The sequence below is a fragment of the Primulina eburnea genome, unplaced genomic scaffold (assembly GCF_022965805.1).
Source record: "Primulina eburnea isolate SZY01 unplaced genomic scaffold, ASM2296580v1 ctg739_ERROPOS11973397, whole genome shotgun sequence".
In the NCBI taxonomy this organism is placed as follows: Eukaryota; Viridiplantae; Streptophyta; class Magnoliopsida; order Lamiales; family Gesneriaceae; genus Primulina; species Primulina eburnea.
In genome coordinates this window covers 265,140-389,932 of record NW_027331510.1, presented here as the reverse complement: position 1 = coordinate 389,932, position 124,793 = coordinate 265,140, and the positions used below count along the sequence as shown (strand labels likewise).

At 40.2% G+C, this 124,793-nt stretch overlaps 1 long non-coding RNA gene and 1 pseudogene across 1 annotated transcript; one reads left to right on the top strand and one right to left on the bottom strand.

The window, feature by feature from the left end:
- The first annotated feature begins 29,548 nt into the window (after window positions 1–29,548).
- LOC140821688 (uncharacterized) lies at window positions 29,549–30,108 on the top strand. Its single transcript, XR_012115820.1, has 3 exons — window positions 29,549–29,641; window positions 29,741–29,863; window positions 29,984–30,108. It is a non-coding gene; the product is annotated as an uncharacterized lncRNA (long non-coding RNA).
- A 412-nt stretch (window positions 30,109–30,520) lies between these two features.
- Window positions 30,521–117,652, bottom strand: LOC140822031 (E3 ubiquitin-protein ligase RGLG1-like; annotated as a pseudogene).
- Window positions 117,653–124,793: the final 7,141 nt, after the last annotated feature.

The following is a 124,793-nucleotide window of genomic DNA, read 5'->3' as shown; positions in this document are numbered from 1 at the left end:
ATTCTTTTACTTGTAATCCACCAACTCCTGGCGGCTTCTCGTAACTGGTTAGGCACTATTTTAACTTTCTGCTCATCAGTACAATCAATTAAATCGAACAGTATTTCTATGTCATCAAACAAGTTCTCACAATCTTTAGACGTTTCGATACCACTCAGAATCGGCGGCTGAAATAACTGAAACTCTTTCCACTTTATTTCCATCTGAGTTTCTGATATATCTATCTGATCAGACGAAGTACTACCCTTTTCTGAAATTCTTCTAGGAGGAATATCTGATAATCACAGATGTTAGTAGTAACAGGAGACAAATCCGTCTCAATCCCAATCCTGATCAGCTTACCTCTGATCAAGAATTGGTTCTGATCCAGTTTCAAATAATACGTATTAAATAATACATATTACCAAATCAACTCAGATATTCAGGTAACATGTAGCTTAATATACAGTAAAAACATACTGAAATCTTAGCATATACAATGTAATTTCAACATTATATTCAATCATATGCCATATTAATCCAGGTAGTAAAATATAATATCATGCTAGCATACACAATGTAATTCCACATTAAAATCAATCACATGCTAGCAATCAGACGCAGGTAAGAAAACTCAATCTACCCCGCTCACTCTCCTCTATCTCAGTGCTAAGGAACCTACAGTTCAAGGACCTACAGCTCTGATACCACCTGTTGTGGGGACTCGGACGCTAATCATGTTCTAAATCATAAGGACGCTAATCATGTTCTAAATCATAATTATGACTAATTAATCAATTAGTATAAACAGGGTCTAAATTATTTTTTTTTAAATGCAAAGCGGAAACGTAATGTAATTTACTTCAAATTACATATTAAACATAAATATACAATCCTGTGTTATCTAAAAGAATTCAACTAGGTTCAACTACATATCAGTGTTGAATCCTAAGTTGCTTTGAAGCCCGGATCTCCACGCTATCTAGTCCAGCCTCATTCTCTTCTTGACCCTTATCCTGCCCCACCTGTTGTCATGCACACATACAAACAAGACAACAGCCGGATAACTCCGGTGAGATATAAATATCCCAATATAAATCATGTATACATTCAATCATATAACAATATAAAAGCATATAACAGAAAATCATATCTTATATCAAAATCATGACATGAATCAATAACAAGAATAATTCATATTCTAAACATGTGTCCTAATCCGGAACATAAATCGACATGTACCATATTCAGGAACTTAATCCACATCAATTAATATAAATCAATATAATTGTCAATCAGACTCTTAATTCTACTTTTTAGACTAGACTCAATCCTAGTCTAGGGATCCCGGTTTCCAAATGTGGTGTTCCTATATCGAATTCCGTAATAGAAGGAACTCTGATCCTATTACTCGATATAACCAAATATGGTGTTCCTATATCGAATTCCGTAATAGAAGAAATTCCAATTCTATTTACTCGATATAACCAACATCCGGTGTCCTGACCTAACCGTCATGGACTGTAGCTCTATCGCTAATATCCTATCTTGAGACATCGTGCAATGTGCCCGTGGCGATCCCGTCACTATCAGGCACTTCCGTCCCAAGATTATGACACTATCTTGTGACATCGTGCAATGTGCTCGTGGCGATCCCACCACTGTCAGGCACTTCTGTCACAAGATTACTCGTCTAATACCTGCTATCTATCCATCAAGAAAACAAGCATATCAATTCATTCATTGCAAATATCTATGCAATAAAATAAAGTATGTGATTTAGGGAAACTCGAGTCAAACCTCACTCGAGTTGTGCAATCCCAACTCAACATTAATTTATACCTTTATCTTCTCGCTCAGAAGAAGAAGTCCCGACTCTATCTCGGTCCATTCCCAATCTAGTAATAACAATATCGAACAGATATAATATCAATATACAACTCAATTCAATACCTGTTCTGATCAATATTCAAATCGAACACATAATCTGATCAATGTCAATTGAGATACAATCCAATTCATATCGACGATATCACGATATGATCGAAATTACTACTGAATCCGATCAATATCAATTAACTGATGTTTCGACGGTATAACAATACAGTTTCGATAACCCCGTCAATCCAAACATCACAGATATAATACCAGAACTCGTAATCAGTATCAATACCAGTCATAATCTCAATAACAATACCTATCTGATATGAATTCTCAGTCAGATCGATTCCAAAAATCATAACAATTCCATAATCAGTCTGTTTCTCAATCTGACTTTGATTCTATGATGTCTAACATGACAAGAACATCATATATGGATACTATTCAATTCTGACAATAGTCTAATTTCAAAACATGTCAAAACGTAGCAAAACTTACTTCCAATTGTAGCTATCGTTGTTAGGAACACGGAGCTGTACTCGGATTCAAAATCAGACGAGCGGATTGAAGTAAAAAGGCATAAGGATTTTCTAAGCTTCCTCGGCCCTTTCCTCTCGTTTAGGAGAGAATTTGCTTGTATATACGTATATATATATATATACATAGATACATTGCATGCAAGGCAAGTGGCGTATTTTCGTGATGCATGCCTCGCGCATATGCGCCCATAATGCCGCACATATGCGCCAAAGGTTCGGCCTTCCAATTCTCCACTCGCGCATATGCGCGACTCTACCCCGCGCATATGCGCCACACTTTCTGTCCATCTCGCGCAGGTGCGCGGCTTACGTCGCGCAGGTGCGCGTAATGCTCTGTTCCGTCTCCTTGGCTACTGGAGTGCTCGCGCATGTGCGCGCAGATGCGCGACATTCTCTGTCCAACTCGCGCCTATGCGCCATTCACGTCGCGCATGTGCGCGTAATGCACACCCTCACACATCTGTTTCGCATCTTTTCTCGTCCTTTCCCGGTCCGATCCCGTCCGTCTATAATTACCTTGATTAAACAAAAAATCATTCCAGATAAATCTCAGATTACGGTAATTACACTCAATTCATTTCAGATTACGGTAATTAAATTCTTGGGCCTTACAACACACCTGCACCGTTAATAGCAAATACATATACATATCACACAACAGTGAAAAATACCATACTCAAAAAAATACCTTTCATGAACTTTAAAACATAAACATAAACGTGTCGTGTAAAATCATGACGTGTCAAAACAGCTCATCGTTAATCATCATTCATCATTCATCGTTTATCATTTATCGTTCATCGTTCATCATTCATCGTTCATCATTCATGTGGGGACCCGGACGCTAATCAAGTTCTTAATCATCATTGGGACTAATTAATCAACTAGTAAAACAGGGTCTAAATTTTTTTTTTTTAAATTGCGGAACGTAGTGAAATAAAACATATATACATCTCCGTATATAAAATACAAATCCTATATTACAAAACATTTATTCAAAACTAGAGTTTAACATCTAATATCAAGTGTTTCAACCCTATCTCAGATCAAAGTCCGAAGTCTCCACTCTAACTCGATCTCTCCTCATCTCCTCGACCCTGATCTTGTCCCACCTGTTGTCATGCACACATACAAACAAGCCAACAGCCGGATAACCCGGTGAGAATAACTCCCAGTATAAATCAATGAAACATGCAATCATATAACAAGTATAAAGAATGTAATCAGGTAACAATCATATGTACAACTCTGAAACATAATCAATAGCATACACTCAACAATACTCGTAGCTACATAATTCAGACTAGACTCAATCCTAGTCTAGGGATCCCGATTCCAGAAGTTGGCATGCTTATATCGACTAGCAGTAATAGAAAAGACTCCAGTTCTATCCACGCCGATATGGTATCGATTAACAGCAATAGAAAAGACTCCAGTTCTATTCACATCGATACAGTATCGATTACCAGTAATAGAGGAAGCTATTATTCTATCCACATCAATATAGTACCGATTAACAGTAATAGAAAAAGCCACCATCCTATCCACATCGATAGCCAAACATCCAGTGACAATCCTTGGCACATCCGCCAATACACATCTTATGACATCGTGCAATGTGCCCGTGGTGATCCCACCACTAACGGCACTTCTGTCATAATATTACTTTCTAATACCTGTACTCTATAACTCAAGAAACAAGTATATCATCAATCAATGCAAATATCAATGCAATAAAGTAAAGTATGTGATTTAGGGAAACTAGAGTCCAAACCGACTCAAGTTGATCTCCCAATACCACATTGACTTATACCTTTGTCTTCATGATCTGACGAAGACGAAGACTCCGTTCCATGTCTGTCCATGTCAATCTGAATCACCATATCGAATAGACTGTGTCAATCTATAGCTCAATTCAAAGCATGTTCTGATTAAGATCGAGTCAAAACACAATCCAATTCCTATGGACAATATCACGATATAATCACAATCAATACTGAGTCTGATCAATATCAATTCACTGATGTTTCGACGGTATAATAATACAATCTCCGTAACCCCGTCAATCCCAACATCACAGATATAATACAGAGACTCCTAATCAATATCGATACCAATTCTATATCAATTCTGTACAATCCCGAAATCCCGGCAATACAATCGCAGTACAAACAAGTCAACAATTCATCTGATCCCAATCTGACTAATATCAATATATCCAGTGATATAGTATAAATCAGATATTAATTCCAATATCACAAAATCAATAATACCATGATTCTGATATCAATTCAGTATATTTCAATCGAATAAACTCTGAAAATTCAGAACAATTCTATACACAGTCCGTTCCTCAATCTGACTTCAGATATACGATGTCTATTATGTCAAGAACATCATATCTAATTCCTATTCAATTTAGACAATATCATAAATTCAAAACATGTCTAAACTGTAGCAAAACTTACGTCCAGTTGTAGCCTACGTCGCTAGGAACACGATACTGTGCTCAGATTTAGAATCAGACGGACGGAATTTCCTACAACCTCAATTTCACCCGAAGCTTCCCTCGGTTTCCTTCTTCCAATTCTGAACCAACGTTTATATGTAAATATATATATATACATCGCACCTCACAAGACAAGTGGCAAGCTTATATTCTGCATGACTGGCGCATATGCGCGCACCATTCCGCGCATATGCGCCGAGAGCCTTATTCGCACCCTCGACCGCTCGCGCATATGCGCGAACACAAGTCGTGCATATGCGCGAGACCTACTGGAGTACTCGCGCATATGCGCGCACTACCTCGCGCATATGCGCGAGACTTACAGTCTCGGCATTCATGCTACTGGACAGGCCGCGCATGTGCGCGCCTACCCGCCGCGCATGTGCGCGGAAGCTTCTGTCCTATGCGCGCATGTGCGCTCCATTCCATCGCGCATGTGCGCCTAACTCATTTCTTTGCACACACAATCTACACCTTTCTCATGTGTTTTGGTCCGATCCGTTCCGTCTATATTTACCGTAATTAATTAATAAATCATTTCCAGATTAATTCCAAATTACGGTAATCATACCCAAATCATTTCAGATTATGGTAATTAAATTCTTGGGCCTTACATTTCTCCCCCTCTTAGATCTGAGTTCGTCCTCGAACTCTCGTTAAATCAATTCAGTTCTATCAGGAAAAATGTATAGCAGAGTTTAACATCCAAACTCATTTCATTAACATCATTCTGAGGTATCTTTCTTTCCCGGATCTTGACTCCAAACGGAAAACACTCATTTAAGAAGTATAATGTCATAATACTATTTGAAATGATTCGTGACAGAATCAATCATACAACATTGGTTATACAGCATCCGTATATACCAATTAACAGCTCTATAACAAGTTAGTATCATCGTAGTCCTCACTGTACAATACTTCCACTAAAGCTAGTTCGATACTCATCTAGTAGCTATTATTGTACAATAATTCACCAGTGACAATGAATCATATCACCTAGTGCTATAATTCAGCACTACATTTCCTGGATATCCTCCAGTATTTAGATAGTTCGCTCCGACTATCTTTCAATCTATTATTCATAGATGAAAATCATGCTATACATTCTGCCAAAAGTACAAAATCAGGCGAAAATCCCCATCCTCTGGTCATGTCTGTCCCTCTTCCTGTATAACATTACACAATAGATTCGAATAATCTGTCACTCGTAATCACATCACAGAATAATCTAGAGAAGATTTTCAATAGTATCACCACACAAGTTATAGAAATGTACTCCCATTTCTATTCAAGAATCGACAATTAAGATAATTAATCTTCTGGTCTCTATCTTTCTGTCTTCCACTGTTGGATATTCAGACATTTCAGTACATATCCTGCCACAACTGATCGCACTGGTTTATATCAAAACTGTACTTTCAAATTCCATCCTTTTCTGTTACCGAAAAGAATACTGAATCGATCACTATACACTTCTGATCCTGTCTGTCATCCAGATTCGGAATAGTCGGCACAAACAAAAGATATATATATAACAGTAATACCTACCTGAAATTCTGATCGACGCTCAGATTCGGCTACACTGTATATAATCACCAGAATATATCATAATCTGTATTAAATAAGGATTCAGAATAACAGTAATATCGGCTCAGATGTAGATATAAATCAATTTCTGATAATGATGACTAACTGATCACGTCTTCAAGTCGTTTAGATCAACTGTTATATTTTCTTCGAATGTAATATCCCCCAACAATATAATCTGTCTCAAATACTGTTTCAGAACAATAACCATTCTTAAGAAATTGCAAAACAATAATCGGATATAATAATCTGCCAACCTCCAGCAAATACAAATATCTGATATCGATGTTGTTTCCAGTCAGTAAACACTGCCCCAACTGTCTTCATATCCGAACAACTCTGTATACAAAAATCTGAATTCCCAGAATATTTAATACCAGATATTCGATTCAATCTCTCATATGCCACGAGAATATCAAAATATCATAGATAACCGGCATCAAATCATCAGACTAACTCTGAACATAAAATTTATCAACTCATAACAGAATTGAAATAGGTCATAGAGAAATACATAATCTGATATAACTCTAACTTCCAAGCTATAAATCCTCAAAGTGATATCTCAATTCTTTCACTTCAATCAGTATCATTCTTTTCAAAATTCTAAGATAATACCAACACCTGGTATAGAATCAAGGCTGTAATCAATCTCCCGGATACAAAGCAAATCTAACCTCTGCATCTGAACGATTATAGAAAATCTCCTGCTACTAACAAATCAGCTCTTGATGTGCTCCATTTCAGTAATCAACTGAATACCTAAGGAATTACTCCACTCCTTTCAGTAATCATCGAATCATACCTAATACGGATATCAAGGAATTCAAAATCGAGAATCCTTACCGTATATCATTCATCCCTTGGCCATTTCAGGTCCTAATCTTACCATCTCCTGGCAAGAATCTATCATTGCTCTGTACTTTTTCGATATATCAGTATCTATCATGCAATCATCATCAGACAATACAAGTACGATCTAGTTTAAGTCAATCTCATTCTCAACTTACTGCAGTATACAATATATCACTGATGTCAAATTCTTTCCCCCAAAAAGGTACGGAATCAGTACCACAGTAAATACAGACTCAACAGGTACAACGTATATCAATGCAATTCAGTCAAAGATAATCATAAATAATGCATTAGTATATATCAATACATATGCGATCTAATCATAAAAGATCAGTACCTGTCACTGTATCATCCAGTAAATCCTGGGTCTGTTTCTCGATCACCACCCCCAGATGATCCTGCTCCCTGAAATCTTCGGGAACTTTTCTGTGGGCAAACTCTAGCAAAGTGTCCCTGCTGTTTACAGAAATTGCATCTACCAGTCACTCCCTGGCATTTCTCTACGGGATGTCTCCCTCCGCAAATCCTGCAATAAACTCCAGTATAATTCGGACTAGAGCCACTGGAGCTAGATGAGCCGCTCAGTCCACTTCCTACTTTCTTAAAATGTTTCTTTCGAGCTTTCAACGGTTCCTTCTTTCCACCACTGCTGCTGCCAATCTCGATTCTGGAAGGCAGGTGTTGTGGTACTGATGTTGGAATAACATCTGAAGCTTCCTTTTGTCTTATCAAGACAGTTTCTGCTCTCCTAGCTCGATTCAGAGTATCAGTAAAGTTGCTTGGTCGTTTCACATTCACCAATGCGCGTATCTCCGGATTCAATCCCTGAATAAACTGCGCAGAGATAGCTGTATCGTTTCTAGCCACTTGAGGTGCAAAACGGAGTAGGGTGAAGAACTGGGCTAAATACTCATCAATCTTCCACTGGCCCTGTCTCATATTCGTGAACTCTGCACTTCTATCCTCTCTATATGATAAAGGTACAAACCGTTGATAAAATTCAACTTTGAAAAGTTTCCACGTAATTGTGAAACCACGCTGTACTATGGCTTCCCGGTTTACCAGCCACCAACTCCTAGCGACTTCCCTTAGTTGAATCCCAACCAGTTTAATTCTGCACTCATCTGTGAATCCCAGAAATTCGAATAGCATTTCAATCTCCTCCAGCCAAGTCTCACAATCAGCTGGCTCCTCAATACCCCTCAGAATCGGCGGTTGAAACGACTGAAACCTTATCATCTGTGCTTCCATCAGAGTTTCAGACACATCCATCTGATCATACGATGTACTACCCCTTTCTGAAATCCTTCTAGGAGGAATATCTGATAATCACAGACGTTAGTAATAACGGGAGACAAATCCGTCTCAATCCCAATCCCGATCAGCTTACCTCTGATCAAGAATTGGTTCTGATCCAGTTTCAAATAATACATATTACCAAATCAACTCCGATATTCAGGTAACATGTAGCTTTCAAGCAGTAACAACATACTGAAATCTTGACATAAACAATGTAATTTCAACATTATATGCATTTCTATGCCATATGCCATATAAATCCAGGCAGTAAAACATAATATCATGCTAGCATACACAATGTAATTTCACATTAAAATCAATCACCTGCTAGCAATCAGACGCAGGTAAGAAAACTCAATCTACCCCGCTCACTCTCCTCTATCCCAGTGCTAAAGGAACCTACAATTCAAGGACCTACAGCTCTGATACCACCTGTTGTGGGGACCCGGACGCTAATCAAGTTCTTAATCATCATTGGGACTAATTAATCAACTAGTAAAACAGGGTCTAAATTTTTTTTTTTTAAATTGCGGAACGTAGTGAAATAAAACATATATACATCTCCGTATATAAAATACAAATCCTATATTACAAAACATTTATTCAAAACTAGAGTTTAACATCTAATATCAAGTGTTTCAACCCTATCTCAGATCAAAGTCCGAAGTCTCCACTCTAACTCGATCTCTCCTCATCTCCTCGACCCTGATCTTGTCCCACCTGTTGTCATGCACACATACAAACAAACCAACAGCCGGATAACCCGGTGAGAATAACTCCCAGTATAAATCAATGAAACATGCAATCATATAACAAGTATAAAGAATGTAATCAGGTAACAATCATATGTACAACTCTGAAACATAATCAATAGCATACACTCAACAATACTCGTAGCTACATAATTCAGACTAGACTCAATCCTAGTCTAGGGATCCCGATTCCAGAAGTTGGCATGCTTATATCGACTAGCAGTAATAGAAAAGACTCCAGTTCTATCCACGCCGATATGGTATCGATTAACAGCAATAGAAAAGACTCCAGTTCTATTCACATCGATACAGTATCGATTACCAGTAATAGAGGAAGCTATTATTCTATCCACATCAATATAGTACCGATTAACAGTAATAGAAAAAGCCACCATCCTATCCACATCGATAGCCAAACATCCAGTGACAATCCTTGGCACATCCGCCAATACACATCTTATGACATCGTGCAATGTGCCCGTGGTGATCCCACCACTAACGGCACTTCTGTCATAAGATTACTTTCTAATACCTGTACTCTATAACTCAAGAAACAAGTATATCATCAATCAATGCAAATATCAATGCAATAAAGTAAAGTATGTGATTTAGGGAAACTAGAGTCCAAACCGACTCAAGTTGATCTCCCAATACCACATTGACTTATACCTTTGTCTTCATGATCTGACGAAGACGAAGACTCCGTTCCATGTCTGTCCATGTCAATCTGAATCACCATATCGAATAGACTGTGTCAATCTATAGCTCAATTCAAAGCATGTTCTGATTAAGATCGAGTCAAAACACAATCCAATTCCTATGGACAATATCACGATATAATCACAATCAATACTGAGTCTGATCAATATCAATTCACTGATGTTTCGACGGTATAATAATACAATCTCCGTAACCCCGTCAATCCCAACATCACAGATATAATACAGAGACTCCTAATCAATATCGATACCAATTCTATATCAATTCTGTACAATCCCGAAATCCCGGCAATACAATCGCAGTACAAACAAGTCAACAATTCATCTGATCCCAATCTGACTAATATCAATATATCCAGTGATATAGTATAAATCAGATATTAATTCCAATATCACAAAATCAATAATACCATGATTCTGATATCAATTCAGTATATTTCAATCGAATAAACTCTGAAAATTCAGAACAATTCTATACACAGTCCGTTCCTCAATCTGACTTCAGATATACGATGTCTATTATGTCAAGAACATCATATCTAATTCCTATTCAATTTAGACAATATCATAAATTCAAAACATGTCTAAACGTAGCAAAACTTACGTCCAGTTGTAGCCTACGTCGCTAGGAACACGATACTGTGCTCAGATTTAGAATCAGACGGACGAAATTTCCTACAACCTCAATTTCACCCGAAGCTTCCCTCGGTTTCCTTCTTCCAATTCTGAACCAACGTTTATATGTAAATATATATATATACATCGCACCTCACAAGACAAGTGGCAAGCTTATATTCTGCATGACTGGCGCATATGCGCGCACCATTCCGCGCATATGCGCCGAGAGCCTTATTCGCACCCTCGACCGCTCGCGCATATGCGCGAACACAAGTCGCGCATATGCGCGAGACCTACTGGAGTACTCGCGCATATGCGCGCACTACCTCGCGCATATGCGCGAGACTTACAGTCTCGGCATTCATGCTACTGGACAGGCCGCGCATGTGCGCGCCTACCCGCCGCGCATGTGCGCGGAAGCTTCTGTCCTATGCGCGCATGTGCGCTCCATTCCATCGCGCATGTGCGCCTAACTCATTTCTTTGCACACACAATCTACACCTTTCTCATGTGTTTTGGTCCGATCCGTTCCGTCTATATTTACCGTAATTAATTAATAAATCATTTCCAGATTAATTCCAAATTACGGTAATCATACCCAAATCATTTCAGATTATGGTAATTAAATTCTTGGGCCTTACAATTCATCATTTATCATTCATCATTTCCTTAGGTGAATTTCGTTCATTAGAAGTAACTATCGTACATCATTTACGATGGATCTATCATACATAGAACCGCGGTATCCGGCGGCAGTCGGACATCAGTGACAGGATCACCAATCCACTGTGCCTAGGCCTCATCATCAGCATTTATATATACGTCTTAAACATTTACATAAAATTCGATAGCCACAACTAATTCCCATAATTCAAAATATTACCATTTTCATCACTTAAAAAAATCATTAATAAATGCAATTTTTCTTAAATTCAAGCATGCGACGTATATCTTCATAAATTCTTAAAATCGTGATCGTGACGCATAAACATCTAAAATATCATAAATTTGTGCTCAGGGCGCTGTGAGGACCAAAATCTCACCTCGGGTGCAAAAGGACTATTTTTCCTATAGAAACCCAAAAATTACCGTTTTCTCTAGACGTAAAATCTACGTTTTTGATATTTTCTTAATTCTATTGACTCTAACATGTCTCAAATAAGTATTTAAACCTACAAAAATTTTCCCATATTTTTATTTGGCTTAAATCGATGATATTTAAATTAATCCTTAAATATAACATAATAATGCGCTTTAATCCCCAATTAAATCAAAAATTAACATAAAATTCCCAAATTAAAAACTTAGACTTCTAATAATTATTTGAGCTTAAATATAATTTTCCATAATTTTATTAAGCCTAAATCTAGGCGTTTCAATTAATCCTTCAATTAACGTTTCGTGCGGCGATTAAATCCCGAATAATTTCAAAACTCATTTTTTTTAATACAAGGCTTACCAAACTTTTTAAATATCCCAAAACATATTTAAAAGCATCTTAGACGTAAACTCGAACTCATTTCATAACTTAACCGAATTGTTTTAAAATTTGGACAGGTGTCCCGGTTTTAACCCGAATCGACTCGAAACTTAAATGAAATTTTTCCCATCTTGTTACCACACCTAATAAACATCTAAAAAGTCCTAAAACCTCAAAACCAGACCTTTCAACACTCTAATAATAGTCCAGCAAGCTGCTGGAATTTCCAGCATGTGCTAACCCAAAAGCTTTAGTCACCATCTTTCCTTAGTTCGACTCTCATGCTTAAACCGACTCGAACCGGACCCGAACCAGGACATAGACCCAACCCTTAGACATAACTTAAGACCATGATACACTCCTTTCAAACTCAGAACTAATGCCTGAGCCCCAAAGCAAGCAAGAGCCATGACTAGCCTAACTTGTCCCCCATTGGTGCAGCTGGTAGCTTCCTGGTCCAGCCACCTTCCCTAGCCAACCCAGCCCGGAACCTACACCACCAGGCCCTCCATAGGACCCTAAGGAAGGACCCAAGACACTGCCCCATGCGCTGTCCCCGTCCAGAAACCGCCCCAAACCCCACAGCCATGACTTGCTCTACGTGAACCCAAATTGAATAGCCGCAGCTTTCTTTGTTCAGCCTCTTGGATGCCGCTCCAGGCCATGAACCACCATAAAGAGACTCATCCTAGGACCCCTAGACACGCACCAGACCATAGCCAGCAGCCCTAGACTTGCCTTTGACTGACACCAGAAACCGAAGCACCTACAGCCATTACATGAATACAAATCTGCGCAGCTGCACTTCTTCTCGTTCCAGCATACTTCCTGGCCAACAAGACCCTTAACCACTATAACTATACCCATCCTAGGACCCTTAGAGACTGCTTAAACCATGGCTAAGAGCCCTGGACCATCCATACGCTGAACAACAAGATCCAACACCTACATCTCCTACACAAACCTTGCCACAAACGTCGACCTACAACCATAACTCCGATCTTTAACCCCCTAGGCTCGATCCGTTCATGATACCAGCAAGGTGTCCCCCTTTATTTAAGTCCTATCAGTCCTCTAACACCGAAAACCAGCAGCCCCTTGCAACTTACCGAAAAGAAACGTGAGTGGTGATCACAAGATGCAAGAATAAACAAGAAAACCAAAAATATTTGATACACTAAGTTGGATCAAAATTTTAATTGTAAGAACACAATCATCAGCATGTATATGACGTAAATGATGCAGAAATAAGGGTACGGGGCGTGCCTTGGCGATAAAAATGCGAGACGATGGAAGAACGAGTGTTGGGGAAGCGACGGGTGAAATTTCCTTGCAAGAAAGGGATATGGCCGAAGTCTTCTAGCTGTGGGAGGTGATGAAAAAGAGAGGACATTCTGAAATAAAGGGGTGTCGGTAGGTTGAATGAGTTTTTATGGTTGTAGTGTAGCCAATAATGCCATATTTAAAAGGCTAATAGTTAAGATAATAAACATTATTTATAAATTAAAAAGTTTAAAAGAATTTTGAACTCAATAAGTTTAAAAATAGGTTCATTAAATACAAACATATTCTCGAAAAATATTTCGTGTTGGAAAGATCTTGGAAATATTAGTCGAACCCTTAAAAAGTCCTCCGATTTGATAAAATTCGCGTACCGTTAAAAATAAAAATCATGCGGGTAAAAATACCCAATAAATTCTAATTCATGAAAAATATCTTTAAAACATCTTATATTAATTAATAAAAATTAATCGTGTAATAAAAATAATTTTCTTGAAAATCTCCCACTCTCCGCTCCTCGTTCGTGCGCGAAATTAAACTTAAAAATCATAGTGCATGAACTTTTAAAATTTGATGAATTAAATCCTATCATGCTATAATAATGCATAAAATACATAAAAATAATTAAACACAATTTAATAAAATAAAAATATATTTTATGCTTTAAAAGAATTTAATAAAATACCAAAGAATTTAATAATTTGCATGTATGTGGTTCACGTGGACTTTCTGATTTTCGGGACGTTACAATCTCCCCCCCTTAAATTGAATTTCGTCCCCGAAATTCGTTTATCCTCGATAAACAAAAAATTTAGACTTAGTTATAGTATCCCAATGGTCCATGCTTCCGCGGCGCTACTCTGACAAAATAATAAATCTTATGATGTCCTTATGTCTCCTCGATCCTAATTAAATTGCCTACTATGATCCCTGATTGCGAATAACAAATTAAAACGACTTAGGGTGATTTAGTTCTTTCTACTATGGCCTCAAACTTCAACTTTTCTCAAACTTTCCAATATTAGAAATGACAGTTCGAATTTTATTGTGTCTTACTTTTCTTATATTGTACCCAGAATATTCGTTGAACTATTATATTAGCATTTATGCAGTTCAACTTGAGAAACTTAAGCACCAAAAATTACTGATTGACTTCTATTCTCGATAATACACTTAAAAGTTAAATCTTATCTCAACCCCATAATAATATTAGCCTAAGATCCTTGAATCAAATATTTATCTTACGGCACCAAACTTTAGTAACTTAACTAATTACAAGTACATCCCCAATATAAAATTGTTGCAAATCTTAATTCTCGAGTAACGTTAATCCATAACACCCAAAATATACAATATAATTGTAATAGCCGAGCCCGGTGTACGGTACGGTTTAAGCTTTATTGTGTTATTTGGGTTTATGATTAGATGTTTATAGTTGTGTTTTGGGCTATAGTATTATTGGTTATTATTTATTTGAGGTGTTAGTTGGTGTTGATTGTTCGTTTCAGCGTTTCGGATCGATTTTAGTTGTTTTGTTACTGTTCATTGCCGTGAGTAGAGTGCACCCGCGCTCTTAGATGAGTGCCCCCGCGGTGTACTATTCATCATTTTGCATTTGGAAGGCCGTGGCATGACCGCACCCGCGGCAGTGCAAGGACCGCACCCGCGGTAAATGTAGCACCGCACCCGCGGTGATGGTGCATGGATTTATTTTGGAATGCCGTGAGCATGGCGCACCCGCGGTGCTTGTGTGACCGCACCCGCGGTGTAAGTATGGGCGAGATTTTAAGTGACTTTTTGGGAGTTGTTGGCCATACCTTACCTTATCTTCTTCCCTCATTTCCGATTTTCTCTCTTTTGGCAAGGGTTTTCTCCATTTTCTTTAGCTTCCTACCTTTGATTCTTGGAGTTATTTGGATTTCCGACTTGAGATCATCGTTCTCCGTGGTATAAGGAAGCTTAGGTAAGTTTTTGGTGCGATTCTAATGAGGTTTCGAGTTAAGGGTTATTTTGGATTTGATGTTTTGTTGGTTCTATGGATTATTTAGCATGGATTCTTGGATTTAGTCTTGATGTTGGTGTTATTTATGGATTATTGTTGTAGGTGGTGTACCAAGAGCTAAGTTTGAGGTGTTCTATTGGTTGTAAGTGGAATTTCATCCCTTTGCTCACATGATTGATATATGTATTTTGTTTTAAAGGTTTCAAAGTGATATTCCCTTCAATTGATCCATTGTTATGTATTGATTCCATTGATTATCTATTGGAGGCTTTTATGTCTCACTATTGTTAAAAGGGAATACAAGAGATATTATGAGATTGCGAAACGACGGCTTTAAATGTTATTCAGAGTTCAAATGTTTTTATTGGATTGATTAATCATAGTCAGAGCATTGCATGCAATTAGATGATCATCGACCATAGGCTTTTATCCCTCAGAGTTATTGGTTTATATCGATAGGGGTATTGGCAACCATAGACAGAGATACTATTGATATCAATCCAACCAGAGAAAAGAGAAATACCATCTTATTGCTATGATATTGCTATGCTATTGCTACGTATTCATGTTTCAGAGTTGATGGTATTTATGATTTCAAAGTCATGTTTTTCAGAGTATACTATGTATCATTGCTATGTAAGAGTTCCACTTGCTGAGATTCATTCTCATTTCAGTTTATTCATGTGATGCAGATAAGAGTGACGGACCGGGGCGTTGACTGTGGATGGGAGTCATATGCATACGAAGATTGGAAGGATGATTATTTTGTACCATTTTGTAACATGATCACACTAATGATATTTTGTATTTTGTTATGTCATTGGAATGATCATGTTGTTATTTTGTAAACATTTTATGAAATGTATTTTGAAACTCCTTCCATTTGAAAGAAAATTTTAAATTCCGCTGTATTTTAATTGTAACGGGTCAGGGTGTCACATTTAGTGGTATCAGAGCACCGGTTCTTCGGACCAATGCATATGACTTCGTCTACTTTCAACTGTCCGGGTATGTTTTCTTGCATCTATCTATTGTTATTTATTGATTGGTGTCTTGTGAGCAATTGTAGAGTATGCCTCCTAAGCGTAAGGCGGCAGAGGGTGAGGATAGTTCTTCCTCGAGAGTTGTCGACGAGTTCGGCAAGTTGCTTAAGGAGCAGGCCAAGGTGCATAGCGATCAGATTCAGCAGTTGCTCCGATTGCAAGGAGCAGGTCAGGGTCGAGGCCAAGTGAGAGGTCAGGTTGCTCAGGCTGTTGGCACTGATGCCGTCTTTTCTGCTTTCAAGAGAATGGATCCACCGGAATTCGCAGGCAGTTCTGATCCGTTAGTTGCTGTTGAGTGGGTCAAGGCTTTAGAAGCGATCTTCGATCATCTGCAGTACGAGGACAAAGACAGGATCAGTTGTGCTGTTTTCATGTTGGTCAAAGCCGCCCGCATTTGGTGGAATGCGACGAAGGTCAGTGTTACTGTTGCGACACTGAAGTGGTCAGAGTTTACAGACTTGTTCTATGACCAGTATTTCCCCGACGCCCTTCGAGCGAGGAAAGTTACAGAGTTCTTGGAGCTTCGACAGGGAGGCATGGATGTTGGTGAGTACATTCTGAAGTTCGAGGAGGGTTGCTTGTTTGCTCCGTATGTTGCTTCGAATGACAAAGATAAAGGCGCTCATTTCATTCGAGGCCTTAGAGCTGAGATTCGTCGTGATATCAACATGTCCAAGGCCGTTACTTTCAAAGAGATTGTGTCCAAAGCTTTGATGGCCGAGCAGGACGAGAAGGACATTGCCAGGGAGAGGCAAGAGAGACACCAGGCCATTGCTCAGAGAGGCCAGGGTTCGAATCAGAGGGGCAGAGATCGTTTCAAGGGTAAAGGCAAGATGGAGTTCAGTCCTAGACCTCCGCCAGTTCCAGTTGCTCCAGTTGATCCTGATAAGCCACAATGTCCTAAGTGTGGCAAGCATCACCGTGGAGAGTGCAGATATGGCACTCATACTTGCTACCGTTGTGGCGCGGCAGGCCACGTTGCCAGGAATTGCCCGAGGGGAGATAGCCAAGGGAAGGTGCAGGGTCGTATCTTTGCGATGACGAAGGAAGGTATTAATCGTGACTCTTCATTGATCCTTAGTACTATTTTGATTTCAGGCAGAGTAGCTACTACTTTGATTGATACTGGTGCTACTCATTCTTTTATGTCTGATTTGTTTTTGAGATCGTTGGGTATAGTTCCTTCTGTTCTTCCCCTTCAGCTTAGTGTTATTTTGCCTTCGGGGGACGTGTTGTGCCCGACATCGATTGTCTTTGCGTGCCCTGTTCGTATTGAGGAGCGAGTCGTTTTCGCTGATTTGATTGTTATCCCTATGGTTGCTTTCGATGTTATTCTTGGCATGGATTGGCTTTCGACTTACCGTGCAGTTATCGATTGTGTTGCTAAGAAGGTGACTTTTGCAGATGATGGCCAGGGAGGAGCGCTCGCCAGTGCAGGTACTTCGCTGGTCCTTCCTTTTATTTCTTGTCTTGAGGCTGAGAAATTGTTGTGTAGAGGTTGCGTTGGGTTTCTTGCTTCTATTGTGGATGTTGATAGATTGATTAAGTTGAATGTAGATGATTTTGATGTGGTGAGGGAGTTTGCTGATGTGTTTGAGGATGATGTTCCGGGTTTGCCGCCGGATAGGGATGTTGAGTTTGTGATTGATCTAGCTCCTGGTACGGTTCCTATCTCTAAGGCTCCGTACCGGATGGCTCCTACCGAGATGAAAGAGTTGAAGGCGCAGTTGCAGGATCTTCTAGATAAGGGCTTTATTCGTCCGAGTTCTTCGCCTTGGGGAGCTCCGGTTCTGTTTGTCAAGAAGAAGGATGGTTCTTTGCGTCTGTGTATCGACTACAGGGAGCTTAACAAAGTGACTGTCAAGAACAAGTATCCGTTGCCTCGGATAGATGATTTGTTTGATCAGCTCCATGGTGCCACTGTGTTCTCGAAGATTGATCTTCGGTCTGGCTACTATCAGTTGAAGGTTAGGGAGTCTGATATTCCTAAGACAGCTTTCCGGACCAGGTACGGTCACTATGAGTTTCTTGTCATGTCTTTTGGTTTGACCAATGCCCCTTCAGTCTTCATGGATCTGATGAACCGTGTGTTCAAGCCCTATCTGGATAGCTTTGTCATTGTTTTCATCGACGATATCTTGATCTATTCCAAGACCAGAGAGCTTCATGCCGAGCATCTCAGAGTTGTTCTTCAGTTGTTGCGAGAGAAGAGGCTTTTTGCCAAGCTGAAGAAGTGTGAGTTTTGGCTAGATCAGATTTCTTTTCTAGGTCATGTGGTTTCGAGAGATGGCATTGCTGTTGATCCGTTGAAGATAGAGGCGATTCAGAGTTGGCCTATTCCTACCACTGTTTCAGAGGTTCGCAGTTTCCTTGGTTTGGCGGGTTACTATCGTCGTTTCATTTCAGGTTTCTCCAAGATTGCCCTGCCATTGTCCAATCTGACGAGGAAGACTGTGAAGTTCGAGTGGTCTATTGATTGCCAGAGTGCATTCCAGGAGTTGAAGGACAGATTGACGACAGCTCCTGTTCTTTCTTTGCCCAGTGGTTCTGAGGATTTCGTTGTCTATACCGATGCGTCGAAGAGAGGCCTTGGTGCAGTGCTGATGCAGCGAGGTAAGGTCATTGCCTATGCTTCTCGCCAGTTGAAGGATTACGAGAAGAATTATCCGACGCATGATTTAGAGTTGGCAGCTGTGGTTTTCGCCCTGAAGATTTGGAGACACTACTTGTATGGCGAAAAGTGTGAGATTTTCACAGACCACAAGAGTTTGAAGTATCTGTTCTCGCAGAAAGAGCTCAACATGAGGCAGAGGAGATGGTTAGAGCTGGTCAAGGATTATGATGTGACTATCAGCTATCACCCAGGGAAGGCGAATGTTGTGGCTGATGCTTTGAGCCGCAAGTCGAGTGCTTCTTTGAGTTCTTTGATTCAGAGGCCATTGCTGATGGATTTGCAGAGAGAGGAGATTGATCTGGTGATTCCAGGGACCATTGCTCGTTTGTCAGCGTTGGTTATTCGATCTACATTGACGGACAGGATCCGTAGAGAGCAATCGACTGATGTGCAGTTGCTAGAGTTGAGAGCTAGAGCCGAGGCTAGAGGGAATTCAGAGTTTGGCTCGAATGGTGATGGATTGGTGACTTTCAGAGGCCGTATTTGTGTTCCTTCTGGCGACGATATTCGTAGAGATGTCTTGACAGAGGCTCATACCGCACCTTATTCGATTCATCCAGGTAGCACGAAGATGTATCAGGATCTTCGTCGACTCTACTGGTGGCCAGGTATGAAGAGGGATATTGCTTTGTTCATTTCTCAGTGCCTTACTTGTCAGCAGGTTAAGATTGAGCATCAGAGACCTGCTGGGACATTGCTATCTCTGCCGATTCCTCAGTGGAAGTGGGAGCATATCACTATGGATTTCGTGACTGGTTTACCCAGGACGCAGAAGGGTTTCAATTCCATTTGGGTCATAGTTGATAGATTGACCAAGTCAGCGCACTTTCTCCCAGTCAAGACGACGTATTCGATGTCTCAGTATGCCGAGGACTACATTGCAGAGATTGTTAGACTTCATGGTGTGCCCGTGTCGATCGTGTCTGATCGTGACCCTAGATTTACCTCCGAGTTTTGGAAGAGTCTTCACAGAGCTATGGGTTCTCGATTAGCTTTCAGTACAGCTTATCATCCTCAGAGCGACGGTCAGTCAGAGAGAGTCATTCAGATTCTGGAGGATATGCTCAGAGCTTGTACTATTGACTATTCTGGTAGTTGGGATTCTAAGTTGCCACTTGTGGAGTTCACGTACAACAATAGCTACCAGGCGTCGATTGGCATGGCACCGTATGAGGCACTTTATGGCAGGAAGTGCAGATCTCCTTTGTTTTGGGACGAGGTTGGAGAGAGGAAGATGTTGGGTCCCGAGTTGGTCCAGCAGACAGCCGATGTTGTTGCAGTTATCCGTGAGCGGATGAGGACTGCTCAGTCCAGGCAGAAGAGCTATGCAGATGTTCGTCGCAGACCTTTGCAGTTCGATGTTGGCGACCATGTATTTCTGAAGATAGCACCTCTCAAGGGTGTGATGCGATTTGGCAAGAAGGGCAAGTTGAGTCCTAGATTCATTGGTCCATTCGAGATATTGGACAGAGTTGGTGACCGAGCCTACAGATTAGCCCTACCGCCCAATCTTGACAGAGTCCATAATGTGTTTCACGTATCGATGCTCAGGAAGTATATTGCAGATCCTTCCCATGTTCTTCGCCACGAGCCATTGGACTTGACGCCGAGTCTGACTTACCATGAGATTCCGATTCAGATTCTGGATCGCACAGTTAGAGTTTTGAGGAACAAAGAGATCGGCATCGTCAAAGTTCTTTGGAGGAACCATTTGATCGAGGAGGCTACGTGGGAACCAGAGATTGAGATGAGAGAGAGGTATCCTGAGTTGTTCGTGCAGTGACGTCAATTTCGAGGACGAAATTTCTCTAAGGAGGGGAGATTGTAATAGCCGAGCCCGGTGTACGGTACGGTTTAAGCTTTATTGTGTTATTTGGGTTTATGATTAGATGTTTATAGTTGTGTTTTGGGCTATAGTATTATTGGTTATTATTTATTTGAGGTGTTAGTTGGTGTTGATTGTTCGTTTCAGCGTTTCGGATCGATTTTAGTTGTTTTGTTACTGTTCATTGCCGTGAGTAGAGTGCACCCGCGCTCTTAGATGAGTGCCCCCGCGGTGTACTATTCATCATTTTGCATTTGGAAGGCCGTGGCATGACCGCACCCGCGGCAGTGAAAGGACCGCACCCGCGGTAAATGTAGCACCGCACCCGCGGTGATGGTGCATGGATTTATTTTGGAATGCCGTGAGCATGGCGCACCCGCGGTGCTTGTGTGACCGCACCCGCGGTGTAAGTATGGGCGAGATTTTAAGTGACTTTTTGGGAGTTGTTGGCCATACCTTACCTTATCTTCTTCCCTCATTTCCGATTTTCTCTCTTTTGGCAAGGGTTTTCTCCATTTTCTTTAGCTTCCTACCTTTGATTCTTGGAGTTATTTGGATTTCCGACTTGAGATCATCGTTCTCCGTGGTATAAGGAAGCTTAGGTAAGTTTTTGGTGCGATTCTAATGAGGTTTCGAGTTAAGGGTTATTTTGGATTTGATGTTTTGTTGGTTCTATGGATTATTTAGCATGGATTCTTGGATTTAGTCTTGATGTTGGTGTTATTTATGGATTATTGTTGTAGGTGGTGTACCAAGAGCTAAGTTTGAGGTGTTCTATTGGTTGTAAGTGGAATTTCATCCCTTTGCTCACATGATTGATATATGTATTTTGTTTTAAAGGTTTCAAAGTGATATTCCCTTCAATTGATCCATTGTTATGTATTGATTCCATTGATTATCTATTGGAGGCTTTTATGTCTCACTATTGTTAAAAGGGAATACAAGAGATATTATGAGATTGCGAAACGACGGCTTTAAATGTTATTCAGAGTTCAAATGTTTTTATTGGATTGATTAATCATAGTCAGAGCATTGCATGCAATTAGATGATCATCGACCATAGGCTTTTATCCCTCAGAGTTATCGGTTTATATCGATAGGGGTATTGGCAACCATAGACAGAGATACTATTGATATCAATCCAACCAGAGAATAGAGAAATACCATCTTATTGCTATGATATTGCTATGCTATTGCTACGTATTCATGTTTCAGAGTTGATGGTATTTATGATTTCAAAGTCATGTTTTTCAGAGTATACTATGTATCATTGCTATGTAAGAGTTCCACTTGCTGAGATTCATTCTCATTTCAGTTTATTCATGTGATGCAGATAAGAGTGACGGACCGGGGCGTTGACTGTGGATGGGAGTCATATGCATACGAAGATTGGAAGGATGATTATTTTGTACCATTTTGTAACATGATCACACTAATGATATTTTGTATTTTGTTATGTCATTGGAATGATCATGTTGTTATTTTGTAAACATTTTATGAAATGTATTTTGAAACTCCTTCCATTTGAAAGAAAATTTTAAATTCCGCTGTATTTTAATTGTAACGGGTCAGGGTGTCACAATAATCTTCTACCTAAATAATAAAATCATCAAGCACCAATTACATATTTAAACTATTATCTTCCCAATTGCAATCAATTTGAGGTCTAAAACCTTGGATTTTTCTCATTTAAACGAATATCGCTTTCTTACGTATCCTTAATACTTAATTAATTCTAGCATATAAAACTTAATAAATTATCTCATGGTAGCCTTAGACTATCTCTAATAAATCAACTTTGCTTATAAGCCATAGAGTTCTAGAATTCTCACACCCAGATTTTAAATTTTTTACTCGATAAAAATCTTAATATTCGTTCATTGACAACCTATGTTGAATACAACTAATTCCTTTAGTTTTTATTTCACCCCAATTTTTTTTTCGTACAAACACTTAATTTATAAACTTAAAATTTAAGCTTACGCAACCCAAATAATATTAGATAACATAATTCCAACGCACATATTAATTTATTCTCAAGTTTCTTAATAACTTTAAAAAAATTTCCTCAAGACAAGGTGTCTACCTCAATTCTTACATATGTCTATCAAGTAACCTAACCATCAATCATACCCAAATTTCTAGAAAAATTTAACCCCAACAAATATATAATTTTAACTCTTAAGATCACGATTAAAACTTATCGTACATCAAACTTAATTTCCCAAAATTTTGTTAACTCAATGTCTACTCTTATAACTTAACTAACTGATCATTCTATCTTAAATTGTCGTCACTTTAAATTCTTAATTCGCCACAACATTATTTTACTAACGCTTAAATTTTCATGCCCAAGATTGATTCGTCCTAAAATGTCTTTGATTAACATTTCTTATAAATTATAACCCAGATATTACAAGGTTCTAAGTATCCTTTCGAATCTAAATCGTCGAAAATTCATATCATTTAAACAATTCAATCTTCACTTACTTCTAATATGGTCCCCAAATTTCTTAAAAATTTCAAATTTAACTCTTACTTTCCTCGAATATTATCCGATTTTTTTCTTAATTTCTAAAATTCCACCATTACCCATAAACTCTTGGCATCCTTAATTTCATTTTATAGGTTTCTCGTAACACGAAATTCAAATATTTAAAGGTTATTAAATCCAAAATCAATTCTCATAACCTCAAATAATTACTGATTTAACCCAAGTGTTCCTCCGTTCGAATTTAATCCTCAAAAATTACAAATTTGCAATTTGGCCCTTAAAGTTCTCGAAATTTACATTTTTGCCTTACAATTCTTCGAAATTTGCATTCTTGGTCCCCATAAATTTTTCGGTTTGGCCACATTAATCCTTAAAATTCTCGAAACACGAAATTTAATCCTAAAAATTCGGTAAGTACGAAAATAGTCCCTTAGAATTTTATTTTATTTATTTATTTATTTATTTATTTTTGCACTTAGGTCCTCAATTATTGGTTATTACAATTAGGTCCTTAAAATTCTCAATCCATTTAATTCAATCCTTAAGTCCCATTAGGTAGAGCATGCATCCTAAATAAATTCTACGTTTTTATACTTCCAAATATCGTCGTAGTGTTCGAATCATTAATCCTTACATGCAATCCTCAAAAATTAATTCAACAACAACCACGAACTATCAATAATTTCTTAGAAATTCTACAAGTCCCAAAAGCATTTATAATTTTCAAGATTAACTTATGACCCACAAGTAGAACATCAGTACTTACTAACCAAAAATTAATATAGTCAAATTATTTCCAACTTTTCCTAATGCCCAATAACAAAATTCTTATTCATGTCCAATTCCACCACAAAACCATCATACATGAAAATCATATAATTTCTCATTTCATGTCGTAACATGCATAAAAATTTTAAAGCATCTAATCCCTAAACATAAAGACAGATAAACATGTACTGTAAATCACTGTAAAACGTACATCATGTAAACATGCAGGTGATAGCAGTAAATTATTTAAAACATTTAATACATAAAAGCTTACAGACTTGAGGCTTGATTACTGAGCGGAAGAAGCTGGCGGTGGCACAACCCTATACAGGACCCTTGCTCTGATACCAACTGTAACGTCTACTCGTTTTAAAAATGCGGAAATAATTTTTTTTTTTTAAATCAAACTCATCCATAGTTATACGAAAACATGAACAAATAAAAAATCTTAAAATCATCAACGTATGAAAATATTCATCTGCTCTCAATCTCATAAATCGTAATGCGGAAAACATGTCCTCGGGTCGTGTCACCGCACCAGGTCTGCCTACTCAGAGTTCGGCACCTCTAGTCTCCTCATCATTAAGTTCACCTGCATCACACACGCCTAGTGAGTCTAAAGACTCAACACACCTGCACCGTTAATAGCAAATACATATACATAGCACACAACAGTGAAAAATACCATACTCAAAATACCTTTCATGAACTTTAAAACATAAACATAAACGTGTCGTGTAAAATCATGACGTGCCAAAACAGCTCATCGTTAATCATCATTCATCATTCATCGTTTATCATTTATCGTTCATCGTTCATCATTCATCATTTATCATTCATCATTTGTTTAGGTCAATTCCGTTCATTAGAAGTGACTATCGTATATCATTTACGATGGATCCATCATACATAGAACCGCGGTACCCGGCGGCGGTCGGACATCAGTGACAGGATCACCCATCCACTGTGCCTAGGCCTCATCATCAGCATTTACATATACGTCTTAAACATTTACATATACTTCGATAGCCACAACTATTTCCCATCATTCAAAACATTACCATTTTCATCACTTACAAAAATCATTAATAAATGCAATTTTTCTTAAATTCAAGCATGCGACGTATATCTTCATAAATTCTTAAAATCGTGATCGTGACGCATAAACATCTAAAATATCATAAATTTGTGCTCAGGGCGCTGTGAGGACCAAAATCTCACCTCGGGTGCAAAAGGACTATTTTTCCTATAGAAACCCAAAAATTACCGTTTTCTCTAGACGTAAAATTCCACGTTTTTGATATTTTCTTAATTCTATTGACTCTAACATGTCTCAAATAAGTATTTAAACCTACAAGAATTTTTCCATATTTTTATTTGGCTTAAATCGATGATATTTAATTTAATCCTTAAATATAACATAATAATGCGCTTTAATCCCCAATTAAATCAAAAATTAACATAAAATTCCCAAAGTAAAACTTAGACTTCTAATAATTATTTGAGCTTAAATATAATTTTTCATAATTTTATTAAGCCTAAATCTAGGCGTTTCAATTAATCCTTGAATTAACGTTTCGTGCAGCGATTAAATCCTGAATAATTTCAAAACTCATTTTTTTTAATACGAGGCTTACCAAACTCCTTAAAATATCCCAAAACATATTTAAAAGCATCCTAGACGTAAACTCGATCTCATTTCATAACTTAACCGAATTGTTTTAAAACTTGGAAAGGTGTCCCGGTTTTAACCCGAATCGACTCGAAACTTAACCGAATTTTTCCCATCTTGTTACCACACCTAATAAACATCTAAAATGTCCTAAAACCTCAAAACCAGACCTTTCAACACTATAATAATAGTCCAGCAAGCTGCTGGAATTTCCAGCATGTGCTAACCCAAAAGCTTTAGTCACCATCTTTCCTTAGTTCGACTCTCATGCTTAAACCGACTCGAACCGGACCCGAACCAGGACCTATACCCAACCCTTAGACATAACTTAAGACCATGATACACCCCTTTCAAACTCAGAACTAATGCCTGAGCCCCAAAGCAAGCAAGAGCCGTGACTAGCCTAACTTGTCCCCCATTGGTGCAGCTGGTAGCTTCCTGGTCCAGCCACCTTCCCTAGCCAACCCAGCCTGGAACCAACACCACCAGGCCCTCCCTAGGACCCTAAGGAAGGACCCAAGACACTGCTCCATGCCCTGGCCCCGTCCAGCAACCGCCCCAAACCCCACAGCCATGACTTGCTCTACGTGAACCCAAATTGAATAGCCGCAGCTTTCTTTGTTCAGCCTCTTGGCTGCCGCTCCAGGCCATGAACCACCATAAAGAGACTCATCCTAGGACCCTTAGACACGCACCAGACCATATCCAGCAGCCATCGACTTGACTTTGACTGACACCAGAAACCAAAGCACCTACAGCCATTACATGAATACAAATCTGCGCAGCTGCACTTCTTCTCGTTCCAGCATACTTCCTGGCCAACAAGACCCTTAACCACTATAACTATACTCATCCTAGGACCCTTAGAGACTGCCTAAACCATGGCTAAGAGCCCTGGACCAGTCATACGCTGAACAACAAGATCCAACACCTACAGCTCCTACACGAACCTTGCCACAAACGTCGACCTACAACCATAACTCCGATATTTAACCCCCTAGGCTCGATCCGTTCATGATACCAGCAAGGTGTCCCCCTTTATTTAAGTCCTATCAGTCCTCTAACACCGAAAATCAGCAGCCCCTTGCAACTTACCAAAAAGAAACGTGAGTGGTGATCACAAGATGCAAGAATAAACAAGAAAACCAAAAATATTTGATGCACTAAGTTGGATCGAAATTTTAATTGTAAGAACACAATCATCAGCGTGTATATGACGTAAATGATGCAGAAATAAGGGTACGGGGCGTGCCTTGGCGATATAAATGCGAGACGATGGAAGAACGAGTGTTGGGGAAGCGACGGGTGAAATTTCCTTGCAAGAAAGGGATATGGCCGAAGTCTTCTAGCTGTGGGAGGTGATGAAAAAGAGAGGACATTCTGAAATGAAGGGGTGACGGTAGGTTGAATGAGTTTTTATGGTTGTAGTATAGCCAATAATGCCATATTTAAATGGCTAATAGTCGAGATAATAAACATTATTTATAAATTAAAAAGTTTAAAAAAAATTTGAACTCAATAAGTTTAAAAATAGGTTCATTAAATCCAAACATATTCTCGAAAAATATTTCGTGTTGGAAAGATTTTGAAAATATTAGTCGAACCCTTAAAAAGTCCCCCGATTTGATAAAATTCGCGTACCGTTAAAAATAAAAATCATGCGGGTAAAAATACCCAATAAATTCTAATTCATGAAAAATATCTTTAAAACATCTTATATTAATTAATAAAAATTAATCGTGTAATAAAAATAATTTTCTTGAAAATCTCCCACTCTCTGCTCCTCGTTCGTGCGCGAAATTAAACTTAAAAATCATAGTGCATGAACTTTTAAAATTTGATGAATTAAATCCTATCATACTATAATAATGCATAAAATACATAAAAATAATTAAACACAATTTAATAAAATAAAAATATATTTTATGCATTAAAAGAATTTAATAAAATACCAAAAAAGTTAATAATTTGCATGCATGTAGTTCACGTGGACTTTTCGATTTTCGGGACGTTACATAACAGCATTGCGATTTTTCCACCTTCTATGGTTTACTGATATCAGTCCCTAAGTTTTAATCCTCTAAGGGGAAGATGCCATAAAACGGTTCTATCTCACCGTGAAGGGCCATATGTTGGAATTCCACCCATTTTCAGGGAATCCTCACGGTGTCAACACGTAAACGTACCAAAATTTAAAAAAAATGTAGAGACAGAACGATGGTGCTCAACCGAATTTTCAAAACACACGAAATGCATAAACCGAAACTTACACATTTAAAACAAGCCCACTTACCTTAATCCTTGAAGAAAAACACGAAGAATTCGAAAATCATAGAAGAATCATGCAACCGATACTTCGAAAACGCAACAACACATCGCCCGGAAAATCAGCGGTCTTTTAAAAATCTTTGCGCCTTTTTTAACTGTTGGATCGGACTCAAAATTTCACAGTATGTTTAACAACACGTCAAAATAGTTATGAACATTGGAGATTTGGTTTGGAGTCGTTTTACCTATTTATGGATGAAAAACCGTAGGTATGCTGTTTCTTACCTAGAATCTGAGCAGTTTTCTTGCGAATGCTATAAACGAAAAACTAACTGTTGGATTTGGCCGAAATTTGGATATGTTATTCGAAACATATAAAAGCACATTCTGAACAGGGGAGATCGGATTCTGACTATCCGAGCGAGAGAAATGAATTTCTGAACTTTGACTGAATTTTGATGACTCGCGCAAAATTTTGGAGGGAAAATTTCGAAAATGGTAGAGTATAGATTATTATCTCTTATCTATCTCGTTATCCTTACCCAAATATCCATATCATCTCAAATCTTATATCTATATCTGTTATAAGCTTTTCAACTTTGAATTTATATTCAAAATTTACCTGATTATATCCAAAAATTTCTTATTTAATATCTTAGATCATGATCTATTTATTATCTCAAGTTCAAAATATGCACAATATTATCTTAAATTTTGAGCTCCAAAAATATTGTACACGATATAGTTATCCACTAATTTTAGATAATCTTGCAAATCTTACATCTTATAATGATATAGATACCCGAAGATTGCGCAAATCCTAGTACCAAAATATTATCACGATTATGCAAAAATTTTGGATTTTACACTTATGTCCATTGAAGCAGCAATCCAAGATGTTGATCCTTGAAAATATGTTGTTCGACAACTTTTTTTCATTGAATACAGATTTCATTGCCTATGGACATTCTCATGGCGGAGTTAAACATAGTTTGCATCTAAACTGTTCCCAAATTTGTAGAATTCTCTTCGGTGATAAATCTAATTCGGTTTTTTAAGCATTTGTTTTTTGTTTGTTTTCTATTTTTCTTTCTTATGGTTTTCTGATGTAAAAGTATGGGAAGTTTCATTTAATTTTAAAGTTCTCTTCAAGATTCATATGAAATGATGGGAATCTTAAGTTCAGAAACATTCTTGCTCCTTTTTGGCTTTTTGACAGAACTGCTGTAAATTGTTACCATATTTATGTTATCTTTAACAGGTACTGTTTTAAACCAGATAAGCTTATTTCAAAGCTATTGACTACAAGGAAATAGATGGAAGGATCGAGAGCACTGATAGTTATGTTGAGAGATTGAGTTCAATCATGAGACTCTATGGAGCTTTAGTGCAGGTTTGGTGCTCCATCTCTACTTGAGTTTTTAACCAAAATCTTCCAATGCATTTTACTGGTATGATACAAGCCTGAGTTCTGATAGTCTTGTTTTGGCAGACTGAAATTGTTGGCTTTCAGAATCTCCATGGACTTAAAGAAGGTTGGGCATGGCTTGCAAGTTTTCTAAATTCTCTCCCGGATAATCTTTATACCGCAGTTGCACTTCAACATTTTCTTGAAGTAAGCTGGCATTTGCCTTTTCACATTTTTTTAATATTTTTCTTGAAGTAAGCTGGCATTTGCCTTTTCACATTTTTTTATATTTGATGCACAAATAAGAAGTGATTTACGAATGTCCAGATGTCTGGATATGCCCTTTACCGAAGATACAGAAATCAATTTGAGAAGTTGCTGATGATTATTGCCCAAGACTTCCTCAAAGCACTAAAAGAAGGCAATTCAGATTCAGTAAATGCCAAGCTGATTGTAACGTCCCAGATTTGACGACTATCCTCACTGTACCAAGACGAGTCTTTCCAGCGTGCTTATGTCCTCACTCACACGCACCGTGGGAAACTTCCCAAGAGGTCATCCATCCCAAAATTGCCCCAAGTCAAGCACGCTTAACTTTGGATTTCTTATGTGATGAGCTACCGAAAAGAAGATGCACCTTCGTGATATGAGTATTACCAATCAAACCTTTTAAGCCCTCTTCAACTGTTCAGTCCATTACATTGCCCAGTCTCGGAATCCCTCTCATTCCCGTGTGGGTCGGTTCATTCATGTTCCCTTCACCTAGAAGCCTGCCAAGAGTCGCTCATTGTCCGTGCAACTGATGGCACCGGCGATCACCCACCGCCCTCTTCGGCCCCGGACCTCACACTGATCAAGGTGAAAACGTCTATCATTAATTACATGAATCAAGCCAGTTCAAGAAGGAACCAGAAGGATTGCAACTGAGAGACCACTTGGATTCGACTGATTTTTTTTGATATTACATTTTTTGACATCTATTGATGAGCGGTTCATCTGATCAATCATATGTGCCAATTAGTGTTGCTAGACTACTAGAACACGAAAGACAAACATCGGGAAATGTTACATAATTTGACTACATCCTCTTGAATAATGGAGATCCTCCCAAATTTTTAAGTGCTCCCAAAATTATACTCCATGACCAAAGAACACATAAAAGGGTGGTTGTGAAGATTTTTTTATTATTATTATTCGCGAATTAATTGTTCTGAATTGCATTTTGTTTCTGGAGCGGAGAGTATACGGATACTACTAGCAATTTTTTTTAGGAATTCTCGAGTAATAAATGTGGATTGTCAAACAAAATATGGAACTTTTCCGTTGTACTATAGCATTATGTAAAACAAGATAGATCGAATCCCAATTTAGTTATTGTCATACATCAATCAAATCCAACTGATATTTTTAGCTTCTCTATTTACTTAAAATATTTCTATTCGAACATATAAATTTCAAGAAAAAGTAACAAAAATGAGATACATTTGACTTGCTGCTAATGTCTGGATTGAGGGCTCTGTAGCTTGATTTGATGCATCAATGTAATTATTTTTATCTATGGATACAATTTTATTCTTGTCGTGATTGTGCTTCGGCATATCGGACAATAAACAAGGCCTATTCCACAGTGACAACAGATCTGGCCAAGAACGACAAAACCAAAACGATTCAAGATTGCATCATTCTTCGTGAAATGACCTCGTTATGTAGAGAGAAATTGGCAATTTTACCTGATGTCCGCAGCCAAAAGCCATGTCTTTTGAGTGGCTCTTACAAATTGGACAACCCTGACGAGGAAACGATTAAGATTAGAAATTAAAGAAACAAAAACACTCAAGTGTTGAAAACTCGACACCAAACAAGCATTCTACTCAGCTAGCTGTCCGTATGCTCGACAAGTGATAACAATTGCCCTGCTAGGATTATGGTGAATCCATTACCTTGTTGTCATACATATTGCTCGATGGTGATTCATGGGCAGAATAAAACAGAGTATTGTGCGGAAAACTGCTTGAACCATACGGCTTAAATGAACTGCCGCCGGAAGAAACTTTGCCATGAGAAGGTGGCGGAAGCACAGCTCTGCTTGGAGGATTTCCAGTCTGATGGCTACTACAGAAAATAAAAATACTTCCAGTATTTTATCTCTATACTAGAGTTTTACGCACACACCTAGATAAATGCATACATGTTTATGTGTGTGTGTGTGTGTGAGTGAGATAGAGATAGAGCTAATACATTAATGTTTGATAAATAATATCCAATCATTACCCGAGTATGTTGAGTTCTATGGTTGCAAGGTACTGAGAAGGTACTTCCATCAGGGCTGAGAGGGCAAATTCCGCCTCTTTTCTTGAATAATCAATGCTCTTTGGCATGATATCTGTGAAATTGACGAACTAGGAAAAACATAAGAATACGTAATAGTTTTTCATTCCAGCAGAGTTTGCACTAAACATTTGATTTTTCTATTACTATGAGGTTTGCTACCTGAAAATTGTCGAATGCTCTTGCTGGTGTGTTATCATCGAATTCCTGCATGATTTCCCATGGGCCATCTCCAACTCTGACAAGGATAATCTATAAGGGGTATTCACTGCTTTTGAATGTAACTTTAAGTATTATACTAACAGGAAAATGGTCCCATTTTGGTTTAATATTACCTAGCTTTTACTATAGCTTCAACGGTTTTCTTCACCTGTGTGCTCAATTGACCATTTGGTGTATCACCGCTTCTTGTCACCTACACGCACATTCATTCATTAATACATGATCATGAATATTAATAACAACTAAGGATATTCCCCATAAGTCCTAGGCTTTTAATGCGCTTACTCCGAACATGAAGTGCTAGTCGAGCACCTTGTAAATAAGATATGCATTTTTCAGGCATTCTGAGAACATCTGAACTTAACATTGCATTCGAGGAGTTGAGAGGCAATTCATTCCAACAGTCTCTCAGTGTGACATCTTTCATAACAAGAACTTAAAGTGAATATAGTTAGTGTACCTGGCCATCTGCGATGATGAGTAAAACATGGTATTGGTCTCTACTTTCCTCAACAATGCTCATAGCCATTTCAATAACCGGTGTTGTAATAGCCGAGCCCGGTGTACGGTACGGTTTAAGCATTGTTTGTTTATTGGGTTTTATGATTAGATGATTATAGTTGTGTTTTGGGTTATAGTGTAGTTGGTATTATTGTTTTATGGCTTGGTTGTTATTGTTAGTTGTTGGTGTTGCGTCGTTTCAGCGTTTCGGATCGATCTTAGTTGCTTGGGTTTGTTTCATGGCCGTGACCATACCGCACCCGCACTCCTTGCAAGGACCGCACCCGCAGTCATTAATGTTGGATTTTGATGGTTTTGCCGAGAGTTCACCGCACCCGCGGTGTTGTTTGTACCGCAACCGCGGTAATTGCAGGACCGCACCCGCGGTCATCGAGTTCAGGGAATTATTTGGATTGTCGTGAGCATAGCGCACCCGCGGTGCTTGTTGGAGCGCACCCGCGGTCTTGATTTATGGAGGTATGGGCGAGATTTTAAGTTACTTTTTGGAGTTGTTGGCTTCACTTTCCTTCTTTCCTTTCCTCCATTTTTGATTTTCTCCCTAAGGAATAGGGTTTTCTTCCATTTCTTTTGCTTCCTACCTTTGATTCTTGGATCTAGTTCGATTTTCGACTTGAGATCGAGGTTCTCCTTGGTGCTAGGAAGCTAAGGTAAGTTTTTGGTTGTGTTCTTTCATGGTTTTGGAGATGAGATGTTATAGGTTGATGTTTTTGATGGTTCATTGGATTATTTGACTTGGATTCTTGGATATAGAGTTGATAATGGTATTATTTATGGATTATTGTTGTAGGTGGTGTACCAAGAGTTAGAATCAAGGTGTTATTGTGGTTTGTAAGTGGAATTTCATCCCTTTGCTCACATGATATTATATGTATGGTGTTTTAATGATTTCAAAGTGTTATTCATTTCATTTGATTCATAGTTATGTATTGATTCTATTGTATATGTATTGGAGGCATTGTATGTCTCATTTATTGAAAAAGGGAATACAAGAGAAAAGATAGATTTCCAAAGTGATTGTTTAAATGCTATAGAGAATTCAAATGTTTTATTGGATTGATAGAAACATAGTCAGAGAATTGCATGCAATTAGTTGATCAACTCCCATAGGCTTATATCCCTCAGAGTTATCGGTTTATATCGATTTGGGATACGAGCACCACAGTCAGAGATACTATTGATATCAATCCAACCAGAGTAAAGAGAAATACCATCTTATTGCTATGTTATTGCTACAGTATTTATGTTTCAGAGTGATGGTATTTATGATTTCAAAGTCATGTTTTACAGAGTATGATATGTATCATTGTTATGTAAGAGTTCCACTTGCTGAGTTTTTATACTCATTTCATTTATTTTCATGTGATGCAGATAAGAGCGACGGATCAGGATGTTGATTTTGGTCAGGAGTCATATGCATACGAAGATTGGAAGGATGATGTTTTGCAAGCATTTTGGGACATGATCATAGGAATGATTGATTTGTATTTTTGTTAAATCATTTGAATGATCATGTATTTGCATTTTTAAACACTTTATGAAATGTATTTTGAAACTCCTTCCATTTGAAAGAAAATTTTAAATTCCGTTGTATTTTTATTCGTAACGGGTCAGGGTGTCACATTTAGTGGTATCAGAGCACCGGTTCTTCGGACCAATGCATATGACTTAGTCTACTTTCAACTGTCCGGGTATGTTTTCTTTTGCGTCTATTCATTGTTATTTATTGATATGTCTTTTGTGAGCACATTGTAGAGTATGCCACCTAAGAGGAAAGCCGTAGAGGGTGAGGATAGTTCTTCCTCTAGAGTTGTCGATGAGTTCGGAAAGTTGCTTAAGGAGCAGACTAAAGTTCATAGCGAGCAGATTCAGCAGCTGCTTCGATTGCAAGGTACATGCCAAGGTAGAGGGCAAGGTAGAGTTCCAGTAGCTTAGGCAGTTGGCACCGATGCCGTCTTTTCTGCTTTCAAGAGGATGGATCCACCGGAATTCGCAGGTAGTACTGATCCGTTAGTGGCTGTCGAGTGGGTCAAGGCGCTTGAATCAATCTTCGACCATCTCTAGTATGAGGATAAAGACAGGATCAGTTGTGCAGTGTTCATGTTGGTTAAGGCTGCCCGTATATGGTGGAATGCAACCAAGGTTGGTGTGACTGTTTCAGCATTGAAGTGGTCAGAGTTTACAGATTTGTTCTACGACAAGTATTTCCCCGACGCACTTAGAGCGAGGAAGGTTACGGAGTTCTTGGAGCTTCGACAGGGGAGCATGAACGTTGACGAGTATATTCTGAAGTTCGAGGAGGGTTGCTTATTTGCTCCGTATATTGCTTCGAACGACAAAGATAAAGGTGCTCATTTCATTCGAGGCCTTAGAGCAAAGATTCGAAGAGATATCAACATGTCCAAAGCTGTGACTTTCAAGGAGATTGTGTCCAAGGCTTTGTTGGCCGAGCAGGATGAGAAGGACATCACCAGAGAGAGGCAGGAGAGGCACCAAGCTGTTGTTCAGAGAGGCCAGGGCTCGAATCAGAGAGGCAAGGATCGTTTCAAAGGGAAGGGCAAGATGGAGTCGAGTCCTAGACCACCGCCAGTTCCAGTTGATCCCGAGAAGCCGATGTGTTCTAAGTGTGGCAATCATCATCGAGGAGAGTGCAGATTTGGCACTCGTTCTTGTTACCGTTGTGGCACTGCAAGCCACATTGCCAGGGATTGTCCTAAAGGAGCGAGCCAAGGGAAGGTGCAGGTTCGTATCTTTACGATGACCAAGGAAGGTATTAATCATGATTCTTCTATGATCTCTAGTACTATATTGATTTCAGGCAGAGTAGCTACGACATTGATAGATACTGGTGCTACTCATTCTTTTATGTCTGAATTGTTTTTGAGATCTTTGGGCATAGTTCCTTATGTTCTTCCCCTCCAGTTGAATGTTATTTTGCCTTCGGGAGACGTGTTGTGCCCGACATCGATTGTGTTTGCGTGCCCTGTTCGTATTGAGGAGCGAGTTGTCTTCGCTGATTTGATTGTTATCCCTATGGTTTCCTTTGATGTTATTCTTGGCATGGATTGGCTTTCGACTTACCGTGCAGTTATCGATTGTGTTGCTAAGACAGTGACTTTTGCAGATGATAGCCAGGGAGGAGTTCTCGCCAGAACAGGTACTTCGCTGGTCCTTCCTTTTATTTCTTGTCTTGAGGCTGAGAAGTCGATGTGTAGATGTTGTGATGTATTTCTGGCTTCTATTATGGATGTGGATAGACTGATTAAGTTGAATATAGATGATATTGATGTTGTGAGAGAGTTTGCTGATGTGTTTGAGGATGATGTTCCGGGTTTGCCGCCGGATAGAGATGTTGAGTTTTCGATCGATCTAGCTCCAGGTACGGTTCCTATTTCTAAGGCTCCGTATAGGATGGCCCCTACTGAGATGAAGGAGTTGAAGGCACAGTTGCAGGATCTTTTAGACAAGGGTTTTATTCGTCCAAGTTCTTCGCCTTGGGGAGCTCCGGTTCTTTACGTCAAGAAGAAAGATGGTTCTTTGCGGCTGTGTATCGACTACAGGGAGCTCAACAAAGTGGCTGTCAAGAATAAGTATCCGTTGCCACGGATAGATGATTTGTTTGATCAGTTTCATGGTGCTACTGTATTCTCGAAGATTGATCTTCGGTCTGGCTACTATCAGTTGAAGATTAGGGAGTCCGATATCCCTAAGACAGCGTTCCGGACCAGGTACGGTCATTATGAGTTTCTTGTGATGTCTTTTGGTTTGACCAATGCTCCTTCAGTCTTTATGGACTTGATGAACCGAGTGTTCAAGCCTTATCTGGATAGCTTCGTCATTGTCTTCATCGACGACATCTTGATCTATTCCAAGACCAGAGAGCTTCATGCCGAGCATCTCAGAGTTGATCTTCAGTTGTTGCGAGAGAAGAGGTTGTTTGCCAAGCTGAAGATGTGTGAGTTTTGGCTGGATCAGATTTCTTTTCTAGGCCATGTGGTTTCGAAGGATGGCATTGCTGTTGATCCATTGAAGATAGAGGCAGTTCAGAAGTGGCCTATTCCTACCACTGTATCAGAGGTACGCAGTTTCCTTGGTTTGGCGGGTTATTATCGTCGTTTCATTTCAGATTTCTCCAAGATTGCCCTGCCGTTGACCAATCTGACGAGGAAGACTGTGAAGTTCGAATGGTCTATTGATTGCCAGAGTGCATTCCAAGAGTTGAAGGATAAGTTGACGACAGCTCCTGTTCTTTCTTTGCCCAGTGGTTCTGAGGATTTTGTTGTCTTTACCGATGCATCGAAGAAGGGTCTCGGTGCAGTGCTGATGCAGCGAGGTAAGGTTATTGCCTATGCGTCTCGACAATTGAAGGATTATGAGAAGAATTATCCGACGCACGATTTAGAGCTGGCAGCTGTAGTTTTCGGCCTGAAGATTTGGAGACATTATCTGTATGGCGAAAAGTGTGAGATCTTCACAGACCACAAGAGCTTGAAGTATCTATTTTCCCAGAAAGAGATCAACATGCGGCAGAGGAGGTGGTTAGAGCTTGTTAAAGATTATGATGTGACGATCAGTTACCACCCGGGGAAAGCGAATGTAGTGGCTGATGCTTTGAGCCGTAAGTCGAGTTCTTCCTTGAGTTCTTTGATTCAGAGACCATTGATGATGGATTTGCAGAGAGAGGAGATTGATTTGGTAGTTCCGGGGACCATTGCTCGTCTTTCAGCGTTGGTCATTTGGGCTACATTGACGGACAGGATCCGTAGAGAGCAGACTGATGATGTTCAGTTGACAGAGTTGAGAGCTAGAGCCGAGAAGAGAGGGAACTCAGAGTTTGGTTTGAATGGGGATGGTTTGGTGACTTTCAGAGGCCGTATTTGTGTTCCTACTGGCGACGATATTCGGAGAGACGTCTTGACAGAGGCTCATACCGCACCTTATTCGATTCATCCAGGCAGCACGAAGATGTATCAGGATCTACATCGACTCTACTGGTGGCCAGGTATGAAGAGAGATATTGCTTTGTTCATTTCTCAGTGCCTTACTTGTCAGCAGGTGAAGATTGAGCATCAGAGACCTGCTGGGACATTGCTATCTTTGCCGATTTCTCAGTGGAAGTGGGAGCATATCACTATGGATTTCGTGACTGGTCTTCCCAGAACGCAGAAGGGTTTTAATTCCATTTGGATTATTGTTGATAGATTGACCAAGTCAGCGCATTTTCTCCTAGTCAAGACGACGTACTCAATGAATCAGTATGCCGAGGATTACATAGCAGAGATTGTTAGACTTCATGGGGTTCCTGTGTCGATCGTGTCTGATCGTGACCTTAGATTTACCTCAGAGTTCTGGAAGAGTTTGCACAGAGCTATGGGTTCGCGGTTAGCGTTTAGTACAGCTTATCACCCTCAGAGCGACGGTCAGTCAGAGAGAGTCATTCAGATTCTTGAGGATATGCTCAGAGCTTGTACTATTGATTATTCTGGTAGCTGGGATTCTAAATTCCCTCTTGTGGAGTTCACTTACAATAACAGTTACCAGGCGACGATTGGCATGGCACCGTATGAGGCACTTTATGGCAGGAAGTGTAGATCTCTCTTGTTTTGGGATGAGGTTGGTGAGAGGAAGATGTTGGGACCAGAGTTGGTCCAACAGACAGCCGATGTTGTTGCTGTTATCCGTGAGAGGATGAAGACTGCTCAGTCGAGACAGAAGAGCTATGCAGATGTTCGTCGTAGGCCTTTGCAGTTTGAGGTTGACGATCACGTGTTTCTGAAGATAGCACCTCTCAAGGGTGTGATGCGTTTTGGCAAGAAGGGCAAGTTGAGTCCTAGATTTATTGGCCCGTTTGAGATCTTGGACAGAGTTGGTGACCGAGCCTACAGATTAGCCCTACCGCCAGATCTTGACAGAGTTCATAATGTTTTTCACGTATCGATGCTCAGGAAGTATATTGCAGATCCTTCCCATGTTCTTCACCACGAGCCATTGGACTTGACGCCGAATTTGACGTACCAAGAGATTCCGGTCCAGATTTTGGATCGCAAAGTTAGAGTTTTGAGGAACAAAGAGATCGGCATTGTTAAAGTCCTTTGGAGGAACCATTTGATCGAAGAGGCTACGTGGGAACCAGAGGATGAGATGAGAGAGAAGTATCCTGAGTTGTTCGTGCAGTGTGGGGACCCGGACGCTAATCAACTTTGGGATTTAATTATCAGTTCTGATAAACAGGGTCTAAAAATTTTTCTTTATAAATTATAAATGCGGAAGGTAATGGCATCTCGATAATATACATATCTGTATAAAACTACAAATTAGTATAAAGATACAACAATCTTTTTAACTAGTTTAAGGTTCAACTACTAAGTTCTAGTAATAAAACCAAGTCTACAATAAGTCCGGAATCACCACGCTATCTAGTCCAGCCTCTTTCTCATCTTGACCCTGATCCAGCCCCACCTGTTGTCATGCACACATACAAAACAAGACAACAGCCGGATAACTCCGGTGAGAATAAATCCCAGTATAAAACATGGTAAACATGCATATACATAAAGTAAATCATGAAACATTCTATCATGAATAAAATCAAAAGTAAGAGATTCCATAATCTATGAAATCAAATCAAAATAAGCATGCTACTCAAATCAGATAAATATGCAATTCAAATCAATTCATAAAAACATGCGATCATGACTGAAAGCAATAAAAATGGGTTTCATAGTCTATGAAACCACATCCATAAACTCATGCATTGCTAGTCAAATCATGTCTAGACTCGACTCAACTATAACTCTAGGGATCCCGGGGTGAATAAGACGTCAATGGCTGTCACCTACCCTCCCAATCGGGGTGACTGTACGTCTTACTCCTAGACTTCGGTCTGAGCTGTATCAACGGCTGCAATAGGAATCAAGGCTGCTCCTAAGCTAAGATACACCGAACATCTAGATAGTTAACAATGGCTGTCAACGACTCTCCTATCTTAAATGCAATGAATAACAATCTGTAAACAAAGCATGTTCATTTCAAAGGATATGAATATAACATCTATAACATATCATAATCATATCATAAATAAACAACAATAATTCTAGTATGTGATTTGGTTGGGAAACTCAAATAGGATCTTATTTGAGTTATGTCTTCCCGTATATCACATGAATTATACCTTTGTCGTCCCGGTCTGACGAAGACGAAGTCTCGAAGTCAAATCTGTCCATATCCATCTGATAATGAAAATCACATAAAACAGGCACAATATCAATATCAGTTCTGAACTCAAGGCTGTCTCTATACATCTGAAACGATATATCGAGAATCATAATATCAATATTCCATTCTCAATTCAACTCTGAATCTGATTAATCTGGATTTAATTCAAATCAACGGTTTAACGGAACAATCTGAATATTCTCGTCAATACCACCTCACCAGATATTAATTACAAATCATAACTCATATCTGATATAATCCGTAATCAATTCATAATCCAAATTTGTCCCATTTTCAATCGGTATAATCATAAAATCATAACAATTCCATAATCAGTCTGTTCTTTAATCCGGTTTCGATTCTACGATGTCTAGTATTCTCAGAACACATAATAATAATCAAATAACAATTTCTCCAATATCATAATTTCAAATGATAACAGAACTCCATAAAACTTACGTCCAGTTGTAGCTCTCAACGAGAGGAGTACAGTACTGTGTCCGGAATCAAAATCTGATAACCGAATTAACCAAAATCACAATTTTCGCACCAAAACCAAGTTTTGAGAATTTCATGAAGCTTTTTCTCGGTTTTTCCTTGAAATTGTCGAGGAAATGATGTTTATATATATATATATATATATATATATATATATATATATATCACTCAATTGCATGGCCACGTTGAAGAGGTGAATCACTCAATTGCATGGCCACGTTCAATAGGTGAATCAAGCCAAGTGTCCCATGCAAAATACATTAATTACACTTTAGTCCCTCAATTTTTCACTAATTGCAAATTGGCCCCCGCTCAATCTTTTTAATTCAATTCAATCCTAAATAATTCCATTTCAATCCTAAATAATTGCAAACATCTTGGAATATAATTCAACACTCCAAAAGTTTCCAATTATATACTCTCGGATTAAAATAATATCATCTTTATTATCTCGGGCCTTACATTTCTCCCCCTCTTAGATCTGAGTTCGTCCTCGAACTCGCAAGTAATCAATTCAGATATATCAGAAGAAATGTACATAGAGTTCAAAGCAGAACTCATTCCAATAAATCTGTTCTGAAACCTCAGTCTCACAATACTGGCTATACAACATCTGTATATACCAATCCACAGTTTAAAACAAATCACTATCATCAGCTGTTATCAAAGCTATTTATCTCATTCCAGAATATATTCAATCTTGTCTTCAAATACCAATCGTCACCATCCGACATTGGTATAATAAATCTGTCTGATCTGAGCTATTCCCATTCTATTCTGAATCAGCTATCTTTTCTTTGTCATATCTCTGACTGTATTGGATCCTATCTCAGGTATTTCTGAGATATTATTCTGATTCAAAGAATCTATAGTACTCACTGTACGATGTCTCATCTGTACCTATCTCATTACCCCTCTGGTAATCTGATAATTACCATCATATCATGACTCACACAGTGACAATCTGTCATAACATCTAGTACTAACATCCAGCACTAAAGATGTATAGTGCTAACATTTAGCACTAAAGCTGTACCAAAACCTTCCAATATCTGGATAATACATTCTGACTGTCTGTCAATCTGTAAAACAATTTAATAGAAATCTCCGGATATACTCTGTCACAGGTACACCATCAATCAAATCACAATCTGATATAATCTACTGTGGCATCCTGAATACTCTGACTATTTTTCTGACATCAATCTGTGTCATTTGGTCATGTTTGTACATCATCTTGTACAAACTAATAAGATATAAATTGAAAAATCTGTCAATCTTAATCATATCATATCACAATCTGTATAAAATGGCGGTAATTTCATTACAAAAGCCATATAAATGTACTCCCATTTCTATTTAGAACTATACAATTCTGTAATTAATCTTCTGATTTCTATCTTTCTATCTTTTCTGTTAGCGATTCAGACATATCAGTACAAATTCTGCTAACATTTCAGTACAAATTCTTTCATAACTGATCTAATCTGTCTATATCAACAACTGTCTGCTCGAATATCATACATTCTCAGTCACAACATGACAACTGAAGTCACTACCGTGCAATTCTGACATTATCTGTGATTTCAAATTCGAACGACTGACATAAACAAATCAGTTAATAACATAATTTAAAGAAGAAATACCTACCTGTTATTCGGCTCTGACTATCGATATCAAGTTCTGCTGTACAATTCTGACACATCTGACATCATAAGATAATCAGTCTCATACTAAACACAAAATCACATATCTGTTACTCGACTCTGATTACTGAAATCTAGTTCTGAACATTCTGATCATATTCCTGAATTACTGTAACTCTCGAATTCAACTCTGATTCGGTTGAAACTGTATATACTTCCTCTAGTTCACACTAATCTGTAGTATCTACGGATTCAAAACACAGTAATATCAAATCAGAAACAAAATATCAATTCAGAGATGAAATATCCATATCCTATACAGATCTAGTGAGTTCAGTGAACTCATAAAACAAGGATTTCTGATACATATCTTCATGTCATTCTGCTCAACTGGTATATCTCATCTGCAAATAAAATATGCTCTCCAAAACAATATAAGATATCTCAAATACTGATTTAGAACAATAACAATACTCAGCAGATATAAAGCAACAGTCGCATAAAATAATCTACCAAATCAGATAAAATATATCTCTGACAATTCTGACATTTCTGAACTTTCTGGTCTTTCTGATATCGGTATCTTATCAGTCACTGATCGAAATCTCAACTGTAACAAAATCAATCTGTATACTAACTTCAGATATCGCATACTCTGAATACAATCTGTTTCAAGCAAGAATCTTATCTGACCCATTTCTGTATACAATCATTATAGTTCTCAAAATATTCAATAAACTCTTCAGATATTCGATTTGATCAATCAGATGCTATTAATATATCAAATATCAGAGATATATCACGCATAAAATCATCAGAACATCTCTGAATATACTGAAGCATGTCAAAAGGAACACTAAATCAAATGTAACTCCTGGTCAGTATTCTTCTACTGATCTTTCAATTCATTCTGTATCATTCTGTACATTCACTGTCATTCTGTGCTGAATTCTAAAATAACCATCAATATCTGATCTGAATTCAATTCTGAAATCTATCTTTCTGCTATAAAGCAAATCTGAAATCTTATCTAGGCAAACATCAGCCAACTCATATATCATTGGCAAATCTGCCAATGCTAGACTCGATTTCAGTATATCTACTGAATACATAAGGATACTATTTGTTCCTTTCTGTATCAATCGAGTCATAGACAACACAAATATCAAAGAAATTCAAAATCTAGAATCCTTATCGTGCCATCTCTACTCATCAGCCATATCTGGTCTGACTCTTATATTCTCCCAAAAGGAATTTATAATAGTTCTGTACTTGTTTTAGCATATTAACATCAGTAATGCAATCAAATCAGAAACACAAGTACGTCAAAATCTAACTCAATCTCAGTCTCATTTTACCGTAGTATACAATATGTCATAGAAATCTCTGGGATCAATCTTTCTTTCTCACAAGGTAAGGATATCAATACTACAGTAAACACAGGCCCAACATGTACCACATATATCAATACAATTCAGTCAAAGATAATCATCTGGAATGCATTAGTATATATCAATACATATGCAAGCCAATCATAAAAGAATAGTACCTGTCACTATATCAGCAAGTGCCTCTTGGGTCTGTTCCTCGGTCACCACACCCAGATGATCCAGTTCCCTGAAATCTTCGGGAACCTTTCTGGGGACAAACTCTAGCAAAATGTCCAGGTTGTTTACAGATATTGCATCTACCAAGAACTCCTTGACATTGCTCTGTAGGATGTCTCCCTCCACAAGCCCTGCAATACACTACAGTATACCTCGTACTGGAACTACTAACGCTAGACGAACCACTTTCTAATTCCTCAAACTGTTTCTTTTGAATTTTTAGTGGTTCTTTCTTCTTACCGCTGCTACTGCCAATCTCAACTCTGGAAGGCAATTGCTGTGTATTCAGTGCTGGAAGATCATATGATTTTCCTTTTCGTCCCATCAGGACTGCTTCTGCTCTCTTGGCTCTGTTCAAAGTATCAGAAAAACTACTCGATTGTTTCACATTCACCAATGTACGTATCTCTGGATTCAATCCCTGAATGAATTGACTAGATATAGCTTCATCATTTCTAGCTACACTAGAAGCAAAACGTAACAAAGTAAGGAACTGAGCCAAATACTCATCAATACTCAAGTGCCCCTGTCTCAAGTCTAAAAACTCTTCACTTTTATCTTGTCTGTACGATACCGGGAAAAATCTTTGATAGAATTCAACCTTGAAGATTTTCCACGTAATCAGTGAACTACGCTGTTCCAGGAATTTCTTGGTTACTAACCACCATCCCCTTGCACTCTTCTGTAGCTGGTTTTCAATCAGTGTAATTCTACAGTCATCTGTGAACCCAAGGAATTCAAATAAAATTTCTATTTCTTCAAGCCAATTCTCACAATCTACTGGCGTCTCAGTACCATTCAGAATCGGCGGTTGAAACGACTGAAACTTCTTCAATTCTGTTTCCATCAACATTTCTGACACACCCATCTGACTAGTCGAAGTACTACCTCTTTCTGGAATTCTCCGAGGCGGTATATCTGAATATCAAACAAATCAATACACAATCTATATAATCTGTCTCAGCCCTTCTCTGATCATATACCTCTGATTCAGACTCGGTTCCGATTCAGTCTTGGTCATTACATGCTGTAATCAACTCAGATAACAAACAACATGTAATAGGGGAAGCAATAAATCATGCTAGCACACACAATGTAAATCCACATCATAATAAATCTCATGCTAGCAATCACATGCAAGGAAAGAAAATTCAATCTACCCCGCTCATTCTCTTCTATCTCAGTCTAAAGAATCTATCAACTCTGACTCTCACAATCTAAAGGATCTATCGCTCTGATACCACCTGTTGTGGGGACCCGGACGCTAATCATCTTTGGGATTTAATTATCAGTTCTGATAAACAGGGTCTAAAAATTTTTCTTTATAAATTATAAATGCGGAAGGTAATGGCATCTCGATAATATACATATCTGTATAAAACTACAAATTAGTATAAAGATACAACAATCTTTTTAACTAGTTTAAGGTTCAACTACTAAGTTCTAGTAATAAAACCAAGTCTACAATAAGTCCGGAATCACCACGCTATCTAGTCCAGCCTCTTTCTCATCTTGACCCTGATCCAACCCCACCTGTTGTCATGCACACATACAAAACAAGACAACAGCCGGATAACTCCGGTGAGAATAAATCCCAGTATAAAACATGGTAAACATGCATATACACAAAGTAAATCATGAAACATTCTATCATGAATAAAATCAAAAGTAAGAGATTCCATAATCTATGAAATCAAATCAAAATAAGCATGCTACTCAAATCAGATAAATATGCAATTCAAATCAATTCATAAAAACATGCGATCATGACTGAAAGCAATAAAAATGGGTTTCATAGTCTATGAAACTACATCCATAAACTCATGCATTGCTAGTCAAATCATGTCTAGACTCGACTCAACTATAACTCTAGGGATCCCGGGGTGAATAAGACGTCAATGGCTGTCACCTACCCTCCCAATCGGGGTGACTGTACGTCTTACTCCTAGACTTCGGTCTGAGCTGTATCAACGGCTGCAATAGGAGTCAGGGCTGCTCCTAAGCTAAGATACACCGAACATCTAGATAGTTGACAATGGCTGTCAACGACTCTCCTATCTTAAATGCAATGAATAACAATCTGTAAACAAAGCATGTTCATTTCAAAGGATATGAATATAACATCTATAACATATCATAATCATATCATAAATAAACAACAATAATTCTAGTATGTGATTTGGTTGGGAAACTCAAATAGGATCTTATTTGAGTTATATCTTCCCGTATATCACATGAATTATACCTTTGTCGTCCCGGTCTGACGAAGACGAAGTCTCGAAGTCAAATCTGTCCATATCCATCTGATAATGACAATCACATAAAACAGGCACAATATCAATATCAGTTCTGAACTCAAGGCTGTCTCTATACATCTGAAACGATATATCGAGAATCATAATATCAATATTCCATTCTCAATTCAACTCTGAATCTGATTAATCTGGATTTAATTCAAATCAACGGTTTAACGGAACAATCTGAATATTCTCGTCAATACCACCTCACCAGATATTAATTACAAATCATAACTCATATCTGATATAATCCGTAATCAATTCATAATCCAAATTTGTCCCATTTTCAATCGGTATAATCATAAAATCATAACAATTCCATAATCAGTCTGTTCTTTAATCCGGTTTCGATTCTACGATGTTTAGTATTCTCAGAACACATAATAATAATCAAATAACAATTTCTCCAATATCATAATTTCAAATGATAACAGAACTTCATAAAACTTACGTCCAGTTGTAGCTCTCAACGAGAGGAGTACAGTACTGTGTCCGGAATCAAAATCTGATAACCGAATTAACAAAAATCACAATTTTCGCACCAAAACCAAGTTTTGAGAATTTCATGAAGCTTTTTCTCGGTTTTTCCTTGAAATTGTCGAGGAAATGATGTTTTTATATATATATATATATATATATATATATATATATATATATATATATATATATATATATATATCACTCAATTGCATGGCCACGTTGAAGAGGTGAATCACTCAATTGCATGGCCACGTTCAAGAGGTGAATCAAGCCAAGTGTCCCATGCAAAATACATTAATTACACTTTAGTCCCTCAATTTTTCACTAATTGCAAATTGGCCCCCGCTCAATCTTTTTAATTCAATTCAATCCTAAATAATTTCATTTCAATCCTAAATAATTGCAAACATCTTGGAATATAATTCAACACTCCAAAAGTTTCCAATTATATACTCTCGGATTAAAATAATATCATCTTTATTATCTCGGGCCTTACATGCAGTGACGTCAATTTCGAGGACGAAATTCCTCTAAGGAGGGGAGATTGTAATAGCCGAGCCCGGTGTACGGTACGGTTTAAGCTTTGTTTGTTTATTGGGTTTTATGATTAGATGATTATAGTTGTGTTTTGGGTTATAGTGTAGTTGATATTATTGTTTTATGGCTTGGTTGTTATTGTTAGTTGTTGGTGTTGCGTCGTTTCAGCGTTTCGGATCGATCTTAGTTGCTTGGGTTTGTTTCATGGCCGTGACCATACCGCACCCGCACTCCTTGCAAGGATCGCACCCGCGGTCATTAATGTTGGATTTTGATGGTTTTGCCGATAGTTCACCGCACCCGCGGTGTTGTTTGTACCGCACCCGCGGTCATCGAGTTCAGGGAATTATTTGGATTGCCGTGAGCATAGCGCACCCGCGGTGCTTGTTGGAGCGCACCCGCGGTCTTGATTTATGGAGGTATGGGCGAGATTTTAAGTTACTTTTTGGAGTTGTTGGCTTCACTTTCCTTCTTTCCTTTCCTCCATTTTTGATTTTCTCCCTAAGGAATAGGGTTTTCTTCCATTTCTTTTGCTTCCTACCTTTGATTCTTGGATCTAGTTCGATTTTCGACTTGAGATCGAGGTTCTCCTTGGTGCTAGGAAGCTAAGGAAAGTTTTTGGTTGTGTTCTTTCATGGTTTTGGAGATGACATGTTATAGGTTGATGTTTTTGATGGTTCATTGGATTATTTGACTTGGATTCTTGGATATAGAGTTGATAATGGTATTATTTATGGATTATTGTTGTAGGTGGTGTACCAAGAGTTAGAATCAAGGTGTTATTGTGGTTTGTAAGTGGAATTTCATCCCTTTGCTCACATGATATTATATGTATGGTGTTTTAATGATTTCAAAGTGTTATTCCCTTAATTTGATTCATAGTTATGTATTGATTCTATTGTATATGTATTGGAGGCATTGTATGTCTCATTTATTGAAAAAGAGAATACAAGAGAAAAGATAGATTTCCAAAGTGATTGTTTAAATGCTATAGAGAATTCAAATGTTTTATTGGATTGATAGAAACATAGTCAGAGAATTGCATGCAATTAGTTGATCAACGCCCATAGGCTTATATCCCTCAGAGTTATCGGTTTATATCGATTTGGGATACGAGCACCACAGTCAGAGATACTATTGATATCAATCCAACCAGAGTAAAGAGAAATACCATCTTATTGCTATGTTATTGCTTCAGTTATTGCTACAGTATTTATGTTTCAGAGTGATGGTATTTATGATTTCAAAGTCATGTTTTACAGAGTATGATATGTATCATTGTTATGTAAGAGTTCCACTTGCTGAGTTTTTATACTCATTTCATTTGTTTTCATGTGATGCAGATAAGAGCGACGGATCAGGACGTTGATTGTGGTCAGGAGTCATATGCATACGAAGATTGGAAGGATGATGTTTTGCAAGCATTTTGGGACATGATCATAGGAATGATTGATTTGTATTTTTGTTAAATCATTTGAATGATCATGTATTTGCATTTTTAAACACTTTATGAAATGTGTTTTGAAACTCCTTCCATTTGAAAGAAAATTTTAAATTCCGCTGTATTTTTATTCGTAACGGGTCAGGGTGTCACAGGTGCAAATTATGTTGGACCTGAAATCAATGCAGAATTTGTGACTAATCATCATGGCAGACTCAATATGAAGAAATTGGTCCCTTTGAACTTAAAAGGTTTTCAAAATTCATGCACGGTTTCGGTTATGCTCACTGGCTCTACTCTGCCAAAAATGGTGTGGATGGGAGTACCTGAAAGACGAAGCTGAGGAACTATCTGGCGGTATCTGGTTAGCACCTCTTCGAATCCCTCACAAAACCTTACGTCCAGATAAAAACTAAAGACATGTTGGTCGTGTGTCGATGCTGCAAGAAAATTTTGGACCGTCATTACATCTAAATGATCGTTTTATTGTTTATTATATATATCCCTCTTCAAACTTTACCATCTCCAAATCCAAACATGGAATCAGGTTGTCTTCATCAAAAGATGACAGGGTTTTCCCAATGATGGTTATGGCTATGAAAGGATCGGTGAATCGGGTGAAGAGTGTTTAGAAGGGGGGAGGGTTGAATAAACACTGCTCAATTAAAATTATACTTCGACAAACTGATTTCAGTTGTGTTACAAACTGAATCTAAATATCTCGTCGGTCAATAACAATCAGTTAAACTGAACAAAACAGTTGCGGAAAACTAACTGACTGAAAGACAGAGTATCTAACTGGAAATAATAACTGAAAGTAATAACACAACAATTTGTTTCTGGATGTTAGGAGACTTGAATAACTCCTACGTCACCCCTTCTATCACAAAGATAGGATATTCACTAAAAGACTTTGATCAAATAAAAAAAGGTGTACTGACCCACTTCAGTTTGGACTTATCACTTTGCCAATACTGAAACTCTTAGTATACAACGGTTTTACAGATCGTAACTGATCTTAGCACAACTTAGAAAATCTATCAATCGATTACAAAGTGCTATAAAAGCTCTAGAGCGTAGTCTTGAATACTACTGATATAACTGATAAGCGTGAGCTTTGATTTCTGAATGTGAGTGGATATTTTTGCAGCGTAACAGCAAGTAAGATAAGATAACTGAGAATGCGATGGATATTCAGCTGCTGCCTTCGACTATTTATAGGCTTCCCTCTCAACGGTAACATTAAAGATTTTTGAATATTCTAACCGTTGATTGCCACGTCGATATATTCTGACAATCGTACACTGTTCATTCTGAAATGCGGCGAGCCACTACCAGTTACAGATAGTTGTACTATTTGTCGGTTGTCGCTTTCAACTGATGACGTGTACTGCTGAGAGATCAGCTATTAAGGATCAGTTGACGATAGAATAGACTCCAGTCGTAGCGATCAGTTGACTGATGACGTGTTCATCTATGTCGATCAGTTAGTTCAATTCAGTTGCTGGATTCAGTTGGTAGATCTTTTGTCAAACGCCGGAATTTCGTTTCCAACAATTTCCCCCTTTATGGTATTTGACAAAACTATAGTGAAAGATACTTGAATGAATTCAAAGTAGATAAAAAGATGTCGATTAACTGAATCAACTGAATTCATATTTCTTCAAATGAATACAATAGATACTGCTCTTAATGTTTCTTCTGCTGTTCTAAGATCTCCTTGATCTCTTCCCCCTTTTTGTCAAACAGCTCCATCTTGAGAGATAATTTTCGAACGTCAGTTGAAAGGAGCTGGACAGAGGATGACATGTTTTCAATAGCAGTAGACATAGTGACTTTTAGCAGTTCGATTTTTCTTGATACAAGCGACTCCACACTATCAACTCGTTTGTTAATAGAGTCTTGAGTAGCAGTCAGACTTGAAAAAATTCCTCTATTTTTCTGAATATCTTCAACTGCAAATGAAAGAGCAGTAACAGCAGATTGTATAGCCTTTAGTTTCTGTAAAGACTGCTGATTATCGTCCAACTTCAGAGTATGCGATAATTGTGTATTTTGAATCTTGGAGATGGCAGTAATCATTTGATTCATACTGTCCTGCATATTCTAAACTTCTTCGAAAATAAGATCAAAATCTGATGAAGATGGAGGATGAGACTGTCGAGAAGTGCCTGGTTCACTTGTAGTATGTTCAGAAATTATCAAGGCTTGGTCAGATGAGATTGTTTCAGTAGCATCTCGAACTGAAATATCAGCAACAGTGATTTCTCCTTGATCCCGAGGTGGTGAAGGAGGATTTGGTTCAGCAGATGGTGACAAAACTGAAACTGGTGCCTCTAAAGGATGATCGATTGAATCAACTGGCAAATCAGTTGGGATAACCTGATCACTAGATGGATCTGGCTGAACAGGTTCTTCTGAAGTAATAGTGAACTCTGGATTGATTTGATCAGCAGAATGATCAACTTTGTCAGAAACAGGTGCATTTATCTGGGATTCTTCCACAACGGCCTGAATAAATTCATCAATGTGTGCGAAAGAGAGCTCATCTTCAGTATACAGTTGTTGTTCACCAGGAGGTGAAAGAGACTTATCATGAACTGGCTCTTCAGTTGGAACAATGGCCAAAGCTGATGATGGTTCTGTCTTCTCAGAGGATGGTTCTTCAATTATTTTCTCGTCATCATCATCTGAATCTCCTTGATGGATAACCAACTCTTGATCCAATTCCCAGAACTTGATTCGAGATTGTAACCCTATAAGATCAGCGTCTAGCTAAGTAATTATAGCTTGATCAGCGTAGGCAGTAGGGCTTGTGGGTAAGTAGTTGGTCTTTAACTTGGCAACAATTTGAGCCAACTTCTTCACTCTCGTCTGATCAAATAGATAACTCTTCATCTCCATAGCTTGAGCAATTGAGACAGCTTTGACTGTCCTGAGGACAAATGCTTCCAGTTTGATGAATTTGCTCAGCTTGGACTTCTTCTTCAGTTGCTTGGCAAAAACCTCAGTACAATAGGCTGTCCAAGCATCATAGGACTTAATTTTTGAAGCAGCAAAACTGTTCACCTTTGCCCATACAAGATCAATATGAGTCTGAATTGGGTTGGAGGGTCTGGACTCTTCAATCAACTTCCCTTTCCCTTTATCAGTACTCATGATGTGAGGAATTTCCAATCCTGTTCGAGTAGATTCCACATGCTCTATAAATTTTATGCCTTTGGGTCTAGCAGGTGCCACACCAATAGGACGAGAGATTTGAATCAGAGGAGCTTTGGTCCTAACTGATTCCTTTTTGGTACCAACTGAAGCTTCTTGTGGAATGATCTGCAGAGGAACTTCTTCTATAGGATGCTGATCAATTATGGAAATTATTGCATCAGTAGGAATGGATGCCTCCGAAGCTGTTTTAATCCTCTGGGTTCTAGGTTTCTTCGCAATCTGAGGGGATGGAGTCTTCTCTGAATCAGGTGCACTCAGTACTAATTTTCTCTTGGCGACCTTCAGTTGAGCCAATGTTTGGCCTTCTTAACTGATTTAGGAGCTGCTAACTGAGTCCCAATATCTTGTTTGATTTGCACTAACTGAGCAGGAGTTATGTCCATTTTGGTTTTGAGTAGCATCGTGTTCTTTGCATTGAACACCTTAAATTTCGATGACCTTTCAGAATCATCAGCCACTAATCCTTTCACTTTCAACAGATAACTGATTAGTACAGCAAAACCAAGACAAAAACATATTCTTCAGAATGTTAAAGATAAGGTGCTTCCAGTTGAGTTTGCGATCAGCCATAATAACAGAAATGGCTTGAAATTTCTCCAAGGTAAGGGCAACAAATGATCCAGCTTTTGCCAAAAGCCCTTTGGCTACTACATCAGTAAGCAACTGAACTTCATGCTTGAGTTCCTTCTTGGGATCAGAAACTTTAATCTTCCGTCCATCAGCAGAAAGAGATATTTGCATCTCTTCAATATCAGACGCCTTGACATCCGAGAGTTGTGCCAAACCATCAGAAGGTAAAGAAAATAATTCCCCGAAAGAGTCTTCAGAGATGGTCAGCAACTGACCATTGACAGTGGAAATGATGTTACCTTCAGAATCAATAATGCCGGTGGAGTAGAAATCCTGAAGTTCTTTGGGATAGATATCCTTTGAGGATTGTCCCAAAAATGTTCTCAGTCCAGCAGATTCAAGCTTCTGAAATACCTTCTTGACTTCAGCATCGCCGAAAGATAAGATGGATCCAAAGTTGATAGCCATAGCATTAAACATAAAAGCGGGAATTTGGGTTGCCATTGATAACTAAGAGAGTTCCTGAAAGAAAATTTGAAGGATGAAATAGTTCTTGCTCTCAAAAATTTGTGAGTAATTGTAAGGTGAAACTGAAATGAAGCGGGTAATAGTACATATGTACGTGACTATTCAAATTTTGGACACGTGTCAGTCCGTAGAAATTTTGAAGAAGCAAAGTGTGTACGTGTGCTATAAGCGTGTGTAAAATTTTGAGCGGTTAAAAATGTGTCCACGTTATAAACTAAAATTCATCATGAGTTAGCAGACAGTCACGTCATTTGATTTGGAATATAATAAGTTTAATTAGTTAACTTATATGAGAAGATTAGTGAAATATTCAACTGAACGATCAGTTAGTAAAACTGAGTCCTTTCAGTTGAGAATTCACTAACAACTGTCTTCTCAGTTAACCTATTAAACCATTATTCCCCCTTAATAGATGCATTAAAGAAAATAACGATAATATAAGCAAGATTAATTAAGAAAATCCTGAGGCTTGGTAGAGTAATCGTCACTTAAAGAAGTGTCCTTTCATCTTCCTCGACTTGCCCTATAAATAAGAGTTGAGGAGTTAGTCACAAGTATCAGCAGATAATATTCAAAAAGAAATGGAAGGTGCAAGTAGCTCAAACGTCTCTCCACTCTCTCTTGAAGCCCGAAAAGCTGCTATAGAAGACGAGGTATTCTATGCCAGTCTTCCCTACTGGGAAGAGTTACAGGGGCTGGAGCTCCTGTACAACTCTGGGAGGGTCACAACCTTCAGGCGGATGGCCCAGCTGAGAGAAGTGCGAAAGCACTTAAACATTTCTGCAGAGGTGGACGTCTTCAAGGAGGGCCATCTCTATCAGCTGATGCTTCGCAAGGAGCTGGAGACTCTTAATAGCATCGCCTCTTCGCACAGCTTCTGCAAGACCTCTTCCTCAGCTCTAGCTGTTTGGATGAGGATGTGGATAGCTAGTGTAGAAGAGACTTATGAAAATGTAGTCCTCTCCAACATTTATGGATAAATATAATGTTTATTTTGATTGAGCATCATTTTTCTTTGTTTCTGCACGCACTGATCTGTATGAGATACAAACACATGAACTAATGAAACGCTAACTGTCATCAGTTAAAATTCATATGAATAAACAACTTACTTAAATAATCAGTAAGAAAACAGTAAAGCTGACATATGAATTACAAGCAATAACAATTAATTAGGACAAATCAATTAATCCAAGTATATTGCGAAAATGAGAAAACTTAGTCTCAGCCAGTGGTTTGGTGAAGATGTCAGCCGCTTTCTGTTCAGTTGATACATATTCCGATCTGATGTTCTTCTTTAAAGCATGATCTCTGATGAAGTGATGTCTGACATCTATGTGCTTAGTCCTGGAGTGAAGAACTGGATTATACGTAATAGCAATTGTACTTGTGTTGTCACAGAATATTGGCGATTCCTTTGCATCAACACCATAATCTTTCAGTTGTTGCTTAATCCAGAGCAGTTGGGCACAGCAGCTTCCAGCAGCAAGATATTCTGCTTCAGTTGTGGAAGTTGCTATGGACGCCCTAGAAACTGACATGATCCACTTGTAGTTTTTCGATCAAGCTTGCATCCTGCATAGTCTGCATCAAAATATACAACTAAATTGAAAGATGAGTCTTTAGAGTACCATAATCCAACATTTTGCGTGCCTTTAAGATATTTCAAGATACGTTTGGCAGCAGAAAAATGTGATTGCTTAGGATTAGCTTGGAATCTTGCACACATACATACAGCAAACATAATATCAGGACGACTAGCAGTTAGGTACAATAATGAACCTATTAAACCTCTGTAAAGCATCGTCTCAACTGATATTCTCCCTTGATCAGTGTCTAGTTTAGCTGATGAGCTCATAGGGGTGCTTGCAGCTGAACATGATTCCATGCCAAATTTCTTCAGCAATTCCTTAGTGTACTTGGTTTGACTGATAAAAGTTCCTGAATCCAGTTGTTTCACTTGTAGACCAAGGTAGAATGTCAGTTCACCCATCATACTCATCTCAAATTTCTCCTGCATTAACTTGGAAAACTTCTCGCATAATTTGGGGTTAGTTGACCCAAAAATAATATCATCAACATAAATTTGAACAAGTAGAATATGATCATTCTTGGAAAATTTGAACAATGTCTTATCAACTGATCCAACAGAAAAGTCATGATCAACTAGAAATTTTGAAAGAGTTTCGTACTAAGCTCTTGGAGCTTGTTTAAGACCGTATAAGGCTTTGTTCAAATGATAGACATGATCAGGAAGGTGATGACTGACAAAACCTGGAGGTTGTTCAACGTAGACTTCTTCCTGCAACTGGCCGTTCAGAAATGCACTCTTTACGTCCATTTGATAGACTTTGAAGTTTTTGAATGAAGCATAGGCAAGGAATATTCTGATTGCCTCCAGTATTGGTGCATATGTCTCATCGTAATCAATTCCTTCTTCCTGTCTATATCCTTGTGCTACTAGCCTTGCTTTGTTGCGTACAACTGAACCATCTTCGTTCAGTTTGTTCCTGTATACCCACTTTGTACTTATAACAGTTTTTGAGAGTGGTCTTGGAACTAAGTTCCAGACATTGTTATGGATAAACTGATTTAGCTCTTCTTGAATTGCATTTATCTAGTTAGGATCAGCAAGAGCTTCATCAGTTTTCTTTGGCTCCAATTGAGATACAAAGGCTGAATGAATAAATAAGTTAAGCATCTGATTTCTTGTTCTTACCGGATCAGATTGATTACCTATCATCAGTTCTGGAGGATGTGATTTCTTCCATCTAAGTTCAGCGTTTGTTTCTTCTGTATTAGCAATTTCCTCAGTAGGTAACTGAGTGTCTTCAGTTTCAGTTGGACCTAATTCAGTTGGCAACTGATTCTCATTTGTATGCTCCACTAACTGATTGTCAAGATTTGCTTCCAATTCAGCTGATCGATCCAATATGTCAGGTTCAGGTGATTGGAGGTTATTTTGATTAAGATGGATATCTTCTTCATCATCATCATCCAAGCTGTAAATCTATCAGCTAGCTCAATTGTATCAGTTGGCTTAAACGTTAGTGTAGATTCGTCAAACACAACATGAATAGATTCCTCAACATTCAAAGTATTTTTGTTGAAGACTCTATAAGCTTTACTCACTGAAGAATAACCAAGAAATATTCCTTCTGCAGATTTAGCGTCAAAAGCTTTTAAATGGGTTTTACCATTGACAAGTATAAAACATCTACAGCAGAATATTTTGAAGTAGGAAACCACACTTTTTCTTCCATGCCAGATCTCATAAGGTGTTTTCATATGATTCTTATTAATCATTGATCTGTTTTGAGTGTAACACGCAGTGTTCACTGCCTCTGCCCAAAACCTTTGAGATATACTAGAATCAGCAAGCATTGTTCTAGCAGCTTCTTTGAGGGTCTGATTTCTCCTTTCAGCTACACCATTTTGCTGAGGAGTTCTGGCTGCTGAAAGCTCATGCTTGATTCCGGTATTCTCTAAATAATTTGAAAGAATTTGATTGACAAATTCAGTTCCTCGATCGGATCTGATTCTATCAATTCCAACTGATTTTTCATTTAATAATCTTTTGAAAAGCTTAATCAGTTGAGCAGCAGTTTGGTCTTTGGACTTGAGAAATATAATGTGACACCTTGACCCGTTACAATTAAAATACAGCGGAATTTAAAATTTTCTTGCAAATGGAAAGAGTTTCTGTAAGGACCGTGTATCGTATTATCGTAAATCCTATGTGATTATCGATAATCTATGAAATTGTCATATGATTATGTATTTGATGTATATTATGAAAATGAATTGAGAAAATGAATATTGTATATGAATTGATGTTGTACGAATTTGATTTAAGAGGCCGGACGCCAATGTTGTACAAAAAATGAAATATTTCTACAGAACAAGTGGCGCCCGGGCGGTAGAAAATGACCGCCCGAGCGCCAAGGAAGGAAAAGGTAGTGTTCGGGCAGAACACTCCGCGCCCGAGCGGTAATTTGTGACCGCTCGAGCGCGGTATAAGTTAACGCCGGGGGCAGAACTTCTCGCGCTCGGGCGCGAGAATTCTACCGCCCGAGCGCGGTAAACGGTGAGAGATAAGTTCGAGTTTGCTGTACGTTGTCTTCATTCCATTTCAGCAAATTCAAGAGAGACCCGAGAGATTCGAAATTTCTTTCGTCCGATTCGACTTTGAAACGCCGTTTAAACGCGAAACAAATTATATATTTGTTATCTGCGCGTCAAGGGCTTCAGACTGAGGTAATTTTCTTCTGGTTTCAGCAGTTTTAAATATCAAAGTGCTGGAATAGCTAGTATTTGAAGTTGAATTTCTGATATGTAGTAGAATAACCGACAATAAACGTATATTCGAAGTCGGAATTGAATTATGATATGATTTGAATTTAATATGAATTATTGAAGTTTCAAATGATATTTGAAACTCATATTAATGATTTTGGAGCATGTTATTGATTGAAATGAATATGTAATTGATGTAGATAAAGTGTATCTGCAGACTACATCAATTTGGAACGAAGAATTGAGGTATGTTGCGACCGGGTAACATACGACAGGTATCTGTATTATATGATATATGTTGAATTGATTTGATTGATTGGATTGAGAATATGTGTCTATATGCCTATTTGTTGATTTATGTGGCATACATGACATTGAGATTTGAATATCGATGTATAAAATAAATGTTTTGTTAACACACATCATTTTATGCATACATCGATACATGACATGCACGTTGAGCTATGATCCTTGGATACCCTGATATGATTTGATTGGATTCCGGGGTTTGTGAACACAATGCTATGTTTGGTATTATATGACCCTTAAAACATAGACATTTGTGGCCCCATATGATTGGATATGAGATGTGGGATTGATGGCGCTTCGACGACGCTATCATATGTGTATTCCCATATCGGCCGGTGTGCCAGCTCGAGCATTGATTTGATTTGACAGCGATTCGATTGATTCTGACATGTGCTCAGTGGATGGGCATTTGACCTGATACCTCCACGACATACATGCATTGCATACCATATATCATTGTTTAGATATCTGTGGTATATGATTGGTTGTTCCATACGGAGCTTTGCTCACCCCCAAGGGGGGCTGTTGTTGTCTTTGTGTGTGGACAATGGCAGGTACTCCAGGATATCAGGAGACCGGAGAGGGTACTTCTGGAGGGAGCCACAGCTTGGGCTGAGGTTTATGTTTATGTCTTGTTCTCAGTATATGTATATGTATCTATATACCGGGGCATGTCCCGAGGATATTAGTTGGTTGTATATGATTGGTTTTGATTACGTGTGGGCGTGTTTTATGATTTGAATTTAGATACTATTTTTAGTATGTAAATATCAGAAGAAATATTTTGGGCTCGTTGTAAAAGAAATTTTAAACTCGTTTTCCGCTGTAATTAATTAACCCTAATCAGATTGTGTTGTAATAACGATTAGGAGCTAAGGGCCCCACACAGTATGGTATCAGAGCATAGCTGGGAATGCTCTATTGAGTCTTGTGTACACTTGAATAGGCACAAATGAATTGTGCGTATGTGTTTGACTTATTTGTATTACTTTCTCTTATGTGATTTGATTTGAGTAAGTATATGATGAGATTGATGATATGAAACGATGAGATTATGAGATTGATATTGATCTGTGATATTCATCATTGATTTGTAGATGGATCACACAGATGAAGTTGCGAGTAGTAATACTGAGAGGATTGTTGGGCAATTTGAATGGTTGTCCATGGATGTGGTTATGGCTCGATTCCAGGATTTGAAACCACCGAGGTTCTTTGGCACTGAGAGTGCTGAACGAGCTGAGGCCTGGCTGAAGGACATCGAGCACTTGTTTAATATTGTTGAATATTCCAAGGCTCGGAGACTGAAACTTGCTTTGTATCAGCTGAAAGACCGAGCTAAATCTTGGTGGGAAGCCGCTGAGATTGGATTGAAAGAGGCCGGGACTGAAGTCACATGGGATGTCTTCAAGGCCCAATTTCTTGAGCAGTATTCTCCTCCTTCTTATTATACTGCACAGGAGAATGAATTCAATAATCTGCAGCAGGGAACGATGTCTGTTGCAGAGTATGCTTCCAAATTTTCTACTCTACTGAAGTATGCACCTCACGTAGCTGGAAATGCGAGGGCGAAATATAACAGGTTTGTAAATGGTTTACATCCTGTTTTGTATACATATGTTGTTTCTGGATTGCCTACCAGCTACGCAGAGGCGGTTGAACGAGCCAAGGCAGCCGAGGCTGGACTTAAGAGAGGGGGTCCACAGTATACTCCTCCACCACCGGTATCAGCTCAGCAGCCTACTTTGCGACCGAGAGGTAAGAAGTTCAAGAAGACTGGCTCTGCTTCTTCGTCTTCTTCGAGTTCGAGTGGATCTCAGCGAGGGAGTCCTGTGATTGCTCCCTATTGTAGTCATTGTGGAGGCAAACATACTATCGAGCAGTGTCGAGGTATGTTTGGTACTTGTTATCAGTGTGGGCAGGAAGGCCATTTCTCTCGAGTATGTCCGAACAGGGGTACGACTTCTGCTCAGCCCCAGCCAGGATTTAGAGGTGGCCCTAGTACGATGAGACCTGCTGTTCCTGTTCCATCTTTTCAGCAGTCGAATGTCCCACGATATCGAGGACCGGGTGGTCCGAGTGCCCAAGTTCCTCCTCAAGTGAGAGTATATGCCATGACTGAGGATCAGGCGAGAGAGGCTCCTGGAGGTGTGATTGCAGGTATTTGCACGCTTTGCGATTATCCTGCACGTGTTTTATTTGATACAGGAGCATCTCATTCATTCATATCTCATGCATTTGTTGCATCTCATGATATTGAGTGTACATCGTTGTATGATACTTTGTCGATAGCCACGCCAGCAGGGAAGATTATCTTGTCTGAAAAAGTTGTGCATAATTGTGTATTGATATATGAGGATAATGTGATATTCTTGAATTTGATTGTCCTCCCAATGCACGACTTTGATTGTATTGTTGGCATGGATATCCTGATGACAAATCGAGCTATTGTTGATTGTTGTCACGGAGTGGTTCGATTTCGACCGATTGATGGACCCAAGTGGAATTTTTATGGCAAGGGTTCCCAAGCCAAAATTCCATTGGTATCTTCTTTGGAAATGTCTCGATTGTTGACTAGCGGAGATGAGGGTTATCTTATCTACGCTATTGATGTCTCGAAGAAGGAACCTTCTTTGTCTGATATTCCTGTTGCGAAAGAATTCCCGGATGTATTTCCCGATGAGATTCCTGATTTTCCTCCTCATCGAGAAGTTGAGTTTGGTATTGATCTTGTGCCGGGGACTGCGCCTATATCTAAAGCTCCTTATCGCATGGCACCTCTGGAATTGAAAGAACTGAAAGAACAATTACAGGATCTTCTCGATAAGGGATATATTCGACCGAGTGTATCACCTTGGGGAGCTCCAGTTTTATTTGTTCGAAAGAAAGATGGTACTATGCGAATGTGTATTGATTATAGGCAACTGAATCGGGCTACTGTGAAAAATAAGTACCCACTTCCGCGTATCGATGATTTATTTGATCAGCTTCAAGGTACTTCTGTATACTCGAAGATTGATCTTCGTTCTGGGTATCATCAAGTACGAGTTCGAGACGAAGATGTGCCCAAGACTGCTTTTCGTACGAGGTATGGCCACTATGAATTCTTGGTTATGCCTTTTGGTCTTACGAATGCTCCTGCTATTTTTATGGACTTAATGAATCGTGTCTTTCGAGATTATCTAGACCGATTCGTTATTGTATTTATCGATGATATTCTTGTTTATTCGAAATCGAAAAAGGAGCATGCTGAACATCTGAGACTGGTACTTCAGATTCTGCGTACTAGTCATCTGTATGCCAAATTGTCCAAATGTGAATTCTGGATGGACAAAGTGGTATTTCTGGGCCACGTCATTTCGAGACATGGCATATCTGTTGATCCTGCGAAGGTCGAAGCTGTATTGAATTGGCCGAGACCTACGAATGTTCCTGAGATCCGAAGCTTCATGGGTTTAGCTGGTTATTATCGTCGTTTCATTGAAGGGTTTTCGAAGATAGCTAAACTTATTACTCAACTGACACAGAAGAATCAGCGATTCATTTGGTCAGATGAATGTGAAGCTAGTTTTCTTGAATTGAAGACGAGATTGACCACAGCGCCTGTGCTTACTATTCCCTCAGGTACCGGAGGATTCGTGGTATGTACAGATGCATCTGGTAAAGGTTTGGGCTGTGTTCTGATGCAACATGGCAAGGTGGTTGCTTATGCGTCTCGTCAATTGAAATCTCATGAAACACGTTATCCTGTTCATGATCTCGAATTGGCTGCCATTGTATTTGCTCTGAAGATTTGGCGCCATTATTTGTATGGAGAAAAGTTTGTTATCTATTCAGACCATAAAAGTCTGAAATATCTCTTTTCTCAATCTGATCTGAATATGAGGCAACGCAGGTGGATGGATCTCCTGAAGGATTTTGATTGTGAGATTCAATATCACCCTGGAGCAGTGAATGTTACCGCGGATGCCCTGAGTCGGAAAGTTTATGATTCTGTTTTAGCTTCTGTCAATGTCGCCAAGGTACATGAGGATATATGTACTTCTGGTTGGACTTTTCACTCGAATTGGAATTCTGTCACTGTCTCCGCATTGCAAATTGAGCCGAATTTTATATCGAAAATACGAAAGGCCCAACGAAGCGATGCTCAGATTCAGAAGTCGAAAGAACTTGTATCTGCTGGACATCAGTCTGGATTTCAGATTTCTTCTGATGGTTCTTTACGACTTAATGGTCGGCTGGTAGTTCCTGATGATTCTGATTTGAGATCTGCCCTTCTTCGAGAAGCACATTGTAGCAAATATAGTATTCACCCGGGAGGTCGGAAGATGTATTTGACATTGAGACCTCAATTCTGGTGGAGACGTATGAAGAAGGACATTGCCGAGTTTATTTCTAAATGTCTGGTCTGCCAGCAAGTGAAAGCCGAGAGAATGAAACCTGGAGGATTACTCCATAGTCTTGAAATCCCGAAATGGAATTGGGAGCATATTGCTATGGATTTTGTGACTCATTTACCTCGTTCGCCCAAGGTCTGTGATGCTATTTGGGTTATTATTGATCGGCTTTCGAAATCTGCGCATTTCATTCCGTATGAGCGGACTTATCCCTATAAGAGAATGGCCCGTTTGTACATCGAGAATGTGGTGAGACTGCACGGAGTGCCAGTCTCAATTGTATCTGACCGTGATCCCAGGTTTGCTTCTAAATTCTGGGGTAGTTTCCAAGAAGCGATGGGTACGCGTTTGGCTATGAGTACTGCTTATCATCCTCAAACTGATGGCCAGACTGAGCGTACGATTCAGACTTTAGAGGATATGTTGCGTGCAGTTGTGATGGATTTCAGAATGGGATGGCAAGACGCCTTACCATTGGTTGAATTTTCATATAATAATAGCTTTCAGACGAGTATCGGTATGGCACCGTTTGAAGCTCTATATGGGAGACGTTGTAGATCACCGTTATTCTGGGATGAAATTGGTGAGAAACAATTGACTGGACCTGAAATGATACAGGAAATGAATGATAAGGTTCAGTTAATTCGGCAACGGATGAAAGCTGCTCAGGATCGTCAAACGAGTTATGCGAATAAACGAAGACGACCCTTGGAATTCCAGAAAGGTGACAGAGTGTTCTTGAAAATATCTCCCTTTAGAGGTACGGTTCGATTTGGCATGCGAGGGAAATTATCTCCTCGTTATGTTGGTCCATACGAGATACTGGATCGAGTTGGTGATCTTGCGTATCGATTGGCATTGCCACCAGCTCTATCTGCTATTCATGATGTGTTTCATGTTTCTATGTTGAGGAAATATGAACCAGATCCATCACATGTGCTTGCACCTGATGAGGTTGAATTGGATCCTTCTCTTTCCTATGTTGAACAACCTGTTCGCATTATGGATCGAAAGGAAAAGATATTGAGAAATAAATCGATTCCTCTCGTACGAGTGCAATGGACACGACACGGTGTTGAAGAATCAACGTGGGAACTGGAGAGCAAGATGCGAGATTCGTATCCGCATTTATTTGATTCTACGACATCTGTTCCATTGTATTCGATGTATTCTGATCCTTTTACTGATTTTAGTTTTGAGATGTACTATAACTGGTGACATATATATGTTTGTCAATGTTATGTATATAGAGATGTTTGAGATTTCGAGGACGAAATCTTTTAAGAGGGGGAGAAATGTAAGGACCGTGTATCGTATTATCGTAAATCCTATGTGATTATCGATAATCTATGAAATTGTCATATGATTATGTATTTGATGTATATTAAGAAAATGAATTGAGAAAATGAATATTGTATATGAATTGATGTTGTACGAATTTGATTTAAGAGGCCGGACGCCAATGTTGTACAAAAAATGAAATATTTCTACAGAACAAGTGGCGCCCGGGCGGTAGAAAATGACCGCCCGAGCGCCAAGGAAGGAAAAGGTAGTGTTCGGGCAGAACACTCCGCGCCCGAGCGGTAATTTGTGACCGCTCGAGCGCGGTATAAGTTAACGCCGGGGGCAGAACTTCTCGCGCTCGGGCGCGAGAATTCTACCGCCCGAGCGCGGTAAACGGTGAGAGATAAGTTCGAGTTTGCTGTACGTTGTCTTCATTCCATTTCAGCAAATTCAAGAGAGACCCGAGAGATTCGAAATTTCTTTCGTCCGATTCGACTTTGAAACGCCGTTTAAACGCGAAACAAATTATATATTTGTTATCTGCGCGTCAAGGGCTTCAGACTGAGGTAATTTTCTTCTGGTTTCAGCAGTTTTAAATATCAAAGTGCTGGAATAGCTAGTATTTGAAGTTGAATTTCTGATATGTAGTAGAATAACCGACAATAAACGTATATTCGAAGTCGGAATTGAATTATGATATGATTTGAATTTAATATGAATTATTGAAGTTTCAAATGATATTTGAAACTCATATTAATGATTTTGGAGCATGTTATTGATTGAAATGAATATGTAATTGATGTAGATAAAGTGTATCTGCAGACTACATCAATTTGGAACGAAGAATTGAGGTATGTTGCGACCGGGTAACATACGACAGGTATCTGTATTATATGATATATGTTGAATTGATTTGATTGATTGGATTGAGAATATGTGTCTATATGCCTATTTGTTGATTTATGTGGCATACATGACATTGAGATTTGAATATCGATGTATAAAATAAATGTTTTGTTAACACACATCATTTTATGCATACATCGATACATGACATGCACGTTGAGCTATGATCCTTGGATACCCTGATATGATTTGATTGGATTCCGGGGTTTGTGAACACAATGCTATGTTTGGTATTATATGACCCTTAAAACATAGACATTTGTGGCCCCATATGATTGGATATGAGATGTGGGATTGATGGCGCTTCGACGACGCTATCATATGTGTATTCCCATATCGGCCGGTGTGCCAGCTCGAGCATTGATTTGATTTGACAGCGATTCGATTGATTCTGACATGTGCTCAGTGGATGGGCATTTGACCTGATACCTCCACGACATACATGCATTGCATACCATATATCATTGTTTAGATATCTGTGGTATATATGATTGGTTGTTCCATACGGAGCTTTGCTCACCCCCAAGGGGGGCTGTTGTTGTCTTTGTGTGTGGACAATGGCAGGTACTCCAGGATATCAGGAGACCGGAGAGGGTACTTCTGGAGGGAGCCACAGCTTGGGCTGAGGTTTATGTTTATGTCTTGTTCTCAGTATATGTATATGTATCTATATACCGGGGCATGTCCCGAGGATATTAGTTGGTTGTATATGATTGGTTTTGATTACGTGTGGGCGTGTTTTATGATTTGAATTTAGATACTATTTTTAGTATGTAAATATCAGAAGAAATATTTTGGGCTCGTTGTAAAAGAAATTTTAAACTCGTTTTCCGCTGTAATTAATTAACCCTAATCAGATTGTGTTGTAATAACGATTAGGAGCTAAGGGCCCCACAGTTTCATAATACATTACCATAAAATGTTTAAAGGTAAATACATGATCATTCAAATGATATAACAAAAATACAAAATATCATTCATATGATCATGTTACAAAAATGCTTGCAAAAGACACATCCTTCCAACTTCGTATGCATATGACTCCGGGCCACAGTCAACGTCCTGGTCCGTCGCTCTTATCTGCATCACATGAAAATAACTGAAATTAGTATAAAACTCAGCAAGTGGAACTCTTACATAGCAATGATACATAGTATACTCTGTAAAACATGACTTTGAAAACATAAATACCATCAACTCTGAAACATGAATATCGTAGCAATAACATAGCAATAAGATGGTATTTCTCTTTACTCTGGTTGGATTTATATCAATAGTAACTCTGTCTGTGGTTCTCTTATCCCATCGATATAAATCGACAACTCTGAGGAATATAAGCCTATGGTCGTTGATCAACTAATTGCATGCAATCTCTGACTATGTATCTATCAATCCAATAAAACATTTGAAACTCTCTCTTGGCATTAAATCAATAACTTTGAAGACTATACTCTTTGTATTCCCTTTTCAATACAATTGAGACATACAATGTTTCCAATAGATATACAAGTGAATCAATACATAATTATGAAGTCAATGAAGGGAATAGTACATTAAAATCTTTGAAATATAATACATATACATCATGTGAGCACAAAGGATGAAATTCGACTTACAAAACCACAAGAACACCTTGAATCTAACTCTTGGTACACCACCTACAACAATAATCCATAAATAACACCATCATCAACTCAATAATCAAGAACTCATGCCAATAAATCCATAAATCCAACATAAACAACAACCCCACATTATCTCTTCTCCAAAACCAAGAAATAATGCAACCAAAAGCTTACCTTAGCTTCCTAGCACCAAGAAGAACTTCGATCTCAACTCAAATCACCAACTAAATCCAAAAATCAAAGGTAGGAAATGAAAGAAATGAGGGAAAACCCTTGGTTTGAAGAGAGAAATCGAGAATGGAGAGGAAAGAATGAGGAAAAAGTGAAGTCAACTCATCCAAAAAGCACTTAAAATCTCGCCCATACCTGTACTGTTCATCACCGCGGGTGCGTTCCAACAAGCACCGCGTGTGCGCTAAGCTCTCGGCAACCACACAAAAATCCTGAACTCGACGACCGCGGGTATGGTCCTGCAATCACCGCGGGTGCGGTGTGGCTTCGGCAAAACTCCCAAAAATCCACAAATTCAGACCGCGGGTGCACTGCTTGCACTACCGCGGGTGCGGTCTGGTCACGCCCAAGAAACATACCAATGCAACTACAATCGATCCGAAACACTGAAACGACGCAACCACCATCAACTAACAATATCAACCAGGCCATAAAACAATAATACCAACTATACTATAACCCATAACACAACTCTAAACATCTAAATCACAAAACCAAATAAACATACAAAACTTAAACCGTACCGTACACCGAGCTCGGCTTTTACAATCTCCCCTCCTTAAGGGAATTTCGTCCTCAAAATTGACGTCACTGCACGAACAACTCACGATACTTCTCTCATCTCATCCTCCGGTTCCCACGTAGCCTCTTCGATCAAATGGTTCCTCCAAAGGACTTTAACGATGCCGATCTCTTTGTTCCTCAATACTCTGACCTTACGGTCTAAAATCTGGACTGGAATCTCTTGGTAAGTCAAATTCGGCGTCAAATCCAATGGCTCGTGGTGAAGAACATGGGAAGGATTCGCAATATACTTCCTGAGCATCGATACGTGAAAAACATTATGGACTCTGTCAAGATCTGGCGGTATGGCTAATCTGTAGGCTCGATCACCAACTCTGTCCAATATCTCAAATGGACCAATAAACCTCGGACTCAACTTATCCTTCTTGCCAAATCGCATCACACCCTTGAGAGGTGCTATCTTTAGGAACACGTGATCGCCAACCTCAAACTGCAAAGGTCTACGACGAACATCTGCATAACTCTTCTGTCTCGACTGCGCAGTCTTCATCCTTTTACGGATAACAGCAACAACATCGACTGTCTGTTGGACCAACTCGGGTCCCAACATCTTCCTCTCACCAATCTCATCCCAATACAAGGGAGATCTACACTTCCTGCCATAAAGTGCTTCGTACGGTGCCATGTCAATCGTTGCTTGGTAACTGTTATTGTACGTGAACTCAACCAAAGGCAACTTGGAATCCCAGCTACCAGGATAATCAATGGTACAAGCTCTGAGCATATCCTCTAGAATCTGAATGACTCTCTCTGATTGACCGTCGCTCTGAGGGTGATAAGATGTACTGAAAGCTAACCGTGAACTCATAGCTCTATGCAAACTCTTCCAAAACTCTGAAGTAAATCTAGGGTCACGATCAGACACGATCGACACTGGAACACCATGAAGTCTAACGATCTTAGCTACGTACTCTTCGGCATACTGATTCATAGAGTACGTCGTCTTGACTGGGAGAAAATGCGCTGACTTGGTCAATCGATCAACAATAACCCAAATAGAATTAAAACATTTCTGCGTTCTGGGAAGACCAGTCACGAAATCCATCGTAATATGCTCCCACTTCCACTGAGGAATCGGCAATGACAACAACGTCAGAGCAGGTCTCTGATGCTCAATCTTCACCTGCTGACAGGTTAGGCACTGAGAAATAAACATAGCAATATCTTTCTTCATACATGGCCACCAGTAGAGTCTACGAAGATCCTGATACATCTTGGTGCTGCCTGGGTGAATCGAATATGTCGCGGTATGAGCCTCTGTCAAAATATCTTGTCGAATATCATCGCCAATAGGAACACAAATACGGCCTCTGAAAGTCACCAAACCATCACCATTCAAACCAAACTCTGAGTTCCCTCTATCCTCTGCTCTAGCTCTCAACTCTGTCAACTGAACATCATCAGTCTGCTCTCTACGGATCCTATCCATCAATGTAGATCGAATAACCAACGCTGATAAACGAGCAATGGTCCCCGGAACTACCAAATCAATCTCCTCTCTCTGCAAGTCCATCAACAATGGTCTCTGAATCAAAGAACTCAAAGAAGAACTTTGTAATGCCCAAGATTTTATAACATGTTAGTTTGAGATTATTGATTTTGAGTGGACATGATCATAACCAGGTTATTTTAAGATTAAGTTGAGATAATAATAGTGTTGGGCGAAAGTGACTCGCTCGGGCGGACGTTTTTGACCGCCCGAGCGAGAGTGCCTAGGAGGAGAGGGCCGGGAGTTACTCGCCCGGGCGGATGTTTTTGACCGCCCGAGCGAGGCTGCTGGAATGGGCGAGGGCCGAGAATTACTCGCCCGGGCGGCAACTTTGGACCGCCCGAGCGAGAGACGTGGATTTTGAAAAAATAAGACATGTGTCTTGGCCATGCATATATCTCATAGGTGGCTTTCATTCCTCCCATTTCTGAAAGAGGAGAATCGAGAGAAATTCAGGAGAAGAGGTAAGGTGATTTCATCTTAGAAACAAGATTGTGCAACTTTTATCCATCCAAACTCAAATCTAAGTATAGATTTGGATTCCTCTCTTTGAAGGCTATAAGGGGATGTAAGTATATCTCATTTTTAGCATGATTCAGATTTGAGATGTTGGAGAAATTATGAATTGTTTAGAGATATGGGTTCTTGATCTATTGAGCTTGCTATAATTATTTCCGGATCGAATTTTAGACACCGTATGCTATGGGTTCGATTTTACAGCTTATGTCATGAGGGAATTATGCAGATTTTGGAATGTATGTTGATATTTGAATGAGATGATGAGTTAGTAATATTGAGAATAGTATTGTTGCATTATCGGTATCGAAGAATTACGCCGTTATACCGTCGATTTTTACCGAGATTGATTATGATTTGCACAAGACTTGGTTGTGAATTGTAGATTGATAGAATGTATATCTACATTATTATTTCAGATTGATTGACAACATTGAGATTCGACTCCGGGATATCGACCGAATATTAGACACGAAAGGTATAAATCATGTTGTTTGGGAAGCCACAACTCAAATAAGACTTTATTTGAGTTTCCCAAACCAAAATCACATACTAGAATTGTTGTATTTGTTGAATCATGTTTATTAATTGTTTATAGAATTATATTCAAATGTTGTAACATGATTATGCTTTGATTATAGAATTGTATTCAAGCGTATAAGATTATTGTAATATTCAGATATGAATATGAGCATGCTTTGTTTACAGACTGATATTCATTGCATTTAAGATAGGAGAGTCGTTGACAGCCATCGTCAACTATCTAGATGTTCGGTGTATCTCAGCTTAGGAGCAGCCTCGAATCCTATTGCAGTCATAGATACAGCTCAGACCGAAGTCTAGGAATAAGACGTACAGTCACCCCGAGTGGGAGGGTAGGTGACAGCCATTGACGTCTTATTCATACGGGATCCCTAGAGTGCTAGTCGAGTCGAGTCCAGACACGGTTTGATTCGCATTACATTGCATGTGCATAGAATGTTATTTATGATAGCATGTTTCATGTTAATTGATTATATGCATGTATACATGTTTATACTGGGATTTGTTCTCATCGGAGTTTCCGGCTGTTGTTATGTCTGTATGTGTGCATAACAACAGGTGGGGCAGGATCTGGGTCACGCAGAGGATGAGAGACGGACATAGCGTGGTGATCTCGGGCAGAGCAGAAGAACTAGTAGTTGTACTTGTGTCATGTACTGTATTTAATTACTAGTTGTTGAGTAGGAATGGAACAAGACATGTTTATACTTTGTGTTTGTACATTGTTATTGTAAAATAAATAAAGATGTTATGCTTGTTTATATACATTAGATGTAATGTTGTAAAACGAAAAATTTGACCCACTTTTTATATTAATGACCCATTTAATCCCAAGAAAAAGAATTAGAGCCCGGGTCCCCACAACAGGTGGTATCAGAGCAGTAGGTTCTGTAGACTGAGATAGAGTAGAATGAGCGGGGTAGATCGAGTCATCTTCCTTGCTATTGTATGCTAGCATGCTTATTGCTTTCCTTATTATGTGTTGTATTGTATCTGATTTGATTACAGCATGTAATTGACTGAATCAGAACCGATTCTGGATCAGAGGTAAATGATCCGAGGAGGGATGAAACAGTTTGTATAGATGATATACTAATCTGTTTGAATACCAGATACATGCCTCCTAGAAGATCAGTCGTTCCTTTACGACCCGTAGCACCAGAACAGGGTAGCACATCTGGTGATCCGATGGATGTCACTGCTACGCCTATGGAGACTCTATTAAAGCGATTCCAGTCATTCCGACCACCGACCTTAAAGGGTACAGAAAATGCAATTGATTGTGAAAGCTGGTTGGAGGATATCGAAATGTTATTCGAGTCTCTGGGATACAGCGATGAGAAACGGGTGAAACTCATTGGCCATCAACTGCAAGATGTGGCTAAGTATTGGTGGGTGAATATAAGGAGAGCACTAGAACAGCGTGGCACTGAGGTTACATGGAAAGCATTCAAGACAGAGTTTTATCAGCGATTCTTTCCTGTATCCTACCGTAAAGATAAAGGCGCTGAATTTGCAAACCTGAGGCAAGGGCAACTGAACATTGAAGAGTATGTCGCTAAATTTTCTTCTTTGCTTCGCTTTGCACCTCACGTTTCAGGTAATGATGAAGCCGTGGCAGATCAGTTTATAAACGGCTTAAATCCAGACATCTTTACGTTGGTGAATACGGGAAGACCCGATAATTTTGCTGATGCATTGAATCGTGCCAAAGGAGCTGAAGCCGGATTGCTTAGGCAACGGAGTGTTCCGTATGTTGCTCCGAGTCCTAGACCGCCACTACCTCCAGTACAATCTTCTCCCCGAATTGAAAGTGGTGGTAGCAGCAGTGGACGCAAAGATCAGCTAAAAGCAAAGGGCAAACAGTTTAAGAGGGCAGGGAGCAGTTCTTCGAGCTCCAGCGGGTCAAGACAGAGAGGTCCTGGCCAGAGTTTAGAGGTGACGAGTGGATATTGTGGTACTTGTGGAGGTAAGCATGCCACCGAACAATGTCAGGGTGTATTGGGTAAATGCAATATATGTAAGCAACAGGGTCATTATGCCAAGGTGTGTCCTCAGAGAAGTGGTGCATCGAGATTTCAGGGTGCAGGATCATCTGCATCAGTGACTCAGCCTGAGAGGCAAGCTTCATCCGTACACTCCTTTCAGCCGCCACCTGCACAGACCCAGCCTCGAGCCAGAGGTGGTCACACCGGGAGTCAGTCGACCCGACAACAGGCTCAAGTGTTTGCGTTGACAGAAGAGCAAGCACAGGATGCCCCAGATGATGTCATAGCAGGTAACTGTTCTCTTTGCGGTTATCCTGCTTATATATTGATAGATACGGGTGCATCGCATACATTCATATCAGAACGATTTGCATTATCGCATTCATTGCCTGTTGAGTCTTTGTTAGATGTCGTGTCTATTACTTCTCCGTTAGGAAGTGGTTTGATATCGGTGACTACGGTTAGACATTGCATCTTACAGTTTGAGGGTCATGAAATTGATCTAGATTGCATAGTACTCGGGCTATCTGACTTTGACTGTATAGTGGGTATTGATATGCTAACCAAGTACAGAGCCACCGTGGATTGTTTTCACAAGATTGTCAGGTTCAGACCAGAAATGGCAGAGGAGTGGAAATTCTACGGTAAGGGTTCCAGATCTCGGATTCCCTTGATTTCGGCTTTGTCTATGAATAAGTTATTACAGAAAGGAGCAGATAGGTTCCTTGTGTATGCTGTAGATGTACAGAAATCGAGCCCGACATTGGCAGACTTGCCAGTGGTGCGGGAATATGCAGATGTGTTTCCAGAGGAAATTCCAGGGTTACCTCCAGTGCGAGAGGTAGATTTTAGTATTGATCTAATTCCAGGTACCACTCCTATTTCGAGAGCTCCGTATAGGATGGCGCCGATATAACTGAAGGAATTGAAAACACAGTTGGAAGATCTGCTAGCCAAGGGATATATCAGACCTAGTGTATCTCCTTGGGGTGCTCCAGTGCTTTTTGTGCGCAAGAAAGATGGATCGATGCGGCTGTGTATCGATTACAGACAACTGAATAAGGCCACGATAAAGAATAAATATCCATTGCCGAGGATCGATGATTTATTTGATCAACTACAGGGATCGTCTGTATATTCCAAGATTGATTTACGATCCGGATATCATCAGCTTCAAGTTCGAGATGTCGATATACCGAAGACAGCATTTAGAACCAGGTATGGGCATTACGAATTCATTGTTATGCCTTTTGGTTTAACAAATGCTCCGGCGGTATTTATGGGCCTGATGAATCAAATATTTCAGAGGTATTTGGATGATTTTTTTATTGTCTTTATCGACGATATTCTGGTGTATTCTAAGAACAGGAATGAGCATGCAGAGCATCTCAGAATTGTTTTGCAGACGTTGAGAAATGAGAGATTGTATGCCAAACTATCAAAGTGTGAATTTTGGTTGAATCGAGTTGTCTTTTTGGGACATATCATATCGGGAGATGGTATTTCCGTAGATCCGAGTAAAGTGGAAGCTGTAACTAGTTGGCCAAGACCGACTTCTGTACCTGAAATACGCCGTTTCATGGGTCTAGCGGGATACTATAGGCGATTCATCCAAGATTTCTCCCGTATTGCGAAGCCAATCACACAATTGACACAGAAGAATGCACCATTCCTATGGTCTGAAGAGTGTGAGTCTAGCTTCCTGGAATTGAAGAAGAAGCTGACCAGCGCACCTGTCCTGATGATTCCTTCAGGTACGGGAAATTTTGTTGTATATTGTGATGTCTCTCACAGAGGTTTGGGATGTATTCTTATGCAGCGAGGTCATGTGATTGCATATGCCTCAAGACAGTTGAAGACTCACGAGACACGATACCCCATTCATGATCTTGAATTGGCGGCTATTGTATTTGCACTGAAGATTTGGCGCCATTATCTTTATGGCGAGAAATTCGAGATCTTTTCAGACCATAAAAGCTTAAAGTACCTGTTTTCTCAGTCGGAGTTGAATATGCGACAGCGTAGATGGCTTGATCTGCTGAAAGATTTTGATTGCGAGATCAAATATTATCCGGGAAAGTCGAATGCAGCAGCAGATGCCTTGAGTCGAAAGGTATGTGCCTTATCCTTATCGACGATCGGTGTTACAAAACTTGTGGAAAATTGCTGTTTTTCTGGATTAGAATTTGATACAGATAGGAAACCACTACGACTTGCTGCTATTCAAGTTGAACCAGACCTGATCAGAAGAATAAAAGAAGCACAAAGAACAGATCAGAATTTACAGAGATCGATTCAAATGGTCAGAACAGGACACGTATCAGAATATCAGGTGCGTGAGCATGTGTTATACGTAAATACCCGTCTTGTTGTGCCGGATGTTTCAGATTTAAACATCAGATTTTGTCGGAAGCACATGGTAGTCGGTTTAGTATTCATCCTGGTGGCCGAAAGATGTACAATGATCTGAAGACACAGTTCTGGTGGAAGCAGATGAAGTCAGACATTGCGGAATTTGTATCTAAATGCTTGAATTGCCAACAAGTGAAGGCCGAGCGGAAGAAACCAGGAGGGTTACTTCAGAGTTTATCCATTCCTGAATGGAAATGGGACCACATTTCCATGGATTTTGTGACGAAGCTACCCCGATCTTCCCGAGGCTGCGATGCAATTTGGGTCGTTATCGACAGATTGACCAAATCAGCTTGTTTCATCCCGTACAGAATGACTTATCGACATGATCAGATGGCGGAGATATATGTTCGAGAGGTAGTCAGATTGCATGGTGTGCCGAAGTCTATCGTATCAGATCGTGATCCACGATTTACTTCACACTTCTGGCACAGTTTACAGCAGGCCTTAGGTACGACATTACACCTGAGTACTGCTTACCATCCTCAGACAGACGGACAGTCAGAGCGGATTATCCAGACACTGGAGGATATGTTGAGAGCCGTAGTACTAGATTTTGGTACTAGTTGGCAAGATTCCCTACCTCTTTGTGAATTCTCCTATAATAACAGCTATCAGACGAGCATTGAGATGGCACCGTTTGAAGCATTATATGGCAAGAAATGCAGATCTCCGCTATACTGGGATGATATCTCAGAAGTGCCAGAACTTGGGCCAGACATGATTCGTGACATGACTGAGAAGGTGAAAGTTATTCAGAAAAGAATGAAGACAGCACAGGATAGGCAAGCGAAATACGCCAATATCAGACGTAGACCGTTGGTATTTGAACAAGGAGATAGAGTGTTCTTGAAAATTTCCCCATTTAGAGGCGTTGTCAGATTTGGCAAGCGTGGGAAATTGTCTCCGAGATACATTGGTCCTTACGAAATTCTTGAAAAGATTGGCGATCGAGCTTATCGACTTGCTCTTCCTCCTTCTCTATATGGGATACATGACGTTTTTCATGTATCGATGTTGCGAAAATATATGCCAGATGTTTCTCATGTTATTCAACCTGACGAAGCTGAACTGGATCAGACCTTGAGCTACGTTGAACAACCGATACAGATTCTTGATCGGAAAGAAAAGAAGCTCAGGACGAAGACTATTCCTCTAGTAAAAGTCCAATGGAGTCGACATGGCATCGAAGAAGTGACTTGGGAGACAGAAGCAGATATGCGACAGAAACATCCCGAGTTATTTATATGATGTAAGTAATTATTCAGTTTTGATTATATTGCTTATATTCATGCTTTAATAGATTGCCTACGATTTCGAGGACGAAATCATTTCTTAGAGGGGGAGAAATGTAATGCCCAAGATTTTATAACATGTTAGTTTGAGATTATTGATTTTGAGTGGACATGATCATAACCAGGTTATTTTAAGATTAAGTTGAGATAATAATAGTGTTGGGCGAAAGTGACTCGCCCGGGCGGACGTTTTTGACCGCCCGAGCGAGAGAGCCTAGGAGGAGAGGGCCGGGAGTTACTCGCCCGGGCGGATGTTTTTGACCGCCCGAGCGAGGCTGCTGGAATGGGCGAGGGCCGAGAATTACTCGCCCGGGCGGCAACTTTGGACCGCCCGAGCGAGAGACGTGGATTTTGAAAAAATAAGACATGTGTCTTGGCCTTGCATATATCTCATAGGTGGCTTTCATTCCTCCCATTTCTGAAAGAGGAGAATCGAGAGAAATTCAGGAGAAGAGGTAAGGTGATTTCATCTTAGAAACAAGATTGTGCAACTTTTATCCATCCAAACTCAAATCTAAGTATAGATTTGGATTCCTCTCTTTGAAGGCTATAAGGGGATGTAAGTATATCTCATTTTCAGCATGATTCAGATTTGAGATGTTGGAGAAATTATGAATTGTTTAGAGATATGGGTTCTTGATCTATTGAGCTTGCTATAATTATTTCCGGATCGAATTTTAGACACCGTATGCTATGGGTTCGATTTTACAGCTTATGTCATGAGGGAATTATGCAGATTTTGGAATGTATGTTGATATTTGAATGAGATGATGAGTTAGTAATATTGAGAATAGTATTGTTGCATTATCGGTATCGAAGAATTACGCCGTTATACCGTCGATTTTTACCGAGATTGATTATGATTTGCACAAGACTTGGTTGTGAATTGTAGATTGATAGAATGTATATCTACATTATTATTTCAGATTGATTGACAACATTGAGATTCGACTCCGGGATATCGACCGAATATTAGACACGAAAGGTATAAATCATGTTGTTTGGGAAGCCACAACTCAAATAAGACTTTATTTGAGTTTCCCAAACCAAAATCACATACTAGAATTGTTGTATTTGTTGAATCATGTTTATTAATTGTTTATAGAATTATATTCAAATGTTGTAACATGATTATGCTTTGATTATAGAATTGTATTCAAGCATATAAGATTATTGTAATATTCAGATATGAATATGAGCATGCTTTGTTTACAGACTGATATTCATTGCATTTAAGATAGGAGAGTCGTTGACAGCCATCGTCAACTATCTAGATGTTCGGTGTATCTCAGCTTAGGAGCAGCCTCGAATCCTATTGCAGCCATAGATACAGCTCAGACCGAAGTCTAGGAATAAGACGTACAGTCACCCCGAGTGAGAGGGTAGGTGACAGCCATTGACGTCTTATTCATACGGGATCCCTAGAGTGCTAGTCGAGTCGAGTCCTGTAGTGACCCGTTCCAGAATCACCTACTAAACAAGAACTAAGCATGCACTTGACTTAATTAATAACAATCAGAGATAATTGCGGAAAAGGCCAACAAACAATATTTATACAACCCAATCGAAATCCAGAACAACTCAAACTAAACTGAAAATATGTGATACAACCATATCGAAATAGAACAGTATTGAAGAACTAAATCTACCGACTACTCCACGTCCTCCTCATCCTCCTCCTGAGCCATCCAACCTGAGGCCTGCCCCGTGGGAATGGGGTGTCCAGGATAAACAAAACCGAGGACGTGAGCGATAAGAACGCCCAGTACAAAAGCATGAGTATACAAGCCTATATGAAATGCACATGCTATGAATATGATACCAGGGTAGTCAAAAAACAGGAGTCACAAAAGATCTCAAAATGCTCAGTCTAGAGGCGCCAAGTGGATAGTGCCGTGCGGTACTCCTCTGGGTCACTGCATCCACTACAAGATTAGACGTGGACCTAAAATGTCCCGGATCACCGAAGCCCTCCGGACCCGTCGGCCACTGTGTACTCTCGGTGTCCATGCGTCCACAAGACAGGGCTGAGCGGCCCCACAAGATATAGCTTATCTCGAAAGAGATACAGCTCAACAATAAAGGCTATCTCGAAAGAGATACGGCTCGAGATGAAATGCACTATGCAGTAATAAGCGTGACATAATAGTATGCATCATATGACATATATCAATGCAGCAAATAATCATGCAACACATATAAGAATGTATACTCGACCAGGATATCTCGGATAGTACTTTCGTACCTCAAACCAGAAGATCCTAATAATCAGCCCTAGAATCAAGCCTGCGTCCGTAGCCAGCCCACTGATGCCGCTAGCTCCCACTAGAGCACAGCTCCGCTACAAAACCAGTAGCTCCCCGCTAGTGCCTGAACCTCGGGAAAAACCTAGAAACCCATCAGAAACGACTAAAACGCTCTGGAACACTCCGAATTGGCGAGTAACAAATGAAGCCTCGCGCCTCTATTTATAGACAACGATCGGACGGTCCGATCCACTTCGGACGATCCGATCCGGTACACTTCGGACCTTCCGAACCATGATCGGACGATCCGAACCCTGCATGTCTTCCACGTTGCCAGCCACCTGTCTCGGACGATCCGAACCCTGATCAGACGATCCGAACCCTTCCACGTGTCCAGCCACCTGTCTCGGACGATCCGAACCCTCTTCGGATGATCCGAACCCTCTTCGGACGATCCGAACCCGGTTCGGTCCTTCCGATCACCGAAATATAATTAATCCAATAATTAACTCAAATTAGGCATCGGGATACTACATTCTCCCCCCCTAAAAAGGATTTCGCCCGCGAAATCGCGTCTGAAGAATGACAATTCTGAACAACAATACATTCAACTTAAGAATGAGTTACAACTGAAAGTACAACTGAAATTACAATCATAACTGAAAATACTACAGCTAGAACAACTCTGGATGTTCTGACCGCATGCGACTCTCTAGTTCCCAAGTAGCTTCTTCAGTACCTCGACGATGCCACTGCACTAAGACAAGAGGAATGATCTTATTCCGCAACACCTTGTCTTTGCGATCGAGAATCCGAACTGGTCGTTCCACGTAAGACAAATCCGAATCAAGTTGAACTTCAGAGGGATGTAAGATGTGAGACTCATCTGCTACATATCGTCTCAACAAAGATACGTGGAACACATCATGAATACTTGATAGGTACGGCGGCAATGCAAGTCTGTAAGCCAAATCTCCCACGCTTTCCAATATTTCAAATGGACCAATAAATCTCGGAGACAGCTTACCCTTGAGACCAAATCTCAAAATCCTGCGAAAAGGCGAAACTCGGAGAAACACTTTCTCGCCTGCATCAAAATGAAGAGGTCTGCGCTTGGTGTTCGCATAACTCGCTTGTCGATCCTGAGCAGTCTTAATCCGCTGTTTGATTACTGCAACCTTATCAATAGCCTGCTGGACTAACTCCGGTCCCTCAACATGTCGTTCCCCAACTTCGTTCCAGAATAATGGAGTACGACAACGTCGCCCATACAACGCCTCAAATGGTGCCATACCAATACTACGATGATAGCTGTTGTTGTACGCGAACTCAATCAAAGGCAAATGATCCTGCCAAGCGGTTCCAAAATCCATAACACCAGCTCGCAACATATCCTCAAGTGTACGGATAGTCCTTTCTGACTGACCGTCGGTCTCTGGATGATAAGCCGTACTCAAACTTAGTGAAGTACCCAATGCTGACTGGAAACTACCCCAAAATCGTGAGGTAAAACGAGGATCTCTGTCACTAACAATACTGACTGGCACTCCATGCAAACGTAAAATCTCTTGAATATACAATCGAGCCATACGATCGAAAGTGAAATCACGGTTATATGGCAGGAAATGAGCAGACTTGGTGAGTCGATCCACCACTACCCAAATAGCATCACTGTTCCTCGAAGACAATGGCAAGTGAGTAATGAAGTCCATCGCGATATGCTCCCACTTCCATTCAGGAATAGGTAAGTTCAATAATAATCCTCCCGGTCGACGGTGCTCTGCCTTAACCTGCTGACAAACTAGACACTTGGAGACAAACTGATAAATGCTGCGCTTCATCCCTTTCCACCAAAATCGTGTTCTCAAATCTTTATACATCTTATTACTTCCCGGATGAACACTCAACTTGCTTCGATGAGCCTGAGACAAGATCTCTTCCCTCAAAATATCATCCTCTGGTACTACAACCCGATTAGACAAACACAAAAGACCATTAGACTGATAATGGAAATTGCTATCTCCACCAACCAACCGAGCTAATCTCTGAGTCTTGAGATCAGACATCTGAGCATCTCGAATCCGAGTGAACAAAGTTGGCTCAGATAAAATGGTAGCAACACGAATGCTTTCCATACCTTTCCGATGTTTGAATTTAAATCCCAACGAACAACAATCCTGGACAACACTAGACATAGCATTGGTCTGAAGTGCAGAGGCTCTCACCTTGCGACTAAGAGCATCGGCTGTGAGATTCGCAGAACCTGGATGGTACTTGATCACACAGTCATAATCCTTAAGTAGATCCATCCAACGACGTTGTCTCATATTCAACTCGGCCTGAGTGAACAGATACTTCAGACTCTTATGATCAGTAAAGATTTCAAACTGAACGCCGTACAAATAATGACGCCAGATCTTCAGCGCAAACACAATAGCTGCCAACTCTAGATCATGAATGGGATACTTTTCCTCGTGAGGTTTTAACTGTCTAGAAGCATAAGCGATCACATGACCATTCTGCGTCAACACACACCCTAAGCCTTGAAAGGAGGCATCGGTGTAAACACTGAAACCATCAGATCCTGACGGTAACGCCAAAACAGGTGCAGAAGTCAGAAGTCGACGAAGCTCTCTGAAACTATCTTCGCACTCAGATGACCACTCAAATGGAACATCCTTCCGAGTAAGTTGCGTCAATGGTCTAGCTACCTGAGAGAAATTCACGATGAAACGACGATAATACCCTGCCAGACCTAGAAAACTGCGGATCTCGGCCACTGTCGTCGGACGTGACCAATTCAGCACTGCCTCAATCTTGCTAGGATCCACAGAAACTCCTTCCTTGGAAATCACATGACCAAGGAATACTACACGATTAATCCAGAACTCACACTTACTCAGCTTAGCATACAATTGCTTCTCGCGAAGAATCTGCAACAAAATCCTCAAGTGCTGGGCATGCTCTTCTACACTGTGAGAATAAATCAATATATCGTCGATGAAAACCACAACAAACTGATCTAGAAAATCCTGAAAGACTCGGTTCATCAGATCCATGAACACTGCTGGCGCATTCGTCAATCCGAATGGCATAACTAGAAACTCGTAATGCCCATATCGAGTACGAAATGCAGTCTTGGAAATATCATCATCTCTGACTCTCATCTGATGATAACCCGATCGCAAGTCAATCTTGGAGTAAACAGAGGTACCCTGAAGCTGATCGAACAAGTCATCAATACGAGGTAATGGATACTTGTTTTTGATCGTCACACGATTCAGCTGGCGATAATCAATACACAATCGCACCGATCCATCTTTTTTCTTGACAAACAAGACTGGAGCTCCCCAAGGTGAAACACTCGGGCGAATATAACCTTTATCAAGAAGATCCTGTAATTGCTGCTTCAATTCCCTCATCTCTGATGGAGCCAGACGATAGGGGGCACGAGAAATCGGTGTAGTCCCTGGCATTAACTCGATGCCAAACTCCACCTCTCTAATCGGAGGAAAACCAGGAATCTCATCTGGGAAAACATCAGGAAACTCACAAACCACTGGAATATCATCTGTATCAACACTACTTGTGGATGAATCAATCGCATAGATGAGGTAGCCTTCTCCGCCCGACTCTAAAGCACGACAGGCTTTCAGAGCAGATACCACTGGCATCGGAGGTCGCGCTCCCTCACCATAGAAAACCAACTAGAGCTCTCAGTTGTACAAAACTGAACAAGCTTCTGGTAACAATCCACAGTAGCTCGGTAGGTAGTCAACATGTCTATACCCAGAATACAATCAAAATCCTCCATCTCTAGGATCATAAGATTCGCAGTCAACTCGTTACCCTCAAAATCTAAAGGACAACCCATCACTAGACGCTTAGCTAACACCGAATGACCCATCGGAGTAGAAACGGAAAGAATGACGTCTAGAGAAACATACGGTAACTTATGACGCTTAACAAATCGTGCAGAAATGAATGAATGTGATGCTCCGGTATCAATAAGAACAAAAGCAGGAATACCGCATAAACAAAAAGTACCTGCTATGACTCTCCATGTCTCATCTGCAGCCTGATCCTGGTTCAGCGCAAATACCTGACCTTGGGCACGAGGTCGAAGATTTGAACTGCCCATTGCCTGACCCTGCATCCTCTGCTGAACAGTCGTCTGAGATCCGGAACCAGATCCTGCCCCACCTCGCAACTGAGGACAATTCTTCTTAAGGTGGCCCATCTCTCCGCACTGAAAACAAGTTCCTGCAACTGATCGGCACTGCTCAGATGGATGATTCTTCCCACAATGCACACAAGAACCCTTCTGCTTACCAAAGCGAAAAACACCGCTAGATCGAGATCCAGATCCAGAAGAAGAAGAAGAACCTGACTTCTTGAAAGACTGAGATCGAGGGCTCAAAGTATTCGGAGGTCTAGAAGAAAGAATAGACCTACCACGCTGGAGACTGATCTCTGCTTGGCGACACCGGTTCACTAACCCATCATAAGAAGTAGGATTATCACAGACAGTGACTCGATCAAAGATCTCTTGGTTAAGACCCTGAAGGAAATGGTCATACTTAGCCTCAGGACTGCCACTAATATGAGGAGCAAAGGGTAACAACTCGAAGAACTTTTGCTGATATGCATCAACAGACATACTCCCTTGCTTAAGATTCAGAAGTTCAATCGTCTTTGCCTGACGAAGGGCTGGAGGAAAATATAACTGCATGAAAGCTGCACGGAAATCGGCCCAAGTCACCCTACCATGAGACTGGACTATCGGCGCAGAAGTCGATCGCCACCACTTACGCGCACGGCCCTCAAGAAGAAAACTAAGGGTCTCCATCTGCTGCTCTTCGGTGCACTAGAATGCACGGAAACAACTCTCCATGCGCTCTATCCAATCCTCAGCAACATCGGGAGTCTCACCACCGACTAAAGGCTTAGGCCCCAACTGAATGAAACGATGCATCTCAAAACGCCTAGGCCCATCACGACGATGACGATGTTCACGATGACGCCTACGATCGTCCTGATCACCCCAACGACCTACACTCCCCTGACTACTCTCATCACCAAGGTGGTCAGCCATCGCTACAAGATAGAATGGGGAAAAATATGGTGAAATGGTCAACGGAAATCCCAAAATCATAAGCATGCTCTGATACCATAAATGTAGTGACCCGTTCTAGAATCACCTACTAAACAAGAACTAAGCATGCACTTAACTTAATTAATAACAATCAGAGATAATTGCGGAAAAGGCCAACAAACGATATTTATACAACCCAATCGAAATCCAGAACAACTCAAACTAAACTGAAAATATGTGATACAACCATATCGAAATAGAACAGTATTGAAGAACTAAATCTACCGACTACTCCACGTCCTCCTCATCCTCCTCCTGAGCCATCCAACCTGAGGCCTGCCCCGTGGGAATGGGGTGTCCAGGATAAACAAAACCGAGGACGTGAGCGATAAGAACGCCCAGTACAAAAGCATGAGTATACAAGCCTATATGAAATGCACATGCTATGAATATGATACCAGGGTAGTCAAGAAACAGGAGTCATAAAAGATCTCAAAATGCTCAGTCTAGAGGCGCCAAGTGGATAGTGCCGCGCGGTACTCCTCTGGGTCACTGCATCCACTACAAGATTAGACGTGGACCTAAAATGTCCCGGATCACCGAAGCCCTCCGGACCCGTCGGCCACTGTGTACTTTCGGTGTCCATGCGTCCACAAGACAGGGCTGAGCGGCCCCACAAGATATAGCTTATCTCGAAAGAGATACAGCTCAACAATAAAGGCTATCTCGAAAGAGATACGGCTCGAGATGAAATGCACTATGCAGTAATAAGCATGACATAATAGTATGCATCATATGACATATATCAATGCAGCAAATAATCATGCAACACATATAAGAATGTATACTCGACCAGGATATCTCGGATAGTACTTTCGTACCTCAAACCAGAAGATCCTAATAATCAGCCCTAGAATCAAGCCTGCGTCTGTAGCCAGCCCACTGATGCCGCTAGCTCTCACTAGAGCACAGCTCCGCTACAAAACCAGTAGCTCCCCGCTAGTGCCTGAACCTCGGGAAAAACCTAGAAACCCATCAGAAACGACTAAAACGCTCTGGAACACTCGGAATTGGCGAGTAACAAATGAAGCATCGCGCCTCTATTTATAGACAACGATCGGACGATCCGATCCACTTCGGACGATCCGATCCGGTACACTTCGGACCTTCCGAACCATGATCGGACGATCCGAACCCTGCATGTCTTCCACGTTGCCAGCCACCTGTCTCGGACGATCCGAACCCTGATCAGACGATCCGAACCCTTCCACGTGTCCAGCCACCTGTCTCGGACGATCCGAACCCTCTTCGGATGATCCGAACCCTCTTCGGACGATCCGAACCCGGTTCGGTCCTTCCGATCACCGAAATATAATTAATCCAATAATTAACTCAAATTAGGCATCGGGATACTACAAGTCCAGACACGGTTTGATTCGCATTGCATTGCATGTGCATAGAATGTTATATATGATAGCATGTTTCATGTTAATTGATTATATGCATGTATACATGTTTATACTGGGATTTGTTCTCACCGGAGTTTCCGGCTGTTGTTATGTCTGTATGTGTGCATAACAACAGGTGGGGCAGGATCTGGGTCACGCATAGGATGAGAGATGGACATAGCGTGGTGATCTCGGGCAGAGCAGAAGAACTAGTAGTTGTACTTGTGTCATGTACTGTATTTAATTACTAGTTGTTGAGTAGGAATGGAACAAGACATGTTTACACTTTGTGTTTGTACATTGTTATTGTAAAATAAATAAAGATGTTATGCTTGTTTATATACATTAGATGTAATGTTGTAAAACGAAAAATTTGACCCACTTTTTATATTAATGACCCATTTAATCCCAAGAAAAAGAATTAGAGCCCGGGTCCCCACAAACTCGACTTACGGCTCAAAGCATCAGCCACAACATTCGCTTTCGCCGGGTGGTAACTGATCGTCACATCATAATCTTTAACAAGCTCTAACCACCTCCTCTGTCGCATGTTGAGCTCTTTCTGGGAAAACAGATACTTCAAACTCTTGTGGTCTGTGAAGATCTCGCACTTTTCGCCATATAAGTAGTGTCTCCATATCTTCAGGGCGAAAACCACAGCTGCTAACTCCAAATCGTGCGTCGGATAATTCTTCTCATAGTCTTTCAACTGGCGAGAAGCATAGGCGATAACCTTACCTCGCTGCATCAGCACTGCACCAAGACCTTTCTTCGACGCATCGGTATAGACAACAAAATCCTCTGAACCGCTGGGCAATACAAGAACAGGAGCTGTCGTCAACCTGTCCTTCAACTCTTGAAATCCACGCTGGCAATCGTTGGACCACTCAAACTTCACAGTCTTCCTCGTCAAATTGGACAATGGCAGGGCAATCTTGGAAAAATCTGAAATGAAACGACGATAATAACCCGCCAAACCAAGGAAACTGCGTACCTCAGAAACAGTGGTAGGAATAGGCCACTTCTGAATCGCCTCAATCTTCAACGGATCAACAGCAATGCCATCCTTCGAAACGACATGACCTAGAAAAGAAATCTGATCCAGCCAAAATTCACACTTCTTCAACTTAGCAAACAGTCTCCTCTCTCTCAACAACTGAAGAACAACTCTGAGGTGCTCTGCATGAAGCTCTCTGGTCTTGGAATAGATCAAGATGTCATCGATAAAGACAATGACGAATCTATCCAGATAAGGTTTGAACACACGGTTCATCAAGTCCATGAATACTGAAGGAGCATTGGTCAGACCAAAAGACATCACAAGAAATTCATATGACCGTACCTGGTCCGGAACGCTGTCTTAGGGATATCAGACTCCCTAACCTTCAACTGATAATAGCCAGACCGAAGATCAATTTTCGAAAATACAGTAGCACCATGAAGCTGATCAAACAAATCATCTATCCGTGGCAACGGATACTTATTCTTGACAGTCACTTTGTTGAGCTCCCTATAGTCGATACACAGCCGCAACGACCCATCTTTCTTCTTGACAAACAGAACCGGAGCTCCCCAAGGCGAAGATCTCGGTCGAATAAAACCTTTGTCTAAAAGATCCTGCAACTGCGTCTTCAACTCCTTCATCTCGGTAGGAGCCATCGTATACGGAGCCTTAGAAATAGGAACCGTACCTGGAGCTAGATCAATCATAAACTCATCATCTCTATCCGGCGGCAAACCCGGCACATCATCCTCAAACACATCAGCAAACTCCCTCACAACATCGATATCATCAATATTCAACTTAATCATTCTATCCACATCCACAATCGAAGCCAGAAACACATCACAACCTCTACACAGCAACTTTTCAGCCTCAAGACAAGAAATAAAAGGAAGGACCAGCGAAGTACCTTCACTGGCGAGAACTCCTCCCTTATTGCCATCATCTGCAAAGGTCACCGTCTTAGCAACGCAATCAATAACAGCACGATAGGTGGACAGTCAATCCATGCCAAGAATAACATCAAAGGCAACCATCGGGATAACAATCAAATCAGCAAAAACAACTCGCTCCTCAATACGAACAGGGCATGCATAAACAATAGATGTCGGACACAACACGTCCCCCGAAGGCAATACAACACTAAGCTGGAGGGGAAGAATGGAAGGAACTATACCCAAAGATCTCAAAAACAAATCAGACATAAAAGAATGAGTAGCACCAGTATCAATCAATGTCGTAGCTACTCTGCCTGAAATCAAAATAGTGCTAGAGATCACAGAAGAATCATGATTAATACCTTCCTTGGTCATCGCAAAGATACGACCCTGCACCTTCCCTTGGCTCGCTCCTCGTTGACAATCTTTAGCAATGTGGCCTGCAGTGCCACAACGGTAACAAGAATGAGTGTCAAATCTGCACTCTCCTAGATGATGTCTGCTGCATTTAGGACACAGCGGCTTCTCGGGATCAACTGGAACTGGCGGTGGTCTAGGACTCGATTCCATCTTGCCTTTCCCTTTGAAACGATCCTTGCCTCTTTGATTCGAGCCCTGGCCTCTCTGAGCAATAGCTTGATGCCTCTCCTGCCTCTCTTTGGCGATATCCTTCTCGTCTTGTTTGGCCAATAACGCCTTGGACACAATTTCTTTAAAATTCACAGCCTTGGACATGTTGATATCCCTCCGAATCTCTGCTCTAAGGCCTCGAATGAAATGAACACCTTTGTCCTTGTCGTTTGAAGCAATATACGGAGCAAATAGACAACCCTCCTCGAACTTGAGAATGTACTCGTCGACATTCATGCTACCCTGTCGAAGCTCCAAGAACTCCGTAACCTTCCTCGCTCGAAGTGCGTCGGGGAAATACTTATCATAGAACAAATCAGTGAACTCAGACCACTTCAGAGTCGAAACATTCACACCAACCTTGGTTGCATTCCACCAGATACGTGCAGCATTTATTAACATGAATACTGCACAACTGATCCTGTCTTTATCCTCATACTGGAGATGGTCGAAGATTGATTCAAGCGCCTTGACCCACTCGACAGCCACTAACGGATCAGTGCTACCTGTGAATTCCGGTGGATCCATTCTCTTGAAAGCAGAAAATACGGCATCAGTGCCAACTGCCTGAGCTACTGGAATTCTACCTTGTTCTTTACCTTGGCCTGTACCTTGCAATCGAAGCAGCTGCTGAATCTGCTCGCTATGAACTTTGGCCTGCTCTTTAAGCAACTTGCCGAACTCATCGACAACTCTCGAGGAAGAACTATCCTCACCCTCTACGGCTTTCCTCTTAGGAGGCATACTCTACAATGTGCTCACAAAACACCAATCAATAGATAACAATGAATAGATGTAGAAGAAGACATACCCGGACAGTTGAAAGTAGACGAAGTCATATGCATTGGTCCGAAGAACCGGTGCTCTGATACCACTAAATGTGACACCTTGAGCCGTTACAATTAAAATACAGCGGAATTTAAAATTTTCTTGCAAATGGAAGGAGTTTCATAATACATTACCATAAAATGTTTAAAGATAAATACATGATCATTCAAATGATATAACAAAAATACAAAATATCATTCATATGATCATGTTACAAAAATGCTTGCAAAATACATCATCCTTCCAACTTCGTATGCATATGACTCCGGGCCACAATCAACGTCCTGGTCCGTCGCTCTTATCTGCATCACATGAAAATAAATGAAATGAGTATAAAACTCAGCACGTGGAACTCTTACATAGCAATGATACATAGTATACTCTGTAAAACATGACTTTGAAAACATAAATACCATCAACTCTGAAACATGAATATCGTAGCAATAACATAGCAATAAGATGGTATTTCTCTTTACTCTGGTTGGATTGATATCAATAGTAACTCTGTCTGTGGTGCTCGTATCCCATCGATATAAATCGACAACTCTGAGGAATATAAGCCTATGGTTGTTGATCAACTAATTGCATGCAATCTCTGACTATGTATCTATCAATCCAATAAAACATTTGAAACTCTCTCTTGGCATTAAATCTATAACTTTGAAGACTATACTCTTTGTATTCCCTTTTCAATACAATTGAGACATACAATTCCTCCAATAGATATACAAGTGAATCAATACATAATTATGAAGTCAATGAAGGGAATAAGACATTAAAATCTTTGAAATACAATACATATACATCATGTGAGCACAAAGGATGAAATTCTACTTACAAACCACAAGAACACCTTGAATCTAACTCTTGGTACACCACCTACAACAATAATCCATAAATAACACCATCATCAACTCAATAACCAAGAACTCATGCCAATAAATCCATAAATCCAACATAAACAACAACCCCACATTATCTCTTCTCCAAACCAAGAAATTGAAAGGGAACGATTTAGGGAGACCGAAAGCACAACGGAAGCATAATTTTAAAGAAAATTTCGGCCCCCTAGAGTTTGTGTAGCAAAATACATTTAAACACCAAAATGACATTCATAGTGTGTTTAGAAATCATACCTATCAATCTTTAAAAGATTGATTGTGGCTCCAACTTAGTTGTCAAACAACTAAGCTCTTCAAAGGCAAGAAACTATCTACAAGCTCTCCTCCAAGTTCTTGAATCTTTCCTTCAAATTAAGCCCACCACCAACTAGGTAGATCCCTTCATATTTTGCACTAGAAAAATATGAGGATTTTTCAAAGAGAAGTGAAGTGTTCCTCAACAAATTGAAGAACAAAATTTTGGGAGAAAAAGGGGAGGAGAATTTCGGCCATCTCACTTGGAGGGGGAATGAGAATGAATTAATTTTTCATGTCTTGGTGTTGCAAAAAGCAAAAGTGAAAAAGTTGCATGCCATGCAATTTTTTAATAAAAAGTATTCTCCAACCTTTCACCTCCCATGCATGCTTTGCATGTGGGCTTGTAACCTTTACAAAGCTCATGGACTTTATTTAAATTGTCTCAAACACATTTGAGCCCAATTAATCCTTACTTGATTTTACTCAAGCCTACTAGTTAAATAATTATTTCCAATTGGGCTCTACAAGGCCCAATGTTATTTAATTAATTCAACACTTGAATTAATTTAATTATTTGGACTCTACTAGGTCCACTAGTGTTTAATTAATTCAACACTTGAATTAATTTAATTTAGTCCATAATAATGTTTATGAAAATCACAATTTTCAAATACATTATTCACTCGGCCAAATTTTAATTTAGGAACACTTACATAAATTAAAATTTACATTTCTCTCATAGAAGTCATACTGTAGTAGCCCGAATGCCGAATTGGGTAATTAACGGATTAATGGTGATTAATCATGATCGGAAGGTCCGAAGATGGTTCGGAAGCACCGAAGAGTTCGGAAGGTCCGAAGTGAGTTCGGTGGATCCGATCATTAGGTGTCAAGAGTTGATCGACACGTGGGAGTTCGGACGTTCCGAAGTGTAGGTTCGGTGGATCCGATCATGAGGTGTCAAGAGCAGCTGGACACGTGCATGTTCGGACGGTCCGAAGTGTATGATCGGAGGATCCGATCATGAGCTGTCAAGAGCCAGTGGACACGTAGCGTTCGGACGTTCCGAAGTGGTGTTCGGAGGATCCGAACATGGCCTATAAATAGTGGTCGGATTTCCTCATTTTGACTCGCCAATTCAGAGAGTTCCATAGCATTTCAGTCGTTTCTGACAGGTTCTAGTCTTGTTCCGAGATTTGGGCACTAGCGGGGAGCTGCTGGTCTTGTAGCAGAGCTGTGCTCTAGTTGGGAGCTAGCGGCATCAGCGGGCTAGCGACGGACGAAGGTTTGGAATTTTATCAGTATTTATCTCAGGATTATCTAGTTAAGTCTGGTAGATAAGTTTAGTGATGGTTTTCACTTGATGAATAGGCTTGGATTAGACCTGTTGTCTGGTTGTTCCAGTGGATTAGGATTGCTGTGATAGAGGTACGAAAGTACTATCCGAGATATCCTGGTTGAGTATACATTCATATATGTGTTGCATGATTATGTGGTGCATTGATATATGTCATATGATGCATGCTATTATGTCACGTTTATTACTGCACGTTGCATTTCATGTTGAGCCGTATCTCCTTCGAGATAGCCTTTGCTGTTGAGCTGTATCTCTTTCGAGATAAGCTATATCTTGGGGCCGCTCAGCCCTGTCTTGTGGACGCATGGACACCGAGAGTACACAGTGGCCGACGGGTCGGGAGGGCTTCGGTGGTCCGGGACATTTTAGGTCCACGTCTGTCTTGTAGTGGATGCAGTGACCCAGAGGTTGGACCGCGCGGCACTATCCACTTGGCGCCTCTAGACTGAGCATTGTTGAGATCCTTTTGTGATTCCTGTTTCTTGACTACCCCGGTATCATGATCATAGCATGTGCATTTCATATAGGTCTGTATACTCATACTTTTGTACTGGGCGTTCTTATCGCTCACGTCCTCGGTTTTGTTTATCTTGGACACCCCATTCCCTCGGGGCAGGTCTCAGGTTGGATGGTTCCGGAGGAGCAGGAGGAGGACGTTGAGTAGCCGGTTGGTTTAGTTTCGGTATCATTTGATTCGATATGGTTGTACCAGATATTCTTTACCTTATTTTGAATTGTTCTAGACTTCGATTGGGTTGTATAACCATTATTTTTTGACTTTTCCGCTATTATCTCTGATTAGTAATTATTAAGTTAATTGCATGCTTAGTTTTCAATTAGTAGGTGATTCTGGAACGGGTCACTACATTTATGGTATCAGAGCATGCGTATGATTTTGGGATATAGATTTTGTTTTGGGATTTCCGTTGACCATTTTTCCCTATTCTATCTTGTAGCGATGGCTGACCATTTTGATGACGGGAGTAGTCAGGGGAGTGTAGGTCGATGGGGTGACCAGGATGATCTTAGGCGTCACCATGAGCATCGTCATCGTCGGGATGGTCCTAGGCGTTTCGATATGCATCGTTTCATGCAGATGGGGCCTAAGCCTTTAGTTGGCGGTGAGACTCCCGATGATGCGGAGGATTGGTTAGAGCGCATGGAGAGTTGTTTCCGCGCATTCCAGTGCACCGATGAGCAGAAGATGGAGACCCTTAGTTTTCTTCTTGAGGGCCGTGCTCGCAGGTGGTGGCGATCGACTTCTGCGCCGATAGTTCAGTCTCAGGGTAGAGCGACTTGGGCCGATTTCCGTGCAGCGTTCATGCAGCTGTACTTTCCTCCAGCCCTTCGCCAGGCCAAGACGATTGAGCTCTTGAACCTGAAGCAGGGGAGTATGTCTGTTGATGAGTATCAGCAGAAATTCTTTGAGTTATTACCCTTCGCTCCTCATATCAGTGGCAGTTCTGAGGCCAAGTATGATCATTTCCTCCAGGGCCTTAATCAGGAGATCTTTGATCGAGTCACTGTCTGTGATAATCCTACTTCGTACGATGGGTTGGTGAACCGGTGTCGTCAAGCAGAGATCAGTCTCCAGCGTGGTAGGGCTATTCTTTCTTCTAGACCTCCGAGTACTTTGAGGCCTCGATCTCAGTCGTTCAAGAAATCTGGTTCGTCTTCTTCTGGATCTAGATCTCGATCTAGCGGTGTTTTCCGCTTTGGTAAGAAGAAGGAGTCTTGTGCGCATTGTGGGAAGAACCATCCATCGGAGCAATGCCGAGTAGCCGCAGGAGCTTGTTATCAGTGCGGAGAGATGGGGCATATTAAGAAGAATTGTCCTCAGTCGCGAGGTGGAGCAGGATCTGGTTCTGGATCTCAGGCGACTGTTCAGCAGAGGAGGCAGGGTCAGGCAGTGGGTAGTTCGAATCTTCGACCTCGTGCCCAAGGTCAAGTTTTTGCGTTGAACCAGGATCAGGCTGCAGACGAGACCGAGAGAGTCATAGCAGGTACTTTTTGTTTATGCGGTATTCCTGCTTTTGTTCTTATAGATACCGGAGCATCTCATTCATTCATTTCTGCACGATTCGTTAAACGTCATAAGCTACCGTATGTTTCTCTAGACGTCATTCTTTCTGTTTCTACCCCGATGGGTCATTCGGTTTTAGCCAAGCGTCTAGTGATGGGTTGTCCTTTAGATTTTGAGGGTAACGAGTTGACTGCGAATCTTATGATTCTAGAGATGGAAGATTTTGATTGTATTTTGGGTATAGACATTTTGACTACCTACCGAGCTACTGTGGATTGTTACCAGAAGCTTGTTCAGTTTCGTACGACTGAGAGCTCTAGTTGGTTTTTCTATGGTGAGGGAGCGCGACCTCCGATGCCAGTAGTATCTGCTCTGAAAGCCTGTCGTGCTTTAGAGGCGGGCGGGGAAGGCTACCTCATCTATACAATTGATACGTCCACAGGTAGTGTTGGTATAGAGGATATTCCAGTGGTTTGTGAATTTCCTGATGTATTTCCAGAAGAGATTCCTGGTTTTCCTCCGGTTAGAGAGGTGGAATTTGGCATTGAATTAATGCCAGGGACTGCACCGATTTCTCGTGCCCCCTATCGTCTGGCTCCGTCAGAGATGAGAGAGCTGAAGCAGCAATTGCAGGATCTTCTTGATAAAGGTTATATTCGCCCGAGTGTTTCGCCTTGGGGAGCTCCAGTCTTGTTTGTCAAGAAGAAGGATGGATCGATGCGGTTGTGCATTGATTATCGCCAGCTGAATCGGGTGACGATCAAAAACAAGTACCCATTACCCCGTATTGATGACTTGTTCGATCAGCTTCAGGGTACTTCTGTTTACTCCAAGATCGACTTGCGATCAGGTTATCATCAGATGAGAGTCAGAGATGATGATATTTCCAAGACTGCATTTCGTACTCGTTATGGGCATTACGAGTTTCTAGTTATGCCATTCGGATTGACGAATGCGCCAGCGGTGTTCATGAATCTGATGAACCGAGTCTTCCGAGATTTTCTGGATCAGTTTGTGGTGGTTTTCATTGACGATATCTTGATCTATTCTCATAGTGTGGAAGAGCATGTCCAGCACTTGAGGATTGTGTTGCAGATTCTTCGCGAGAAGCAATTGTATGCTAAGCTGAGTAAGTGCGAGTTCTGGATTGATCGTGTAGTATTCCTTGGTCATGTGATTTCCAAGGAAGGAATTTCTGTGGATCCCAGCAAGATTGAGGCAGTGCTAAATTGGTCACGACCTACGACGGTGGCTGAGATCCGTAGTTTTCTAGGTCTAGCAGGGTATTATCGTCGCTTCATCGTGAATTTCTCCCAGGTAGCTAGACCTTTGACGCAACTTACTCGGAAGGATGTTCCATTTGAGTGGTCATCTGAGTGCGAAGATAGTTTCAGAGAGCTTCGTCGACTTCTGACTTCTGCACCTGTTTTGGCGTTACCGTCAGGATCTGATGGTTTCAGTGTTTACACCGATGCCTCTTCTCAAGGCTTAGGGTGTGTGTTGACGCAAAACGGTCATGTGATTGCTTATGCTTCCAGACAGCTGAAATCTCACGAGGAGAAGTATCCTACTCATGATCTAGAGTTGGCAGCTATTGTGTTCGCGCTGAAGATTTGGCGTCATTACTTGTACGGGGTTAAGTTTGAAATCTTTACTGATCATAAGAGTCTGAAATATCTGTTCACTCAGGCTGAGTTGAACATGAGGCAACGTCGTTGGATGGATTTGCTGAAAGATTATGACTGCGAGATCAAGTACCATCCAGGATCTGCAAATCTCACAGCTGATGCTCTTAGTCGCAAAGTGAGAGTTTCTGCACTTCAGACCAGTGCTATGATTAGTACTATTCAGGATTGTTGTTCGTTGGGATTTAATTTCAAACATCGGAAAGGTATGGAGAGCATTCGTGTTGCTACCATTTTATCTGAGCCAGCCTTGTTCGCTCGGATTCGAGATGCTCAGATGTCTGATCTCAAGACTCAGAGATTAGCTCGGTTAGCGGGTGGAGATAGCAGTTTCCATTATCAGTCTAATGGTCTTCTGTGTTTGTCTAATCGAGTTGTAGTACCAGAAGATGATAATTTGAGGGAGGAGATCTTATCTCATGCTCATCGAAGTAAGTTGAGTATTCATCCAGGAAGTAATAAGATGTATAAAGACTTGAGGACACGATTTTGGTGGAAAGGGATGAAGCGCAGTGTTTATCAGTTTGTTTCCAAGTGTCTTGTTTGTCAACAGGTTAAGGCAGAGCACCGTCGACCTGGAGGATTATTGTTGAATCTACCTATTCCTGAATGGAAGTGGGAGCATATCGCGATGGATTTCATTACTCACTTGCCATTATCGTCGAGGAATAGTGACGCTATTTGGGTAGTGGTGGATCGACTCACCAAGTCTGCTCATTTTCTGTCTTATAACCGGGATTTCACTTTCGATCGTATGGCTCGATTGTACATTCAGGAGATTGTACGTTTGCATGGAGTGCCTGTCAGTATTGTCAGTGACAGAGATCCTCGTTTTACCTCACGGTTTTGGGGTAGTTTCCAGTCAGTTTTGGGTACTACACTGAGTCTGAGTACTGCTTATCATCCGGAGACTGACGGTCAGTCAGAGAGGACTATCCGTACGCTTGAGGATATGTTGCGAGCCTGTGTTATGGATTTCGGACCCGCTTGGCAGGATCATTTGCCTTTGATTGAGTTCGCGTACAACAACAGCTACCATCGTAGTATTGGTATGGCACCATTTGAGGCGTTGTATGGGCGACGTTGTCGTACTCTTTTATTCTGGGACGAAGTTGGTGAACGACATGTTGAGGGACCGGAGTTAGTCCAGCAGGCTATTGATAAAGTTGCAGTAATCAAGAAGAGGATTAAGATTGCCCAGGATCGACAGGCTAGTTATGCGAACACCAAGCGGCGACCTCTTTGTTTTCAGCCAGGTGAGAAAGTGTTTCTCCGAGTTTCGCCTTTTCGCAGGATTTTGAGATTTGGTCTCAAGGGTAAGCTATCTCCGAGATTCATTGGTCCTTTTGAGATTCTAGAATGTGTGGGAGATTTAGCTTACAGGTTAGCATTACCTCCGTATTTGTCCGGTATTCATGATGTGTTCCACGTATCTTTGTTGAGACGATACGTAGCAGATGAGTCTCACATCTTGCATCCCTCTGAAGTTCAACTTGAATCAGATTTGTCTTACGTGGAGCGACCAGTTCAGATTCTCGATCGCAAAGACAAGGTGTTGCGGAATAAGATCATTCCTCTTGTCTTAGTACAGTGGCAGCGCAGAGGCACTGAAGAAGCCACTTGGGAGTTAGAGAGTCGTATGCGTTCAGAACATCCAGAGCTCTTTTGAGTTTTGCTTTGTATATGTTTGTGTTTTTCAATTGTAATCGAGATATCAGTTGTATTCAACAACAATTGAGATATAATAGCGATGTTGTTATTTCGTTTTGTTCATTCTCTAAGCCTGATTTCGAGGACGAAATCTTTTTAGGGGGGGAGAATGTAGTAGCCCGAATGCCGAATTGGGTAATTAACGGATTAATGGTGATTAATCATGATCGGAAGGTCCGAAGATGGTTCGGAAGCACCGAAGAGTTCGGAAGGTCCGAAGTGAGTTCGGTGGATCCGATCATTAGGTGTCAAGAGTTGATCGACACGTGGGAGTTCGGACGTTCCGAAGTGTAGGTTCGGTGGATCCGATCATGAGGTGTCAAGAGCAGCTGGACACGTGCATGTTCGGACGGTCCGAAGTGTATGATCGGAGGATCCGATCATGAGCTGTCAAGAGCCAGTGGACACGTAGCGTTCGGACGTTCCGAAGTGGTGTTCGGAGGATCCGAACATGGCCTATAAATAGTGGTCGGATTTCCTCATTTTGACTCGCCAATTCAGAGAGTTCCATAGCATTTCAGTCGTTTCTGACAGGTTCTAGTCTTGTTCCGAGATTTGGGCACTAGCGGGGAGCTGCTGGTCTTGTAGCAGAGCTGTGCTCTAGTTGGGAGCTAGCGGCATCAGCGGGCTAGCGACGGACGAAGGTTTGGAATTTTATCAGTATTTATCTCAGGATTATCTAGTTAAGTCTGGTAGATAAGTTTAGTGATGGTTTTCACTTGATGAATAGGCTTGGATTAGACCTGTTGTCTGGTTGTTCCAGTGGATTAGGATTGCTGTGATAGAGGTACGAAAGTACTATCCGAGATATCCTGGTTGAGTATACATTCATATATGTGTTGCATGATTATGTGGTGCATTGATATATGTCATATGATGCATGCTATTATGTCACGTTTATTACTGCACGTTGCATTTCATGTTGAGCCGTATCTCCTTCGAGATAGCCTTTGCTGTTGAGCTGTATCTCTTTCGAGATAAGCTATATCTTGGGGCCGCTCAGCCCTGTCTTGTGGACGCATGGACACCGAGAGTACACAGTGGCCGACGGGTCGGGAGGGCTTCGGTGGTCCGGGACATTTTAGGTCCACGTCTGTCTTGTAGTGGATGCAGTGACCCAGAGGTTGGACCGCGCGGCACTATCCACTTGGCGCCTCTAGACTGAGCATTGTTGAGATCCTTTTGTGATTCCTGTTTCTTGACTACCCCGGTATCATGATCATAGCATGTGCATTTCATATAGGTCTGTATACTCATACTTTTGTACTGGGCGTTCTTATCGCTCACGTCCTCGGTTTTGTTTATCTTGGACACCCCATTCCCTCGGGGCAGGTCTCAGGTTGGATGGTTCCGGAGGAGCAGGAGGAGGACGTTGAGTAGCCGGTTGGTTTAGTTTCGGTATCATTTGATTCGATATGGTTGTACCAGATATTCTTTACCTTATTTTGAATTGTTCTAGACTTCGATTGGGTTGTATAACCATTATTTTTTGACTTTTCCGCTATTATCTCTGATTAGTAATTATTAAGTTAATTGCATGCTTAGTTTTCAATTAGTAGGTGATTCTGGAACGGGTCACTACACATACTTATATTTTTCTTTACACATATAAACTCATTTATAAGTCGTTCAACACATTGAACTATTTTCTCCTTTATAGAGGTCATACTTCTAATTTTCCTTACGCTTATAAACTCCTTTATAAGCCGTTCAACACATTGAACTATTTTTACTTCTCAACGGGATATACAAAGCTAGTACTTGTGTGGCCTCAATGGTTCATTGATACAACTAGCTGTGGGTTCACATCTCTATGTGATTCGGACTAAACATGTCCTTATTTGAGCATACCCCAATTGCTCCATTCTTACTTATCAACTCCTTGATAAAAAGAATGTCAGAACTCAAGTCTGATAGTACCCAACCAATCACGTTAAACGCCTAGCAGCATCGCTTACGTGATTCCCTAGGTATCACATGATAGTGCCTGCAAGAACCATTCAATTATGGTTAGCGTACAGTACGGTCCCTTCAACTCATATATCCCGATCGATTCGACAACCATTGGTTTATCGAGAGTTGTCAATGAATCGATACTATGTGTCATGTCGTAGTTGCATCGATGGTGTAATCTATGAAACCCTTTCATAATTACCACCATACTATGACCAGAGATTTCGATCTACATACAAATGATAACACATAGGATATCCATACCCGAAGGTAAGCGGTGAATCCCCGAATACAATGCATCGACTCCTATGTGTTTCGACAGAACACCCAACCTTGCCACCTGATGACCCCATGAGAGTCAGTAAACAAGTCAAAGTGTAATTCTAGCACATAGAGTCTCAATGTTGTCCCGGGTCATAAGGACTAATTATGTACAACCATAAACTAGGACATTTCCACTCGATAAGTGAGAACCACTTGGAAAGTCCTTTTATGGAGGGTTGTTCAGTGCACTCTACAAGGAGCACCTATCTGCATGCTCGGACATCACAATGTCCCCTACCAATGAAACATGGTACTCACATCGCAGATACTAGTCTCTAACTCGAGCGGCCTATATCCTTCTTAGTGGCGGCTCAATCGACTAGGAACCGTTTAGAATATACAGTATTACAAATATGAGTTTCATGATACTCATCATATGAGCATCTCATATTCTTTCTACTATTTGTATATTCAAGGGCTTTATCTATGCAACTAGCATGGGTATACAGATAAAAATGTGCCAAAATAATAATTTCAAATATTATTAAAATAAAGATTGCTTATACATAGAGTTTCATTGTGAACATTCGGCCAACACTTGGCTCGACGGGCACCTACTCTAACAATCTCCCACTTGCACTAGAGCCAACTACCCATATGCTTTAAACCCATTGATTCGCGATGCTTGTCGAATAATGGTCTAGGTAAAGGCTTAGCTAGTGGATCAATCAACATTATCGGCGGAGCCGACTGTGTCAAAAGACACTTCTCCTCTTTCCACAATCTCTCCGAGGATGTGGTAATTTCTCAATACTAGTTTGGATTTCTGATGAGACCTATGCTCCTTTGCTTGAGCTTATAGCTCCCGTGTTGTCACACAACACCGGGACAGGAGCAACTCCATTAGGAATGACGCCCAACTCTTGGACGAAATTCCTTATCCAAACACCCTCCCTTGCTGCATCTGATGCAGCAATGTATTCGGCCTCTGTGCTGGAATCCGTAGTATTGTCTTGCTTGGAACTCTTCCAAGAGACAACAACACCATTGAGCATGAATACAAAAACAGAGGTTGACTTCGAGTCATCGATATCGCTTTGGAAGCTAGAGTCGGTATAGCCTTCCAATTTTAGTTCTCCACCCCATAGACCAAGAACAATTTATTGGTCCTTCTCAACTACTTGAGGATGTCTTTCACAGCTTTCCAGTGTGGAAGACCAGGGTTCGATTGATATCTACTCACTACACTTAGTGCGAAAGTCACGTCAAGACATGTAGATATCATCCCATACATGATCCTACCAATTGCCGAAGCATACGGAATGCGTGTCATCGCCACTATCTCTGCATCAGTCTTGGGATACAGACTTGGATAGGGACACGCCATGACACATTGGTAGATGTCCTCCCTTGGACTCATCCATCGAGAACGGCTTCACGATGGTATCAATGTATGTGGACTGGGTGAGACCAAGCAATCTTCTCGATCTATCTCTATAGATCTGTATTCCCAATACAAAAGATGCTTCACCCAAGTCCTGCATCGAGAACTTACTCGCTAACCATATTTCAGTTGATTGCAACATTCCTACATCATTCCCAATGAGTAGAATGTCATCAACATACAACACCAGGAATGTCACAACACTCCCACTGATCTTCTTATACACATAGGGTTCCTCAGGATTCTTAGTAAATCAACTCTTTGATTGTACTATCGAATCTAAGGTTCCAACTCCTAGATGCCTGCTTTAGACCATAAATAGATCTCTGAAGTTTGCATACCATATGCTCACTTCCGATAGATGTAAACCCTCCAGGTTTAGACATGTAAATAACTTTCTTAAAATCCCCATTAAGAAAGTCTGTCTTGACATCCATCTGCCATATCTCATAGTCATACCATGCAGCTATGGCTGGCAAAATCCTTATGGACTTTAACATTGCGACTGGGGAAAAGGTTTCCTCAAAGTCAACTCCTTGTCTTTGAGTATATCCTTTTGCCACCAATCGCGCCTTGAAGGTCAATACCTTCTCATTCGTCCCAAGTCCCTATGGGAACAATTCCCTCAGGTGGATCCACAAGATCCTACACTTGGTTCGAATGCATGGAATTCAACTCAGATTCCATTGCTTCAAGTCACTTGGATGAATCGGCATCAGATAACGCTTCCTTGAAGGTCCTTGGATCACATCCATGGTTAGGCTCATCATGGCCCTCTTCAAGAAGCTGACCATACCTCATAGGTGGTCTCGAGACTTTCTCGTATCTTCCAGGAGCTTGTATCTCCTCTCTTGGCCTTTCGGGTGTGGGTTCTTCAATTGTGGGTGTCTCTCGAACCTCTTCGAGTTCTATCATCTCCCATTTTCTATCCAATAGAAATTCCCTTTCCAAAAGATCGCATTCCTAGAAACAAACACTTTTGTTTCTTGGGGATGATAGAAGTAATATCCAATCGAATTCATTGGATATCCCACAAATTAGCATAAAATGGATCGACTATCCAATTTTTCTCCCACTACCTGCTTCATAAGCAGGGCACCCCCATATTCTAAGATAAGAATACTTAGGAGGATTACCCATCCATATCTCATATGGTGTATGCCTTTGAATGGACATTTAGTGGAATATCTTTTAAGTTATAGAGATCGTTTTCAAGTTCATTAGTACCAATCAAACATTCATTCATGTAAATGTTGCAAACACCTTTGTAAAATAAACAAGAATATCCATTTTTATCAACATAGAAATGGAAACAATGTTTTTACAAAATTAGGTACAAACAAAACATCTCATAAAATTAACTTAAACTATTGTTCAATAATAAGTAAACATCTTCAACAGCATTGGCAGCAACTCTTGCTCCATTGCCCATCCTCTAGAAGGTCACACCTTCCTTAAGCATTCTACTTCTTCCCATCACCTATAACTCATTATAGAGATGTGAGTCACAACCGGTATCTAATACCCAAGAAGTAGAGTTAATTGAAACGTTTACTTAAATTTAGAACATACCGTTTCCAGAACACTTCTGGGTCAGATATTCCTTGCAATTTCGCCTTCAATGTCCAGGCTTCTTGCAGTGATGACAAACATCACTAGTCTTGTCAGCCCTAACTGGTGTGGCTGCCACAACGGGATTCGGAGATTGCCTCAACAAGGGCACGTTCTTCTTGGGACGTTGGAAAGAACGTTTCTTTCCATTCCCATGTGGATCAATCTTCGTACCAGATGAAGAACCCACATAAAGAACCAACTTCTCTTTCTTGATGGTGGATTCAAACGTAACAAGCATATTCACCAACTCCTCAAGGGTCGGTTCAATCTTGTTCATGTTGAAGTTCACCACAAAAGGATCAAATGAGCTAGGCAGCGATAAGAGCAACACGTCGGTGGTCAACTCCGAAGGCAAGATCAGATCCATGCCAACGAGCTTGTCCACGAGCCCAATCACCTTTAGGCCATGCTCATGGACCGAGGCCCCATCTCGCATGCGTGAAGTGATCAGCTCCTTGACGGTAGCATGCCTAAGAGGACGTGTTTGCTCTCCAAAGAGCTCCTTGAGGTGCAAATGAATGTCAGCAGCACTCTTTGCACCCTCAAAACGCCTCTGCAGCTCATCATTCATAGAAGTCAGCATATAACACCTGGCTATCAAGTCATGGTCACACCATTCCTTGTAAGCCTGCAATTCCTCAGGATTGCAGTGAGTCGGAGCCTCAACAGGGGGCGACTCAGTCAGTGTATATGCTACTCTTTCCGAATTCAAGACGATTTTTAGGTTTCTTAGCCAAGTGAGGTAATTAGGTCCAGTTAATATGTGTTTGTCGAGTATTACGGATATTGGATTGAGAATCGATGACATTGTCAATTTGTACTGAAAAGTAAAACAGATAAATGTTGATGACTATTTTAAAATATTTAGTAAGATATGAAGTTTGGACTTTTACTTCATAAATATTTGCACCCACTGTTTTGACATTTTTCACTACCCTCTAGTGAAAACGGGAAACTCCTTTCCTCAGTAGGTACGTAAGGTCCAATTAGCGAATTGTGATCCCGAATAATATCAGCCAATCACAATTCCTAAAAGGTAGTTTCCAATTGCATCACAATGTAACCCTTAACGTAAACTTTTGTCTCACGTTTGATTAGGACCCAATAATATGACGTCGTTCATCTTTACGTGTCAAGCCTTACCCATCGATGTTGAACCTTAATGGACGATCGCCATGAGTTCCCTCAATAATATGAGCCGAAATCATGGGAGTTCCACGTAGTTCACATCACTATGTCAATGGATGTCACAGCTTTCCGGCACCCAGGGCCCCCTCAATAATATGAGCCGAGCCCCGAGTACGGGTAGCGTTCATCATGCATCCATTGTCGATGGAAGACAAGGAAATTATAAACAAATTTATAATTCCCCTTTTCGGACTTGATATTAATTTTGAATCTTATTCAAAATGAGGGTTTTTAATTTTGAAAGGTCTCATCATTAATTTTATTTAAAAGCTCGCCATGTTTGATCGTATGTTTGCCGGATTCATGCAACTTTGTTATTATAATAATAATAACGCACATACTCATTATTTATAACATATCATGCATATATTATAAATAGAAAACAAGACAAGGATGATCAATTGCCCCAATACTAATGGCCCGTGTGAGCTAAACACGGGCCTAGGTCCAATCCTAGGGTAAATGCAAGGGATGCAAATGCAACTACATTATTACATTAGCATCCAATATTACATGTCTTCGATCTTCATAATCACCAAGGCCACCATCTTCCAATCTTGATCTTCCACTATTCTAATATTTACAATTAAATATCCATGGCACATAGGGATACATCTCATGGGGGTGGGAACGGGCCATAAACCAAGCTCACTTTAAATTGATAATTATTACAATCATTCAACACAAATATCTTAGCATACACCTAGCAAATTGGGCTTGGACTTTTGATCATCCTTCATGCATAATATCACATATCATACATGTAATAGCCGAGCCGGTGTACGGTACGGTTTTAGCTTTACTTGTATTTGGGTTTGTGATTTAGATGTTTAGAGTTGTGTTTTGGGCCATAGTATTATTGGTTATTATTTATTTGAGGTATTAGTTGGTGTTGATTGTTCGTTTCAGCGTTTCGGATCGATTTTAGTTGGATTTGTACTGTTCATTGCCGTGAGTAGAGTGCACCCACGCTCTTAGAGGAGTGCCCCCGCGGTGTACTATTCACCATTTTGCATTTGGAAGGCCGTGGCATCACCGCACCCGCGGCAGTGCAAGGACCGCACCCGCGGTGGAGACCGCACCCGCGGTTTTCGTGCATGGAATTTATTTGGAATGCCGTGAGCTTACCGCACCCGCGGTGGTTGTGTGACCGCACCCGCGGTGTAAGTATGGGCGAGATTTTAAGCTACTTTTTGGGAGTTGTTGGCCATACCTTACCTTATCTTCTTCTCTCCCATTCGAGATTCTCTCCATTGCAAGGGTTTTCTCCATTTTCAAGTGCTTCCTACCTTTGATTCTTGGAGTTATTTGGATTTCCGACTTGAGATCATCGTTCTCCGTGGTATAAGGAAGCTTAGGTAAGTTTTTGGTGCGATTCTATTGAGGTTTTGAGTTTAGTGTTGGCTTGGAGTTGATGTTTGAATTGGTTGATGGATTATTTGACTTGTTTATGGGATTTTAGAGTTGATATTGGTGTTATCTTTGGACTATTGTTGTAGGTGGTGGCTAAGAGTTTATTTGGAGGTGTGCTATTGGGTAGTAAGTGGAATTTCATCCCTTTGCTCACATGATATTATATGTATTGTGTTTTAAAGGTTTCAAAGTGTTATTCCCTTCGATTGATTCATTGCTATGTATTGATTCTCACTATTGTTATAAAGGGAATACAAGAGAATATGAGATTGCGAAACGACGGCTTTAAATGTTTCAGAGTTCAAATGTTTTTATTGGATTGATTAATCATAGTCAGAGCATTGCATGCAATTAGATGATCATCGACCATAGGCTTTTATCCTTCACAGTTATCGGTTTATATCGATTTGGGATACTAGCAACCACAGACAGAGATACTATTGATATCAATCCAACCAGAGAAAAGAGAATACCATCTTATTGCTATTGCTATTGCTATTGTTATTGCTACGTTATCCATGTTCAGAGTTGATGGTATTCATGATTTAAAAGCCATGTTTTACAGAGTATACTATGTACCATTGCTATGTTAGAGTTCCACTTTGAGATTTATTCTCATTTCAGTTTATTCATGTGATGCAGATAAGAGTGACGGACCGGGACGTTGACAGTGGATTGGGGTCATATGCATACGAAGATTGGAAGGATGATTATTTTGTATCATTTTGTAACATGATCACACTAATGATATTTTGTATTTTGTTATGTCATTGGAATGATCATGTATTGCTATTTTGTAAACATTTTATGAAATGTATTTTGAAACTCCTTCCATTTGAAAGAAAATTTTAAATTCCGCTGTATTTTGATTGTAACGGGTCAGGGTGTCACATTTAGTGGTATCAGAGCACCGGTTCTTCGGACCAATGCATATGACTTCGTCTACTTTCAACTGTCCGGGTATGTTTTCTTGCATCTATCTATTCATTGTTATATATTGATTGTGTCTTGTGAGCAATTGTAGAGTATGCCACCTAAGAGGAAAGCAGTAGAGGGGGAGGATAGTTCTTCCTCTAGAGTTGTCGATGAGTTCGGCAAGTTGCTTAAGGAGCAGGCTAAGGTGCATAGCGAGCAGATTCAGCAGCTCATTCGTATGCAAGGTGCAGGCCAAGGTAGAGGGCAAGGTAGAGTTCCAGTAGCTCAGGCAGTTGGCACCGATGCCGTCTTTTCTGCCTTCAAGAGGATGGATCCACCGGAATTCGCAGGTAGTTCTGATCCGCTAGTTGCTGTTGAGTGGGTCAAGGCTTTAGAAGCGATCTTCGATCATCTGCAGTACGAGGACAAAGACAGGATCAGTTGTGCTGTTTTCATGTTGGTCAAGGCCGCCCGCATTTGGTGGAATGCGACCAAGGTTGGTGTGACTGTTGCGACGCTGAAGTGGTCAGAGTTTACAGACTTGTTCTACGACAAGTATTTTCCGGATGCCATTAGAGCGAGGAAGGTTTCAGAGTTCTTGGAGCTTCGACAGGGAGGCATGGATGTTGGTGAGTATATTCTGAAGTTTGAGGAGGGTTGCTTGTTTGCTCCGTACATTGCTTCGAACGACAAAGACAAAGGCGCTCATTTCATTCGAGGCCTCAGAGCTGAGATTCGACGGGACATCAACATGTCCAAGGCTGTGACTTTCAAGGAGATAGTGTCCAAAGCTTTGATGGCCGAGCAGGACGAGAAGGACATTGCTAGAGAGAGGCAGGAGAGGCACCAGGCCATTGCTCAGAGAGGCCAGGGTTCGAATCAGAAGGGCAGGGATCGTTTCAAGGGTAAAGGCAAGATGGAGTTCAGTCCTAGACCTCCGCCAGTTCCAGTTGCTCCAGTTGATCCCGAGAAGCCACTGTGTCCTAAGTGTGGCAAGCATCACCGTGGAGAGTGCAGATATGGCACTCATACTTGTTACCGTTGTGGCACGGCAGGCCACGTTGCCAGGAATTGTCCGAGAGGAGATAGCCAAGGGAAGGTGCAGGGTCGTATCTTTGCGATGACCAAGGAAGGTATTAATTGTGATTCTTCTTTGATCTCTAGCACTATTTTGATTTCAGGCAGAGTCGCTACGACTTTGATAGATACTGGTGCTACTCATTCGTTTATGTCTGATTTGTTTTTGAGATCGTTGGATATAGTTCCTTCTGTTCTTTCCCTTCAGCTTAGTGTTATTTTGCCTTCGGGGGATGTTTTGTGCCCGACCTCGATTGTGTATGCGTGCCCTGTTAGTATTGAGGAGCGAGTTGTCTTCGCTGATTTGATTGTTATCCCTATGGTTGCTTTCGATGTTATTCTTGGCATGGATTGGCTTTCGACTTACCGTGCAGTTATCGATTGTGTTGCTAAGACAGTAGCTTTTGCAGATGATGGCCAGGGAGGAGCTCTCGCCAGCACAGGTACTTCGCTGGTCCTTCCTTTTATTTCTTGTCTTGAGGCTGAGAGATTGTTGTGTAGAGGTTGCGATGGGTTTATTGCTTCTATTGTGGATGTTGATAGATTGATTAAGTTGAATGTAGATGATATCGATGTTGTGAGGGAGTTTGCTGATGTGTTTGAGGATGATGTTCCGGGTTTGCCACCGGATAGGGATGTTGAGTTTGTGATCGATTTAGCTCCAGGTACGGTTCCTATTTCTAAGGCTCCGTACAGGATGGCTCCTACCGAGATGCAGGAGTTGAAGACTCAGTTGCAGGATCTATTAGACAAGGGTTTTATTCGTCCGAGTTCTTCGCCTTGGGGAGCTCCGGTTCTGTTTGTCAAGAAGAAGGATGGTTCTTTGCGGCTGTGTATCGACTACAGGGAGCTTAACAAAGTGACTGTCAAGAACAAGTATCCGTTGCCTCGGATAGATGATCTGTTTGATCAGCTCCATGGTGCGACTGTATTCTCGAAGATTGATCTTCGGTCTGGCTACTATCAGTTGAAGGTTAGGGAGTCTGATATCCCTAAGACAGCTTTCCGGACCAGGTATGGTCACTATGAGTGTCTGATCATGTCCTTTGGTTTGACCAATGCCCCTTCAGTCTTCATGGATCTGATGAACCGTGTGTTCAAGCCTTATCTGGATAGCTTCGTCATTGTTTTCATCGATGATATCTTGATCTATTCCAAGACCAGAGAGCTTCATGCCGAGCATCTCAGAGTTGTTCTTCAGTTGTTGCGAGAGAAGAGGCTGTTCGCCAAGTTGAAGAAGTGTGAGTTTTGGCTGGATCAGATTTCTTTTCTAGGCCATGTGGTTTCGAGAGATGGCATTGCTGTTGATCCGTTGAAGATAGAGGCGATTCAGAGTTGGCCTATTCCTACCACTGTTTCTGAGGTACGCAGTTTCCTTGGTTTGGCGGGTTATTATCGTCGTTTCATTTCAGGTTTCTCCAAGATTGCCCTGCCATTGTCCAATCTGACGAAGAATACTGTGAAGTTCGAGTGGTCTATCGATTGCCAGCGTGCATTTCAGGAATTGAAGGACAGGTTGACGACGGCTCCTGTTCTTTCATTGCCTAGTGGTTCCGAGGATTTTGTGGTCTATACTGATGCGTCTAAGAGAGGCCTTGGTGCAGTTCTGATGCAGCGAGGTAAGGTTATTGCCTATGCGTCTCGCCAGTTGAAGGATTATGAGAAGAATTATCCGACGCACGATTTGGAGCTAGCAGCTGTGGTTTTCGCCCTTAAGATTTGGAGGCATTATCTGTATGGCGAGAAGTGTGAGATCTTCACAGACCACAAGAGTTTGAAGTATCTGTTCTCTCAGAAAGAGCTCAACATGCGGCAAAGGAGGTGGTTAGAGCTTGTCAAGGATTACGATGTGACGATCAGTTACCACCCAGGGAAAGCGAATGTTGTGGCTGATGCTTTGAGCCGCAAGTCGAGTGCTTCGTTGAGTTCTTTGATTCAGAGGCCATTGTTGATGGATTTGCAGAGAGAGGAGAACGATCTGGTGATTCCAGGTACCATTGCTCTTTTGTCAGCGTTGGTTATTCGATCTACTTTGACGGACAGGATCCGTAGAGAGCAGTCGACTGATGTTCAGTTGACAGAGTTGAGAGCTAGAGCTGAGGCTAGAGGGAATTCAGAGTTTGGTCTGAATGGAGATGGTTTGGTGACTTTCAGAGGCCGTATTTGTGTTCCTACTGGCGACGATATTCGTAGAGACGTCTTGACAGAGGCTCATACCGCACCTTATTCGATTCATCCAGGCAGCACGAAGATGTATCAGGATCTTCGTCGACTCTATTGGTGGCCAGGTATGAAGAGAGATATTGCTTTGTTCATTTCTCAGTGCCTTACTTGTCAGCAGGTTAAGATTGAGCATCAGAGACCTGCTGGGACATTGCTATCTTTGCCGATTCCTCAGTGGAAGTGGGAGCATATCACTATGGATTTCGTGACTGGTCTGCCCAGGACGCAGAAGGGTTTCAATTCCATTTGGGTCATTGTTGATAGATTGACCAAGTCAGCTCATTTTCTCCCAGTCAAGACGACGTACTCGATGAATCAGTATGCCGAGGACTACATAGCAGAGATTGTCAGACTTCATGGGGTTCCAGTGTCGATTGTGTCTGATCGTGACCCTAGATTTACATCAGAGTTTTGGAAGAGTTTGCACAAAGCTATGGGTTCGCGGTTGGCGTTTAGTACAGCTTATCATCCTCAGAGCGACGGTCAGTCAGAGAGAGTCATTCAGATTCTTGAGGATATGCTCAGAGCTTGTACTATTGACTATTCTGGTAGTTGGGATTCTAAGTTGCCTCTTGTGGAGTTCATGTACAACAATAGCTACCAGGCATCGATTGGCATGGCACCGTATGAGGCACTTTATGGCAGAAAGTGCAGATCCCCTTTGTTTTGGGATGAGGTTGGTGAGAGGAAGATGTTGGGTCCCGAGTTGGTCCAGCAGACTGCCGATGTTGTTGCAGTGATCAGAGAGAGGATGAAGACTGCTCAGTCCAGACAGAAGAGCTATGCAGATGTTCGTCGCAGACCTTTGCAGTTTGAGGTTGGCGATCATGTATTTCTGAAGATTGCACCTCTCAAGGGTGTGATGAGATTTGGCAAGAAGGGCAAGTTGAGTCCTAGATTCATTGGTCCATTCGAGATATTGGACAGAGTTGGTGACCGAGCTTACAGATTAGCCCTACCGCCCGATCTTGACAGAGTCCATAATGTGTTTCACGTTTCGATGCTCAGGAAGTATATTGCAGATCCTTCCCATGTTCTTCGCCATGAGCCATTGGACTTGACGCCGAATTTGACTTACCAAGAGATTCCGATTCAGATTTTGGATCGCACAGTTAAAGTTTTGAGGAACAAAGAGATCGGCATCGTTAAAGTCCTTTGGAGGAACCATTTGATTGAGGAGGCTACGTGGGAACCAGAGACTGAGATGAGAGAGAGGTATCCTGAGTTGTTCGTGCCGTGACGTCAATTTCGAGGACGAAATTCCTCTAAGGAGGGGAGATTGTAATAGCCGAGCCGGTGTACGGTACGGTTTTAGCTTTACTCGTATTTGGGTTTGTGATTTAGATGTTTAGAGTTGTGTTTTGGGCCATAGTATTATTGGTTATTATTTATTTGAGGTATTAGTTGGTGTTGATTGTTCGTTTCAGCGTTTCGGATCGATTTTAGTTGGATTTGTACTGTTCATTGCCGTGAGTAGAGTGCACCCGCGCTCTTAGAGGAGTGCCCCCGCGGTGTACTATTCACCATTTTGCATTTGGAAGGCCGTGGCATCACCGCACCCGCGGCAGTGCAAGGACCGCACCCGCGGTGGAGACCGCACCCGCGGTAATTGTAGCACCGCACCCGCGGTGTTCGTGCATGGAATTTATTTGGAATGCCGTGAGCTTACCGCACCCGCGGTGGTTGTGTGACCGCACCCGCGGTGTAAGTATGGGCGAGATTTTAAGCTACTTTTTGGGAGTTGTTGGCCATACCTTACCTTATCTTCTTCTCTCCCATTCGAGATTCTCTCCATTGCAAGGGTTTTCTCCATTTTCAAGTGCTTCCTACCTTTGATTCTTGGAGTTATTTGGATTTCCGACTTGAGATCATCGTTCTCCGTGGTATAAGGAAGCTTAGGTAAGTTTTTGGTGCGATTCTATTGAGGTTTTGAGTTTAGTGTTGGCTTGGAGTTGATGTTTGAGTTGGTTGATGGATTATTTGACTTGTTTATGGGATTTTAGAGTTGATATTGGTGTTATCTTTGGACTATTGTTGTAGGTGGTGGCTAAGAGTTTATTTGGAGGTGTGCTATTGGGTAGTAAGTGGAATTTCATCCCTTTGCTCACATGATATTATATGTATTGTGTTTTAAAGGTTTCAAAGTGTTATTCCCTTCGATTGATTCATTGCTATGTATTGATTCTCACTATTGTTATAAAGGGAATACAAGAAAATATGAGATTGCGAAACGACGGCTTTAAATGTTTCAGAGTTCAAATGTTTTTATTGGATTGATTAATCATAGTCAGAGCATTGCATGCAATTAGATGATCATCGACCATAGGCTTTTATCCTGCACAGTTATCGGTTTATATCGATTTGGGATACTAGCAACCACAGACAGCGATACTATTGATATCAATCCAACCAGAGAAAAGAGAATACCATCTTATTGCTATTGCTATTGCTATTGTTATTGCTACGTTATCCATGTTCAGAGTTGATGGTATTCATGATTTAAAAGCCATGTTTTACAGAGTATACTATGTACCATTGCTATGTTAGAGTTCCACTTGCTGAGATTTATTCTCATTTCAGTTTATTCATGTGATGCAGATAAGAGTGACGGACCGGGACGTTGACAGTGGATTGGGGTCATATGCATACGAAGATTGGAAGGATGATTATTTTGTATCATTTTGTAACATGATCACACTAATGATATTTTGTATTTTGTTATGTCATTGGAATGATCATGTATTGCTATTTTGTAAACATTTTATGAAATGTATTTTGAAACTCCTTCCATTTGAAAGAAAATTTTAAATTCCGCTGTATTTTGATTGTAACGGGTCAGGGTGTCACAATACACCATCAATTAATTATCACCATAACTAATTGATCCAATATTATATATCTTGATCCAATCACTAACCGCCACAATTATAAATTAAATTAACAAAGTATACAAACTCCTTTGTCTACTTTCAAATTAATTTATTTATAATCGAATTTCTTGTAAATCACAATTTACTATAAATAATTAAAGTCCAACTTCAATTATTTATTTTATGAGAAAATATATGCAACAATTGTAAATTTAAACTTAAGGGCCCAAAACTCATTTTTCACCAAAAATACTTTGGCCCATTTAAATTTCACAAAATATGTTGACCATCTAATGGCCCAACAACTCAAGGCCCATGACACTAAGATTGTCCAAAACATTTTTGGAAACCCTAGTCGTCATCACCGTCGCCGGATTCCGGCCACAACAAAAAAAATTTTTTTTTTATTTTAAACTAGAGGTTTCGGGCAGCCCAAGGGGCTGCCCTTGCTGCCGGTTTCGGGCAGCCCCTCGGGCAGCCCGAGGCGCCCGAAATGGGCAGCAACATGCTGCCCAAAATAGCTTCAAAAGTGGCCTTGATTTTGGTTGCAAAAAATATCTCAAACGGTTAGAAAATGATCTCAATATAATATCATGTATTATGCTACACAAAATGGTAACCATAGCTCTTCATACCACTTGAAAGGGAACGATTTAGGGAGACCGAAAGTACAACGGAAGCATAATTTTAAAGAAAATTTCGGCCCCCTAGAGTTTGTGTAGCAAAATACATTTAAACACCAAAATGACATTCATAGTGTGTTTAGAAATCATACCTATCAATCTTTAAAAGATTGATTGTGGCTCCAACTAGTTGTCAAACAACTAAGCTCTTCAAAGGCAAGAAACTATCTACAAGCTCTCCTCCAAGTTCTTGAATCTTTCCTTCAAATTAAGCCCACCACCAACTAGGTAGATCCCCTCATATTTTGCACTAGAAAAATATGAGGATTTTTCAAAGAGAAGTGAAGTGTTCCTCAACAAATTGAAGAACAAAATTTTGGGAGAAAAAGGGGAGGAGAATTTCGGCCATCTCACTTGGAGGGGGAAGGAGAATGAATTAATTTTTCATGTCTTGGTGTTGCAAAAAGCAAAAGTGAAAAAGTTGCATGCCATGCAATTTTTTAATAAAAAATATTCTCCAACCTTTCACCTCCTATGCATGCTTTGCATGTGGGCTTGTAACCTTTACAAAGCCCATGGACTTTATTTAAATTGTCTCAAACACATTTGAGCCCAATTAATCCTTACTTGATTTTACTCAAGCCCACTAGTTAAATAATTATTTCTAATTGGGCTCTACAAGGCCCAATGTTATTTAATTAATTCAACACTTGAATTAATTTAATTATTTGGACTCTACTAGGTCCACTAGTGTTTAATTAATTCAACACTTGAATTAATTTAATTTAGTCCATAATAATATTTATGAAAATCACAATTTTCAAATACATTATTCACTCGGCCAAATTTTAATTTAGGAACACTTCCATAAATTAAAATTTACATTTCTTTCATAGAAGTCATACTTCTATTTTTCTTTACACTTATAAACTCATTTATAAGTCGTTCAACACATTGAACTATTTTCTCCTTTATAGAAGTCATACTTCTAATTTTCCTTACGCTTATAAACTCCTTTATAAGCCGTTCAACACATTGAACTATTTTTACTTCTCAACGGGATCTACAAAGCTAGTACTTGTGTGGCCCTCAATGGTTCATTGATACAACTAGCCGTGGGTTCACATCTCTATGTGATTCGGACTAAACATGTCCTTATTTGAGCATACCCCAATTGCTCCATTCTTACTTATCAACTCCTTGATAAAAAGAATGTCAGAACTCAAGTCTGATAGTACCCAACCAATCACGTTAAACGCCTAGCAGCATCGCTTACGTGATTCCCTAGGTATCACATGATAGTGCCTGCAAGAACCATTCAATTATGGTTAGCGTACAGTACGGTCCCTTCAACTCATATATCCCGATCGATTCGACAACCATTGGTTTATCGAGAGTTGTCAATGAATCGATACTATGTGTCATGTCGTAGTTGCATCGATGGTGTAATCTATGAAACTATTTCATAATTACCACCATACTCTGGCCAGAGATTTCGATCTACATACACATGATAACACATAGGATATCCATACCCGAAGGTAAGCGGTGAATCCCCGACTACAATGCATCGACTCCTATGTGTTTCGACAGAACACCCAACCTTGCCACCTGATGACCCCATGAGAGTCGGTAAACAAGTCAAAGTGTAATTCTAGCACGTAGAGTCTCAATGTTGTCCCGGGTCATAAGGACTAATTCTGTACAACCATAAACTAGGACATTTCCACTCGATAAGTGAGAACCACTTGGAAAGTCCTTTTATGGAGGGTTGTTCAGTGCACTCTACAAGGAGCACCTATCTGCATGCTCGGACATCACAATGTCCCCTACCAATGAAACATGGTACTCACATCGCAGATACTAGTCTCTAACTCGAGCGGCCTATATCCTTCTTAGTGGCGGCTCAATCGACTAGGAACCGTTTAGAATATACAGTATTACAAATATGAGTTTCATGATACTCATCATATGAGCATCTCATATTCTTTCTACTATTTGTATATTCAAGGGCTTTATCTATGCAACTAGCATGGGTATACAGATAAAGATGTGCCAAAGTAATAATTTCAAATATTATTAAAATAAAGATTGCTTATACATAGAGTTTCATTGTGAACATTCGGCCAACACTTGGCTCGACGGGCACCTACTCTAACAGAAATAATGCAACCAAAAGCTTACCTTAGCTTCCTAGCACCAAGAAGAACTTCGATCTCAACTCAAATCACCAACTAAATCCAAAAATCAAAGGTAGGAAATGAAAGAAATGAGGGAAAACCCTTGGTTTGAAGAGAGAAATCGAGAATGGAGAGGAAAGAATGAGGAAAAAAGTGAAGTCAACTCATCCAAAAAGCACTTAAAATCTCGCCCATACATGTACTGTTCATCACCGCGGGTGCGCTCCAACAAGCACCGCGGGTGCGCTAAGCTCTCGGCAACCACACAAAAATCCTGAACTCGACGACCGCGGGTGCGGTCCTGCAATCACCGCGGGTGCGGTACACTTAACACCGCGGGTGCGGTGTGGCTTCGGCAAAACTCCCAAAAATCCACAAATGCAGACCGCGGGTGCACTGCTTGCACTACCGCGGGTTCGGTCTGGTCACGGCCAAGAAACATACCAATGCAACTACAATCGATCCGAAACACTGAAATGACGCAACCACCATCAACTAACAATATCAACCAGGCCATAAAACAATAATACCAACTATACTATAACCCATAACACAACTCTAAACTTCTAAATCACAAAACCTAATAAACATACAAAACTTAAACCGTACTGTACACCGGGATCGGCTATTACATATAACCCAAGTGAATCTTGAAAAATCATCTACAACCACCAAGGTGTATTTCATTCCCCCTCAGCTCATGACTGGTATTGGACCAAATAAATCCATATGTAACAGTTCTAAGCATCGGGAAGAAGATTTACGACCCTTGTTCTTAAAAGAGGATTTGATTTGTTTACCAAACTGACATGCTGAGCAAATTTTGTCTTTGATAAAATCCATTTTGGGCAATCCAGTAACAAGATCGTGATTACTCAAATATGCAATAGATTTGAAATTCAGGTGGTTCAATCTCTTATGCCACAACCAGTTTTTAGAAGATTTAGAAGCAATAAAGCATAATGGTGCATAAGCTTGATCATTCCAGCTGACTTTGTAAGTGTTTCCACACCTTTTGCCAGTTAGGATGATCTCTTCAGTTGAGTTTTTGACTGAACAAGAATGTTTGTCAAACTCTCTGAGAATCCATTATCGCATAACTGACTGATACTGATCAGATTATACTTGAGATTCTCAACTAATAAAACATCATTAATGGTGAAGTTACCATGGATAAGCTTACCCTTACCCACAGTTTTACCTTTAGAATTATCTCCAAAACTGATGTTTGGTCCAGTGTACTTAGTCATTTGAGATAATAAATTTGAATCTCCTGTCATGTGACGTGAACATCCACTGTCCAAATACCATATAGAACCAATGCTTGTACCTATTAGCTGCAATCAAACACAAGATAAGATTGTGGTGCTCTTTTCTATTTGGGTCCAAAGTTGATTAGTCCTTTAGGAATCCATACTTGGATCAGTCTAACTGACCGTCCAGTTGCTGTATTCCAAATTGTCTTTCCCGGTCTCTGTGTGTGTGGTGTATGGTGTGCAGAAGATACAACATGTGATTTGCCCTTTTTCGACTGATTGTTCAGCCAGTATCTTTTCTGAACTGGCTTGCTGTTATAGTAGTTTAAATAGCCATTTGAGTAGTTTTTGCTGAAAATTTTTGGTGGCTGACTTCGTGAGTCAGTCACAACTCTTGGGCTATAACCAATACCACATCTTTTGCCCTTGCTCATATTATGAGTTGGCTGTTCAATCAGTTTACTCGGTTCAGCTTGTTTTTGTACCATAACTGATTTGACAAAGTGAATATATTTTCTTTTATCCATATTCAGTTTTGGTTGAGTATCTTTGGAAGGTGTTTCATCCTGGTTACTGAACCCTAAGCCAGTTTTATCAGTAAATGATTTCTGAGAGTTCTGTATATCAGTCAATGCAACGGATGATTTATTCCAAGTCTGAATGAGCTCAGTTTGCTTTGAATTTTCAAGCATTAACTTTTGAATCATTAATTGATCCTTGCTCCTTTCAGTATTGAGTTCGACAATCTCCCTTTTTAGACTCAACATCTCAACTAATATATCAGTTGTTGTTTTATTGTCGATAGGATCAGTTTGCTCTACTCTGGCCTTTTCAAATGATAAGTCAAGCTTTTGATACTCACTAACCATGTCATGAAGAGTCGAAATAAGTTCTTCTATTGTGAAATCAGTTGAACTAAAGTCAAATACATGTTGGCTGCTTGATTAAACGTCTGTATCGTCAGCCATCAAGCACTTTACTTCTTCTTCATGTTCACTAGAGCTGCAAGAGGTTTCTGGTTCTGACTCTTCGCTGTCAGTTTCTGCCCATTTGGCTTTGCTATCCTCAGCTAGGAGTACTTCATGCTTCTTTCTATAAGGCTTCTTGTCGTCCTTATATCTCCTCTTGTGCTCATACACTTTCTTCTTTCTTTCAGTTGAGACTTGACTGTCCTTCTTAGGCTTGGGACAGTCAGCAATAAAATGACCAGGTTTGCCACAGTTGTAGCATGCATTGGACTCTTCTCTGGAATTGTTTCTTTGGTACTGCTTCTGAAAATTCCCTTGATTCTTCCTCATGAATCTTCCGAATTTCCTGATGAACAATGGCATGGCGTCATTGCTTAGTTGATCTGTAGCTTTTTCAACTGAACCAGTTGGTTCTGATCTTACAGCAGCTAAGGCACTGGTTGCTGCTGGGGTAGATGGTTCTCTTTCTCGAGTTTGCAGTTCAAACTCATATGCTTTTAAGTCAGCGAACAGGTCATGGAGTTCAAATTTGTTCAGATCTTTATACTCTCTCATAGTCATGGTTTTCACATCCCATTCCTTGGGAAGACCTCTGATAACCTTCAATCCTACTTCTTTATTGGTATACACTTTTCCAAGTGCATTCAGTTCGTTGATGATGCAGCTGGTTTTTTCATCATATTCATGCATTGTTTCTCCAACTTTCATTATGATGTTGTCTAACTTCTGTACAGCAACAGATAGCTTGTTTTCTTTAGTTTGTTCATTGCCTTCGCAAAGCTGGATTAATTTCTCCCAAATCTCTTTGGCTGTCTTGCACATCTTGATTTTACTGAACGTCACTTTGTCCAGTGTTTTGTACAATATGTCTTTTGCTACATTATACAAATTAGCTTTTCTCTTGTCTTCAGCAGTCCACTCATCTCTGGGCTTTTCAATACGGTGAGGTGCTCCATCTGTGATTGCAACTGTTGTATTGGCTTTCAAGATCTTCATGGGTCCGTCAGTTATAACGTACCACATGTCATCATCCTGTGCAGCTAGATGAGCCTGCATCCTGATCTTCCAATCGTCGAAATCTTCTCTGGAGAACATATGAATCTTGTTGAATGAAGACATAGTGAGCGATTTGAGTATAGATAATCTTTGAACGGATATGACTTGCTCTGATACCACTTGAAAGGATCGGTGAATCGGGTGAAGAGTGTTTAGAAGAAGGGGGGTTGAATAAACACTGCTCAATTAAAATTATACTTCGACAAACAGATTTCAGTTGTGTTACAAACTGAATCTAAATATCCCGTCGGTCAATAACAATCAGTTAAACTGAACAAAACAGTTGCGGAAAACTAACTAACTGAAAGATAGAGTATCTAACTGGAAATAATAACTGAAAGTAATAACACCACAATTTATTTCTGGATGTTCGGAGACTTGAATAACTCCTACGTCACCCCTTCTATCATGAAGATAGGATATTCACTAAAAGACTTTGATCAAATACAAAAAAGTGTACTGACCCACTTCAGTTTGGACTTATCACTTTGCCAATACTGAAACTCTTAGTATACAACAGTTTTACAGATCGTAACTGATCTTAGCACAACTTAGAAAATCTATCAATCGATTACAAAGTTCTATAAAAGCTCTAGAGCGTAGTCTTGAATACTACTGATATAACTGATAAGCGTGAGCTTGGATTTCTGAATGTGAGTGGATATTTTTGCAGCGTAACAGCAAGTAAGATAAGATAACTGAGAATGCGATGGATCTTCAGCTGCTGCCTTCGACTATTTATAGGCTTCCCTCTCAACGGTCACATTAAAGATATTTGAATATTCTAACCGTTGATTGCCACGTCGATATATTCTGACAATCGTACACTGTTCATTCTGAAATGCGGCGAGCCACTACCAGTTGCAGATAGCTGTACTATTTTTCGGTTGTCGCTTTCAACTGATGACGTGTACTACTGAGAGATCAGCTAGTAAGGATCAGTTGACGATAGAATAGACTCCAGTTGTAGCGATCAGTTGACTGATGACGTGTTCAGTTATGTCGATCAGTTAGTTCAATTCAGTTGTTGGATTCAGTTGGTAGATCTTTTGTCAAACGTCGGAATTTCTTTTCCAACAGGCTTGTTCGTAGGGATTTTGGACATTCTCGAGATGATGCAAGCTATTCCGGTTAAAAGACTTGGCTCCTGGTTTTCATCAAAAGTTAGCATAATCCTATAAATTTTTCTGGAGGATTTGTTGAAAAATTTACACATATGTTTGAAGTTTACAACCTGTCCACTCATTACTCTTTGTAAAATCAATACCAACAATTAGATTGGAAGACTCTAATCCCGACCGGGAAAGGGCAGCCGTTACCTGAGAAAAAGTAAATAATTACTAGATACTCTATTTATCAAGATGATGTGGATAGTTATTCGGAAGAGAATGGTGAATTAATTTTTTTTTTAGCAGAATTTGCCATTTTTTTATGAATGATATATGAAATTTCATCATTTTTATAGATGTGACATGAATTAAGACAGCCTAGCCTAACCATCCAGTTGTCCTTAGACAGCTAAACCAATCAAATGGAACAAGAATTCCGCTTGCAATTCAACACGATGGCCTAACCTGATCCAAAGTTTGGTAATTGTCATCAATTCTTGAGAATTTCTTGTCCAGCCGGCGTTGTGGTGCAAGGGTCGCAGAGCATGGTGGTGCAGTGGGGTACAACACTGATGGTGGTGGTGGTAGCCACTATCATCAAATGAAGATGAAAATGTTCTTTGAACTGAGCAACTATTTCCCATTGAAATTCAAAAACGTTTCACAATTTTTTTGTATTACAAACCGTATCCCACTTTATGAACCAACGAAATGGTAAGAAAAAGAAGGTTATCGATGCTTTCAAGAAACAAACTTGCAACGGTTTTACATATAGATATGGTGCTTGAGTTTCATGATGCAATATGGATGAGTAATTATAAAATATAAATACAAAATTCGGATGATTTAATTAATACATTTGAGATATTTTTTAAATAACATGTAAAATTTGATTTTCCTTGCAAGATTGGCTTATTCGTCTCAACTTGTTTAATCCATCAGCGAAAGCTTCTTGTTTTCCAAGAAATTCCTGATTTCGACAAAAGAGTTCTCATAAGAAGGTACGTGGATTTTACTTGCATTAAATTAATTTTTGTTGAGGATCGAAGTTGAGTTTAGAGGGGGGTGAATAAACTCTACTCGTTTTTCGTTCTGATAAGGTACTACAATCCTGTTAAGGATAGTAGTTAATCTTGTGTGAATACTTTCACCTGATTACAATGAAACGTGCGGAAACAATCTGATGAAGTAGTTGAAAAACAATAAAACAGTAGGCAGCAGTTGTTTATGGAAGTTCGAAGATAAACTCTTCTATGTCTCCCCTTCTTCTATTTCCAGAAGGTATAACTAAAAGACTTTGGATATTACAGTACAACTCTTGTACACACCCACTTCAGAAGGACTTACACCTTAGCCTACTGAAACTCTTAGTTACTTCAACTCACAAATATACGAAACACAAAGTTCTGAAAAGACTCTTTTCAGATTACAGACTCTTCTGATAAAATATAAGCAATGTTTGAGATTGAAGAGTGTAAGAATCAGTAGCACAAGATGATCTTTAAAAGATCTGATATAAGCTGTGAGGCGTGTGCTACTTTTTCTTTGTGTTGAACTTTCTAAGTACTCAAGGAATTCTGATGTTCGTTTGATAATAGAGTAGCTTTGTTCCTTGAGAAATGATAATAAGCGAAGTGTCGTGTCGAACAAGGATTTGATCCAAGTATATATAATCGACTGAGTTCAACGTTCACAATCAGAAAAAGTCTTCAGATAACTGATACAATCAGCTTTATTACCGAAACAAGTTCCTGCAGAAAAGCTATAAAACAATCAGTCTTGTTTTATACTTAATTGGGTAATATGCATTAAATGACTCCGTATAGTATTCAATGTTGTAATTAATACTAGTACTAGGAACTCTTTAACGGTAACAATTAAGATAGCAACGTTAGAAAATGCTCTCTACTGGTTTTGTATTGTTATCCCTTTTCTACTGGTTTAGTTTTACTAGAACAGCAGCTACTGATAATTTATTCTGTTGTACTGGTTTGCTGGTCTACTGGTTTTAGTTATCATTGCCACAATAAAATTCATGTCTAACAATTTCCCCCTTTGTGGTGATGCCAAAACCTAAACAGTAGAAAAACGTTAAGTAACAAAGATTGATCATTGAAAAAAGGATAATGTTAATAAAGTATTAAAATAAAAAGATCAATCGGTTCCAATGTCCCTGTAAATGATTTCTTCATTTTGAGGTTCTTGAGCTCTTCTGATAGAAGGTTCAGCCTCATCTTCTGTTTGCCTAACTCCTGCTTGATCACCTCTAGTTCCTCTATCTTCCCCCTTTTTGGCATCAGCGGCAACAACATGAGCAAAGAGATCGTTTAGTCTTCCGGAAATATTGTGAATGCCATCAGTTAGCATCTCCAGATACGGAGTTTGATTAGAGATGCGATTATCCAATGTAGTGATAGATTGATTTTGAGAGTCAATCTTGGCATCAAAAAGTTCCACAGATGTAGACAGTGATCGAAAGAGATCATCATGCTCCGTGATTCGATTGAGTATATCATTTTGAGTAAGCATGAGAGTGCTGTGAGTTCTGGAGATAGCTTGTCTGAAAACGATGGTTTCAGCACACATCTTGTCTACGGTCTCCTTAGTGTTATAGATATGTTTGCTCATTCGCTCTCGGAAAGATTGAGCACCACTGAATTCCGCAAGGTCTTCACGAGATATACATTTCACTAGATCAGAGATGTTGTTGAGGTCGGTTTGAAGAAGCTGAATCTGATGTTCCAGGTCAAATGCATCTAATTCCGGGGAAGGAGTTCGAGCAAGAATGCGTTGTTTGATATCAGAAAGACGAGAACTCGTCGCAGTCAAAACAGGGAGAGAAACAGTCAACGCAGTAGAAACAAGAGGAGCATCCATCAATGCAGTAGAAAGAGCAAGGTCTGCTGTGCTTTCTGCTGGAATTGCAGAAACAGTAGGTTCAACATCAATCAATGGAAGAGCAATTTCTTCAGTAGGAACGGCCAAGTCAGAGGCCAGAGCTTCTTCCGTTGGTGCAAGAACAGCCTGTGACTCTGAAGGTGTTGCAGTGAAAGGTGCAGAAGGCTGTTCCAGAAGAACGTTCATCTCTGCTTGATGATCAGCGGAGAACAACTCTAAATTCGGTAGAGAAGAAGTGGCATCTGGTTCTGCTATTTGTTGCCCTGGGATAGGAGAATCAGATGATGGCAACGAAGTAGCCGGTGCCGCTTCTAGAGTAGTAGAGACAGTGGGGACAATTGATTCAATGACTTCCTCAACTGAAGCCAGTTCATGTACGGACAAAAGTGATGAGGACTGAATGGCCCTTGTTGGAGATGCAGGAGTACTAAGAGCAAAAGCCTTTGGGGAGGCTGTAGTCCTTTCCTCGACTGACTGAGTCTGTTGAAAATTCGGGACAAGACCAATGTGATAAACAATAGGCTCTCCAAAGCCTTGTTCTTGAGCAAGAAGTTGCTCACTCATCTGCTTTAACCTGTCAGATAGAATCATAATAACGTTTTGATCCTGAACAGCAGTAGGAACATCAGGATCAAAATTTGATTGAAGAACTTTCAGAACTGATTCTAACTTCTGACACTTCAGCTGATCGAGGATAAAGGTCCTTCTTCTCAAGGCCTCGATGACATTTTCTGTTTTTGCCAGCTGAAAAATCTTCTTTTCTGCATTCATCATCTTGCCATAATTTCTTTTGGTCTTGAAATAAGCGAAAGAATGAAACAAACGGACAGTATGCCATTCATCAAAGAATTTTATGTCATCGTTTGCAGAGGTCTCAATCTCGGCTAGATGAAGATCAACGCCGGTGGTGACAATGGTCTTGTGACTAAAAACAGGTGGTTCCTCCACCATTTTCCCTTTTCCTTTGTCAGAAGAGGAAATAGGCGCAATAGGTCGGAAAGCAGAAGATCCGCTTGCTGGTTCCCGAATAACAATTCCAGATGTTGGCTTAAAAACAATAGCAGTAGAAGGTGCTGAAACAGACGCAGTAGCGAGTGCAGTCGAAGAAGCAGTTGATTGAGCAGAAGGAACCGCTTCTGGAAAGACCTGTCGAATAGGTACTTTCTCAATTTCAGACAGTGCTGCTGTCTTCTTAATCTTCAGAATGGTGCGCGGTTTCTTCTTGGCTGGGGTTGGCACTGCTGGTTGAACAGCAGCAGCAGACTCTTCTGATGCTGTTTTATCTGAATCCGTCGAAATAATCAATCGTTTCTTTGAAATTTTCTTTTGAGGTTTTGGAGCCTCAGAAGCAGTTTCCCCAATTTCCTTCTTCATCGCAACAAACTCCGCCACTGTTGGATTAGGCCTTAAAGCCAATACATTTGCTGCATCAATCATGGTAACGGAAGTAGCATCAAGATCACTGGTAGATGCGAAACCAGCATCCTTAAGCAAAACACTGATCTGAACCGCGAAACCAGAACTTCTCCTAACAACCATATCTTTCATAATTCTGAAAATAAAATGACTCCAGTCCACATTAATCCCCTTGGTGATGGCAGTCATTACTTGAACCTTCTCCTTCGTCAACTTATCGAAGGTGTCAGCCTTGATCAAAATAGCTTTAGCCACAATATCGGCCAGAATCTGATACTCTATTTTGAGCAATTTCTTGTGACAGGAAGGAGATACTTCTTCTCCAGAGGCTGAGAAGTTGCTGAGTGCAACAAACATATATGTCTTGGAAATGTCAGAGAGTTCAGACGTACCTAAAAGTGGAAGGAGGAAGGTTGCTCCTAGATGTGCGGCATCAATAGAAATAGATGCATCTCCTTGAGTGTAAACAATCCTTCCTTCATGCACTGTTGCTTTAGCGTAAAATTCCAGTAGAGCATTTTTGTAGATAACTGCTGGTGCTTCCAGGAATTTCCGGAGTCCCGATTTCTCAATATCCTGAAACATTTTCAAGAGATTCTCATCCTTGATGTTGAGAATCGAAGCAAAGTTAACTTGATAAGCGTTAAGAGTGTATGCTCCAGCTATTTCTGTGTGTAGATGAGATCAGACAAATTTTGCAGTAGTTAGTAATGATATGGAGAAAGCAGCAGCTGAATATTGATAGTTATGAAACAGTAAAGATGAAAAAAATGAAATTTGAGATAGATATACAGCCGTCAAATAAACATAAAGACACGTGTCAGTATGTTCTAGGTTGAGTGTTTAAAAAGTTTTTGCAGAAACTGTCAGGTACACGAATGATTTTGAAAAATTTGAAAAATGTCGGACTGTCCAGACGGTTAATAAAGAAATCAGAAGAGGATTTGTCGTTTTATGATAACGTCTGCTGGAAGTTTCAGAGTGCTGAAATATTTGAACACTTTGACAAAACCAGTAGACTTGTAGTTTTATCGAAAAGACAAACATCATATCTGTTTTCTGAAAAGGTGTCAAACTTTCAGTCTGACTAAGATATTGTTCCCCCTCGGTAAATGCAATTAATAAATGATCATAATTACGACAAGTGACTCTTGGCTATCTTTCAATCTGAGCTGTTGAAAATGAACAGTCGCAATCTTGCGATTCACAAGAGTCTTTGTTCCCTCTATAAATACGTGCGAAGCTTGAACAAAATTAAACAAAAGCAATGAAAACTCAAGTAAACAGAGAGTTAGAATTTGATCCTGGAGTCGAAGCAAAGGTGTTCAGAGAGATGTTTGAGAATATCGTTATTTACGTAATGATCCTTGAAATACACTCTTGGAGTCGTAACGCCAACAATCAACAGGATTTGTTGTTATTATGTAGTCTGAAATGCAGTATCGATCTTGTCCAGAGGCTCGCTAATGCAATAAGTGAGTGTTGGTGGATAGATGGTACTGAAATTTTCAGTTTTATCTCGGCAAGCCTTTTTCTAATAAATTAGTACTGACAAGACCCAAGCTTGCCAGATTCTTTCTAGGCCTTTCTTTTCGAAGAAGACCATCTTTTTCCTGCTGAAGTACTTCGTTTTATTTTCTGGTAAGGATTTCGTAAAGATATCTGCTGTTTGTTGATCAGTAGAAACATATTCCAGACGAATGTTCTTCTTCTGCACATGATCTCTAATAAAGTGATGTCTGATGTCAATGTGCTTCGTTCTGGAATGAAGTACTGGATTTTGTGTGATTGCAATTGCACTGGTATTGTCACAGAATATAGGTGATTCGGAGGCTTGAATCCCATAATCTCTTAACTGTTGTTGAATCCACAGTATCTGAGAGCAGCAGCTTCCAGCAGCCAGATATTCTGCTTCTGCAGTAGATGTGGCTATGGAAGTCTGTTTCTTGCTAAACCAGGATATCAACCTATCACCAAGAAATTGACAAAAACCACTCGTGCTTTTTTGATCTAGTTTGCAACCTGCATAATCAGCATCTGAATATCCAATAAAATTTAACGATGAATCATTGGGATACCATAAGCCGACATTTTGAGTTCCTTTCAAGTACTTCAAAATACGTTTAGCAGCAATATCATGAGATTGTTTGGGGTTAGATTGAAATCTAGCACAAATGCAAACAGCAAACATGATATCTGGTCTACTGGCAGTTAAATATAATAATGAACCAATAAGACCTCGATACTGAGTTACCTCTACTGGAATACCACTTTCATCTTTATCAAGTTTAACAGATGAGCTCATTGGAGTAGAAGTAGCAGAGCATGCTTCCATTCCAAACTTTTTCAGAAGCTCCTTGGTATACTTGGCTTGATTTATAAAAATTCCAGTCTCCAGTTGCTTAATTATCCCATCATACTCATCTCGAATTTATCCTGCATCAATTTTCCAAACTTTACACATAATTTGGGGTTAGTTGACCCAAAGATGATATCATCAACATAGATCTGTACCAAAAGAGTGTGCTTATTCTTGACTAAAGTAAATAAAGTTTTATCTACTGCTCCGATGGTAAAGTCATGATCAATAAGAAATTGTGATAAAGTGTCATACCATGCTCTAGGTGTCTGTTTTAGACCATATAATGCTTTGTGTAATTTAAATACATGATGAGGAGAGAAATGATCGATAAAACCTGGAGGTTGTTCCACGTAAAATTCTTCTTGTAGTAAACCATTCAGAAAATCACTTTTCACATCCATTTGATGTACTTTGAAATTCTTGAAAGCAGCAAAGGCTAAGAATATTCTGATTGCTTCGAGCCTTGCTACTGGTGCATAAGTCTCATCAAAGTCTATGCCTTCTTCTTGTCTGAATCCTTGAGCCACCAGTCTAGCTTTATTTCTCACCACTGTGCCTTCTTCATTGAGTTTATTTCTAAATACCCACCGAGTTCCAATGACAGCTTGGTGAGATGGTCTAGGTACTAGAAACCAAACTTCATTACGTTTGAATTGATTCAGTTCTTCTTGCATGGCTTCAATCCAACTAGGATCCAGAAGAGCTTCTTCAATCTTCTTTGGTTCATCCTGAGATATAAAAGCAGCATGCATGTACTCATTTAGCATTTGCCTTCTGGTCCTCAAGGGCGCTGCTGGATTACCAATAACCAATGATGGAGGATGAGATTTTCTCCAGATAAACGGATTTAAGTGGACATCTTCCTGATTTGGTATGCTAAGATTGTCTTCCACAGAACCAGTAGTAGGTTCTTGAACATCTTCTGCTGGTATTGGTAGATCCAGAGTCTGTACTTCTGGTTCCACTATAGGAATGTCTGGTTCTGGATTTTGAAGATCCTTGGTATTAGCTTCTACATCATCTTCACTGTCAATTTCCAAGTGAATCCTGTCTAGCATGTTACTTAAATCAGATATGTTAGAAATTTCAGCACTGCTGTCTTCATCGAAGACAACATGAATCGATTCTTCAATATTAAGAGTTCTATTGTTGAAGATTCTTTAAGCTTTGCTTACAGCAGAGTAACCAAGAAATATTCCAGCATCTGATTTTGAATCAAA